General features: G+C 40.1%; 9 protein-coding genes across 9 annotated transcripts; 3 read left to right on the forward strand and 6 right to left on the reverse strand.

Moving 5' to 3' along the window:
• The first annotated feature begins 467 nt into the window (after nucleotides 1–467).
• LOC137290630 (lysosomal alpha-glucosidase-like) lies at nucleotides 468–19,434 on the forward strand. Its single transcript, XM_067821699.1, has 20 exons — nucleotides 468–847; nucleotides 2,006–2,258; nucleotides 2,963–3,108; nucleotides 3,579–3,747; nucleotides 5,164–5,260; nucleotides 5,485–5,729; nucleotides 6,125–6,256; nucleotides 7,512–7,625; nucleotides 7,880–7,993; nucleotides 8,427–8,511; nucleotides 8,921–9,038; nucleotides 9,145–9,278; nucleotides 10,124–10,275; nucleotides 11,740–11,882; nucleotides 12,676–12,760; nucleotides 13,951–14,132; nucleotides 14,445–14,533; nucleotides 16,125–16,162; nucleotides 16,825–16,971; nucleotides 19,310–19,434. The coding sequence occupies exons 1-20, from the start codon at nucleotides 549–551 to the stop codon at nucleotides 19,367–19,369; spliced, it is 2,802 nt and encodes a 933-aa protein (XP_067677800.1). The 5' UTR covers nucleotides 468–548; the 3' UTR covers nucleotides 19,370–19,434.
• Nucleotides 19,435–20,221: 787 nt separating this feature from the next.
• LOC137290645 (tripartite motif-containing protein 2-like) lies at nucleotides 20,222–25,935 on the reverse strand. Its single transcript, XM_067821724.1, has 2 exons — nucleotides 25,809–25,935; nucleotides 20,222–22,808 (listed from the first exon to the last, which is right to left on the reverse strand). Exon 2 carries the CDS (start codon nucleotides 22,797–22,799, stop codon nucleotides 20,907–20,909), a length of 1,893 nt encoding a protein of 630 aa, XP_067677825.1. The 5' UTR covers nucleotides 22,800–22,808; nucleotides 25,809–25,935; the 3' UTR covers nucleotides 20,222–20,906.
• A 16,532-nt stretch (nucleotides 25,936–42,467) lies between these two features.
• LOC137290637 (lysosomal alpha-glucosidase-like) lies at nucleotides 42,468–66,467 on the forward strand. The gene is made up of 20 exons (XM_067821712.1): nucleotides 42,468–42,843; nucleotides 43,029–43,281; nucleotides 44,215–44,360; nucleotides 45,493–45,661; nucleotides 46,343–46,439; nucleotides 46,676–46,920; nucleotides 47,710–47,841; nucleotides 48,538–48,651; nucleotides 48,911–49,024; nucleotides 49,402–49,486; nucleotides 50,923–51,040; nucleotides 51,155–51,288; nucleotides 56,696–56,847; nucleotides 57,653–57,795; nucleotides 58,156–58,240; nucleotides 59,777–59,958; nucleotides 60,455–60,543; nucleotides 61,730–61,767; nucleotides 62,425–62,571; nucleotides 66,343–66,467. Exons 1-20 carry the CDS (start codon nucleotides 42,554–42,556, stop codon nucleotides 66,400–66,402), a joined length of 2,793 nt encoding a protein of 930 aa, XP_067677813.1. The 5' UTR covers nucleotides 42,468–42,553; the 3' UTR covers nucleotides 66,403–66,467.
• A 3,509-nt stretch (nucleotides 66,468–69,976) lies between these two features.
• On the forward strand, nucleotides 69,977–70,495 carry LOC137272010 (uncharacterized). The gene has a single exon (XM_067804389.1). It carries the CDS (start codon nucleotides 69,977–69,979, stop codon nucleotides 70,493–70,495), a length of 519 nt encoding a protein of 172 aa, XP_067660490.1.
• A 2,145-nt stretch (nucleotides 70,496–72,640) lies between these two features.
• On the reverse strand, nucleotides 72,641–76,144 carry LOC137290685 (uncharacterized). Its single transcript, XM_067821767.1, has 3 exons — nucleotides 76,084–76,144; nucleotides 74,690–74,885; nucleotides 72,641–72,827 (listed from the first exon to the last, which is right to left on the reverse strand). The coding sequence occupies exons 1-3, from the start codon at nucleotides 76,142–76,144 to the stop codon at nucleotides 72,641–72,643; spliced, it is 444 nt and encodes a 147-aa protein (XP_067677868.1).
• A 3,616-nt stretch (nucleotides 76,145–79,760) lies between these two features.
• LOC137290694 (uncharacterized) lies at nucleotides 79,761–82,204 on the reverse strand. The gene is made up of 3 exons (XM_067821779.1): nucleotides 82,147–82,204; nucleotides 81,015–81,198; nucleotides 79,761–79,941 (listed from the first exon to the last, which is right to left on the reverse strand). Exons 1-3 carry the CDS (start codon nucleotides 82,202–82,204, stop codon nucleotides 79,761–79,763), a joined length of 423 nt encoding a protein of 140 aa, XP_067677880.1.
• A 4,144-nt stretch (nucleotides 82,205–86,348) lies between these two features.
• LOC137290664 (proprotein convertase subtilisin/kexin type 5-like) lies at nucleotides 86,349–94,727 on the reverse strand. Its single transcript, XM_067821747.1, has 8 exons — nucleotides 94,617–94,727; nucleotides 91,646–91,713; nucleotides 90,770–90,955; nucleotides 90,226–90,441; nucleotides 89,398–89,586; nucleotides 88,089–88,298; nucleotides 87,030–87,249; nucleotides 86,349–86,490 (listed from the first exon to the last, which is right to left on the reverse strand). The coding sequence occupies exons 1-7, from the start codon at nucleotides 94,658–94,660 to the stop codon at nucleotides 87,041–87,043; spliced, it is 1,122 nt and encodes a 373-aa protein (XP_067677848.1). The 5' UTR covers nucleotides 94,661–94,727; the 3' UTR covers nucleotides 86,349–86,490; nucleotides 87,030–87,040.
• Nucleotides 94,728–96,995: 2,268 nt separating this feature from the next.
• Nucleotides 96,996–100,215, reverse strand: LOC137290674 (uncharacterized). Its single transcript, XM_067821757.1, has 4 exons — nucleotides 100,014–100,215; nucleotides 99,774–99,849; nucleotides 99,004–99,190; nucleotides 96,996–98,170 (listed from the first exon to the last, which is right to left on the reverse strand). Exons 2-4 carry the CDS (start codon nucleotides 99,829–99,831, stop codon nucleotides 97,990–97,992), a joined length of 426 nt encoding a protein of 141 aa, XP_067677858.1. The 5' UTR covers nucleotides 99,832–99,849; nucleotides 100,014–100,215; the 3' UTR covers nucleotides 96,996–97,989.
• Nucleotides 100,216–107,942: 7,727 nt separating this feature from the next.
• LOC137272021 (uncharacterized) lies at nucleotides 107,943–109,917 on the reverse strand. The gene is made up of 3 exons (XM_067804397.1): nucleotides 109,860–109,917; nucleotides 109,088–109,274; nucleotides 107,943–108,123 (listed from the first exon to the last, which is right to left on the reverse strand). The coding sequence occupies exons 1-3, from the start codon at nucleotides 109,915–109,917 to the stop codon at nucleotides 107,943–107,945; spliced, it is 426 nt and encodes a 141-aa protein (XP_067660498.1).
• Nucleotides 109,918–144,179: the final 34,262 nt, after the last annotated feature.

Raw genomic sequence — 144,179 nt, forward strand, 5'->3', positions numbered from 1 at the left:
AGGAGTGATAATACACATTACTGAAGTAGACATCCATGAATGTTCAAAATGAGTTTGATGTCGCGCCGGAAAGATTAATTCATTGCGATTGTAATAATAGCATTCACATGGGGGACGATCGGGGCAGCCTTGTGCTTAGAGCCTTCACTCGACACACCGAAGACCCGGGTTCGATTCCCATCATGGGCACGATATGTAGTGCTGTTTTACTGAGCTGACATTTCGATATTAATACTAAAAGTGGCGTTAACCTTCACTCCTTCACTCACTTACTTCCTCCCTCACTCATTCAGTGTCAATGAGATATAGTCTACATTGGAAAGTGGGCTTCTGTTCTATCTTGTTTAAAGTCATTGCTGCCATCTTCCATTCTAAATACGGACAGTCAGGAACATTTCGTTCAAGGAATCTTTACCTGAAGTGTACTTTTTAACATGAGAACTAGCAGGTGAGAGTTCACTTATCTTGTGTTATCTTTGAAGCTAAATGGCTATATAACCCGATTCATTCTGTGATTTCTCGAACGTATATTTTCGGTTGTCGCTGAAATGACTCGGCAATATTTTAGCTTTTTACTGATCACGTATTTAGCAGCGTTTCCGACATGGGTGCACGGTTTCTATGGTAACAATACCGGACATGCGGTTGTAGAAAGAGATCAGGATCTCTGCAACACGGAGCCTCCGAGTAGGACGGACTGTCACCCAGAGGCAGGCGCGTCCCAGTCTAACTGTGAATCTCGAGGGTGCTGCTGGAGACCCCCTCCTAATAACGACCCAGGGGTGTCATGGTGTTTTTACTCCTCTGGGGCTACACCGTCTGGGTGTCACGTCACAGGGGAACACAGGTACGTAGCCACAATATCTACACGTAGACACGATATGGATGAAAAAATGCATTTAAAACTGACTCACTTACTCTACACGTACGTGACAATAGGATAGCCTTGTGGTTAAAGCGTTCGCTAGTCATTCCAAAGAGTTCGAATCCACTCAAGTCACCAGGAATGCTTGAATAGTCCTACATAAAGGCCTACTCTCTCATTGACTCCACATATACAGGGAAAACGAAACGTCAACCAAATTGTGCTTGAATCTGTGGACTTGGCACTTGCACAGGATTTACACTGTGAAGAGGTTAACCTGAGTGTTTGCTTTACTGGTGTGGGCTGACATTACATAATACATTACTTGAAATGAATCAGTTTCTATTCTGTAAAGTACTGTGTATAATTAATTGTGTATGCGTTTTTGTGTTTGTGTGCCCACCTTGTAGGGGGTCGAAGCCGGTGCTTCGGCGTCTCGATGAATTGGTGTGCTTATACATGATTTTTTTTTGCGCTATTACAGCTGAGGCAACGTTGAATCTGAACTCACTGTACATGAACAGAGTATGATTGTGATTAGGGCGTAATTAATCGAGGGGTTTTGGCTAGGTAAAGCACAAACATTTAATGATTACTGGTATAATTTACAAGTACTATAAGCGAGTATGTTTAAATGTTTCGCGGTGTCAGAAATCGTTTTTCATTAGTTTTATATGTGGACGTTTTAATCTTCAGATACGGGTTATATAGTTTGTGTTCGTTAACCAATTCTTGTCGTAAGAGACGACAAACGAGGTCGGGTGAGTAGGTGCTCGCTGACTAGGTTGAGGCATGTAATCACATACGTAAGTGAGCAGATCGATGCTCATGTTTGTCACCGGATTGTCTGGTCCAGACAACTTTCAAACTTCAGGAGAAAACTGTGACCTAAATTGATTGTTATCGGAAGAGCGGCATTATAGGGTATTTTTTTATTGCAATCCTGCTTTTGACCAAGCCATTTCCACAACCGTGACCGTGGATACGATTCGTTCTGGTATTGCTAATTAGTTATTATGCATCAAAAGTACTTGGAAATGTGATAATATGACACTCTCAAATACACGTAATCTTTCGCACCTCCAACAAATACAATGCCAAATCATTCAAAGATTATGTACTTGTTCTGTTTTCCTAAAGGGCAGACTGTTACCCAGAAACCGGTGCAAAGGAAGCTTCCTGTCTGTCACGTGGTTGCTGCTGGAAAAGCACAAACGTGAAGGGCGCCCCCTATTGTTTTCATCCGGCAGGGGAGGACTACTCTGTACAAAAAGTGATGAACAGTGGCAAGTCCGTGCTATTAACGAGAAAACGACATACACACTGGCCTAATGACGTAATGGATCTACAGGCTGACGTGGTCGAGCAAACCGGCAGTAGACTCCAAATTAAGGTAATGTGAAAATATGACAGAACATGCCCAAACTACTTCACGTAAAAGCTTTGTTGATGTGATGGTCTACTTACATGCTGTATCAACAGAATTTATGAAAATATTGATAAAGGTCCTTCGTTGTCCCAAACCATACATGAGATATTTATCTTTCAGAATGCATTATTTCTATATATTACATTCTCCTACGTTGTAGAAAAAAAAATGAAATTCATTATTTGAAATGAATGCGAAAACGCGTGTGCCGCTTGCTCACATTAACTAGTGACGTACCCTGACTAGACTTATATGTACTTGATTGCATAGTGATGGTATAGGGATTCTTGTCCCGCTTATGGCACCCAAAACACGCGGCTATCAATCGGTTGGAAACCGTTAGAAATAAATGAAGGGTAATGTGTTCATTTGGTCAAACCGGGAAACCTATAGCAAAGGCAAAGACGACATGGGGCATCATGTTTGTCCTTCACACATCTACAATTAACTAATTAGTTGATAATCTGTTACCTAGCATAGACACATCTTTGTTCTAGGTAACATCTGCAAATAAAATGAAAATAATATTATGCAAAACTGCGCCCAACAGCAGATCCAATGTTAGCTATGAGCATTCTTCAAATATAACCAAAAGTCTTTAGGTTTAAACATTAATGACGGCAACGTTGACTGCTTAACCACATTCGTTGAGCATATTGTTTCTGCAGATATACGACGCCAACAACAAGCGTTATGAGGTTCCTCTACCCCTCAACAAGGCATCCGTGTCTACCCAACCCACTGATTACACCTACGACATCAATCACAATCCGTTCGGCCTCACAGTCAAGAGGAAGTCAACAAAGAGTGTTCTGTAAGTTGGAAGCTCCATATCTCGAAATCATCAGTGTACTTCAGCATAACAACGAACCGTTAAGAGGGCGGAAGGTTGATAGCATGAAGCTGTAAGCGTATCTCTAATCTTTTCATTTGTCTCTATGAAAGATTTGACGCCAGACGCTTACCTCGTATCATTTTGCCAAGTTGTTTTCAAAATGTCAGATCCTTCCTACACCTCTGATCTTATCCTACTGATATGTTGATGGTTTGACGCCAGTGACTTACGTCTTATCTTTTCGCAATATTCTGTTGAAAACGTGAGGTCATTCCTTCTCTGATCTTATCCGAATGTTATGTCGAAGGTTTGACCTCCTATCTTCCAGCAATATTCTATTCAAAACGTGTGAAGTCCTTTTCTTCTCCTTTAAGTACCACGCATTTCTTATGATTCCGAAATGCTCTACTCAAATGTCAGTCAAACAGATCTTGAACGTCCTTTTGCAGGTTTGACGCCAATCTCGCTCCGTTGGTATTCTCCGATCAGATGATACAGATCTCAGTCGGGGTGCCCACCACCAACCTGTATGGTATCGGAGAGAACAGGAAACCGTTCCGTATACAAGTGGAGCAGAGTCCTGGCTTCTCCCTCTGGGCTCATGATATGATCCCTAAGGTGAGTGAGTGATGGGGATATTTGTGTATGTTTCTGAATGACCTGTAGGATGAATGGATCAGAGAATGCGTAAGTTGGTTGAATATAACGCTGTTGTTAAGGGTATCCAACGTCGCAACATTTCAAGTTGATCATGATGTCCTGTTCACTTAAGACATAGGTGATAAGATCAACGGTTTGGACAAAAATCTTGTTTTGATACACGGACAGTGACAACAGGGCTGTTAAAATGCTGAACCCAGTGTGATACATCTCATGCTGATAATACGTGAACGCAGACCAGCCAATAAATTGTCGACAAATATTCTGCCAGTGAAAACAAAGCGTTTACCGCGATGACTGTAAAGTGCAAACACGCGTTCAAGATCTTTAAATTCAACGGATTCCTGCTTTTAGGCCTCGGCTCATGATATTCCAGATTGGAAATTTGCAACCACGGGTATAATACTTATAACCCTAAAACATGATTTCTGCGATCCGGAGTTTGTACACACACGATTTTCAGATATCTGGCACAATGCACACAACGCAGCACTTCACATGTCTGCACAAAATGTTCGTGTTTAACGCCACATGTATCAATATTCAAGCTATATGACGATGGTCTGCAAATTACCATGTCTTGACCTGACAACCCAGTGCTCTACATACACAAATTGGATGCCATGACAATCATGTGAAGTGAAGTCCCCGATCCCAATAATCGACTCTTACAGCTTGTTGAGCTTGACCTGAACTATTCTACATATGCATGACCCGGGAGGTCAAATGCTACGAACGTAAGGTCGAGTTAACTCAGTTATTTAGGGGAGCAGAGAAAGTTATTAATGTTTCGTCCGTGTGAAGCATAGGTACATGGATTCATTTAAGAACTTGTCCCGGAAAACAACACCTAAAAAACCAACAAAACAATTATTTTCTGTTTAATTGAACTGATTATACAGTCATATGCTATCTAGTTTTGTTTACTAACAAACGTCACCAGTCAGTTAATTTCACAACCCCATTCACGCTCGCAATCACTCTCTACACCCAGCTCAATTATCACTAGACACACTACTTGCTGCCGCTCGTTGCCGAAAAGCTCGATTCGGAAACATTAAACCATCTGTAGTTTCTTAATCTAAGAAAGGTAGGTCATGTCTCTGCTGTTTGGACATGTTGACAATCAACTGACCACTTCACAATAATAGTCCCTGCCAGTTGTGCATTAATGCATTCGTATTCACCTGATTAGGGCAAACTGAACAAGTTGTATGGCAAACATGTCTTCCTTAAGAGCAATTCCAGTCCGAATCTTCAGGGAATGAGAGAATGAGTCCGTTACCATGTTTGTTTGTGAGAAAGTCACTTCGTATGAGTGATGTCCAGCTGTATTATCCTTTTTCATTGTCCTATATCTTTTATACTTTGTAGATCAACGCCAACCAGTATGGTAGTCATCCGTTTGTGCTGGGAATAGAACCAAACGGGGACGCATTTGGTATATTTCTTCTGAACAGTAACGCTTTACGTAAGTACTAACAAGTGTGCTGTTGAAGGGTACGATTTATATGTAAAGGACTCTACATTCAAGCCTAATAATGTTTATAAATACTAATATTATCTCTTTCTAAATTTCAAGCGTTTTTCTCTTGCAAACTATGATTTTATATCGTTATTTCTGGGTTTACTTTTGGTTCCTTTGTCGAAATATAGAGTTTTTGTTCTTCATATGATCGTTATTTCAACGTGCAGGTATAGATGTTCTTCCAACTAGTCCTGTAACAATTCGCTATCGAACCCTTGGTGGAATATTGGACTTCTACGTTTTCACTGGTCCCACGCCTGATGACGTTGTTGATCAATACTGGGCTTTGATTGGACAACCACCACTTCCGCCTTATTGGTCGCTAGGTTACCACCTCAGTAGGTGGGGCTATGGCGGATCAAACGGGATGAACAGAACCATTCAGAGGATGAGGAACAAGCAGATGCCATTTGTACGCGACATTTGCTAGCTTTGAAAGTGAATAAGAATTATATTCTTATTATTAAGGGGTGTTTTAGTTATCGACAACCGTATTGTGTTTGTTCTAACATTTCACTGTTCAATGTCACGGATTTCTCCAACGAACACATCATCTGTCGTAGTGGATTAAGTATATACTGACCTCTAACAAAAGGCCACTGATGCACATGGACGTCACCGTTTCGGAACTGAATCTATATAGGTCGTCATCGGGACGACACCTTACCTACAAAGCCGCCCCCCAGTTAAAATACGGCACATCAAATCGTGATCATTCTCTCAGATAACACATTCTGTTATTAACCACTATAGCATTTACATTTGTAAAGAGCGATTTTCAAAGAACTGATTTTATTTCTTCATAAGGACACCATCTGGAACGACATCGACTACATGGTGAAGGAGATGGACTGGACCTACGATCACAATGTGTATGGTCAGCTGCCCGACATTGTTATGGACGCGCATAGCCACGGGGAGAAATACGTCATGATTTTGGTAAGCACTTCATCATATCAAACAACGAGGGAGGTTTTCTGGATATACAAAATCTTTGTTATCAGTGTGAGCGACGTTTGGGCAAAGATGCTGACACAATCATCAAGCAACTTCTCAATGACCCTCGAAAAAGTGAGTGAGTTGGTTTGGAGATGCTTTCAGCAACATACCAGCAGTATACCAGCAACATCACGGCGGTGTACACAAGAAATGGACTGCAGACATGGTATTCATGTGATAAATCGAACCTGGCCTTCGGAGTGATGAGCGAACGCTTTAACCACAAGACTACCCTAGGGCCTTCTAGAAGTGCTCATCAAAGACCATTATCAGAATCATATTTAGTGTTGTATGTCATGACGCAAAGGACAATAAAGAAGCGTCATAAACGTACAAAACAGACACCACAAAGACACAATGTGTCGTGTTATTACTATCCATGTTATTCTTTCACATACAAAACAACCCACCCCCACCCCCCTAGAAACAGTCTCTGGGCAAGTAGTAAGTATTAAGTTAGGCGCCTTCGAGATAATCAGGATTATCCCAGGTAATAATTTGACTGTTAGTGCTATGAGCCTTCACCTCGTGAGTGGAGTTTAGCGCAATATAAATGCACATATTATTATTAAAATAACGTGCAAACGCAAAACTCGCCAACCGAGGCCATTCGATTCAGACGAAAAGACGACACTTGATACAAGGGTAGCTTGACTTATCTGGGTTTCTGGTTCATTCAGAATTGTAGTTCAGGTCCTGATTCTGTTGTATACATACTACGATGTTCGGGGCGATGGGGTAGCCTTTTGGTTAAAACGTCCTCCTGACGACCCGGGACCGAAAAGCACGAATAATTATGTTAATCCCATTCCGGTGTTCTTCGCCGTGATATTGCTGGAGTAAATTCAACCTAAATCTAGATCCACTCCCTTGCTGAAGTCAATATTGAGCTGTTCCACGTAAGGATTTGAAACTTACTGTCGAAAATGGATTCCAAGGAGGCGAGACAGAGACATGTTGGGTGATTTGTGATTTTGAAAGTTTCTGTCGAAAATGGATTCCACCGGGGCAAAAGACAGGTAGGGTGATCTATTGCCTGTCTCTAACAAAGGTGTCAACCCCTCCCGTGCCAAACTCCACCTTTACCTATACGCCAACCCCTACCCCCTTCTCAAGCGACCCTCAATCAAACCTCATTATTAGCCCTGCCCCAACCTTACCTTATGCTGGAGGATCATAATCAGTATCATTTCAGGATCCCGGTATCAGTAACACACAGCCCAGAGGTCAATACGCCCCGTATGACGATGGCATAACAGAGGACATCTTCGTGAAGACAGCCGACGGATCTGCTCCCATAGTGGGGGAGGTGGGTTTTCACTTGATACCTTCAACTTGTGACACTTTAGAAAATGGAAATTTAGATGGCTTAACAATAGAGGAGTTCTACTTCTTCAGGCTTCAAACAGGCTTCAAAAACCATTAGTGGCAATGAACAGAACATTCGCTCCATTTATTTACAAAGAAAAATATATTAAAATGTGGTCGTTTGTCAAGACATGATGTAAGTGTTATCTGTGTCTGTAAGTGAGAAAAGGATGTCATGTTCTATGGATGTGGCAGGTGTGGCCGGGAAAGACGGTATTTCCAGACTTCACTCACCCTAAGGCTGAAGCATGGTGGCAGAAACACGCCCAGATAATGCATAACAAGCTTCCGTTTGATGGCCTCTGGATTGTAAGTGAACACGAAACACAATTGACAAATAATGGAATACGTTGTCACTGCGGTCTTCTTGGAGATGCATGGGGTTCTCTATCTATTGTTATTCTGTGCCCTTAATTTTTAGCTTTCTTTATAGGCACCAGAGGAAGTTTCATGTAGAATACGGAAGAAAATAATTGTTGTCAGAAAATAAACATCTTTCAGCTGGAAACCTTGATGTCGAACGGGAAAGATTGTACCAATCAGTGCGATGTAAACATAAATAATACGTTCTGTCTCACATACTAAGAACCCATGGCGCCTTTATGCGTAGCCGTTCGTGTTTAACTCTTCAATACGGTCAATGACCATGTGATAAATCCTTCTTAATGGCGCTTTAGGCTTTTGGGCTTGTTCTACTCTTCAATTGTGACACTGATCATGGGATAAATTGTTGCTACTGCAGGACATGAACGAACCGGCTAACTTCAAAACAGGATCTGAGAACGGATGTTCCAGCAATACCCTGGAGAACCCGCCCTACACACCGCGTACGTCAACCTTATGTTATCTTCAACCAGCATATGTTCCGATTTCCTGGCAGAAATAGTTTAGTGAGTGGTACACACTGTTTAAAGCATCCGGTCTTTAACCAAGGATAAAGTAACAAACCTACGAAATTGCAGGATCAGAAAGACACACAGATCCTCATACTGGACACATACGTCACGTCTTCCGTGTTTTATGGAGATTCTGCACGAAAAGTCTGTCTGTCTGTCTGTTTTGGTTAGTGAGTGCATGTAAGTGTGGATTTGAATACCTCATCCTCTACAGTGCATCAGACATAGTGTCCATCGTCTCCTACTTACCAACGTGCATTTGTTCAACAGATGAGCTTATCGAGGCATGTAAATGTCCCTGGATTAATACTTTGACAATCAAAATTCATGTCTTTTACAGCCTTGGAGGGAGGAAGCCTCATTCACAAGACCCTGTGCATGTCAGCTAAATTCCATGATGGGTTGCACTACAATCTGCATAACTTGTATGGATACTTTGAGAGCAGAGCCACTTACAAGTAGGTTCTAACAACAGTGCCAACTATAAGTAGCTACTATCAACGGAGTTACATACCAGAAAGTTCACATAGTTAAATTCGATTACTAATATTGCATTCGTTTTAGCGTCCTGAAAAGCATTTTGCGGAAGAGACCATTTGTTCTGTCTCGGTCTACATTTGTGGGAAGCGGTAACTACGTGGCGCACTGGGAAGGAGACAACTTTGCTGACTGGTCAGACCTGTACTACTCTATACCAGGTGAGTCTTGTACTACTCTTTACCAGGTGAGACTTATACTACTCTTCACCAGGTGAGACTTATACTACACTTTACCAGGTGAGACTTATGCTACTCTATATCAGGTGATCCTTGTACTACTCTATACCAGGTGAAACGTATGCTACTCTGTATTAGGTGAAACTTGTACTACTTTATACCAGGTGAAACTTTCACCAGACTTTCACTACTCTTTACCAGGGCAGACATGTACTACTCTATGCCAGGTGAGGCTTGTACTACTCTTTACCAGGTGAGATTTCTATTACTGTATACCATGTCATAAATGTACTACTCTACACCAGGTCAGACTTTCACTACACTATACCAGGTGAGACATTCACTACTCTGTATCAGTTGAAACTCTCACTAATCTAGGTGAGACTTGTATCAGCGTACTACTCTATACCAGGTGAAACTTTCACTACCCTCTACCCTCTATACCAGGTCCGACTTCCACTACGTGTACAAAGTATCCGTTAACTACTGTGAAAAGAACATTATGGTTCAAAAACGATGCCTGATAGCATCGGAATAAGTTTGATCTGTCTCTGAAACGCTAACAGGCAGTGACCAACAACAGAACGTCGAGTACCACATTTTGGAGAAACTTCGTTATTTCAAACCATTGTGATAGATATCTCTGGTTCGATAGTTCGTAACATTCCGTGTCAAAGATCAGTGGATACAATTACTTAATGCGTTCTTTTATAAGAAAACTTTCTTATTCACACCCGGGACTTGTCACCTGAATGGCGTTTTGGGGTAGAATAGGACAGGCATTTCCTTCTCCGGGAAATCATCGTGTCCTCATTCTGATTTTTTAGAGGTTCTGAGCTTCAACATGTTCGGCATACCCTTCACCGGCGTGGACATCTGTGGATTCAGGGGGGACTCAGACGAGGAGCTGTGTACAAGATGGCTCCAACTTGGCGCATTCTACCCTTTCATGAGGTCCCACAACCAGAATGTGACGCCGGTGAGTAATGCTACGTCTGTAATCTTTTGACCAGAGTTTTTAATAGAGCTGTGCTGTATAGTACCACTTACCATCGTGTATGTCGACGTTCAAGGACTTAGGTGACTACTTCGAGTTTCCAGAGGTTCGATGCAACATTATGATACAATTACCGTTACAGCCGTAGGTTCGACACAAGGGGTTTTGTCTCTATCCCGATTGTGAACCTTCGATCTGTCAGCACCATGTCCAACAAATGTTTACTTCATTGTTATTCTTGCTCTTGAACAAATTGTTGTCAAAACAGGTAAAGGACCATCTTCACCAGTAGCATGGTCACCAGTGCGTGTAGTGGTGGTAGTAACGGGTGAGGTGATACAGGGTTAAACGTCGTACTTGAGAATATTTCGCTCATGTTCCGACGTGCGTGCGTGTGTATATGTGGCTGCTTGTATAAGAAGACTGAAGATTTATAGGTTTCATAGTGCTAGCTCACTGAGATGTCACGCTGCAATTAAGCATGATTACAGTCAGACGCATTATACTGTCTTCGAGCCGACAATACGTGCTGTACCCATTAATGCAGAGCGCAAGAACACCACTTTTTGTCGTCTTTTGGTATGACGCGGGCGGGGATCAAACGCGCAACCTTCCACTTCCCGAACGGAAACTCTAACCACTACACTAAGGGAGAGATCGGTGGTCGTAAAACCAGTGTCCTAGGCCCTTATAATTATTCTCGAAACGTTCGTAGCCCTTAGAATCGTACTCAGTGTGTTAAGAATGGATTTAAGACGTTAGTAGGGCTACGAACGTTTCGAGAATAGCTAGTCTGGTCGTCACCATCATCCGTCTGTACGAGTGTCGTGAGACCAAGGAAGGAGATGACATCTGAACGGTGGAAATCTGGACAGTATGGACAGGACTACCAGTGACTGACATTCAGAGCATTGATTCTATTGTATCAATGTTCACGCTATCTGGTCCAGGACTACAGTGGCTTTGGGGTAGTCTAATGGTTAAAGCGTCCGCTCGTCCCGCAGAAAGATGCGAGTTCAATTCCCCACCTGGGTACAAGGTGTGAAGGTGATTTCTGGTGTCTGCCGTTGTGATATTGCTGGAATACTGGTAAAACTGCACTCACTCACCTCAGTGTTGCGCTGTTTCACGTAACCACTAAAGTTCGAAAATGGGTTCTACCACAACAACATTTGACACACACTGGATATGTGTAAGGTGACCATACCCACCAACTCACTCACTCACTCCGGGACTACCATGATATCGCTGATGTATTTCTGAGTGCAGCGTCAACCATAACTACAAACATGGTTTCGCTGACTACTGATAATTTGATGTAAGGTCGTGTCTGTAACACATAATTTGTTTTCAACTCCAACATTTGTTTCGTTATGTTAAACAAAATCACCAAAGCCAATATGCTGATGGTGTTCAGTACCATGAACTCTGACTCTTTCGTTTCAGGACAAAGATCCTGCAGCAATGAGATTTAGTTCCGCTGCGCATGACCGGAACCGCGAAGCTCTGCGACTCCGTTACCGCCTTCTACCCTTTCTGTACTCCTTGATGTCCCGGAAGAAAGCAGTGGCAAGGCCTCTTGTCTTCCAGTACGTTTTGACAAACATCAAATGTGGTTGTGATATTTGTATGTACAGTCAGTTGTATTCGATCTATATTGGAGCACGCTCTTTTAATTAATTTTCGACAGAGTTAGATTACACCAATGTTCGGCGCCATCTTTGTGGTATGATAGACACTCGGCCAGTGATATGTGGTAACCATTCAATACCCGAAAATCAGTTTTAGTTTCATCCAGCAATGACTAGGGAGCATCTGCCCTGCAGGCGCCAACGCAGGACTACACAGAACGGGCAGGACATGTGAGTTTAGTTTTAAGCCGCAGTCAACAGTTTTCCGGCTATATGGCGGCGGTCTGTAAATAATCGAGTCTGAACCAGACAATCCAGGGATCAGCAGCGTGAACCTAATCTACGCAACTGGGGTTTGATACCTTGTCTCAACCCAGTCAGCCTGCCTGACTACCGGTCCCGCTGTGCGCCTCTTACGACAAGCATGGGTTATGCAAGATCAATACTATCGAGGATCTTCACGGGTGCAGGCCATGTGACTGGGACCGTTCATATTTATGGCATGGGTGGTGTGATGATGAGTGTTATGGAGAAGTATGTACAACATTACTGACATCCACCATACCCACCCCCCACCCCCTATCCCTTCCCCCACTACAATTTATGTATGTAAGTTTAATTGGTGGTCTCTCTGTCGTTTTATATTAACTGCTGGATAACAGTAGTGTAACTGTTTTGTGATGATGATGATGATGATGATGATGACGACGACGACGACGACAATAATGTTGATGATTTACGTCTGTTCTAGGTATCCTAAAGATTCCGCGGCCTACAGCATAGATAAACAGTTTCTGTGGGGAGATTCACTGCTGATAACTCCCGTTTTAAACAGGGTAGAGTCTGTTCTTGTCTATCAAACACTCAAATCAATTCTTTATTCTCATAAACCACGTGGGTGGTACACGAGTATAAAACACATATAAAAATACAAATTCAAATTCAAATTCAATATTTCTTACATAATATGTAAGAAGATTACAAGATGTAAAACGGCAACCCAAAACCACATTTTTGGGAAACGTGGTGACATACACGAATCATGTGTTTTATGTGGCCAAAGGTTATGTGGTTGCAACCCGGTTTTAAACGAAAATCATAGTATAGATATTAACGTACTTCTGTGTGTGCAAAATGACATCGCTCTAAGTCTCGACAATCAAGAACTGTTTGTGCTGTATTTTTTCTATTACTTTTGGTGCCGTGGACCACAATGTCCTTCGGAGGATGGAGGACATACTGAACATTACGGTTAACCGATCTTGAATGGTTCCGATCATACCTAGTAAATCGCAATATACGTGTACAAGTCGGTAGCCATCGATCACCTGTGTCCAAGATGCAATTCGGTGTCCAGCAAAGCTCGGTTTCGGGACCCATGTTTGTTGTCTACACACTTTCCCTCGGTAACGTCATCAGCAGCCCCTCCATTCCCTTCAAAACTTTCGGTGTCAAGTGTACATCAGTGCATCCTATCTGACTGATCAGATAACCCACATAGAGCCCTCCTTTATCGCAGAGGTGCGCTTCTGTGTTGAATCCACTTTTCTGAAAATGAATGACGTAAGAACCGAAATCATGGCTACTGGCTCACAGGGAAACTCTGTTACTTTGGGAAATGTTGCCATCACAGAACTCTCAACCATTCAGATAAGAGAGGCATTAGACGGTAATGTCAACACTTTCTGTTTAAAAATCTAATAACAACATATCAGCTGCATCATTGTCACGGTGATCGATAAATCGTAGTATGGCTGAGTACAGCTGTGATATTAGAATAAGAATAAACACATCAACAGCATTTGGCAAATCACATTACACCAGGTGCACACTCCAAATGCTAATATTAGCTTTCCGGTAAGTGTGCATGGGGTTTTGTTCCCTACTTCCTGTTGTGTTCGTAGAGTGTTGTATTTTACGGTAGTGTTTTTCGTAAATCATTCGTACTTATAGCAACTGTTAGAAGCAGCCGTTTCCTTCACAGTAAGGTATATTTTCAGCTTACTCTACCAATTATCGTGCACAGGGACATACCACAGTTAATGCCTACTTCCCCCAAGACACGTGGTACGACTTCTTCAGTGGAGCGGAAGTGTCCACAACAGGTCAATGGACAGTTATCAGCGCACCGCTGGACAAGATCAATGTCCACATCAGAGGGGGAAGCATAGTGCCCACACAGGTGCCCGATGTGAACACACAGAAGAGGTAGGCTTATAGTGATAAGCACGTACACGATGTGAATGCAACGCCCGATGTGAATGCACAGACTAACGGGATCGGGCAGTCGCTGGCTGGGATGACACATGTCATCATATCCTATTTGCTTAGATCAATGCTGATGCTGTTGAACACTCGATTAATTGCAGACCGCCACCCCGCAGCTGGCATGCTTTAAAAACACCCGAGTTTAACAAGAATGATAGTGGCATGATGTTTTTCAATTTTGTAACAGTTACTTGTCGGATCCCTGCCACCAATGTACTTTGAGTTTGTTTCTTCATTAATTCTACTTGCAAGCCGACGAAATGACTTTGGTCTGGTTGTTGCTTCGTCCTCCCGGAAGACTGCTCAAGGCTTCCTGTACTGGGACGACGGAGAGACCATTGGTGAGGTGTTCATTTTGTCTTAACGTTCGTGAATAACGTCACTGTAACTTACTTAACGTTCAGGGCCTAGATTTTCGAAGCGCTCTTAGCCCTAAGATAGTCGTAGGTTAATGTTAATGTATGGCACTTATGACTATCTCAGCGTTAAGAGAGCTTCGAAAATCTGGGCCCAGGGCCCCCTTTCACTAAACTCTCGAACCGGGACCCTGTCTCTTTACACTGTCTGTCAAACAAAACTATAACCCACATGTATTTCAAGCGAAAGAGTCAGGAGTGAGTGAGTGAGTAAGTTGGGTTTACGCCGCTTGTAGCAATATTCCAGTATCACGCCACAAATGGTTTCACGCACTGTACTAATGTGGGGAATCGAATACGGACGTTTAACCTGACGAATGAACGCGTTAACCACTGGGCTAAGCCACCGCCCCGAAACAAACAAGAAACTGCTGTACAGTATTATGCGAAACTGTGATTTTTCTATTTTTGACCTCATCAGAGCAGTATTGCTGCATTTTTGTATTAGTTAGTGTCTTGTGGTTTTGTCGAATCCGATTTTTATACTTTTCTATTAGTGGTATTTCCCGCTAGAGATTAGAAGACGTCACAAATTCTTTAGGTAGACAGACTCCTAGAATCAGAAATTGTAAAATATTGTTTCCAACTAAGTTTCAGAGGTACATACTACATTTCAAGGCAGTGGTTCCTCAGTCGCCCAATGGGCCCCAGTTTTCTATGCATAATTGTGCCCCTTCGGAATGAATGCCAGAAACCAGTCGTTGTTCGAATCCCTGTCCGTTCTGATTAGGCTTCCAAGTGTGCCTGCACCATAACCATGCAACAGAACGGCATCAGCCTCAGCAAACATGAAGCTAACATGAAAAGGCCGCCTCACTTACTCATTCACTAACTCCTTTCTCAACCACACATTCACTCCTTTCTCACTCACTCACTCACTCACTCATTTAATGTTGCAGTTACATTATGCCTTCATCAGTCTATTTTAATTCTAATTTCACCTGAAAGTTGAGAAAAGGTTCGCTAGAAAATATGGAAAAAAAATAGTTTTTTTGAAAATATCTAAACCAATCTCTGTCGCGATATCCAATCCGTTTTGTCTTTCCCTATCTGTTATTTGAGCACGGTCACCGCTTGTACGTAGCCGGCAGCAATGTCGGAGGGCCGTGGGGTGTGTAGCGAATCCTAGGCTACTGAGAACCTAATCGAATTACTGAGTGGGCGGTGGGTTAGCCTGGTGGTCAGAACGCTCGCTTGTCGTGATGAAGACCCGTGTTCGAATCCCCACATCGTTACAATATGTGAAGTCAATTGTTGTGGTCCCCGGCGTAGTATTGCTGGAGTATTTCTAAAAGGGCGTAAAACCAAGTCTCTGTGGTTCTTTGTGTCATCGCCATACCCATCGTCTGAGAGGGTGTCTGTTCTTCCCCCTACTTAAACAGTGAATGGAGTACGCTGTGCGATAACAGAGATATACTAAATACCAAATATTAAATCAACCAGTTAACAGCATAGAATGATTAATTACGTACAACTAAATGTCAAAACTAGTCTTTTCATGTTTTTTTTTTTCCAGATGCGCCGTTTAACCATATTCAGTTCAATCTGGATGGGGTACGTGTTAAACTGTTTGATAGATCATCTCACCCAAATTGCATTTGACATGAAATGTGAAGAGATGACAAGACTTTATGGATGATCAACTTATTTATCTGAATAATTGCGACGTTTTGTTATAGCGTTTTCAAGAATATATCAGTAAACAACGATACCGAAACGTCGCTCGCCTAAAGAAAGAAGTTGCTCATCCCTAAAATTTTGTTAACTCTATACCAGCAGCTGTTACCACGTAAACAAATAAAATGTCAACACGAAATGGATATTTAACACACCAAAACTTGCAAGGGAAGCTTTGAAGTAATATTTACGGGTACTGATGCACTTTATATGAAAAGACACAAAATCCTCGTCATATCTCAGTTAAACACCGGGTACTTTTTCATAAATGTATTCTCTCTTGATTAAAAAATAGATGTATAAAGGAATGTTCCCTAATTTAGTCATTACTCACCAACAATTAATCACATCTGACAAACGCAATAAACGAAGAGGATTCAATAATCGCCGCTTGTTAGAGGAAAAACTGTACTAATGTCTTGTTATTAGACAAAGCATTGGTCTAAACGGAACCTGTGTTCATAGAATCTAATTCCGTGTCGCCCCCAGTTGTTAAGTGTATTCTCCTTGAAATAACGACGTTCTTCACCTTGATCCAGGAGAGATTGACGTCAACCGTCAAGTCTAGCAACTACGCCACAAGCATGACGTTAGGCAGCGTCGACGTGTACGGTGTTGCGACAGCACCGACAACTGTTAGAGTTAATGGTATCGGCGTTGCTCACACCTATGACAGTGTAAACAAGGTGAGTGAACACATTCTCATCAACAGACCCATTAATATCCGGGTTAGAATTATAAGTTAGCAGTCCATTCTTGTCTTAAGAGGCGACTAATGGGATCGGGTGGTCAGACTCGCTGACTTAGTTGACACATGTTATCGTATCCCATTTGTGAAGATCGATACGCATGCTGTTGATCACTGGATTGCCTGATCCTCGATTATTTACAGACAGCCTTCAGATTGCTGAATGCAGCGTATATAAAAACTCACTCACTCCTCGAAAACAGGTTGACGGAATGAACACCATGTGCTCGGCATTGTTAGAGCGGATGTCGAGTGACAGTGAGTTGAGTTTTACATCCATCTATATGGCAGTGCGTCAATGGTAACTCGCAGTGGTAGTATAGGTTTAACTGAAAAATATCACACGATTTTTAAAGCTTCAGTATCTTTAGGGAAATGCTATATTAAGCATTGACTCAAGTTAACCCAGATGTTACTCTTAACTGACATACCCCGTTATTCTGCCGGAACTGCTTATTTTCCCATACGGCGTCCTAGGGCTTCGTGGGAAGAAAAAATCATAGAAAGTATCTTCTCTGCGTCTGAAAGAATAGTCACCAGAGATTGACTGTCTCTCATGTCAGACATGTAAGCTTAAGTAGAAAACATCACTCGATTTATCTTTTGTGACGTGCAGTAAAAATCATTGACTCGAGTTAACGTAAAGGTTGTTCTTAACTGACATACCTAGTGATTTTTTGCCGAACAACTCTTTCTGTGAAGGAAACTCTCTGAAGAATATATCTTTGAAGTTTGATGTAGACTCAGTGCGGATTAGAATTTTCCTCTGGACGGGTGGGTAGTCTAGTGGTTAATTGTGTTCACTTGTCACAGCATGGGTATAGATGCACGAAGCCCATTTCTGGTGTACCTCGCCTAGACAGTGCTCTTATGTTAAAGAAAGCAGGGAAGAAAATATCTTAAATAAACCGGTCGCATTATCGCCTTAATGCAAAAATTGAAAGAAGCGGAAATAAAATCTCAGGCCATGTGGGACAGAGTGAGTGAGTGAGTACGGTTTTACGCCGCTTTGAACGATGTTCCTCCATTGTTTACAGATGTGCAGCAATAAGACTGCGACGTCAAACAAACACATGTATTGCCATATTGTCGGAATTGTACAATCGACGCAAATATCGACGAATATTTATAGACGGATTGTCACTGATCAGCTATGAGTGAAGTTTACCTGTACCGAGCTGTGGGAGTTGGCAGTGTTGGTAGTTTGTGAATGCGCGTTTTGCTAATGCTCATGTTTATAGTTCCGTTGATGGCCGTTTTTTTTTATACTTGTAAAGAGAAATATCATTTTACGTTTACTTGATACCAGGAAGTTACTTGATAGCTTTAAATCTCCAGCTTTTTTATGTTTGCATTGTCCCCTATGGTTATTATTTTTTCTTATTTGTGTAAATGTTGCCATTTAATTCATTCAACTATTCTAAAGTAGAGTTTGCAAACTATTTCGTTCAGTTTAAGGGTATTGTTTGCACGTGAACTGGTGGATTGTCTAACAAATACTTAACGTTAAAACTAATATTCTCCTGAGTTTAATGCATCATGAAACTCAGTGAAAATTGGTGAATTCTTAACAAAACTGTACACAAAACGCGATACGATATCTGGACATGCTCTTCAGCATTTTGATATGTGATCTTCATGCATTTCCTCTGCGTAAGGTTTGCAGTTGGTTCCTCCAAGATAGCGGAGAAATCGATGTCCGATGTAACCAAATGAATATGTATAATACAGTGAGCGCTTTAAGTGATTCTATGGTTTTGATGGGTAGTTTAAACTTCTGCTGTGTTTCGTACGTTAGCAATATATCGCTTGTTTTACTCACGAGATGGCTAAAAAATACTATCGGTGAAGAATAATACTCACTCACTTACTAACTTTGAATCTAAATGTATGAAATTCCAGCTATATTACCGTCGCTTGTTGACATTTATTCATAAAGTCTAAGGTTATTCTTACAAATCCATTGCCTTCACAGTCACAGTATTACAGAAAGACTGCTGAAGTGAGTTTGAATTATCACTCACTAGCCTAACTGCTTCTGATGGTGTCAGCGGCGATGGAGTGGCTGTGTGACTGAAGCGCTCGCTCGCTCGCTCGTCTCTACGAAGACGAGAGTTTGTTTTCCCCCATGGCTACTATGTTTGCAGCCCGTTTCTGGCGTCATCCACCGTGATATTGCTGGAATATTGCTGAAACCGGCCTCAAACAACACTCACTCTACTGGTATTGATTGCACTACCAGGGTTTCACTGAATATTCAGTCATCTTTGTTGCAGGTTTTACATGTCACAAGACTGAAGGTCGACCTTCTGAAGCCCTTGATGATGACTTGGTAGAAAATGCATAAGATACAGTACAGTACAGATATAGAGTGAATATGAATATATCAGTTTGTGATGTTCGTTTTTTTGTTTTCTTTCACACGACAGTTACAATGTTGTACACTCCAATTGTCCATGAGACCTTCAATTTAAGATCGAAACGACAAACTAAGAAATTAACGTAATAAAAAGACCTGGTCTTTGAGCTTGTGACCCAATCAAAAACAATACTAACATATGAATGAATGAGAACGTAATCGGACGAACGAGAAAATACATGAAATTTCAGTGTTTTGAAAGAAAGTTGAATAACAAGAAACTACTGGAAGCAACGAGGAACTAATCGAAATTTCAGTTATTTAGATAAACCTGAAAATACGGGATATTAATCGGGAAAACAAAAACTTTCGAGGGAAAAATATTGCATGTCTTAAAGTGGTGGCACTATGTTTTCAGAGAATGACAATCAGTTTGTAATGTTCATCATTTGGGCAGTAATTGCCTTCTTTTTGGTAATTAGTGTGTCCTAATTGGTAAATACATCGAAATTGACGACGATTTTCTCTCTTGCTTCAGAGGAGACGAACTGTATAGGATGGTTCGCGCTCATGCACACATGTCACCGTATCCCAGTTGCCTACACCGATGCTCATACAGTCAATGACTGGATTGTCTGGTCCATATTTGATTGTTTACAAACCGCTGCCGTAGAGCTGAAATATTGCTGAGAACGGCGTTAAACATTTCCTCCAGGTTTATACAGCACATATACACGTCAGTATCACAGACAAGTTCAATACTTATGTCAATGGATATTTCGTTTGTGTGTCTTGTAGGTCGTGTATACGAAATTCAAAGAGAGAGAGAGTTGTGCATATTTCCTTTAATGACACCATTTTTTTCGGAACATACGACCAAACAAAGAACCGCCTGCTATGGTATATCAGCATTTTATAGTTAAATCGACACGTCTAGCAAAACTACCCTTTACATGGCAACCCAAAATACATATTAACTCACACACGGCACCATTTTGGTCCTCATGAAGCAGTTTTTGAGCTATTAAACATATTGTTACAGGCACGTCCGTGTACAGTGAGATCGGCTCCACAGCATGTCAGTACCCTTTGTTCGTTACAAATGTCTATTCAATGATCTTCTAAAGCATTGTATATATTCCCATTTTGACTGGTTCATATTGCTTCTCAACATACCTTAACGACCTTGAAGTTTACCCATTTACCATGACAGGCAAATGAATGAGATTAATAGATGTATTTCATATAAGACAGTGATCGCTCATTCCCAACGGTTAAAGCATTGACGACCTATGGTCAAAAACCTGGGCTCAATATGTACAGGCCTTTTGTATGGCATCTGGGTTTGAATATTGCATATCGTGTTTGTAGCACCTAACACTCAAATGGATCTTCGACTCTGACCAAGACACCCCTTCTGTGTCTTTCTACGTTACATTGCTCATTATAGGAACACAAGTGATAAAATCACCCCTCTTAACTGCACACGATCTATATGATCACATTCCAATGACTTAGCTTTCTTCAGCTTTGTAAACCTTCACATAGCCGTCAACCTGGGTCACAGCGAGTAGGTTCCTACCCAATATATACACCCCACAAGGTTTAGTCAGTGAGTTCTCCTCCGTTAGAATCTTCTTCACTAGGGCCCCTTTTGGAGATACGAGGTGAATAGAGTTACCGTCCCTGTCCACCAACACAGCATGATTCGCTACATCACATGCGACCCCCAGCGGACATTCCAATGCGTCTTCACCTTTGGGTTTGTAGGTGAACTTGGTCGTTCCATCTTCGTGAACAACAAGCATCAAACGTCTTCCGCTGTCCGATACCACAAAATAACCTTTAGGTGACTGGGTGAGGTACAAGGGTCTTGAAATGACAGCTTTCTCTGATTTCTGGGTGTAGATGGTCTTGAGGAAAGCGCCAGTTTGAGATATGAGATCAATTGTGTCGCAGTTATTGGTGCCAACAAGCAGGGAGCCATCTTGCGTTCCTGTGATATAGGCATACTGCTTCTTTGTCTTCACCTGAGCCAGGATTCTTAGAGTTCCAAAAATCGAGAAGAACAGCAACAGCTTTTTGGTCATGACAGTGACGACTATTTTGCTGTTAGAGATCACGGCGATTCGGGATGGAACATCGGGAATTGGCACACGAGTTAGGACCTTCCCGTTTGCATTGAACTTTTTTAGACATTTGTTATCTCTGTCAGTCAGGATAACATCACCACCACTCAAGATGACTACGTCAGTCAAGAGAGGCTCGGCGCAGTCTTCTCGGGTACCGCCATGAAAGCATGCAACAAGCGACATCTTCCCCTCCCACGGAGAATCCAGAGGAGAAGCTAGTCCATTAGGAGTAGCTTCGCCATCTGTCGATATAACAACCTCTCCAAGATTTAAAGTCCTCTCGAGTTTCGTCACTGCTTTCTCGTTTCCTATGAATGATATGTTGTTTTCTTGGCTCTGATGACATAACTGGGAACATTCAAGCAAGTACTGATCCACCCGCTCTGACATTGCTTTTTCAATCTCAAGCAGTTCGCCATGACCATTCATTGACATTGCACATTCAAACACATCAACTGATTTTTGAACACAAGACCTGAGTGTTTGTCCTTTGAAGATGTCCAACTGGACTTTACTGCTTTCCTCTTGATAACGTTCCTCTATTTCTTTCAACGTTTCCTTTTCCTTCTCAAGAATTGCACTGACGAGATGTTCCCTCAGTGTCTGGACTGACTCAATCGCTCGCTGTTTCTGCTCATCTAGACGTGCCAGTCTTGCACGTCTAGGTTCCAGTTTTGCTCCCGTGTCCAAATAGGCTTTTGTAAGAAATTCATGTATGGTATTGAATGTTAGCATGTTCATGTCTACAGCTTCTTGTAGTGAAATCACATCCTTGCATTTCCTATGGAGTGTTGACACACATTTCTGACATATAAGCTTTCGACACGAAGGGCAAAAGTCTGCAGCAGTTTGTTCAGGATGGGTGTGACACGTGACCTGCGACTCGTCCAACCTGGACATGACACTCTGGGATCTCTCTGGAAGGTCCAGTTCCTGATCAGAGTTGGGATTTTGTTCTCGAGGATCCTCTCTCTTGTCATCGTCCGAGTCAGAAATCTCCACGCTGTCATCATCGTTGGTGGTGGTTTCCGCACCTTGATTACAGATTTCCAAATAGCCCTTCAGGAATTTGCATTCTCGCTCTGTCACAGGAGCAGGTAGTAGTTTGCTGCCATCATAGTTACACATTGGACATGCTGTGGATCGTGCTAACCGTCTGTGTTGATTCAAGCAACAGCCGCAGAAGACGTGTAGGCATGGTAACAATTTCGGATCCTTCAACTTCTCATTGCAGATAATACATATAGATAAATCTTCGTCACTAATATCCGCCATATTTGATACCTAAAACAGAAAAGGACAGGTTTAGACAACTGTATGTAGAGTAAGAGATTCGGTTCGAAAGGACTATCGTCATAACGAATATTCTATGCCAGGGAGGAATCTTTCCGTTGGAAGACATATATTTTTGTGTATAACAAGCATTTTGGAAAGTCTCATATGAAAAACAAAAAATGTGTTTTGTTGTGTTGGTTGTTTTACACCGCCCTCAGCAATGTTCCAGCTAGTTTACATCATTCTGACCTGGACCAGGCAATTCAGTGGTTGATATCATGAGCATCGGTCTACGCAGTTGGGATACAAGGACACGTGTCAAAGAAAGCTAGCGAACGTGACCACCCGATCCCGTTAGTCTCCTGTTCCGACAAACATGGGTTGCTAAAGACCACTTGTAATCCACATCTTCAATGACACCATTTGAGCACCATCTGACACCAAATGAGATGTATTTATCAGATCCGTCTCCATGATTAGTGATTATACGGACTGATGGCGACCGTATAAACGAGGTTTCAATGTGCCGAGATAGCATATGTATAGATAGGTATGTTTTCAGTTTAGAACAAAAAAAACCAAAAACTTCAGACTTCATAAAAAGTACGGATTGCTATCGCACGATCCTTGTGACATATTGCTGGTATTGAGATAGCATATTCTTATTCTCATGAATACGATTTAACTGATATCGTCACTCGTGTGCTGTGTCACCTCATCGTCACTGCGATCGGCTTTCAGAGATTCCGTGCCTGTGTTAACAATTCACAAACTGCCTGACTTGTGTTTTTTTTTCAATTCCATAGCATGTGCAAATTGTATGATATGTCGCTTCTCCGATTATAACACGATCTGGGTGATCTGATTATTGCTGTTAGCAGTATGATGTGATCCCCTTGCAGTGTCGTGCGGGGAGTCTTTAAACGTAGTACTTGTTATTTCCCTGACTAGAGTTTTCTCGAAGGGTTACCATAAGCAGTTGCGCATTCGTTTTAAAACTGTAGCTCAGAACCACACTGACCTGGTGCGATCCAAAGTCATTGAAAAGTCAATGACAGGTAATTGTGTAGATTCGAAAAGTTTGATCCTCGGAATTTTCTTGTGGGAAATCTTTAAACAGTAAAATGAGAAAAAAACCATTGTACAACATAATCATAACGTTAAGTTAGATTTGAAACAAATGGAGCGTACAAAAGACACTGATTAAAGATTATCTATCCTTTGCTGCAGCACCTTATGAGACTCCATCTTATACAGTTATACAGTTTATCCAAAGTGCTTCAATTATGCTGAAGATGACCTCATGTTTCAGAAGACTGTCCAACATGTTCATCCCACGTTTTAACTTAGATTAGTTTCCAGTATAATTCAATGACGAATCTTTATGGTGTTTATGTTAAGCTTAAGTTCAAACCTTCTACTTTTTAATGTTTTGTAGATTCATAACGATTAATCCTGCCAAAACTCTTCACAATATGTTACCTCACTGGCGGGCATTATTACATGTGTATATCTCCAATACCAGTATGTAGAATGTTGTAATAACAACGAGTATGCAATTATTTGGTAGTTTAGAAGGAAATAGCTATTGTTCTTTGTCTGTGACAGAGTAAAGGAAACAATGCCGAGGGCAGTCACTGACCTATATCCAGGTCGCGATCACGGGACAATACCTCAGGTGTGGTATGTGGCCGTTATGGTATCAACAAAGGCGTCGGTCAATATACGCACCTGTTTGCATGACTAATCAACTACGGCTTAGCAGCTAGAAAATGAATCTGTTCTTAAGTGCGGTCAACACAAACAACAAACAACAGAACCAGCACATACACACGGGTACACACGAGCACGCATATATTGATACACATGAACGTACAAAGCACATACACCCACATGTACCCATATTGCATCAAACACATACACATTCAAGCACACACACCAATCCGCCACACATACATAAATACGACCCACTCATTTATACATGTGTATATACTCCAACGCACACACACACGCACACATACACACACACACACAGTTTACAAAACATGCACCCACTTTTATACGCATATGCATATCTCCACACACACGCATACAAAATGCCCCCTATTCAAATGCACATGTATGTATCATCCAAAACACGCACACACGCACACACGCACGCACACACACGCACACACAGATGTCCACCTATTCACATGCGCATGTACTTATCCTCCAACACACACTGTCAGTGGCAATATGTCTACTCTAATTTGTAACTGTCACACGAGCGTAGCATAACAAACATAAGCTTATCCGTATACTACCAACATATCGCGAACATATTTTTACAAACAATCTGTGTATATTCACAACACCATGGAGAGTACACACCGAATGAGCGAGTATATTTTTACGCCGCTTTTAGCAATATTCAAGCAATGTCACGACGGTGGACACCAGGGTCTTCATACATTCTACCCATGCGCTAGCACAGAAGAAAAGACTTCGAAATACACAGTAACCTGTAAGGATATTCTATACATCCCAACGTTCATAAACACAGGAGACAGCAGTAAGTAAAGCCACGCATATAACGAATCCACATAAACCACATATTATAGCTTGCTATAGCCGTAGTTCGTCGCATTTCGACTAAAATATGCAGAAAGAGATTAGGACCCCAAAACATCTCGTTATGAACCTGTTTGCATAAACGTGTTCATTATAAACGTAGTTCGCAGTATGGCCTGCTCGTAAACATATCTCCCACAAAGCTGAGACGCAATATCTTGGGTGACAATGGTAATGAGCATGGGTAGGCATAACGCTGTACAGTAAGTAGGCATAACGCTGTACAGTAAGTAAAGCAGTGTACCTACTGACAAGCAGCCATATAACGATGAGACCTCCTCGCCTTGAGCAGCATGTGTAGATCACACTGACGTTAAATGACAGCGTAGTTGCAGTGAACACCACCCGATATTGTGTGTTAATAGACAATATACGTGAAAGGAGAACACTTCCTACCTCTGTCGGCTGATCATACACCGCTTCTCACGGGCCATGCACTGGTTGTCAGGTTTTAGAAACTCAATAAACAGATCGACCCGGTTGGTGTTGCATGTCTACACATGACTGTTTCACGCATGCAGTCACTTGTAATAGATTCCTTAACCCTTACTGCGCTCAAAATAGGCTGATTGAGCTGGACTGTATTGCTCGGTCACACTAATCTCATTGAACAGATTAGGCCTTATGTTCCGTAACAGACGGCTTATGGATTTTCTTTCCTGAAACTATTACGCTAGGCCGGTAGGGAAATGAAAAAAATATATATATTTGTGCATAGAATTGTGTTCTTATTCATTTCTTACTTCGTTTGTTTGTATATTTATTCTTCATTCATTCCTTTTATGATGATATGCATATTGTTATGCATGCTAACAGAATTGTGAATATATAAGTTCAAAACTAGAGACTAGTAAATCTGCCGAAATATATTCCAGTCGGTGTGAATAACGAAAACTGTTTACTCGTGATGAAAACTTTACTAAAACTGTGATGAGAATATGAGAATAGGTGTTCACAAATGGGGGGGGGGGGACATGAGTAAGTTCTGAATATGCTTACAAAGTGTGAAACCTATATCTCCTATATCTACGTCGTCATAATTGTTGTTTGCGTCACAAAACTGTATTCATTTACTAGGGTGGAGGTGATTTGATATTCGCGCAGTTAAATATACCGGTGATGTATAGACAGTACATCATGCATGTGTATATCTCCTTTAACAAATTCAAAGCACGTTCTTTTCAGTATATCAGTAAATCAGCAAACAACGCGACGAGCCGAACATGCATGAATATCATAGACTTAACTTTGATTCTCTGATTACTGGTGTGGGCTTAATCAGACACTGTGCGTGTAACCAATGACGTTGTGGTTGAATAATTACAACATGCTAACAACAAACAAATGTCACAAGTTGGAGCCTGATGGATAAACATGCGATAAATACACCTGTGTTAGTTGATCCTTTGATGTGTCACCAAGTTTAAGGTACCTTTAACGCGCGGGCGACCAACGTCGACCTCAGCACAAATTATATTGATTGTTGCTAACGCCCCTGTTGAGGATAAGAAGTGTTTAGATATGTGCCCCCGGGCTGCTTCACGGAAAATGGTAGCGATTGTGAACAACTCATTTAGATAGCTGGTTGATCGGGCAGCTTATCATCGGATATGACATTTAGTCTGACTTAACCATGTGCTAAGGCTTGTGGAACAACCCCGAGTACATGATATTTTGATAGAGTTGTAACCGACACTGTAGTAAAGACATGATAATAATTCCTATTTATAACGAATCTGTTTCTGCTTTGCATGCGCACGGCGATAACGCATTATTAACCCGGATAGCTCAGACTGGCTACGAGGGGTTTGAAGGTAAACAGCTACATGACTTTTCTCACCGGGTACCCATTAAGGGCGGTGCTGCATCTCATTGGTTAAAGTGTTGGCTCGTCACGCCGAAAATGGGTACAATGCGTTAGGTCCATTTCTTGTGTCCCCGGCGTGATACTGATGGAATATTGCTAAAAGCGGCCTTCGTGTAATTTTAAATCAACTCACTCACTCAATACCCATCAACAGCTTGGTGGACAGAAGCAATTTCTCAACAAACCATCCTCCCTGGGGTGAGACCACATGTGTCACATGTGCTTTATTGTGGGGCAGGACTAAGTCCTAGAAACTCTCACGAGTCAAGCGGCCAGGTACGGTCGCCCACATATGAGTCAACTTCATATCATAGTACTGGTTACTGAGAACCGGCTTACTATAACCTTAAATCCAGCCGGGTTAGAATTGGTCTTCAGGAACCTTACTTGTAAGAGGCATGTAGAGGATGGGTGGTCACCATATCAAAGCTGCGTAAGACCGATGCTCATGCTGTTGATCACTGGATTGTCTGGTCACAATTCAATTATTTTCAAACCGTAACCATACAGCCTGAATTTCGGCCTTAATCAACAAACAAAATATACAAGAAGATTTGATTAGAAACAAACTGCAAAAAATCGATGTTTATGTGCCTAATTCAAACTATACAGTCTTGCCCTTCAGTGATAAGGTAAACGATGCATTCAGTACATATCCCTTGGAGAAACAAAACAATGGACATGTCGGTGAGGTCCGGTGACAGTGTTTGACGTTGTTGTCGAAGACAAGCCGAGGTGGACACAGCCTGTTGTCAAAGATCTGCCCGGCGTGACATGAGACGTACACGTTGCAGCCGTTACTGGATTGGTGGTCAAAGTAATGCAATTGAGAATTGTATCAGAGTGTAGGACTGCAGAGTCAGGAATGATGACGGAAGCTAAGTGGGAGAGGATGTCGGAGTAGGTGCTGAGATCGATAAATGAGGTGACGGAAAAGGAAGGTGATAGGGAGAAGAATACAGAAGCGGAGAAGGATTGTGGAGGACAGTGAATAGGATAAGGATGGGAGCAGGATACTTAGTGAAAAAAAACTATAGTGAAGTCAAGGATAGCGAAGCATAGTGAGGAGAATAATGGTGGTGGGTTTAGTGTGGTGGTGAATGAGGATGTGAAGTAGAAACACGATGAATTTACAGTGACAAAAGTGACAATAGTTAAGGGAGAGAAGAAAGGTGTTGAAGTGGATCGAGGACCTGGATAATAATAAGATGTAGTTGCCATGCTTTGAACATATTGTTGTGATCACTTGTATTGCTTGCTCATATTTTCCTTCCATGCAGTTAGTTGTTATGGGGTGATGAATGAATGCTGATGACAGTGAGATGGTTGCAAACGTAAACAAGGAAGGCCGGGAGATATTCATCTGGGAGATGGCCCGGTTCTCAGAATCATCGTACATATCATGGATCACTTGTCAGATGTTCAATGCTTTGTGGAAGGTGATCAATCTGAGACACTGGGAGCACACCTCACTAGTCACTCGCAGTGTACGGTAACTATCATCTTTACCGATACCTCCACAGGGTCCCCGTATAGATATTGAGCAATCAACCCTAGCTAGGGTGTATACCCACGGCAGTGCAACAGATAGTACTGCCTTAATCGATTCAATATAAAACAGCAACGTGATACGTGTGGAGGACTTGTCGCAACAGTTATCACCTGGCCAGTCTGAGAAACAGACACGAACCGTGAAGATCCCGATATGAACTGGTCAATAGTAACTGTATTTTCTTGATGTTCTGCTGCCTGTCATTGTTCTTATTGTCAACTTTCCACTGTCTCCTGGTTATGTGCCAAGTTTGAAAGCAGTACTAGTGCTTATAAAAAAAAGCTGGGCTTGAACCGGATAATCTAAACAATTACAGGCCGGTATCCAATATATTGTATATTTCCAAACTCTTTCTTGCCGAATTCTGAATCACCTGTCATGACATAACATTCTAAATAAGTTGCAATCTGTGTACAGGCCCAATCATAGTACGCAGACTGCCCTGCCTAGAATCTTGAATGATCTACGCCTCGGTATCGACGATGGTAACGCTGCATTGCTCTTGTTGCAGTGTTTTACACTACTGACTACAGTAAACTGTTCAGCAGACTGGACGTCGAGATGGGTATCAAGGGTTCTGCCCTATGTTGGCTGAGATAGACCTCAAACTGTTGCAATTAACAGAATTAAATCTACTCTTACAGCACTTGATTGTGGCTTTCCTCATCGGTCAGTGTTAAGACGAATACTGTTTACTTTGTACACCACCCCGATCAGTTCTGTCATTGGGAAAAATCAAGTGGATTACGATCTTTATGCTGATGATACTCAGTTTCAGAATTTGTTTATACCAAGTCCAGAATCTGCAACAGCAGCTGTCCAATGTATTTCAGACTGTTGTCGTGACAAAAACTTGGATGACGTCAAATGCTCTGAGGATCAGCAGTGAGAAGACCGAATGTATCCTGCTTGGAAAATCTGGTAAACTCATTAAGTGTGAACTGAACAACATCTCTGTCTCTAATGCAACGATTCCATTTGCCGTTAAGGACCTAGGTGTCATTATTGGCCAATCATATGAATCACATAACCAAGATCTACTACCTTCACTTACGTCATATGGCAGAGTCCGACCACTTCCTATCAAGGAAGTTGCTGTCATTCTTTGTCGAAGTCTTGTGTCTTCAAGGATAACCTATTGCAATAGTCTTCTGGCAGGTTCGCCTTCATGCCTAACACATCGATTATAGCAAGTACAGAATACTGCTGGTCACATCACATCTCTCAGTCACAGATATGGCCACATATCTCCAGTGTTACAAGAACTTCATTTCTTCCTATCAAGCACATGCTCAACTTCAAAATCCTATTGTCCGTCTAGATCACTTCGATCAGAAAACTAGGACCCCTTGACAGTACCCAAAGTCAAGGTTACACCATTTGGACAATGTTCTTTCTCTTATGTTGCTTCTAAAGAGTGGAATGATCTTCCTCATCACATCCGTTCTTGCTCTGATTCAGAAGTCTCCTGAAAGCTCATTTCAACAAGCTTTCTATATGTCTGTAAAGGTGCTTTACAGAGTAAGATAGAAATGCAGCAGAGAGGGTTTAGGTGATTCTAGGACAGTCAGGCTGGTAAAAGCTCATCATGAGCTCAGGGCTCAGACCAGACGGCGAATGGGACTGCCAAGTCGAACCCAAACAAGAGCTTTCCAGAGAATATGGGAGCTCCCCAACACTGCAGCCTCCTGCATTCTCAGATTGTCAGGAGGGCTGTGTTCCCTACTCTGTGGAGTACCCGGGCACTCTCCTGATCTGTGCCAAGTGTTCAGGAGGTACCAAACCAAGGGCACCGACAACAAAGGGCAGCCTGACGACAGTGTACTTGGGATGCAAGCGAGACGTTTCAAGGGTATGCGAGGTATGCATATTATCATGCTTTTCCTGAATCTTGCCAGCCACGTTGCTGACAAAAGGGACAGAAAATTCAATGATATAAATAATTTCATTGGCTTTATCAAAAAGGACAAGACCATGTTTGGAGGCTGAAATTCGTATCAGGCTGTATATGGGCCTATTCCATATAAGTTTGAAAGCATCATTTTCGAGGACGCCCTGGACATGTTCAGGGTTGTACCATGGATGGACCTCGGGGTCAAAGCCACAGACATGGTGAAAGCGATAGTAAAAACAGCGACCCATGCCATCATGTCTTTTAAGATCTGCTGTTTGTGCCAAGGGAGGGCGTCCACTGACAAGGTGTTGGACAATCACTGAAAATTCATTGCACACTCGACATTTCATGTTACCATTTTGATTAAGAATCACATTCAGACGATTGCGAGTGAGAAGTGATTTGTCCTGAGTACCGAAAAGGAAACCCTTGGTGAGACCGGCTGACCTCACCCAGGAGAAGGATTGCTCTTCTATTCCACACACTGCATGTAGACACGGTGTAATGGTTTCACTTGGTGAAGGACTTCACCTGGTTTACTCCCATCGCTGTACTGGCCAGGAGTACATTACCATCAACAAAATCAACCTCTGATTTCAGTTTGTGTCCAACAACCTTGACACGCTTAAAATAACTGAGGTTTCCTTGCTTTCATCATGTGTCTTGACATGCATCACCAGAGGATCATCATCATGTCATGTCATGTCCACATTAATCACACCCCGACCTCTATTATCGATTGGGATACATAAACGCGTAAAGAACGAATAAACTCAATTTGGGGGTACTCTTTTTACCACTGTATATGAAAGACTTCTTTTTAGTCATAAACGAAACACCATTTTAAAAAAAAATGTGGTTAAAGATTACCAAAATACCAAGCGCTTAAAAGTTGCTAAAACGCCGTCAGCTTCTCCCTCGCCAGCAAACGAAACCACAGACAGGTTAGGTAACTCTATCGGCACAGCCCTGCAGTGACGCCATAGAAGGAACGATTTCCTGTTAAGGACAGGAGTATTTAATGGATGACAACATCTTTATTGTGAAGAGTCACGACGTCTCGAAGTATATTCTTACTTCTTCATCAGGTGCATGGAACAATGTAGTACAAGGACCTATTTATGTACATGTAGGAACAACAACAGTATGACACAGGAAGCCAGTTTTTAATTGGGGGATGGACAGCAGTGGAAGCGAGGAGAGTTGTTTACCCAGGCATTATTGGTGAGACAAACAATAGGAAGCCAGATGGGGTGGGGTATAATGGACAAGGGAAGCCAGGGAGTGTTAATTCAAGCGTGGGTGATGTTCCTATTGTTTGTTTTACCAATAATGCCTGCGTAAACATCTCTCCTGGCTTCCACTCCTGTCCACCTACAAATAAAAACTCGTGTTTTTATGTGTATCACTTCTAAATGCCATTCAAAGATTTTATGTTAGTTGTATAGAAAATGTGTAGGAAGCTCGTCATTTGGTGATTTCTCGACGTCACCAAAGACATGTCGAATTGTTGTGTTGCCGTCAACTGCTCCTTGAGGTCGGGTGATGGTGTCACTATGCACAGATTTCAACCGGTTGTTACATTGGTTGTTTGTGTATTCGAAAGAAGCGTTGTGGAAGTCTGTGGTATATAGTAAATCGGATGGTTCGCCCCCGCTACCACGCTTCCAGGATAGAAAATGGAGTTCATGTTTCGTCGAGTTTATAAAATCAAGACTGCTTACTACACATTGCTGACCAAAAGGATCTTGCATGAATATAATGCTTTAATCCTCGGAAGCGAGGTTGTGGTCGAAGTGGCAATATTATCCTAAGTAATATTATATCGAACCTCGCCTCGCTTCCAAGAGTGAAATTGTATGTTATAATTTTACAGTGTCATGTAAAATCATAATGTCCATCAATAAAATACATATTTCACTACCAGTGAAAAGTAATTTTGATTTTGTAAGTCGGTGAAAACAAACTTAAATAGCATTTATCCTCAGACAGGGCGCCGCCATATTTGAAAACCGTGAAGTCACAGACTAAAGTCCGTTAGAATTATTGCGATTATGGTTTGTTTTCAGCTTTGTACAAACCTGTAAACGAAAGAGTTTTTACCCCTGAAATGTAGATGAATTCTGCATAGACCCCCATATCTATACCTACAATTACGTCATGGAGACGCGCCGCTCTGATTGGTTGAAATTTCGTTTGCGGCTGAGAATTGTGCACTGTTGTCAAGAAAGTCGATGTAAGGTAATTAAAGACCGAAATGAGCAGTTTTAATGACGGGATTTTATTTATAACGATGTCAATGAGTGATTTATGCATTTGCACCCCCTGCAGTATTTGTAATCTTTAAGTGAGGAGTGAGGGTGGTGGGCTATGTTATCAGACATGATCCTTCTGGTCAGGCAGTCAAGATTCTGGATGTCTTGTTTTGTCCAATCAGCTACTCCAGAGGAAGAGAAAAGGACTGACAGCAAACGTAGCGGTGGCTTTGACCTTGTTTCGAGCATTTAGCTCTGAGCTCCACATTTGTTTTTTAAAACGAGATTTATGCTCGGTCCGAAGTGTGTTTTGAATCTGGGCATCCTGAAGCTCATAACGTCCTCATAAGCACGTCCATCACTATGGGAAATGTTAAACCTGGATTCATTTGTCAAAAAGAACATTTCTCCACCAAATGATTTTGGCACCACATTCCGCGAGCCTGTCGATGATGTTGTGTCAGGAAAGGTCGTATGGCGGTACATCGTGGTTTGATCCCGTGATGACATAAACGTTGTCGAACTGTGTTGGGTTGAATACGATTCAGTCCTGGGATGGTCCAGGCAGTCATCACTGCACTGTTCCTACCGAAAATGCCAAACCAAATATAAGTTTTTATCAATTAAGTTCGTGAATGCGTTTCCTCCTGAAAGTTTTTGTTTCGTCACATTCCCAATACATAAGGCATAAAGTCTCACTGGAAAATTATTGTAACAACATATGGTATTGTCGAGAAGATTTATTATTAGTAAAGAAAAATATTTGCATTGAAAACAGTTTCACATATCTTAAATTCTTTTTGCAAATGTTAAAATCATACGCGAGGTTTGATCTCGCAACAGGACAATGCATGTGTGCATACTGCTAAGCTCGTACAAGACCACCTCAACAACGGGAACGCCAACCTATTGATTGCCCTGGCCACCACGATCTTCAGATATGAATCCGATAGAGCATCTCTGGGATCATCTTGATAGACATTTGAGACAACGGCAACCTCCACCAGCAAATATCAAACACATTCTTTTGGATCTGTGGCACAGAATTCCCGTTGACGTCATCCGGCGACTAATGTCAAGCATTCAAGGGGTCGTCACATACGCTACTGACGGCTTGGGCAATTCCATAATGTGACCTGAAACACATCTTGTGAGTGATATGTGATTGGATAACATTTCATTTTGACCCTGCGTCCCTTGTCATTGACTCCGCGATTTATATCGATTGGACATTGATGATTCTGTTTCATGCTTGGTAAACGGTTAAATTTTGTACAATCTTTCTATCCTATGTGTCGTGGTGTATTCTCTATGAGCCACAACATCTGGCGGTAAGTATCTTTTTCCCATGAGATTACATAACATATACAAGATCTAATTGTGTACCTCCTATATCCAATTTAAACTTCAGATCTCCAAATCATATAAAACCATGTTCATTATACAGATCCTTGATTGTCAAAATTCTACATTTCTGCAGTGGTTTGGGGTTCGAAATTATTATTCGGTCATGAAGGCTCGGACAAAATTGCAATAATGCTCGCTGCTTCAATAATTTTTTTTTTGATCCAGTATAATTTCTATGTCTTTAAAACTTAAATCTTTTATGATGAAATGAAAAATTATTCCCTCAAGCGCGGTAATAAAACCTTTGGAGGGTTAGGTAAAGTGTTAAAATATGAACTAATTTTGGAAGAGCCAATGTCTTGATAACAATAATTTTAGCTGACAAGGTCAAATGTCTTTTTGACCAAGTTGCCAGTGTTTTCTTCCAGGTAGTTCTTTGTTAATAAATTTTCAAATTAGGAGTGAATTTAATTCCTAATATTTGAAATGAATTTCTTTGCCATTATGTGTTGAAATCATGACAAGGTAAATCTCTGCTAGCTGCTTTTGAGCCGGTTACGATTGCCTTTGTCTTATCTACGATTATCGTTTGTCCTGACACATTGCAAAAAGAAAATCGAGCATAGTTTTAACTGGTATTGTATTAAAGTGCTAACTGTCATGTAATAATCCTGTAATAATATTGTATTTTCATTGCACATAAAAGTTTTCATCTGTGCCATCCAAAACTAATACAGTATAATATGCATCTTGAGTTATTTTCTATTCATAAATTAGTAAACCTGACATGTCTTTTTCCTTAATTTCAAACGTATTGTCATATACTAATCTTGTATTTTCACTTAATGTTCTGCCAGGTATAAATCCAGTCTGGTTATCGTGTATCAGAGAACCAAGGGTAGTTTTCAGCCGATATCCTATTAAAACATTGAGTATCATATAATAAACATATGATAACATTGTATTTTTACTTAACGTTCCGCCAGGTATGAATCGAGTCTGGTTATCCTGTATCTGAGATTTAAAAGTAGTTATTAACTTATATTGTGAAAAGTAAAGCAGCATGCAAGTTTTCATCTGAGCCATCAAAAACTAAATCAGTATCATGTGCATGTTGACCTAATTTCAATTCCTGATCATCAGTTACAATGCACTCTATGTTAGACTGTTAGCTTGTCACACATCTTAGGAGTTCAGTAACAAAAACAAATAGATATGGTGGAGGTTACCGTTGGGAAGAAATCAGGGAGATGTCCATTCTGAATAACACATGGAGATGTGTCATAAGTTATCATATTAAATCAACCTTTAATCTGTGGGACAAAACCCAATTTTTCAAGGACATAACTGATGAATTCTTTGGAAACTGTGCTTTTTCCAAATTACTCAGAAATAATACACCTGACATGTCTCTTTTCTTAATTTCCAACATAATGTCATATGATAACCTTTAATACTTTTAGGTATGCATTTGTTTTAGTTTTTAACCGATTGAGATACGTGTACTTCTTATATTATACAGACCACTTTATAAGGTAACTGGTCAATAAAGTCCTATATTTATTAGCTTAAGGTGTACTGGTAATAACCCCTCCTTCGTGGATATTGTAGCAGATAATGCATAGGTTAAGAATTTGTTAGTGGTATGCGAGTGGTATTGACGGAAGGTTGCCTCCCTTTCAGACCCCCTTGCGAAACTAAAAACATGGTTGAGAGCACGTCTGAACTTGCGATGTTTTCTTCAATGAACATTTACTTTACGATGCGAGAGCCATGGTGTTCACAAAGTTGTGAAGGGAATTGTGCACGGACTAAGGTTTACGACAACTTTGTATTTTAAATGAAAAACGAATGTTGCAGTCTTTTAAGATTGTGTTGTGCTCGCGAGTTGCTTGGAAAACCTAGCGGATCACCGCTATACTTGTTTGTTTACACTGTGAAAGTAGTCCCTAAAATTTGCATATGACCTGTATAATTTGCATCGGTATCCGTATATGACCCCAACGGATACGGAAAATATCCGTTGACTTTATCCTGCCGAGAACACTATCCGTTGTATGATAAAATGTGATATTAGTCAGGGTATTATTACAACGCTCATGAGGAGAAGAAGGATCGTCGTCGGGGTCTGAAACTTTAGACTGGTTAGTGCAATATCCTTCACATCATCGTATACAACATCATTATCGTCCAGCGGACGGTTAGTTCTCTTTGCGATTGTTTGTCTATTATGTTTTCTAATAAGTGAGCGTATTTCATTGTTCATCCGTAAGGAGCCTCTTGGCCCAATCATAACGGTTTTGTTTGGTATGTTCGCGTCACAAACGCTGAGTTACTTGTCGGTTAGTAGGGATGCTACCTGATCATTTGTTTCGGTTTCGGTTAGCTTTTTTTCTAACAGCAGTTATTCCATGTTTCATGCGTTTCATGTTCCCCCGAGAAAAACCATAGATTTTCCACGTATAGCAAGTTTTTGTCTGTATACCCGGTCTGTACACCGGACAACTATCGCTCCATATCGGATCTAGCAGAATCTCGGTTTCTTTACTTGAGAAGGACACCAACGCAGATGGTGTGTTTGAGAGTCGATCAATGTACGAGAATTAGAGGTGATCCGATTAGGTTCAGATATTAGTTGCTTGAGTCCATATGCAGCTTCTAAGTACTGAGGATTTTGTTTATTTTCGCTCAATAGATCTAAATTCATTATTCATTCACTCCTACAATGATAGTATACATATTTAAATCCACGGCATTTGCAATGGTGTTGTCAATAAGATCCCAATATGCTTCACATTTGTCTGCTGTATAGAATGCACCTGTTGGATATGTGTGTTTTGTCCATATTGCCTCGAGCCCAGTTGTATCCAATTCGCCCATTTGCATTGCACACATATACTAGGCGCATAAAGAAAGTTTAAAACCTAAATTTATCAGACCTAGGATGTTAAACTCAAAGATTAGTGACATGTATTCAACATGCATGCACGTGCCACGTTCAATGACATCGGTGGTTTCGTCCTTGAGACGTGCAATACGTTGTTGCACATGCAATCCGGGAAAGAGAAGCAGATGAAATGAATGCCACACAATGCTGTCACTTTGGAAAGCTCAACCTCTGCTCTTGCGATAGTTGAAAACAATAAAAGATTATTGAAAAGCGTTGCATACCAAGGCTAACGTCTGCACAACGTCATGGGACCAATGGGATGGTTCGTGAGGAAATGTCTCAACGACAAGTAGCTGCACATCTCCACTCCCACCGGAACACCATTTCTGCACTCGTGAGACGCTACCAGAACACAAATGACGTCATCGATCGGCCACGTTCTGGACGTCCACGTGTAACAACGCCAAGACAGGACAGATGGATAAGGGTGACCCATCCTCGCTATATGTGCTCCATGTTTGAGATTGCAGTGATGAATGTCCGGACCATCCCAGGACTTCACCGTATTCATCGCATCACGGTTGGACAACGTTTACGTCATCGTGGGAACAAACCACGAAGCCCCGCCATACGACCTATCCTGACACAATATCATCGACAAGCTCGCGAAAATTGGTGCCAAAATCATGTCCGCAGACCCATGTATTGGTGGAGAAGTGTTCTTTTGACAAATGAATCCAGGTTTAACATTTCCCATAGTGATGGACGTGCCTACAGACGCTTGGAAGATCGGTGTGCACAACACTATGTCTTCGAAGGGACTCGCCTTGGTGGTGATGATTTGGGGTGGCAAAACAGCACGCCAAAGAACTCCTTTAGGGACTGTTCAGGGCAACTTAACTAGTGTGGGCTCCAAGGATGTGGGCATGACATCCCACAAGGCTTCCTTGCTCCTTTGTTAGGCTCTATGCGTCGTCGATGCACAGCTGTACTCAATGCCGATGGTGGACATATCCGTCAATGAGCTTGTGACATGGTCGTTTGAACCCTGTCACGCTTGTGGACTCGTGACGTCATTGTGATTTAGTTCAAATGAAATTCGCCCGACTTATGATGCTCTTATGATCTCTCCTTTAAAGTTTATATATACTTTTGACATTGTTATCGTACTTATCAACTGGGATAATATTTTGGCAATGCTCAGTTTCTTTGTGTCGCTAGTATATTATCTTTAACATACACAGCAACCCCGCGGCCTCGGTTGTCTCTGTCTTTACGAAATGGCGCTCGAAAACCCGGAATAGTGATTTCCTTGTTATCTATCTCCGAATGTAACCATATTGCGGTCATACAGGTTACATCATCGGTGCCAAGCTCAATTTCTAATATATCTACTTTTTCTTTCAAACTTCTAACATTCGGGTGAAATAGTTTTAGGTCAGTATGAATAAGAGGTCCCGGATGGGGTATGTACATCCCCTCAGCACAATGAAAAGGTTGAGATAAAAGTACTTTCTATACTGCTTGACAAATATTAGGCCCAATTTGCATATATGGGAACGACCTCCAGGACATTCCATTTGAAACAAAAGTGAAGCAGGTTGTCGTCTAGATATTGAACAGTTCAATTTCCTCATGCGAATCGTGTCGTAATGGAGTTTTGCTGAACTAAATCGCTCTATGAGCCACGTGTTAAACAACAGCGTGGCATTGATTTCACAATGCGGTGGTAACATCTACTGCCTTTACATTTTGAAATTTGATTCACATTTGACCCGTTACACAAAGTGACATGTACAAGGACAGAAATAAAGGTAAAACAAGCACAACATGAGTTTGAAAGGTGCAAAACTCATTAAAGTGGATAGAACTGGAGAAGGTTTGTAATGTGATTACTCTCCTTGTGGATTCCACAACACAAGGTGTGATCACCCGCTGCTGTGCACGTGGTGTGAGCGTTGCATGTGCTGAAATAGACAACCAAATGCTAACGATGCATAAATATTCATTTGGATAACGATTGTTTAGAAAGTATGTTATAAGCATTATGTTTACTTTGGTAATTGCCAGAAATATTTGTCATGAAGTAGCGGTTTAGGTTGGACTAGACGTGGTGATATTTATTGTTGAATCATATCACCAAACCAAACTAAATTTTGTATGTATGTTAGTTGAATCTGGTGAAAGCGTGTTGTGAGATTTGTTAATTAGCATTTACAAGATAATGAATTGAGATCAATTAACCACTTACTTTCACAGTGAAATAATTGGAAAGGAAGCAGGGCAAAACATGAGCACATTGTAGTCTATCCAGTCGGGAATGTTAAGATGAATATGTGCGATCTTCATATGTAGCATAAGCTTAACCCCAGGACAGGAATTCCATTATAGTAAAATATTTCTAGTATGTGCTTACTTTTGCAGGGAATAATTGAGAAATAACATGACACATAACAGTAAAGCAATAAATTAAAGATATCTTATAAGTAATTATAAGAGTGTAATTATGAATTAGTACAAATATATCCTTTCCAAAATAGCAGGGGATCTTCATTTTTTTATTTACGATTAAAAGTATTTAGGAGATTTATCGGAGTCAATCAATGTTTATATGATATTATTGAATGTTTTGAGAGTGCATCGCCATTTGCGCTTCCTTACAACCATAGTTATTTGGAATGTAGTCGCTTTTGACAGATGATTGATGTATGGCATGTAATTTGCATGTATACGATTTTCATTTTAAAAAAAGCGACTAAAAACGAACACTAACAAATGTGTGATGTAAGCTAACTGTATAAATTAATGTTCTCAGTGATTTCTCGACCTTTTTTGAAAAAACTGTCAAAATCAAGAATGGGATCCCATGCACATGTACAGTGCTGCTGCGTTGTGCACCTGTATTTGTGTTTAACGGTGGCAATAGAGGGAAATGGTGGTGCGTTCATAAGACGTCTGTCCTTGAAACGTTTGTTAACGTTCACGCTTTCTATCCAAATTGAAAGTTATCCCCTACTTTTTTGAAGAGTATATAATTAACGCCTGGTGAGAGTGTCAGTAAGGACTTCTTGTGTGGGGAACCATGGAGAAGGATACATAGGATAAAATTTTAATGATATATTAGCAAAACAGTCTTGTTGTAGATTATTGTATAAAATCAGCCCAGGGTTTTCCACATGTTTTGCCCTATATCTTATTTCTTCTGGAAACATTTCTTCTGATAAACATTTGGAATGTTGATGAACTAATAGTCAAGACCTTAAGTTCTTTAAAGTAAATTTAAAGAAATCAGTTGGGAATGCATCTTTAGTTTAAATGATTTTTTCCTTTTGCCAGTGATATTTCATTCATGTCTATTTCCCTTACCAGTTTGACTCAGGTTTGGAAATATCACATTCTTAGCACATAAATAAAGTATTTTTATATGAAACTCTTCCTATCCATTTAAGCACTGTCAGTAAAATCTTTATTCTTTTCTGTAAATACTATTATTTATTGATTTGCAGACGTACTTCCTATTTCCTAAATCACAGAGATAATTTATTGGTTTTCCCCGTCTTCTTACCATGAAATCCTGTTTCTGGGTTGAATTCCCCTTATCTCCTCTTCCTTCATTTGTTGTACTTCCGATGTGTATTTGGAATGTTTAAATAGTAAGGATCTACATTTTGACAATCTTTTCGAAATCTACATGTAATAGTAACTTCGAAGTCTCATTTTTAGTTTCTAGTCCTCAAAAAAAAATTCTTTATCTTTTGAAGACGAAGATGAAAAGGATATTGATTTACCTCGAATATTTCTATATGTTCCAAAGAACAGGTTGTCATCTACCTCAAGTTCGATATATCTGAGTCATTACCATTTTCAACGTTAGAGTCAGATTCTCGGCATTCTTTACTTGAGAAGGAATTCAACACAGATGTTGTGTTTCAGAGAGGCACATCACTTCAACATATTCTACAAGCCAACGGTCAACCAGCTACAAGTAAGAAAGAACCTTCAGGCGTTGTCTACCAAACTCAGTGTGAATGTGGTGAAACATAGGAAGATAATAGATGATAATATTTTGTTAAAAAACAATTTTCCAAAGAATATGTTGATGTTAATGTATCGTTGATGAATTTCACTGAAGCATTCCCTATTAAATGTTCACAACAGTCCCTTAGGTTATTTGAATTGATAAATTATTGCATCTTTATGAAAAAGTTTAACAGTATAACTAAAACATTCCCATTTCAAGCAATCATAGCCTTCTCCGAACGTTATTTATCTAAATATTAATGCTCCTTCAAATGGTGCTTTGTTTCGTAGTTGGTTATGATATGAATTCCAGTGCAGACAAATTTCATTATCAGTATACCTAGTCGGAGTCTAATACTGATAAGGAAACAATATTTATTTATAGCATGTTGCGTATGAATTAGTTTGTTTAGAATTGTGTTATTTCCTAAATGGTGACATTTAGTTGTCGTTGTCGTACATCCGTTCCCTTATATTACCTCTCTCGTCTCATGCAACAGTCCTTTCAAAAATAGGATAGGGTCGTAAAAGCGTTCACTCTTCACGCCGAAGGTCCGGGTTCGGTTCCGAACATAAGTACAATGTGTGAAACTCACTTCTAATGTCCTCTGTCGTGATGCTGATAACTATTAATAAAAGCAGCGTAAACCTAAACTCACTAACCCGGTTGTACAACGACCACGTCAATATTGTCAGTGCGTTTAGCTTTACGCAGCACACAGCAAGATTCCAGGTATATGGCGGCGGTAAATAATCCAGTCTGGACCAGGCAATCTGGTGATCAACAGCATGAGCATTGATCTGAATTGTTATCTGGGAACCGATGACATGTCTCAACCAAGTCAGGGAGTCTGACCACCCGATCCCATTAGTCGCATCTTACGGCAAAAGCATAGTCGCAATATTAAGAAAAAGGTGGAACTGTACGGATGCCAACTTCACTTGCTATAGGGGTCAGAAGCGGTTAGAGCCTTCACTCGAGGAAGTGCCGGGTTTGATTCCCAGTTCCTCGAGGTGATATTGCTGGAATATTACTGGTGTCAACCTTCACTCACTCACTCACTCTCTTTAATATATAGTCTACATTGGAAAGCGGACTTTTGTGTAAAAGATATTGCTGCCATCTTCCTTTCTAAATACAGCCAGTCATGATCATTTCATTTAGGAATTGTTTACCTGAAGTATACTTGTTAACATGGGAGCTAGCAGGTGAGAGTCCACTTATCTAATGTTATCTTTGAAGTTAAATGGGTATATAACCCAATTCAATCTGAATTCGAGAAATTTCTGTAACATAAGCTTTGGCAATTGCTGAAATGGCAGGACAATATCTTAGTTTATTACACATCACCTACTTGGCTTTGTTTCCGACATGTGTGCACGGTTTCTGTGGTAACAATACCGGACATATAGTTGTAGAAAGAGATCAGGACCTCTGCAACATGGAGAATCCGAGTAGGAAGGACTGTCACCCAGAGCTGGGGGCGACCCCGTCTAAATGTCAGTCCCGGGGGTGCTGCTGGAGAATCCCTGATGACAATGACATAAGGGTGCCATGGTGTTTTTACCCCACAGTGGCTCCGTGTCATATCACGGTGGAACACAGGTACGTAACCTCAGTCTCTCCACGTAGACACGATATGGCTGAAATAATACAGGTTTGACTTCTGTTATTTTAAATCATTTATATCCGTAAATGCAAAAGTATGAATTATTCAGATACATGTTTCTCGTCTCCAACAAATACAATTTCAAATAATTCAAAGGTTTATTTGTTCTGTTTTCCTAAAGAGCAGAGTGTTACCCAGAAACCGGTGCAAATGAAGCTTCCTGTCTGTCACGTGGTTGCTGTTGGAAAAGCACAAACGTAAAGGGCGCCCCCTATTGTTTTCATCCGGCAGGGGAGGGCTACTCTGTACAAAAAGTGATAGACTATGGGAAGTCTGTGCTGTTGACGAGAAAACGACATACACACTGGCCTAGTGACGTAATGGACCTTCAGGCTGAAGTGGTCGAGCACACTGACAGTAGACTCCAAATGAAGGTAAGATGTAAATACGACAGAACATGCCAAAAGCGTTTTATCTTTAGACCTTTGTTGGTTTGTTGGTCAACTTACCCGTTGTTGCTGCGGAATGTATGCCGGCTGTTGATTATGGTTCTTCGTTGTCCCAAACAGTACTATACACGAGATGTAACAGCAAATGGTGGCGCTGGCATAACGATATTTCAGGATTATTTCTATGTATTACAGTTTCCTTCTTCGTTTTAGATAATGAAATTCTTTAATTGAAATGAATGAGCAAATGCTGGTGTGACTTACCCACATTAAATAGCGACATATCTAGACTAGATTTGTATATGTACTTGATTGCATAGCGATAGCATCGGGGATTCTTGTCCCACTGATGGCACCCAAAACATGTGTCCATCAATCACTAGGTGTTTACAGATCTGTTTGTCTGTCTGTTGTATATCACCTCTCTCAGCAACAGCCGACGGTCTGTAAATTACCGATTCTGGACCAGACAGACTCGATATAAGTAGTTTGGGTAAGATGACATGAGGCAACCAAGAGATTGAGCCGGATCACCCGATCGCTCTTAAGACAAGCTGAAAATCAGTTCAAATCATTACGTTAACGAGTCTGGTCACAGTTGGAAACCATAACAAATAAATGCTCATTTGGTCAAACCGGGAAAAGTATAGCGAAAGCCAAGACAGGATAGGTCATCATTTTTCCTCTCTATGATTAAATAATCTCTTGATAATCTGTTACCTAGCATACAGCCATCTTTGTTCTCGGTAACATATGCAAATAAAATGAAGGTAATAAGCAAACACCGCGCCCAACAGCTGATCGTATGATAACTGTGAGTATTCTTTAACTATAATCATGAATCGTTTCTAACTGTAAACATAAATGGCGGAAACATTGATTGTTTATCCACCTTCGTTGAGCATATTGTTTCGGCAGATATACGACCCCAACAATAAGCGCTATGAGGTTCCTCTACCGCTCAAGAAAGCATCAAGTTCTACCGAACACACTGATTACTCGTACAACATCAATATCGATCCATTCGGCCTCACAGTCACGAGGAAGTCAACGAAGAGTGTTCTGTAAGTTGCAAGCTGCGTATCTCGCAAACATCAATGTTACCTAGATATTCTCTTAACGTTGTTTGACGCAAGGATTGTAGTTTGAGATTTTGAAGGTTCTAAGAAAGTTGCTTCATGTTTGACAACATCGTAAGTATGATATGATGCCAGATGTCTGTACAAACACTCATGTTTGACAACATCGTAAGTATGATATGATGCCAGATGTCTGTACAAACACTCATGTTTGACAACATCGTAAGTATGATATGATGCCAGATGTCTGTACAAACACTCATGTTTGACAACATCGTAAGTATAATATGATGCCAGATGTCTGTACAAACACTCATGTTTGACAACATCGTAAGTATGATATGATGCCAGATGTCTGTACAAACACTCATGTTTGACAACATCGTAAGTATAATATGATGCCAGATGTCTGTACAAACACTCATGTTTGACAACATCGTAAGTATGATATGATGCCAGATGTCTGTACAAACACTCATGTTTGACAACATCGTAAGTATAATATGATGCCAGATGTCTGTACAAACACTCATGTTTGACAACATCGTAAGTATGATATGATGCCAGATGTCTGTACAAACACTCATGTTTGACAACATCGTAAGTATGATATGATGCCAGATGTCTGTACAAACACTCATGTTTGACAACATCGTAAGTATGATATGATGCCAGATGTCTGTACAAACACTCATGTTTGACAACATCGTAAGTATAATATGATGCAAGATGTCTGTACAAACACTCATGTTTGACAACATCGTAAGTATGATATGATGCCAGATGTCTGTACAAACACTCATGTTTGACAACATCGTAAGTATGATATGATGCCAGATGTCTGTACAAACACTCATGTTTGACAACATCGTAAGTATGATATGATGCCAGATGTCTGTACAAACACTCATGTTTGACAACATCGTAAGTATAATATGATGCCAGATGTCTGTACAAACACTCATGTTTGACAAAGGCATAGGGATCTATACCGAAACGTCGCATCATAATATGATAAAAACAGATGTGATCAGTAAAATACAACACCTTTCTTAAACTTGTAAAACTTTCTTCTAAAATGCCAGTCAACAGATTCGTAACGTTTAATTTGTTGCAGGTTTGACACGAGTCTCGCTCCTTTGGTATTCTCCGATCAGATGATACAGATCTCAGTCGGGGTGCCCACCACCAACCTGTACGGCATCGGAGAAAACAGAAAACCGTTCCGTATACAAGTGGAGCAGAGTCCTATCTTCTCCCTCTGGAATCATGATGGGATCCCTAAGGTGAGTGATGGGAATTACCTGTTGGATGACCGAGTGAGATAATGCGTAAGTGAAGTAGATAGGACGCCACTACTAAACGTGCTCAACATCGTAACGTTTCAGATTGATGATGGAGGAAAGGATGCCAAAGATGTTAATCACTTTCGTGAAACTTGCACGCACGAGCATTGTGGTAACAACCTTAAAACATACTTGGGACGACCTTGAATTGGAACTCAGTGCTGCAAATATTTGCACGAATGTTTTGTGGTTTAAAGCCCCACTCGGCAATATTTAAGCTGTATGGAGATTGTAAATAACGTCTAGACCAGACAATTTTGTGATCAAAATCATGCGCAACGATTTACACAAAGTGGATACGATGACAGCCATGTGTCAGCAAAGTCATCGAGTCTGACCATCCGATCCTAATGATGGACTCGTACGACAAGCATTTGATGCTGAAGACCGTCCAAGAATGAGTGAATGAGTCCGTTACCAAGCTTGTTTGTGTGAAATTCAGTTCATGTCAGTGATGGATGTGTTGATGATTCTGTGGATTGATGGATTACCGGAGCCCATGTCCTTCGCCCCAAATAAAACTTACTCGGGACAGCTCATTTGTAATTTCTCGTCTCTCACTGCTTATCATAAGAATCTCCGTGTTTAATATTTTTTTCCATATCTTTTTCTGCTTCGTAGATCCAGGCCAATCAGTACGGTAGCCACCCCTTTGTGCTGGGAATTGAACCAAACGGCGACGCATTCGGAATATTTCTCCTGAACAGTAACGCTTTAGGTAATGCTGATACAGTTGAGGGGGTTCAGATTAATAGGTAAAGGACTATATACTCAAGTCTACTTATACTTTTCGGTGGCATAAATCTTTATAAGTCCACATTTCCCTCAATCCCTACTATGAACTCAGTATCTTCTTCTCTCAATTTCAAGCGTTTTTCTCGTTTTTCAGTTTTTGTTTTTTCCTTCGTCAAAATAACAGTTTTTTATTTATATCATCGTTGTTTCAACGCACAGATATAACTGTTCTTCCAACCAGTCCTGTGACAATTCGCTATCGAGCCCTTGGTGGAATATTGGACTTCTACGTTTTCACTGGTCCCACGCCTGATGACGTTGTTGATCAATACTGGGCTTTGATTGGACAACCACCACTTCCGCCTTATTGGTCGCTAGGCTACCATCTGAGTAGGTGGGGCTACGGCGGATCAAGTGGGATGAACGCAACCATTCAGAGGATGAGAAACAAGCAGATGCCATTTGTACGTGACATTTGCTAGATTAGAAAGAAAATACGAATTATATTTCTATTATTGCGAGGAGTGTAATTGTCAACGTCTGTATTGTGTACTTTTACATACGCATCCTAAACATTAGAGATTTTGGCAACGAGTACATTATCTGTGACAGTGAATAACGAGTTTGCAACATTCACAGTACCCCAAGACAGTACCCATTGATGCTCATCTACTGTCACCTTTCGGAACTCAATCTATACACAAAAACCTTATTTAAGCATCCCTGTTTTCTTGCAATGGCAGGTTTTTAACACATGATAACCACGGTGGAAAAGCATTTTTTCTGATCTGTGTGATCCTTTCCTTCATTTTAAAATGACAAAATGATTGGTATTAAGATGCTAATTGTCATCTTAAAAAGAGACAAAACCATGATGTACAACTAAGGCCACGGAATGTTTTGTGAGCCAGCCCTCTTCTCACCATACCACAGGTCAGCCTGTGACATTTCTCGTGTAAAGGAGCTTCCAACTGGGCCAAGTGTAATTTTGTACCGGAGGATCCATTACGTTGCACAGGACGACCAGACATACAAGATATGCTCCAAAGGATTAAAATCGAGGTTCTTTCAGTCGTGAGATATGTCAGGGGATGCTTAATTAAGTTCTTTGTGTATAGACAGATATATATTGCACAATTCAACAATGGAGACATCCAAGAGTGATTACACTCATAGATAAAATATTCTGCTTTCACTCTAACATTTACATTGTAAAGAACGAATTTCTTGAGTTAATGCTGCTTCTTCATAAGGACACCATCTGGAGCGACATCGACTACATGGTCAAAAAGATGGACTGGACCTATGATCACAACCTGTATGGTCAGCTGCCGGACATTGTTAAGGACGCGCATAGCCACGGGCAGAAATACGTCATGATACTGGTAAGTTCGTTAACATATGGATATACAACGGGTTACATATTTATTATTAATGTGAGCGACGTTTGGACAAAGTATCAAGCAACTTCCGAATGACACTCGAAGACGTGAATGAGTGAGTTTGGTTTTATATCGCTTTTAGCAGGATATCAAGACTATCACGGCGGAAGACACCAGAAATGGGCTTCACACATTGTAGCATGATGGAAGTCGAACCTGGCCTTAACCATTACCTCCCCCACCCCCCACGTCCATCTCCTCGAAGACGCGATCATCAAATGTCATTAAAATCAATCATACTTATTCTCGTACAACTGGATGAAAATAAGGAACCTAAAAAAGTACAAAAACTAACACCACAAAGACATGATAATCGTTTCACATGCATCACTGAGGCCCTAAAATAAATGTGCCAGAGCAAGAAATTAGTAATAAGCTGTGACCATTCGATTCATTTATTGGACGACACTTCGCACAAGAGTAGTTTGACTAATCAGGGTCTCTGGTTCACATGCGAAAGATTTTGTTGTATTATACATACTTAAATGTTTGAGGCGTTATGGTAGCTTTGTAGTATCTCGACGACGACCCAGGTCCGATTCTTCACTTCCCCTCCCCACCCCACCTCTCGGACTCCAGTGACGCCAACGCCTACTCCCTTTTGAATCCTCAATCAAATCATAATCAGTATCATTTCAGGATCCCGGTATCAGTAACACTCAGCCCAGAGGTCAATACGCCCCGTATGACGATGGCATAACAGAGGACATCTTCGTGAAGACAGCCGACGGATCTGCTCCTATAGTGGGAGAGGTGGGCTTTTACTTGATTCTTTGAACTTGGCGATACATAAACTAACTAATGTTAGAATGTATCTTATCAAGTTGGTAATAAAGGATAAAGGAGTTCTAAATAAGGCTTTAAAAAAGATATAGTAATTAACATAACGGCCATCCTTCATGTACAGAATAAGATTCCAATGTGGATTTTCGTCAAGACAGATGATATAAGTCGTATCTGTAAGACTGAGAAATAAATGAGAACATGAGATCATGCTCTGTGGATGTGGCAGGTGTGGCCAGGAAGGACGGTGTTCCCAGATTTCACTCACCCTAAGGCTGAAGCATGGTGGCAAAAACACACTCTGCAAATGCATAGCAAGCTTCCGTTCGATGGCCTCTGGATTGTAAGTGCACACCAAATACCACAGAGAAAATATCAAGACTACCAGAGAAAATATCATGACTACGTTTTCACTGCAATCTTCGTGGAGGATGTCCGAGGTTCCGTTACTAATATTTCATTCTGTTTCGGTTTTTCGTTGCAATCCCCGCAGGCAGGGTAAATGTTGAAAACCGAGCAAAAATAACCATTGTCTGAAAATGAATTATAAACCTCTTTCAGCTGAAAACCTTGACGCGGAACACTTTTATGCATATGGTCATGTGATAGTACTTTATCACATACTCAATACCTGGACCATATGGCGTTTTTAGGCATATGTTCATGTTGTACTATTCAGTTGTGACTCTAATCATGAGATAAATCGTTATTTGACCTCAGGACATGAACGAGCCGGCTAGCTTCAAACCTGGATCTGAGAACGGATGTGCCAGCAGCACCCTGGAGAACCCTCCCTACACACCAAGTACGTCAACTCTATGTTACTTCAGTCGTCTGTATCTAGCACTTTGTTTTGATTTACGGGTGGAAATATTTTAGTGGGTGGTACGCACTGTTTAAAATATATGCTTCTTAGTCAGGTGACAACGTACGACTAGCCTGGTTACGAAACTGCAGGAGTGAGTGAGTGAGTGAGTGAGTGTTTAACGTCACATCGGCAATATCTCAGCTATATCGTGACGAGAACATTTAACATATAAATGGAATATGTGCATATTTTAAAAGTCTGTCTACGAAGGACAGTAAAACAACTAGAACATCACAATTTGAATTAAAACTAACATAGAAAGTTAAAGTGAGTGAGTGAGTTACAATTTAACGTCACATCGGCAATATTTCACCCATATCGTGACGAGAACCATTGATATTATACATAATAGAGTATGATAACAAATATGTCAACGAAGGACAGTAAAGCAACAAGACTATCACAGGCAGATATTTAAAACTAGTATTTAAATCTAACACAATTTAACTATAGAGGACGATACAATATAAAAACAGGCTATAGACCGCCAACAACTCAAGGTAGATCACCATACCAGGGTCCACGGGAACTTACAATACCTTTGCTGCCTGCATGGACCCTAGTTGGATTTACACCATTCCTTCAGCCGCTGGCGATTGTACGAATGTTTAGCCAAATTTTAAAAGAACAAATATACTACGTTTCAAACTGACTAAGCAAAAATTAAACTGTGAATGTTTGGGGACTTACCAAATCTCTCAGGAGGACAATAATTTTACGATACTTCATACTCCTTTGAGGATAGAGTCACTAACAATACCAGTTGCCAGTTTATGCTACCAATCATTAAAATACATCTGTCTACAACGCATATTAATGAAAATTCAATCATAAAATCAATTTTTTAAAAAAAATAATAATAATGAAATGAGAACTAACACTGGTAAAAAGATCCTTAACAGTTTTGACACTGAAATATTTATCTCTAATGATGGAGAATTAACACAGTCATGCAGGATATGCTTGACCGTGACTCTCTCATCACAAGGGATACAAAACGGAGGATCCTCACCTTTTAACAGGTATACATCTGGTATGGCCAATACGACATCGTCCGAAATGACCTCTTCAAAGCAGGAGTAAAAAGAAATACAGAACCCATATACTGGACATATACGTCGACTCTTCCATTTTAGGTGGATCAGATGTCTGCATAGAGATTCTCTTTTTTCTGTCTGTCCTTGGTGGGCGTGTTCGTCTTCGTCTGAGTGCATGTAGGTGTTGATTTGGATGAGGATTTGAACACATGACATGTCACACTATTAAGCTAAGTGTCCATTGTCTCCTACTAACCAATTTATATGTGGTTCAACAGACGTGTCTGTATGTGAAATTCCTTGAAGAATAATATAAAAAAATCATCTTGTTTTCAGCCTTGGAAGGAGGAAGCCTCATTGACAAGACCCTGTGCATGTCAGCTAAATTCCATGACGGGTTGCACTACAATCTGCATAACCTGTATGGATACTTTGAGAGCAGAGCCACTTACAAGTAGGTCTTAACAACAGTGCCAAATGTAAGTGGCTACCATCAACGAGGCAGCATATACAAGCAAGTTGTTTACATAGTTAAATTTGATTCCTTAATATTGCATTTTTTTTACAGTGTCCTGAAAAGTATTTTGCGTAAGAGGCCATTTGTTCTGTCGCGGTCAACCTTTGTGGGAAGTGGTAACTATGTGGCGCACTGGGAAGGAGACAACTTTGCTGACTGGTCAGACTTGTACTACTCTATACCAGGTCAGATTTGTACTGCTCTAAACCCTGTGAGTCTTTCACTATTTTGTGCCAGGTGAGACTTTCAGTACTCTATGCCAGGTGAAACTGTCACTACTTTGTATCAGGTTCAGACTCTGATACTACTCTATACCAGGTGAGACTAATGCTACTCTATGTTAGGTGAGACTTGTACTACTCTTTGTTAGGTGAGACTTATACTACTCTATATTAGGTGAGACATGTACTACTCTATACCAGGTGAGACTTATACTACTCTGTATTAGGTGAAACTTGTACTACTTTATACCAGGTGAAACTTTCACCAGACTTTCACAACTCTTTACCGGGTAAGATTTTCACTATTCTATAATGGGGTGAGACTTTCACTGCTCTATACCAAGTGAGACTTTCACTACACAAAAGCAGATCAGAATTTGACTTCTATATACTTCTATAGACTTTCACTACTCTATACCATGTCAGACCTGCGCCACTGTATACCAGGTCAGGCTTGCACTAATATACACTTGGCCAAGTCTACACAACTATATACCAGTGTAAACGTTTTCTTCTTTAAATGCATTTGTACTACCCTATTCCTGATCAGCATGATCAACTTTCCATTAAGTCACCCTATGCTCTATACCAGGTGAAGCCTGCATACAAGGTATATATTCCAAATCCACTTCATTGTTACAAGTGTCAAAAGTTTGGTCACGGTGCCCATTCCTGCAGGAATCGTGCAACATACTACAGGTGTGGTGAAGAAGATCATGAAGGTTCTGTCTTCTCCAATATGTGCCAATTGTGTGACAGATATCAACTGGGTTAAAGCTGACAAACATGCTTTAATTACATCAGCAGATTTTATCCTTGATAAGCACCATGCAACATCAGCTTGTCAGACTAAATCACAAACAATATCACCTGTTGTGAAAAATCCTTGCCAAAAATTATATTACAGTCAAACATCTGATCGAATACAAAAGGGATCACGTGACCCTGTACAAATGTATAGAAGAAGCCATGGACGTCTCCCCTCATCCCCATGCGCGAAATAGAAGTAGTTCGCCTCGGAAGGGGAAAAGTCTCTGTCCCCAGTGCCACTATCTGCTATTAAATGAACAATAACTCCTTAATCCAATGCAGTTGCGAAGGACTTAGGACTAATTTTAATGAAGTGCAATTACTAGCACATGACTTTAAACCATCAGCATGTAGTTTTCAAGAAACGAACTTGAAACAAAATGATAAGTTCGAATTGCGTAAATACCATTCTTTCTCACAACTGGTGACAAAGCCACTATTGGATCTTTCATATTGGTGAGACACGGCATTATCCATAGCCTTGTTCCTCTTAAAACCAATTTCCAGGCTGTTGCTGTTCGTCTTACCTTACATATATCCCTTACTCTTTCTTCCTTGTGTATCTATCCATCTTCCATCTTCACGATTTATTTGATCATTTACAAAAAAAACTGCATCATAATGGGTGATCTCACTGGACATAGCCCACTATGGGGAAGTCCTGATACCAACACTAAAGGGAAAGTTCTTGAAGAGTTTATATCTAATGATAATTTATGTATAGTCAATGATGGCTCTGACAACTATTTACATCCAGCAAAGGGAACATATTCTTCTCTAGACCTGTCACTCACTGATTCAAACGTTCATAGTGAATTTGAACCCTTATTTCAGGCCACCTGCCTTGAAGAACTTACATCAAACCTTTCCATGGATGTACCTGATCCAATTTAAATGTTCTTGGACAAACTAAACATATAGCTGATGAAACTATTCCTAAGTCCTTTGGAAACGTGTACATCCGTAGACCGTGGTTTAGTGATGAAAGCAAACGGGCAAGGAAAAAGAGGAAGAAAGCAGAGAAATATTTTCGCTCTCATCCCACTGTACATAACTTAAATAACGTAAATCTGGCTCGACGAACGTTTAAGCACATTAAACGTCATACGTTTCCAAAATAAATTCCCGTGCTTCTATGTCAAGGGTGTGGAATATGATCCAAAAACGTAAAGGCAAGGGTTCCAAATCCAATAGTATTCAGCATCTCAAAATATGCTGATGACATACTAACTAAAAAATCTGCAAACAAGTTGGGTGAAACTTTGGCTAAACATTCGTCCTCCTCAAATTGTCATCCAAACTTTCAGACGTATCAAGCACACCAAGAAAAGTGAACAGTGAATTTTAAAACTGATAATGGGGAAGATAATAAGGAGGTATTTTCATTGCATGAACTTCATACTGCGCTATCGCAGGATGATGATACTGCAACAGGACCTGATGCTATCTATTACCAAGTCTTAAAACACTTGCGTGAATCTTGTCTCGAAACGTTACTTAGCAGTTGTGATCACATTTGGATAATATAACATTTTCCCCCTTCACGGCGAAACGCCATAGTTGTTCCTATTCCCAAAGCCTGGCAGGGATCATACATATCCATCAAATTATCGACCTATTTCCTTAACTAGCTGCGTTTGCAAAACCATGGGCTGATGGTAAATAATCGCTTACTTCGTTGGTTTTTAGAAACCAACAATCTAAAACCCAAAGCATGATTGACCATTGGGTTCGTTTGGAATCATTTGTTAAAAATCACTTCATCACAAAAGAACATGCAGTATGTCTTTTTTGATCTTGAAAAATCAAATGACACTACCTGGAAACATGATATTTTAAAAGATTTACATTCTTTTGGGTTGAGAGGTCGCTTGCCTCAATTTACATATAATTTCCTAACTGACAGACAGTTTCAAGTGCGTGTGGGATCATCCCTCTCAGACTACTTTCATCAAGATCAGGGTGTTCCATACGGCAGTATTTTGTCTGTGACTTTATTTAGCATTAAATCAATAGTCTCTCTAAGGTATTAAGTGATTCAGTAGATGGAGCACTATTTGTGGATGATTTTAATCTTTCTTGTAGAGGTAGAAATATGCATGCAATAAGGAGGCAATTACAAATTTGTCTCAATAAAATTGAAAAATGGTCACTTTAAAAAACCGGTTTACATTTTCTATAACAAAAGCAAATTAACTGCAGATAGAATTTCTGCAGATAGTATAAACCGCATAAAGATCCAGATTTATATTTAAATGGCACCCCCATCAAAGTAGTAAAGGAGGCCAAGTTCTTGGTCTTATCTTCGACTCACATTTAACTTTTCTAGCCCACATTAAATCCCTTAAAACTAAGTGCCGGACGGCACTTGATCTCTTAAAAGTTGTTTCAAATTCTAAATGGGGAGGAGGCCAAACTACCCTCCTCCACCTATACAGATCTCTCGTCCGTTCGAAACTTGATTACGGCTCCATCCTTTATGGTGGAGCCTGTAAAAACAGCCTCAAACTACTTGATTGTATCCACCATCAAGGTCTCAGACTTTGTCTTGGGTCATTTAGAACTTCTCTTATCGACATCGGTCTCCACATCGAGGCTGATGAACCATCTATTAGCCAACGACGTATAAAACTCCCCTTACAGTATATAACAAAACTATGTTCTTTATGAGGATCTATACAATGAAAAGTCTTCTCTTTTTCACCTCTGGTACTAAGAGTGAAACATTTCCTTTCTGCTGCTGGCATTGAGCTATATCTCCTTCCCGACTGCTTACTTCTTCTCCTTGGCAGTTAGACCAATAGTTGACGTAACACCTAAAAGGGAAAAATAATATCGGAAACAAATGAATTACAACAAAAGTAAGACTATAATCAATTAAAACATAACTACAGTACATACCAATCGTTATTTACAGATGGGTCCAAGGATGGCGGTGCAGATGCTTGTGGATCCAGAACAATATCTTCTAGATTACCACATAACAGCTCCATTTTCCCAGCTGAAGCTAACGCCATGCTAACGGCTCTTAAATACATTCAAAGACACCTTAAACATAAACAGTATATAATCTTTTCAGACTCTCTTTCCTGCCTTCAGGGTATTACTAAAAAAAGTAACCATATTTCTTGTAAACATCCACTTTTAATTGAAATTATTGAATTGTATAATAATCTTGCTACTGGCCAATACGACGTCGTCCTCTGTTGGTTACGCAGCCACGTAGGCATTTCTGGGAACACAATGACCGATCTTGCTGCCAAGGCAGCACTCAACAAATCTGTGACACCACTTCTTATTCCATAGTCTGATTATAAAACTACAATGAGATCTTAAGTCCGTGATCTGATGCAAAAGAAGTGGAAGAGTGAGATGGGTATAAATAAATAACATGCAATAAAATCTTATATCGGTTATGCCTATAAGGGTTGTCAGTCCAGATTTGAAGAGGTTATCATGCCACGACGTCGTATTGGCCATAGGCGATATACTCATGAATAGGTGATATTGAAACTATCCTATTGAAAGGTGAAGACCCTCGATTTTGTATTCCTTATTATGAAAGAATCACGTTCAAGCATGTCCTGCTTGACTGTGTTGAATTCTCCATCATTTTTAAAGGAAATTGATTTCATTGTTTTGAGTAATATGTTCTGTAGATAGATGCACTTTAATCACTGGTCGTTTAGATAAGTACCGAGAATTGCTGTACCCTCAAAGGGGGTTGAAATATCGTAAAATTATTGCCCTTCTGAGAGGGTACCCAAGTCCCAAATCTTCGATGTCAACTCTTCCACTTTTTAACTGTAGTAGTATTGTCGTGTTTGCTAAACACGGATACAATTGCCAGCATCTGAAGGGATGGTGTAAATCCAGCTAAGGTCCATGCAGGTAGCAGAGGCACTGTAAGTCCCCCATGGTCCCTAGTGTGGTGATCAACCTTCGGTTGTTGGTGATCAATAGCCCTTGTTTTATATTGTTTTGTCCAAATAGTGCTGCTAATTTTAACTTTCCACACTAGGTTTAATTGTAACTGTGATATTCTAGTTGTTTCACTGACCTTTGATGACAGGTTTCCGTAATATATACATATTTCAATTCAATTACAAACATTTTCTCTTCACGATATGGCTGCGATATTGCCGATGTGACATTACATATGAACTCACTCACTCACTTACTGAACATAAATGGCTAATAGCATCGGAATTCGCTTTGCTGCATTCTGTCCCTGAAACATTAACAACTAGTCACCAACAACAGTTGATAGAATGTCGACCGCCACATTTTGGAGAAACTGATTGAATTATCGTTATTTCAAACCATTGTGATACATTTCTCTGGATCGACAGCACGTCATTCTCTGTGAAATATTCTGTCTTGAAAATCCGTGGGGCGAATTACTTAATACAAAATGCATTCTTAATACAAATAGAGTGGTTTATAAAGAAACTTGCATTTACTTGCCTCCGGGACTTGTCACCTGAACGACCTTTCGGAATATAGTGAGACAGGTAATTCCTTATCCAGGAAATCACCGTGTCCTCATCTGATTTTTCAGAGGTTCTGAGCTTCAACATGTTCGGCATACCCTTCACAGGAGTGGACATCTGTGGGTTCAGGGGGGACTCAGATGAGGAGCTGTGTACAAGATGGCTCCAACTTGGCGCATTCTACCCTTTCATGAGGTCCCACAACCAGGATGTGGCACCAGTAAGTAATACTACGTCTGTAATCTGTTGATCAATGTTATGAATAGAATTGTTCTGTGTAGTACAACTTCCCCGCTCATGATCCTGTAACAAACATCGTTTCTGTCGACGTTGAAGGACTTCGAGTTATCTGAGGTTCGATACAACATTATGACACAGTTACTATCACTGAGGGACGAAGCCACTACTTCGTTATAAACAACCGTAAATTCGACGCATCGGTATTTCAATGTATTCCGATTCTGACCTTCGATCTGTCAGCACTATATATATTGACGACACCGAAGAAGTAAATGTCTACTTCATTGTCTTCCTCGTGGATAAATTGTTGGCAAGATTACCTTTCACTGACATGGTTACCAAGGCCTATAGTGGCGGTAGTAGGAAGTGAGGTGAATTAGGGTTTGACATCGTAATTGATATATCCATGTATGTGTAGGTGCTTCTACTAGTGCACATATCAAGTTGGTTTCATAGTACTGGCTCTCTGCGATACCATGCCGCTGCAAAGCATGAGTCGTTGAGCACCACTCTGACACTCTGGCTCCATGCCAACCAGTCCTGGTTGTGAGCATTAATGTCAAGGGCCAGATAGGTATCAACTAACACCATATTTTAACGTCTGTTGGTATGACGCGTCCGAGAATCAAACCTACGACTTTCCGGGCGGACCCTCTAACCACTATACCAAGGGGGGTGGCCGGTGGTAGTTAGACAAATATCTTGGTCATTATAATCGTGAGACAAGTTACTTGGAAATCACCAAGGCCAATTTGCAGATGACGGAATGCCATTAACTGTTTCAGGACAAAGATCCTGCAGCAGTGAGATTTAGTTCCGAAGCGCATGATCGGAACCGTGAAGCTCTGAGACTTCGTTACCGCCTTCTACCTTTTCTGTACTCCTTGATGTCCCGGAAGAAAGCAGTGGCGAGGCCTCTTGTCTTTCAGTGCGTTTTGACAAACTGAATGAACTAATGCGCGAGTGATATTTGTACTGACTACAGTCAGCTGTATTCGATATATAAGCCCATCCCTGTTTAGTTAATTTCGATTCGGGGTGATAGAGTTAGATTACATCAATGTTCTCCGCCATCTTTGTAATTTTCCGCTTCCCCTAGCTATAAGTTATTAGCGGTCCCAAATGGGTGGATGCTTGTCTTTTCATAACAGCCGTTTGATATCTTTAGTGTAATCCATTGGGATGATGATGATAATAATGAAGGCGACGATGATAGTGATGATGATGACGACGACGACGACGATGACGACGACGAGACAATAATGATGACGGTTTATATCTGTTCCAGGTATCCTAAAGATTCCTCAGCCTACGGCATAGATAAACAATTTCTTTGGGGGGATTCACTGCTGATAACTCCCGTTTTAGAAAGGGTAAAGTCTGTTCTTGTGCTGTCAATCAATCAATTATATCAATTTTTCATTCTCACAAACCTCCTAGATGGTACAAGAGCACATATTGTAAGCACATATACAAATTCAAAATCAAATTCAAATTGAAGATAGCAGAAAGTAACATCTTAACAAGAGATGATAGAATATAGGACATATTTTGATAGTGTCAGAGATTGCAAGGAATCACAATAAGCAATATTCCCCACAAACATGAAAATCACCATCGATGTTTATTGTCAAACATCAATATTACTTTGTGTCTCTCTGGTTTGCTTTGGAATATAAATATAAAATATAATAAGAGGTAAAACTATAACCCCCACCCATAGTTTTGAGAAAACGTGTTGAGAAACAAGAACGTGGCCTAAGGTTATGTGCCTACAACCCTGTTTCTAAACGAAAATCATAGCATAGATCTGATAATACCGTCCTTCTTTACGTACATTGCCAAAAGTCTCGACAATCAAGAACTGTTACTGCTGGGTTTTTTTATATGTCCACTGCTTTTGATACTGTGGACCTTGTCCTTCTTTGGCGGATGTAGCACACGAGGCATTACGTTTGTCGCTCTGGAATGGTTCCGGTCCTAACTAGGACATCGCCATCTACAAGTAGACGTAGACGGTCATCTATCACCTGTGTCTAAGATACGAAATTTGAAAGACAACTCTTCGATCCAGCAGTGCATTGAATGATTTTACCATCTCCAGAACCACCACTAAAATGGGGTAAAGATATTTTACCATTGCAGCCCAAGAGTTGTGGAATGAACTTCCAGCTGAACTGAAAATCGCAAAATCAAGTGAATCATTCCAGAAAAAAATTAAAACACATATTCAGACAACATGTTGGTTTTGAATCCTCGACACCCCGCACATTCATCATCTTAACGTTAACTGTCTTTTTAAAGCATATCTGTGTAATCTTTATGTAAAGCGCCTCCAAACAGGCAATGATCTGGATATTATAAAAATCAGCTGTCATTCACTGTCAGTCATAGTGTGTGGACTCACTGAAACGTTATTCTTAAAGTCTGTTGCTTTGAAAAATGTTGCCATCACAGAACTCTCAAACATTCAGTTGAAAGAGGCAGGAGACGGTGAAATTGACGCTTTTTGTTTTAAAATCTAGAAAAAAAACTATCAACTGCATCATTGTCACGGTGATCGTTAAATCGTAGTATGGCTGTACAGCAGTGAAATTAGAATAAGAATAAACACATCAACAGCATTTGGCTAATCACATTACACCAGGTGCACACTCCAAATGCTAATATTAGTTTCTCGAAAAGTGTGCGTTACGGTATTCGTTCTCAGCTGCTTGTGTTAGTGGAGTGCTGTATTTTTACGATAATGTTATTTTGAAATCATTCGTACTTGTAGCAACCTTCAGAAGCAGCTATTTTCCTCCATACGACTTCATCCCATCGACGAACGGATATACAACGGTAAGGTATGTTTGCAGCTTACAAAAGGGTAACATACATTGAATAACTCCACCAATTTTCGTGCACAGGGACATACCACAGTTAATGCCTACTTCCCCCAAGACACGTGGTACGACTTCTTCAGTGGAGCGGAAGTGTCCACAACAGGTCAATGGACAGTTATCAGCGCACCGCTGGACAAGATCAATGTCCACATCAGAGGGGGAAGCATAATACCCACACAGGTGCCCGATGTGAACACACAGAAGAGGTAGGCATGTAGGGATAAACACGTGCTCGATGTGAATTGCTACTGGTACAGTACAGCCCACAAACCCGATGAAAACACTAAATACTCGCACGCCTCTCCCTGACGGCAACATACACAGAATCACCACAGGTAGATACGCACACGCGCACACACAGCTCCCAGTGTGAATGACGGGTGCGGGTGGTCAGACTTGCTGGTGTGTTTGACACTTGCCATCGTATCCTAATTGCGTAGATTGATATTGATGCTTGTTGATTACAAGATTATTTACACACCGCCACCATATTGCTGGAATACTGCTGCGTGCGGCTTTAAACAACAAACCAACCAACCACTCACTGTACATGGGCGTGTTCGTTTGTGTTTGTGTAGGGAAGGAAGTTAGTGTCCCCACAGAATTTAACAAGAATGTTAACACGATCTTTATCAATAACAGCTACTTGTCGGAGCCGTCCCACAAATGAACAATGGGTTTGTTTCTTCTTCTCATTGCAAGCCGACGAAATGACTTTGGTCTGGTTGTTGCTTCGTCCTCCCGGAAAACTGCTCAAGGCTTCCTGTACTGGGACGACGGCGAGAGCATTGGTGATGTGTTTATTTTATCTTAACGTTTGTGAACAACGTCAATGAAACTTACATAACGACCTATATCTTTATACTGCCTGCCCAACAAAACCATAACCCGTATGCATTTATTGTAGTGATGATTGTAAAACTGATTTTTCTCTTTTGGAACTCATTAGTGCAGTATGGCGACATTTTTGCATTAGTTACATTGCACAAAGTGTGCGGTGTTTTTGTCAAATCTTTTTTTATGGGTGTGTTTTTCTTTCATCAGTATTTTTCCTTAGTGATTAGAGGACGCCACAAATACTTTAGGTAGTCAGAATCCTAGAATGAGAAATTCTGAAATAAAGGTTTTTCAATTGTGTTTCTGGGGTTCATAATATCAAGGTTCCTCAGTCGCCGTATGGTACCCAGTTTGCTATGCAGAGTTATGTCCTTTCGGAATGAATACCAGAAACCAGTCGTTCGAATCCCTGTTCGTTCCGTTTTGGCTTCTACGTGTGCAAACATGAAGCTGACACGAAAAGGGCTTCTCACTCATTCAATCACTGACGCCTTTTATGCTGCAGTTACATTACGCCTTCTTGAGTCCATTTTCATTCTAGTTTCTCCTGTCTGCTGAAAGTTGAGGACAGGACCATTAGAAAATATGGCAATACTTGCTGTACAACCCATAACCAAAAACTATTCGAAAATATATAAACCAATCGGACTTGTCTTTTCCGATGTGTTATTTGCATAGGGCGACCGCAGATGCAGAGAGAGGGTAGCAATCGCGGTGTGGTGTAGCAGAGAATCATAGGCGTGTCATTATCAACTGAATATTTATTCGAATTACTGAGGGCCCGGTGGGTTAGTCTAGTAGTTAGAACGCCCGCTTGTGACGAGGAAGACCCGAGTTCGAATCCCCACATGGTAACAATGTGTGAAGTCAGTAGTTGTGGCCCCCGGTGTGGTATTGCTGAATATTTCTAAAAAAAAGGCGTAAAACTAAATTCACTTACCCGAATCTGTGTGCACCTATGTGTGTCAACTCCATACACATTGTCGGAGGAGGGTGCTTCACCCTGATAAGAAGTGAATCCAGCACGCTATAACATAACAGAGATACACTGCTAAACATTAAATTCAACCAGCTGATACATAGGATTTTATATCAAGTTTAATTAAATGTCAAAACTGATCTCTTCATGGTTCTTTCCAGATGCGCCGTTTGACCATATTCAGTTCAATCTGAATGGAGTACGTATTTAACTGTTTGAAAGGTCATCTCACCCAAATTACGTTTGAAATCAGATTTGAAGAGATGACAAAAGTATATGGATGATTAACTTCTGCCAATGTTTTTGTATACCGTTTTCAAGCCTATAACATTATAAGAATCTATACCAAAACGTCGCCATTGTCTATAAAGAACTTAATTTCCCATGAAGTTTGTGTCTCTATACCAGCAGCTTCTAGAATTTCACTCAAGCAAATCAAATGTCAACACGAAGTGGATTTTAACACAGTACAGTTTGTAAGGAAAGCTTTTACGAGATCTAAAGCACTGTATATCAAGCGACATACAATAAATGCCCCATCTCTAATACACGCCCTTCTTCCTTTTCTTATAAATGTATTCTCACTTAATCCCAAAATAGATTCATTAAGGAAATTATTCATTAACTATTAATTACATCTAGTAAGCACAATAAGGGCAGGGTATCCAATAATCGCCGGTCAGGAAGTCTGTTGAAAAATATTAATAAGCTCCCGGCCCTTTACCGGAGAAAAATGGCATTTGTTATTATCAGAATTATATATACTCAGAGACAAAGCGTTGAATCTAATTCCGTTTCATCCCCAGTTGTTTCGTGTATACACCTTGAAATAACGTCATTCCTCACCTTGATGCAGGAGAGACTGACGTCGACCGTGAAGTCTAGCAACTACGCCACGACCATGACTTTAGGCAGCGTCGACGTGTACGGTGTTGCAACAGCACCGACAATTGTCAGAGTCAATGGTATCGGTGTCGCTCACACCTACGACCATGTTAACAAGGTGAGTGAACACATCCTCATCAACAGACCCGTTAAGATTAGAACGGATCCTCAGAACACCATACTTGTCACAAGAGGTGAGTAACGGTTGGTGAGGTGAGTTGTTTGACACATGTTATCATATCCCAGTTGTGTGTGTCGATGGTCATGTTGTTGATCTGTGGATTGTCGGGTCAAGGCCCGACTATATACAGACCTTCGTCATAAAGCTGGAGCGTTACTGAGAGCGGCGTAGAAGTAAACTCACCTACAAAATCTGTGTGCTGCGTTAAACAACAAAAAAAAACCCAAAATATTGCTCAGCAGAAGGGTTGTGGCCAGACATATTCGTTATTATTAAAAAGGATGAGGAGTTTTTAACAGTTCGAGAGTAATATATATTCAATCCGGAAGAAGTGAAAGGGACCAATATTACTTCGAGTATTATTATCATTTCTGGTATCAGCCGCCGTGGCATTGCTGAAGGTGAAAATTACTCATCCACTCACTCACTCACTCAGATATAGCCCTAGAAAACAGGCTAAAAGAATGAATGCAGGGACTGCCTGACACGATTGGGCAACATAAAACATATTAAAACATATTATCATCTTGTCTTAAAAAAACATCGTATATGCGATTTAATTTATATGTTATTATTTTATTTCCAAAACACCGGTGGTAATTTATACCTTTTCCCTGATAGAAAATTAAAAAAGTGTGAAAAATGCATGCACAAGTTGAGAGACAAAGTTTCAAATTTTCTCTTGTGTAAAAAATATAAAAGAAAACAAAAGGTCGGGTCGAATTTTGGGGTCGATCGGTAAAGGGAAGCCCGAATATTTTTTGTATATGCTGGAAAACCATCGCTGCACCTGGACACAAAGCGAACACCGAGTGATGATCAGTGTGTGATAAGACATGTAGATTTAATTGGAAAAGACCACACAATTTTAAGTGATATTAGTCAGGGAAATGCAGTGTAAAGCATCGTCTCGTGTTAACCCAAAAGTTGACTCCTTAAGTGGCATACCCAGATGTTCTCCCGGAACAACGCTTTTCCCAAACGGCATCGCCGTGCTTTTTATGGAAACTGGTATCACCCATTTATGTGAGATCGATTTCTAATACCGTGATTGGCAACTCCATGGTGATGACCTAGGGTCAGGTGATGAAGGACTACTTTCCTGAAAATTCATTGATGCTTTTCTCGTGTTTCCATCGAACAGGAACCAGTTAATCGTGCAAAGACAACCTCTGTACCTACCTGCTATTTTCGCGACTGAAACGTAAACATATATTTATACGACGAAAAACAATTAGAATGGATATAACGCGAATCTATTAATCTAGTTCCTCTTATCAAAAGTTTTGTTCGTGAATTAGAAATGTTTCGAACAATCATTGATACCTGTGTAAAATATTATTTGAAAAACTTTGTTAGAGATAAAGGCCGGGATTCCCTTCAGATCTTCAAAATGTACAACACTGGTACTTATACTCGACAGATGTGACCAGTGTTATGTATCGTACAAAACATACCTGACACGATAACATCAATGCCGATAACATCGATTTGTCTCGTGGTTTGTTTGATAACCGTATGAAGATGACATTTTTACTGATAAGCAAGGTGATTCTTTTGATAAAGATCCTCTTCCAGCTCCGAGCTACAATGTGATTCCAATGTTATCAAATTCACCTATGACAATCAGAAGTTTGCAAGGATTCGTGAGTGCAAATGGCGACACACGTCCTATCTATTGAACATGTACAGGAATGGTTGATCTAGACATCCACTGATTAAGATATTCCTCCGACGCGTGATAACGCAAAGTCCATGTCTTCATACATGCAGGCTGTAATCAACTCACAATTGACACGGACAACTCCTTAAATTAAGTAGCATTATAAGTGGTAATTTCTGGCTGTGGCGAAGAAGGGTAGTCCCCCGTTGATAGTGATCGTCTCCTCAGCAAGTGTTTAATTAATTTAGTGATCGTATCTGTTTCACTATTGCCTTGATGACGCGAAGACGTGGCAGAAACCTTTTAGTGGAGGTCGCCTTGTGGATGAATACTGATAAGGAAGCCAAGTGATGTCACTCATTCATAAACGTTGTGTTGTGTACCATTGCGCCCCCTACGATGGGAAAATGTGAAATTTGAATCTGTACGGCCGTTAAATGGTGCGATTTCAAAGTGTGTAAGAAACTGATTACTGTACTCGTGCCTGTTGGAAACCACTTATCTGACAACTCGCTTACGCTCATTAAATACGTTTTGATACAACTCGTTATAAGATAAATGCTGTCTGAGAGACACTCGTTTACTAATCTCTATAACTTCGTTGCACCTCGAAGAAAAGTCGACAGAGATGACTATCTCTCAGTGGTATTTCGCATGTAAGACATTTCTTAAATAGAAAGTATCACTCAGCGCTAGTATCTTTAATGAAGTATAGTAAAACAAACACTGACTAGAGTTAACCGAAGTGTTACTCCTTCACTTATGCACCAAACAAAATAACTCTCTTTTTTTTGCTTCGTGAAAAGGAAAATAATGATTGAAAGTGTGTTTGAAATATGATGTAGTCCCAGTGTGGATTTAAATTTTCCTTGGGCCGAAGAGCGCTCGATTCAAGACATGCAACGCCTGAACTTCATTTCCAGTGTACCCTGTTTCGATATTGCACTAACGTAACTGAAAGGAGAGAAATTATTGTATATTAACCGGGCGTCTTATCGCTGTATACAGATAGTGAAAGAAGAAGAAATAAAATCTCTAGTTAGTCCTAGTAATACGCCAAAGTATATTTGTCATTTATTCTCAGGCTATTTAGGACAGACTGAAAGAGTATGCTTTACGTCTATTTAAGTAATATATTTATTTGGCAGGAAATTGGTTTCACACGTGGTACCCATGTAGGGAATCGAACCCGGTTCTTCGGCGTCACGAACGAACGCTTTAACTACGTATACTAGGCTACCCCACCGCCCCTCATTTAACGCATGAAAATAGCTTTAATTTACATATGCATGTTATATTTATGACGAACGTGTAAATCTTATAGTTGTTTCGCGACCACATACCTTCCCTATTTAATAGTGATTCACAGGCACATGCTCGCCATTGCTCATGATTTCAGTCAGAGGTTTGTCTGTCCAGACTTGGTTGTTTACAGACCACACTGTGCAGCCGTAACACTGAACAACGCGTTGTTCAACAAACACATGCCCATATATTGTCGGAACTGTACAATCGACTCTGCTTTTACAGACACTTCTTATGGATGGATTTCTATTTATCAACTATGCCGCGAGTGCAAGGATAATTGTAGCTGTACCGAGCTTTGGCAGTTGGTATTTTGTTGATACGCACTTACTATTGTGATACTTTCGTCGTTTTATTGCCAAAGGCACTGATTCCTTGCGCTATTCACCCCTACACGGTTAGCCTGGTACAGCTGTCTTTATAATTTAACAGTCACGTAAGTGAATTACATGTACACACTAAAGATGTCACAATTTAATTCTGGAAACCCAAACGTCCAGACATTCCCTCCACTGTGGTATTAGGGGCGGTTTGGTAGCCTTGTGGTTAAAGCGCTCACTCGTCACTCCGAAGACGGGTTCAATTCCCCACATGGGTACAGTGTATGAAACTCGTTTCTGGTGTCATCCACCGTTACATTGCTGGAAAATGGCTAAATCCGGCGTAAAATTACATTCATTCACTGTGATGGTATTGCTTGGACTAGCAGGATTTCACTGTTTTTCTGATCTTTGCTGCAGGTTTTACACGCCACCAGATTAAAGGTCGACCTTCTGAAGCCCTTGACGATGACATGGTAGAAGGTGTATGAGATTTAGTACAGTCCAGATGTGGAGTGAATATGAATATATCAGTTTGTGATGTTGATTTCTGTTTTCCTTCACACGACAATTACATTTTCACTCCAGTTGTCCATTAAACCTTCAACGAAACTATTGTAATGAAAGAAACTTGATGTTAGCTAATGAGCCAATTAATAGGAATTTTGAAACACGAGTGAATGAGAACATAATGGAAAAAATGAGAAAATACTTGAAATTTTCTGGTTTGGAAAGAAATTTGAAGTAACAAGTAAATACTCGAAGCAACGAAAAAAATAATCGAAATTTCAGATTTTGTACAAAAACGTTTAAGTTACGTGAAAATATCGGTGCAGCAAGAAAGTATCGCGGGAAAAAGTATGTTATGCCTCAAAGGTGACGGCATTATGTTTTCGTGAAATGTCCATCAGTTTTCAATGTCTAACATATGTGTAGTCATTTCCTTCCTCGAGCCAAGAATTACCCTGGCATGATCTTACGCCAACTGTTCAGTTCCCTCACCAGTTGAACCGTTGAATATTCGGGTTGGAATTTATCTAAGTAACCCATGCTTGTCGTAAGAGGCGACTAAATATATCGAGCGGTCAGGCTCGGCGACTTAGTTGACACATGTCATCGTATCCAAGTTGCGTCGGCCGATGCTCATGCACTGAATTGACGCTGACGTAGAGCTGCAATATTCCTGAGAACGGCGTTGAACAGCAACAGACAAACATGTCCTGGGCTACACTTTACATAATAGCGTCCGTACCATAGATATTTTCAATGCTCACTGGAAAGTTTGTGAGCGTGTCTTGTATGTTTGTATACGGAATTCAAAGAGACGGTTGTGCATTTTTCTTTTAATGACACCATCTTTCGTTTTGTGAACATAAGGCCAAACAAAGAACCGCCTTCTGTGGTATATCAGAACATTTTATAGTTAAATCGACACCTCTAACAAAACTACCTTTTACATGGCAACCCAAAATATATACATGCACAAAAGTTAAGCGCCACCCACTATTTTCGTGATCTGCTATTTTGGACACTCAATGGTAACTATCATAACGATATCGATGGCTGTCATTGACATCATTGGTTTGATTCTGTTTGGCAACTAAACGGGTGACGACGACCCATTTGCCTTGCATGAGATGCCAGTATTGTTCATGCCTATTGATTATCACCTGCCATCTCTCAGCAGTAGCTAACTTTCCCCTCACCATGACTGATTTTCTAACTCTAAAGTAACAGGAGATTCTCACAACAGACCGGTGAAGCAAAGTGAATGAAACTGTATGTTCAACAGTCAGATAGTTGTGAAATGGAGTTGTACTTGCAGAACGCTTTCCTTGTCTATCGTGACTATCTTAGGTTCAAGAATCTATGGAAGGCTAATTCAGTCATAAACATTTATAGTTTGTATTTCTGATCTTCAGTGATGAAATCAAGACACTATGAAAATAGTGGTGCTTATTTTTGTGCATTTGTATACATAATAAAACACACACCATTTTTGTCATCATGAAGCAGTTTTTAAGCTGTATAACATATTGTTCCTGGCACAGCCGTGTACAGTCCGACAGCATACCCTCCACACAAATCGACAAGATGGGAGAAGGTGTTCAGGCGGATCCAGGCACTTGAGAAGAAGTCGCACAAAAATCATGAGTCCAAAGTGGGAAATGCTCCTTAGGGAAGAATACTCTAAGCGGTTCCGTTTAATGCCATGCTTGCTCCCCGCGAACATTCCAATTCAAAATGAATCTTCAGTATGCTTTGTTTGTCACATACGTGTTTCCCCTCAAGGATCCTTCTTCTCGCTTCTCGACGTACATTAAAGACCTTGAATTTTGCCCACTGATTATGACAGACAAATGAATGAGAGTAATAGATGCCAAACAGTGGGAGCATCGCTTCTGCATGGTCTAAACATGGGCTCAGTATGTAAAGGCCTTTTGTATGTATGGTGTCTGGGTTTGAATATTGCCTATCGGGTTTGTGTCACCTAACATTCAAATGGATGCCCAACTCTCACCAAGACACGACTTCTGTGACACAAGTGACAAAATCACCCCCATCCCCATTAACCGCGCTCGGGGTATGTGGTTACGTTCTTATGACTTAACTCAACCTGGGTCACAGCGAGTAGGTTCCTACCCAATATATACAACACACGGGGTTTAGTCAGTGAGTCCTCCTCCGTCAGAATTTTCTTCACCAGGGCACTTTTCGGGGATACGTGGTGAATAGAGTTACCGTCCCTGTCCACCAACACAGCATGATTGGCTACATCACACGCGACCCCTAGCGGACACTCCAGACGTTTACCACTGTCTGATATCACAAAATATCCGTGATTGGGTGAGGTTGAAATGACAGCTTTCTCTGATTTCTGGGTGTAGACGGTCTTGAGGAAAGCGCCTGTGTGAGATATGAGATCGGTTGTGTCGCAGTTATTGGTGCCAACAAGCAGGGAGCCATCTTGCGTTCCTGTGATGTAGGCATACTGCCTCTTTGTCTTCACCTGAGGCAGAACTCTGAGAGTTCCAAAAATCGAGAAGAACAGCAACGGCTTTTTGGTCATGACAGTGACGACTATTTTGCTGTTAGAGATCAAGGCGATTCGGAATGGAACATCGGGGATGGACACGCGAGATAGTACCTTCCCGTTTGCATTGAAGTTTTTTGACATTTCTTATCTCTGGATGTCAGGATGACATCACCGCTCAAGGTTACTACGTCGGTCAAGAGAGGCTCTGTGCAGTTTTACCACCATGAAAGCCTGCAACAAGTGACGTATTCCCCTCCCACGGAGAATCCAGTGGAGAAGCTAGTCCATTAGGAGTAGCTTCACAGTCTGTCGATATAACAACCTCTCCAAAAGTTAACGTCGTCACTGCTGTGTCGATTCCTACAAATGGTATGTTGTTTTCCTGGCTCTGATGACGTAACTGGGAACATTCCAGCAAGTACTGATGAGGCTGTCTATGGTGAGTGAGGTGTCTAGGTGGTCAATTCTGGCCTCACTGCTAGCTGCTTAGACACCTCTTACTTCACCTTAAACGACAAAATCTACAAGCAAATACATGGACTACCCATGGGATCACCACTGTCGCTCCTCATGGCATCATTCGAAGGATCAGCCCTCTCAACTGCACCATTCAAACCACATTGTTGGTACAGGAAAGTGGACGACACATTCACCATCATAGACCCCCCAGGACGATCCCACAGAACTACTCAATCACCTCAATGCGCAGCACCAAAGACTCCAGTTCACCATGGAAACAGAAGCAAATCAACACTTACCCTTTCTGGATGTGTTCCTCCATAATACAGGAAACGAACTCAAGACCTCAGACTACCGAAACCCCCCGCACACTGACCAGTACATCCATTACAACTCATGCCACCATCCCAAGGTTAAACAAGCCATCATTGCAACGATACGTGCCAAAGCCATCCACCACCTTAATGCTCTCAACAAAGAAGTGGACCATCTGAAGGACACCTTCACTCCATCAATGGTTACCATGCACACCTAGTCTCCAGAATTATCAAGAAGTCTATGAAACCCTCAAAACCTAAACCCAAAGCTGCTTCAGCACCCATCAGAATCACCATTCCCTGCCTATCCCCTCCTGTCAGCCATCAGATCTCCCGACTCGTGAAAAACAAAGCCAACATAGATGTCACCTTCTCCAACAACAAAACCATCAAAACACTCCTACACGCCAACGGCAGAGGCACCAGTTGCTCCACACCCAAGCCCAGAGGATGCGTATATCAAATCCTCTGTGGTTGTGGTGACACGTACATCGGTGAAACCCTTAGGCCCCTTAGACTGAAAGAACATCGGGCATCCGTCAACAAACTTGACCTCATATCGGCTGTTTCCGAACACATCAGCAAGAACCAGGACCACGCTATCATATGGGAAGCCACTAAGGCCCTATCTGTCAACAACAGCAACTGGCGGCAAAGGAAATTGCAAGAGGCCATAGATATCAGAAGAAGCCGTCCAGCTATCAACTGTGACCAAGGAACACATCTCCCTAGTGCTTGGGACTTAATAATATTGGAATAACTCCTTATCATTGCTGCCCACTTCATCCTTGTACATACTACCAACAAGGGGCCCCTTTCACAAAACTCTCGTAAGCCTAAGATCTCGTAACTTTTCTCGTAGCATTCCTACTTCCTATGTTATGGTATAGGAGGTACGAATGCTACGAGAAAAGTTACGAGATCTTAGGCTTACGAGAGTTTTGTGAAACGGGGCCAAGGCCCACTACCACTTGTTACACGCCGCCACTGTTACCACATCAGCCACGCCTGGAACAATATTCCCTGGCTTCCCTTGTCCATTATGCCCGACCCCATCTGGCTTCCTATTGTTTATCTTACCAATCATGCCTGGGTTAACAACCCCCTGGCTTCCACTTCTGTCCATCCACCAATTAACTACTGGCTTCCTTTGTCATACTGTTGATGTTTCTACGTGTACATAAATAGCTTGTACTCCATTGCTTCATTCACCTGATGAAGAAGTTAGAATATACTTCGAAACGTCGTGACTCTTCACAATAAAGAAGTTGCCATCCATAAAAATACTCGTCCCTTTATGTGTATCACTTCTAAAAGCCATTCAAAGACTCGAGATAGCATACGTATAGATAGGTATGTTTTCAGATTAGAACAAGAAAACAAACCCGACAACTTCAGACTATATAAAAAGTAAGGATTGCTGTCACACGATCCTTGTGATATATTGCAGGAATTGAGATATATAATGATATGCCCTTTCTCCGACTATAACACGATCTAGGTGATAAGATCATTGCTGTTTTACGGATATCAGTATGATTCGATCCCCTTGCAGTGTCGTGTGGGAGCCTTTAAGCATGGTACTTGTTATTTCCCTGCCTGGAGTTTTCTGTTGAAGAGTTACAATAAGCAGTTGCGTGTTCGTTTTGAAACTGTAACACAGTACCACGCTTACTTGGTAATATGAAAATCACTGAAAGGTCAATGATAGGTACTGGTACAGATTCGAAACGTTTGATTCTCGGAATTTTCTGTTGGGATATCTTGAAACATTAAAATGCGAAAAACATATCATAACATTGTATAAGATTTGAAACAAATGGTGCTTGTAAGAGACACAGATCTATGCTTTGCTGGAACACCTTATGAGTTTCCATTTTATAAAATAATTTATCCGAAGTGTCACATGTGCTTGGTTGTGGGTCAGGACGAATCCTAGAAACTCCAACGCGTCGAGCGGCCAGGCACGATCATCCATCAAAGGGCTCTTCGCGACCCACATTGCATAACCTGAAGCGATTTGGTCTATATGTATAAGGCCATCTTAACGAGATCACCTTAACTAGGCTAAAGCTTAGTGTGTTTTCACAGAAACAAGCTGTTACATTTATAATGACACTGGAAAGAGAACGAATATGTGCAGTATTTAAATGGAGCCGTAAAATTACGCACACAGTAAGACTTACGAATGTGAGAATAAAATGTGTGCTTGATGACGGTGTGATGTAATAGGAATGCCAAAGGGGCATAAAATATTCCTCACTGGTTTACACCAAGCTGTTACAATAATGTGCCCATTTATACAGCACCGAACTCCGTAGTAGGTATGCTTGTGGCGCTAACAATCGATAGCTCAGCACATTTTACCTCGGATAACCCAAGCTCATGTGACTTTTTCCAATGACTACACACTTTTCCTTCTGGGTGAATCGAGGCCATTTTGAACAAACCCACTGGCCCAGGGTGAGACCACGCGTATCACATGTACATCGTTGTGGAGCAGGACTCATGTCCTAGAAACTCTCAGGAGTCAAGTTCACATACAAGTAGTGGTTACCAAGAGCTGGCTTATTATAACCCTACATCCGGTAGGCTTAGAGCCGGTCTTCAGGAACCTTCTTGTAAGAGGCATGAAGGGGATGGATGGTCCTCATATCCAAGCTGCGTAGGCCGACGCTCATGCTGTTAATCACTGGATTGTCTGGTCACGATTAATTTTTCAAACCGCAATCACATAGCTTGAATTTTGCTATGGCCTTAATCAAGAAACAAAATACCAATAAGATCTGATTAAAAACAAACTGCAAACAAATCGATTTTTATGTGTTTAATTGACACAATATAGTCTTGTCCGTCAGTGATTAGGTAAATGATGCATTCAAAATATATCCCGTTGAGGACAAAACTATGGACACGTAGGCGAGGTCCGGTCACAATGTTTGACGTTGTTGTCGAAGACGAGCCCAGGTGGGCACGGTCTATTGTCAAAGATACGCCCGGCGTGACATGTGACGTACACGTTGCAGCCGTTACAGGATTGGTGGTCGCCGTTGGACACACCCTTACAGGAACTCACGCATATCTTTGGCATTCTGGAAGAAAAATAGAAATTCGACATGAATCGAAAACTCCATGATGGTATCATTGTCAAGAATTATATTTCAGGGGTAGGACTGCAGACTCAGGAATGGTGACGGTAGCTAATTCGATTAATGATTGATGAAAAAGGAAGGTCAAAGGGAGAAGAATACAGAAGCGGAGGAGAAGGATGGTGAATAAGGACAATGCATATGATAAGGATGGGAGAAGGATACTTAGTGAAAAATAAGGATTGTGGATAGTGAAGAGTGGGTAAAGGGGAGAAGTGCGGTGAATGGATGGTGATGTAGGAAGATCGTGAACTTGCAGCATTACAGTGAAAAAAGTGACAGGGATAAAAATGAAAATGTGTATTTATCATGCTTTGAACGCATTGTCATAATCACTTGTATTGCCTGCCCACTATTATATACACACATTTTCCGTATGTAACTTGTTATGGGCTGTTAGCCAAACGCCATAACGCATGATGATAATGACATTGAGACGCTTGCGAAACTACACAAAGAAGCCTTCAACGTTATCTGGGAGCTGACCCGGTTCTAGGCGAACGCATCGTCCGCAACAATATCCCACTGCTGATCTCAGAATCATCGCACATACCATACCCCTTACAGATATCGCAACCCAGTAACGTTAAATAACCCCGTTCCAAAAGCAAAAAGCATGGATAATAGTACCGCCTATCTGAGTAGACCTTATATTCTAAACAGAGATGCTTTCCTTGGAGCTTCCCAGGATCAGTTGACCACTGCGACGAGTCCCAGATTATAAGTAATAGTTTGTCGGCATGATCCTGCCGGCCTTATCAGAGCGGTAACGTCGAATATGAACATGCCGTCACTTCATTGAAATATTTGGGGTTAACTCACGAATGACTGTCTCACCGTTATGCCATCAAATTAGTAATCATGGATCACCATACTCCTATCACTAGTCTGCTTTGTGGAACGTAACCCGGACACCTATCTGAGACACTGGGAGAACACCTCACTAGTCAATCGCTGTGTATGATAACTGTCATTCTTGCCAGTACCTCCCCACGGTCCCCGTATAGATATCGAGCAATCAGCCCTGGGGTGTATACCCGCGGCAGTGCAACAGATAGTGCTGTCGGAATCGATTGTATACAAAACTGCAACGTGATACGTGTGGGGGACTTGTTGCAACATTTATCAGCTGCCACGTCTGAAAAACAGACACGCACCGTGAAGATCCCGATAAGAGTTAGTCAATGGTAACTGTGTTTTCCGTTTCTACCAAAGTGTGTTATCAGAAATCAGCTGTTAGTCAGCCTACGGCCTGCAATTCGTATCTGTTCTGGACTTCTTCAGTTTGGCTACGCTTACTGGTAATTATTCGAACATGTAGACTTACTCGTACCACAATAGACGTATAAAATAGCAACAGATATGTATAGAATGTTAAACGCACTAAATATGGGCCTTTTCAAATATATCATATTAAGAAATATTTATAAACATAACAACAGTAAACACACATATTACAACTGACCAATAATGACAAAATGTGACCTGAAAGAAAGTGTTTTTTTACCAAATAGGATCAGCACCGTAAATAGTTACATACATTGTTGTGTATGTGTTGCCAAAAGGCCACGTGTAAATCAAACTGCGCTTCAAAATATTTGTTATTCTTTACCGGAAAATCATAATACAATAATGGGTGTGTAGTTTCTTTTGTGCATCGGTTGACTTTACCCTGGCCACTAATCTTGCTGTAATAAGGTTTTCAGACTGATTGCGCATAACGAACTACGGCTGTCTAAAACTATAACAGCTCCCCATGGTTCATCACAGCCGTAGTTACTGTACACCATCTCATAAGACCTTACGTGGAGGGACAGGTTGATGATGTATCTTGACAACGTTTGACGGAGTCGTCCCAGACGGTGTCCGCAACACACTTCCTCTCGTACAACATCCCTCCCAAACATGTGGCGTACCCTCCGCATCCCGCGCAAGTCTGATAGTCCCCATCCGGCATCCCTGTACAGTTGGACATGCATGGAGTCGCTACTACCTCTATGCCTGTTAATGCAAAATACAGATGTCAGAGAAATTAGCTGTTAATGTATTCTAAATGGCCGACCATTAGATAATCTTTGGATAATGACTATTTTGTTAGACAAAACAAATTACACAATAACTGCCTGCTTCACATGACAATGTGTGTGTTAAGTAAACCTGACAACATTTGGACAAGTATGAGATCGTTACTACCTCCATGTCTGTTATTACTAAATACAGATATCTAGTAACAGAAAGTCGTCGTTAATGTATTCTAAAGAATAGATCTGTGGATAACGATTACTTTTTCAAACAAGACAAATTACAAAATGATTGCCTATGTTACACACAAAAATGTGTCCTCGGGGCCTGCTGTATGTCGTTTTTTTATGCTTAAAATTAAATATTCTCTTTTCAAAATATATAAAAAATATATTTTTGTGACCAAGGTACTGTCCTGCTTCTAAATTCCTTGACTATTTAGCGGAAAGAGATCATCATATTACGAAACGAAACCTCACATAGCAATTCCTTTTACAGATGCTGTTTATGACAAAAGCGCTTCCTTGAATCCTCTAAAGTTCTAACAATATCTCACCGTATAACTTCAGGGTTAGAATTAATCTCAAGGGATTGGATGTACAAGCTCTTTCACCTGGCCAAACACTTATAGACCTAGATTATGGCTGAAGCTGTCGTTCATGAAAGAGCGTCCATTGTGATTTTCTTATTTTACGAATGCTTCAGTGTACAAGCCTTCACGATCAGTACTTTTGCCAAAGATATCTTGAAGCACAAGACATTTTCTTTTTATTTCCAAATGGATAATTACCTTATTATGTCATTTCAGTCAGTGTAAGCAGGTGCACGAATCTTTTCACATGTTACAGATTCTGAGTACGATATTTATGCGTCGTTCAGTAACTCCGATACAAGGCTTGTACCAGCATGTGGTTTCAGGTGGTCGACGCTTGTAACAAACGATATCTATTACTCTGAATATGCTGAATGCCAGTCCAAAGAAGCAAATCTTTAGATACTTTGAAACAATCACCTCCCTCACGGGGTCGATGCTGCGGGACTTCTCTTCTCAAAGAAACATCAAGAAAACTGTCTTTCATTCACTTCCAAAATACCGGCTATCATGTTCCCCTAATCCCTTCCTTCTCCCTACTTCACTTCTAACTCAACTCGAAACTGTCAACGTTATGACACTTACCGGATGTGACGTGAATCAGTACCATCATGATCAGACAGAGACAGGAGAGAACTGCGTGCATATTTATCTGAAACAAAACACCGCATTACAGACAAACATCGCTTTATTGACACTATCAAGTAAATGAGACAGAATGGCTCAATCAGGTTTTGATTCTAATACTAATTACATTTCTGGGTGACTGGGTATTTTTCACCGGACAATCCAAAGGAAATAACTGAGGCTCATGAATAGCGTAACGGCCATGGGACGCAGTGATCAGACCACTTTTGTAAGTAATCTTGTCTGGACAAGACAAACAAGTGTTTCTATCTTGTTTCATTCGGCACGATGTGTGAGCCAAATCAGTCAGTTCGATGTAACAATAGAGCATAAGAATTACAAACGCCTAGAACAACAAACCTGGATTCTGAACTCAACAGATGACCGCATGAATTCTTACATACTTGCCCAGTACAGACTCCTTTATAGTATATCCTTATGTCCCCGAGCAGGATTCAGTCTGATATCTAGATAAAATCTCACTAACGTGTAATAAAGATCATACTTTTGTCGTGATTAGGGGTAATTGTGACGCAATTAATTGCTGTCCTCATTTGTGGTGAATAACGTTTGTGGTGGCTTGCCAGAGGCGCGGTAGTTTCGGCTTTCCATTTTTTCGTCTTTTTAGCAAAATTCCAGCAGTACCATGGTGGGGAACACCAGAAATTTGCTTCACACATCGTATTGAATCGAACCGGGGTCTTCAGGGTGACGAGCGCGCGCTTTAAAGTTTAGGCTAACCCATATCCTAAAAATGATGAGATGTTTTAACATTGTTTCGAAATCTCACTGAACGTTTTAAGCCATAAAGTTAATATTTGTCCAAGAAATTAATGTAACGGGTTTATGAATCCGATGAATCCGAGCACAATATATGACAGTAGGTGATGTTCCAGGTGTAAACAGTGAAGAACGACATGGTACGGTCACTAAATTGCCAACATATTTCTCCGAAAATGTTTTCCATTGCCAATGTCATTTACCCAAAGTGTTCATTAAAACGCATCCTCATCACCAGCATTTCATGGTCAGTGATTCATCAATGTTGGAATGTGCCGTCTTTTATTGTTATAGCATATTTATGTAGCTTACGTATCCACGCAACTAGTACACGCTGAACGGCACATCATTTATCAATCTCAACTCCGTGGGATCATACAGCTCTTACAGCCGCAAGACGCACTAAGTTATTACGGCTTTCCTATCCATACGGGACGAACGCATAGTCACAATACTTTGTTTACGGAATGTTGCTGTACCCGCAATCAGGTGTTGCACGGATTCATGTGGCCACCATCTGGCCCTCTACCAACGGATTCATGGGTTCTTTTCAGTCCACAGTGTTGTGTGCTGTACACAAGGGATTGTGACAACACTGAAAGACAGTGTACTCAAAGTTGAATCCATGGTTTTTATCCCAGATCACTGGTGGACTCTCCCTGGCATCACTAGCCTGGTCCCAATGACAACTCGCCCATCACGTTAACAATATATATTTATTTCCTTCTGATTGCTTCCTACTCTGCGTGATTACATGCGTAGAATGTCCGAAATACCATGCACTTTCTAAATAATAATCAAAGGAAGTTTTAAAAAAATGCTTCAGGAGAGATCATAGATGGTCACGGTTTTCGGATGCTTCTCCTGAGAGGTTCAAGGACTTGACTCACAACGAAGCACACGTGATACATGTGGTACACCTTAGGCAGGTGAGTTTGCTCAAAACTGTCTCTGTTCAGCCTGCAGTGAATGGGTACCCTTTGGGATACGATGGTCATATTATGACGCTTACAACAAAGTCAACAAGCACGAACAACTCTCAAAGGTCCTGGCGCAGCTTGCTGGAAGTATGACATGGAGTGAATCAAATTGACACTGGACGCGTACGTTGATGAGACGTATGCCTCGTCAACTCTGGGATTGTCGTGAGAATAAAGGTCCTAAAGAGTTTGCCTTTTCATTGTAAATTGCATTAAGGATAATGGGTCTCACTGGCACTAATCTAATACGATCTGTTGTGATCTGATGGACGACTAATATAAATCGTAATCATCTGGGTTTTTTCACTGATAAATTGCCTTTTTCAAAATAATTTAAAAAATAGATATCAATAGTTCCGTCGCCTTTATTGAATTTACCCTACTTTTTAATAGTAGTGAGTGAGTGAGTGAGTGGATTTAGTTTTACACCACTCTCAGCAATATCCCAGCAATACCACGGCGGGGGATAAGAGAAATGGGCCTCACACATTATACCCATGTGGGGAATCGAACCCGGGCCTTCGGAGCGACGACCAAACACTTTAACCACTAGACAACCATACCGCACGTTTCAATAGTATACGGATGTATATATAAGTACGTATGTAAGTAGCTGTCCAAGTGTTACTCCACTCACACACCACGTTGCAGTTACTCAAGGACTCCGAGTTGACCGAGTACTGCAGTAGGAGTTTGTCCACGTATATCACAATCGACGTGGCGCTTAAATCACTTAGCACCACTTAGCTAGCGTAGCTGAACGGGTGCGTGCATGCATTTATGCATCAAGGTTTTGCGGATGTGTGTACTAGTGCATGCATTCATGCATGTATGTAGATGTGAGTTCGAATGTTTTTGTGACTTTTATATCCACAAATGTTTTTGGTGAAATCCGTTTACTTCGTGCAACGTGATTCAAGATGTGCACGTGTACATGGTCAATGTAACATTTGAAATTGACGGTGAAACGTTCCAGTGCATAGTATAATCTAAGATGGAAATTAAACGTTTCATTTCATACTCAGTTAAACGTTTTTTAACGAATGTACGTACAACCCCGTGATAACAAGGTAGCTCCGAATTCACTTCCGGCATGAAACACCAATAGTTCATCGCTAAGGGTAACACTCGAAATGTTAAAAGCCAGGGCGTAGATTTTCGATATGTCTTAGCGCTATGATCGCCGTGTGTTAATGTTAACGTATGGCACTTACGACTCATTAGCGCTTAACATCTAGGCTCTGGCTAGGTATTCTCGAACTTATTAAACCCATCCTTTATACATTCACCTCGTTATGAAGTCTTAGGACTTACGTTTCGAGCATAAGGACAAACCATTCATAACGTTAAGACATATCGTAAGTGTATAGTGTATCATAAGCTTACGAATTTTCTGTGGATTGTGACCCACCGTTTATATAAGTGAAGTTAATTTGTGCGGCTTATGAGAAGTGTGAGTGCAGGAAACAAATAGACTGTGATAGACGAGTACGCGTTGCTTTATCTTTCATTGGCCTGGTCGGCGTTGTTTTAGTGACTGGAATGAACCCGCAATGCAACGCCAAAGTAGCAGTGAACGTAGGTTAAGACACAAGGGATATGACACTACAGTATAACCTACTGGTCATAAAGGTACCAGCTTACTTCAAAGGTTTGCCATCCCTAGACCCTGTGACTTTCATTACAAACTCATAAACTTATATACATAATGGTTTTATTCGCGGCATACATATATGTGGTATATACAACCAGGTAAGAACGTCCAGGTTTCTTGTCCCCGGGCATCCATTATTCCTTTGTGTGGGGATATATCAAACGGGTTTAGTCTTATGCAGCTTCTAGCAATAACCCAGCAACGTCACGGCGGGGATTTATCTAATGACATAAGGGGGATGTATGGGCACATCCTTTGGTTTCGCTGTTGAAGACGAGTCCATCAGGACAGGGCCTGTTGTCGAAGATGCTGCCAGCATGGCATGTGACGTACACGTTGCAGCCGTTGCAGGATTCGTAGTTACCGTCGGCCAAACCATTGCAGTTGCTCACGCAGGTTAAACTAAAACAGAAGTGACAAGGTACATTCCGTGGTATAATATGTAGATTGTTATTTGATACATAATGAAAACTATTATCATATTCAATATCAACCATGGCCTCGTTTAAGGTCAACCGACTCCTTGATGTTGTAAACGTATCAAGATACATGATTATGTTGTTTTCATGATTTCATATTTTCATATTGTGCCCAAAGTATTCCAGTTTTCCATTTTAAATACTTCAAAGAAAGAAAAATAATGATAAGATGTATTATGTTTCGTAATTTTACGTTTACGTGTTTTGTGAATTCATTATTAAAAGACACATGTTTTAACACGAATATAATTAAATATATGTAGGTGCATATCCTACAAAATGCCAAAACAGGACAAATCATCACTATGTAAATTTCACAGCCAGTCATCTATATGTAAGGTAAAGAAAAATACCATAACATCTGTATTATTTCTCTTCAGAATGTTTTTACTTCCTCAAAAGTAACGACTTTGAAAATGTACATTTGGTAAACCCGATATACAAGAGTCAAATTGAATGATCCCAGTATGCCAGTATTTCGCTCTCCTATTAATTTGATATGTATTTTAGAATTTTCGGGGGTTTTTTTTCATTGTAAAATCCTTTACTAGTCTCAAATGACAGATGAGTCGACATATCTTCCATGACCCCAAGGTTTTCGTGGTAAAGACATTAATACAAATCCTTGTACAGCAAACTACTTCGAATTCTATATTGAACTGACGGAACTAGTTTAGGATCTCGAAGACTTAATGTGTGCTGTAGGAGAATGCTTATAAAGAAATACGTTAAAACGAACTAATTTGTTGACCCATCGTTACATCTGAAGTTACAAATATTGGAAAGATCGTATCTGGTGTTCATTCTGGTCAAATCACATTATCTTAATATATATTCCTCATATGATAAGAAATACGTTTAACATGTTTCTGTAATTGTATCTGAACAAACTGAAAGACATATCCAACTACTAAAATTGCCTCTCAAACATATATTTCCTTATCGTCAAAATCGAGGCTGTATACGGGCGGAAGTCTTGCCCAAATATTTACGTACGGAGTGCATGTTGCGGAACTCAGTTCGCAGCGCTTGAAGGAGTCGTCCCACAAGGTGTTTCCGACACACGGCCTGTCGTCGAAGAGTTTCTCATGCCAACAGGTGGCGAACACCTTGCAACCTTTGCAAGACTGGTAGTCACCGTCGGGCAAGCCAGCACAGCTCGTGATGCACGGGTTTTGAGCTGGATATAAAAAAGAACCTGGTTCACGTATCTGTATTCAGCCGTGATGAACAAGGCAACTTCATCAATCATGCTTGTTAAGGAGAATAACAAGTTCATGGATGTTGACATGCCTGCGTTATTATAGCGGATCAATGAATTCTTAGTTCTTACCAGAGACATGACTACAGAGCACCTCTAATTCGTGGAGATTCAGGGCAGACCTCAGCAACCCATTGTCGTCTTTATAACGACTAACTGACGACGAACGAGATCGGGTGGTCAGACTCGCTGACTTGGTTCACACTTGTAATCGTATTCCAATTACGTAGATAGCTATTCATGATATTAACCACCGGATTGCCTTGACATGACTTATTCACATACTGCCGCCATACAGCGGGACAGCATAGCGGGATGATCAACCGCCAGCTATGACCATGAGTTGCCACATCAGGCAGAATTTAAGCCTGGTAAACCTTTCAATAATCACAATTTACTAAATTGTAAATGCACATCCGAATACGCTTATTATAGATAGATAAAAACTTTTGCTCAGATAACAGTATAGACATGTCAAAAATTAAAGCTGTGATGCAAAGATGTCCAGTGCGTTATTGAGGCTGTTACAGAGGGGACACGGTCGCACTTTATTTTGACACTTTTTGTATGTTTTTGTAAAGGCGACAGTGCGACAGTGCGGTAATGTCTAATCAAGGATTCCATAGTTACCAACGGCTGATGATTACACAATGTCAATTAAAAAGTGTCAAATGTAACATATGTCTTGTTTAGGATTACACCTTCTTAGTTCAATTCATGGCAATATTGTGTGATGCTGATAGTCCTATGTCTAGTATACTGCTAAAAGTAGTGTACAAGTAATAGAATCTGCACTTTACTGAGAAAGTGTAATCTTAAATATAACATAGGTCACAACGACTGATGATTATCATCAGAATCACACACCTGCAGCAAGACCGGTCAGGTAAGTCAACACGATGACGATGTTGGCGGGAGTTTGCATGTTTGTAGATGAATCTGTAAAGAAGAAGTGCTAGAACATAATTAGTGCGCACGTGACATTAAATTTCAGATGTCAAATCATAAAGGGCAATAACACTGTCATTTGATTACAGCCATCGCTAAAGATCCAGTTTCGACCACCAAAATGTGTTAGATGTGCAAAGTGTATCTCTGATGTCCAGGGACGGTAGGATAGTCAAATACTTGAAGTGTCCGTTCATAACGCTGAAGACCCGAGCTCGATTCAAACATGGATACAATGTGCGGAACCCATGTCTGGTGTCACTTGCCAAAATATTTCTGGAGTATTGCATAAACAAACGGAGCACTTTGATGGCGAGGGTCCATTGCATTTTTATGCTCTAATGCTCTAAAATGAACATTACTAAAACATTGTTAAAAGCAATTTACAAAATACGCTCTGAAATATTATCAATAGCCTCTTGACAACCCCAGAATTTCATTAAAACTATTGATTGATTATCATAAATGCATCATGATATTGTAATATTATAATATTGCTTAGAATTTCGCATTTTTGGCGAGGGTGTGGAGGAGAAGCCTAATTGTTAAAATGTCTTGGGCTGTACTTGTGATACACAAATTTATCTAAGTTACACAATTTGTGTCACCGGACACAGTATATTTCATCTCTTACCTTTGGATATGGAAATGTAACGGCTGTCTCAGTGTGTTTTCCATATGCTGGTCTTATATACAGGCCTCAACACGCCCCTCTAGCTATGTCTGGATCAGTGTTAGCGAGTCGATCACGAGTTATTAATGATATATGGCCTTTTTATTTGCCCATCTGGGCGTATCTATCGGGCGCTAAAACGAGTCCTAACGTTAAATTACAGGATATTACAGGAACTGTTCAGAGATTATCTCTATGTTACGACATTACATCCCACTGATAACGCTGGGAGTGGCCGCAGGCAATGAATGAATTTACTGTTTATATCTATGTATGTGGAACCGAATCCGTGATTCCACTGAGAGGTGGCGATGGGGTTAGTTAAATTAAGCGCAGGTTCTTCACATCGGAGACCCGTGACATAGCTGCAATATTGCAAAAAGCGGCATAAAACCATACTCACTCACTACCTCACACTCCCACCATAAGGGAACAATGCATGAAGTCCATTTCTGGTTCCCCCGCCATGTTGTTGAAAGATTATTGCTTCAGGCTTTGCAAATCTAACATCACTCACTCACTCGGTGTCGGAATGACGAGCCCTTACAGTTTGTATTTCCATTTGTCATAAATCGTCTCTATGGTTAGAGAGTCCGCCCTGAGAGCGGAAAGTCGCAGGTTGGATCCACGATCATACAAAAAGAGAAAATGGTGCTTGTTGGTCCCTGCCCGGTGCTCGGCATTAATGGGTAAAACAAGGACTGGTCAACTCGGAGCTAGTATAATGTACCTGACCTCTCAGTGAGCTAGCGTTATAAAGTAAGTTAAAGTCTGTGCTAGTAAATGCAGCCACACATACAGACACATGCACGTCACATGAGCGAAATATCGTTAAACGTCATTTGTTATGTCATAAAACGATTTTTGTTGACTTTTGAATTGTGAACGGTGATTGTGTAGAATACACGTAATATAATGCATCTTGATATTAGCTTCCGTTGTCAGTTGAACAAGAATCGTGACATGTTTTCGTCTGATATTCTGCCATGGCAATGACAAATTCATCACAATGTGAGTGTGTGTTTTGTTTGAGGCTGCACTCCCTCGTGTATGAAATGCTAGTCTAATGGTTCCCAACTGACGTAAAGACAGACTTATTTATACAAATATATATCTTTCTCTCTCACAGAAACACATACATAGAAACACATGCAAACTCTCTCCTCTTCTTTCTCTCAAATGCACAGAACACGTCACAATTTAATTCTGGACTCACAAAAGTCTAGAAACTCTCCGCACTGTGGCCACTCTCTCACAAGGGATTTGACAAAATTAATCTTGCAGCTGTTATGTATATGTGCTATGGATGAAAAAATGAATTTTTTTTTCGAAAACTCAATATTTAAACTCGCTCGCCCATGGGCATGCCCACGGGCGAACAGTGGCCAATGGGCAGGCCCATGGGCGAGAATGTTTAGAGTCTAGAAACTCTCCGCACTGTGGCCACTCTCTCACAAGGGATTTGGCAAAAATAATCATGCAGCTGTTATGTATGTGTGCTAAGGATAAAAAATTAAATACAAAATTGTTCTAAAACTCAAAATTTAAACTCGCTCACCCATGGGCAGGCCCATGGGCGAACAGTGGCCAATGGGCAGGTCCAAGGGGGAGAATGTTTGATTTCGTCCAGAATAAATGTTTTGAAGGTTGTAAATGAATGAAAAACTGTTAATAAGTATCATGACACAAATTTCAGCTTGTTGTGACTTGACTCCGCTAACTAACAGCGATTGTAAAAACATCTCTCCCATGGGTGAACAACATATTGGCCCATGGACGAGAATATTTACTTTCACTGAAAATACATGTTTTTTTCCATGCTTTGCGGTTTTTAAATAAATGAACGTATATTTATTAGTGTCGTGACACGAAGTTAAGCTTATTTTGACTTAATTCGGCTAAATTAGAGTGATCTATTAAAAAGTCAAAATGAGTTGGATTTTGTGCCATGATACTCATAAATATATCCTCATTCATTTACAACCTCCAAAACACAGGAAAAGAGTGAAGGCAAATATTCTCGCCCATGGGCCAAAATGTCTTTCACCCATTGGCGAGAGTTTTTAAAATCGGCCTCATTTAGAGGAATTAAGTCAAAATGAGTTGAAATTTCTGTCATGGTACTTATGAACATACTTTCATCCATTCGCAACCTCCCAAACATGGGAAAAGATGTATTTTGAGTAAAAGTAAATATTCTCACCTATGGGCCAAATGATTTTCGCCCATGGGCGAGACGTTTTAAAAGATCAGGCCCATGGGCGAGCGAGTTTAAATTTTGAGTTTTAGAACAATTTTTTATTTAATTTTTCATCCTTAGCACACATACATAACAGCTGCATGATTATTTTTGCCAAATCCCTTGTGAGAGAGAGGCCACAGTGCGGAGAGTGTCTAGATTTTTGTGAGTCCAGAATTAAATTGTGACGTGTTACAGACTCACTCTCGCATGGCCATCCGTCCACCCATACACACACACCCATCCACCCATATATGCACACCCATCCACCCATGTACACAAACACGAATGAATGCATGAATGAATAGGTCGGTCAGAAGCCGCGATGTGGCGGAATATTGCTAAAAGCACCGTAAAACCATGCCCACTGACTGACTGAAGTCAGACACATGGTATCCGACCAATTCGATGCAATGAGTGGAGACACTAGAATCGGAGCTATGGTTGTCGATTGTAACACATACGTTCATTACCCTTACTTTTGTCGAATTCGGATCGGTTAATAGCCAAAGTATGCGAAACCATGCAGACGGATTTGCCAGGGTGCACGGACCGTACACCCCGTCAAATCTTTCACATGGCCTTCCACATGTGTTGTACAAATGACCTTGACTTTACATGGAATGTGGCGGTCAAACGGATGATCTCTGCGAAATTTTAGAGTTGACGTTTACAACTGTGAGTATGCACAGAGTAATAAAACTGTTGTCATGATTTCGTATTTGTTTGTGCCAATACATGTGACCTCAACATACAATGTTTCTGTATTTCACTTGTATAATAAACCCTTCACTTGTCGTTTAATAAAACCTCAAATTTGATCATTTTCCTGCGCCCCAGGACGTGCGTACTTTGCAAGGGTCTTACACTCCCATACAGCCTTTCAAACCACCGTGCGTGTAACTAATACTGTATACTAGAATAGGAACCCCTGAAGGTCCGGGGTAGAATAACCTTCAGCAACCCATGCTTGCGATAAAAGACGACCATGGATCGGGCAGTCAGGCTCGCTCATGTCATCGCTTCCCAATTGCGCAGATCGATGCTCATGTTGTTGATCACTGGGTTGTCTGGTCCAGACTCGATTATTTACAGACCGCCGCCATATAGCTGGAATACTGCTTTTGGTTTAAAACTAAACTCACTCACTAGAATAGGTTGGTCAGGATTAACACTTACAAATGTATGCAATTGTGTAAAATAAATAGGTATGTCTTATGCAAACTTGTTTATTTACAAAACGTTGTGACAATATTTCACAGTTGTTGGGCAGTGTCTAGGTAATGGAGGCAGCCGGTTGAGGCTGGGGTTATGTCCCTTGGATGTTCACGGATGTCAGTCACAGGCACATCTGAAAACATGTTTGTCAGTTAATCTTTATCATAGAATCGGTTGAACCTCTAAACAGGAAAATATTTCTTGTTACAGTCACTATCACTACTACATCACTATAACTACCACGACAAACACCACCTCCTTATCCCTATCACACCCACCACATCAACGCCGCCAATACCACTAGTAACATGACTATCACGATCACCACCACCACTACTTGTACACCAAACAAGCTTATATTTATCGGGATGATGTGACAGTCTACAGATAACAACCACTTGTATATCGCAGTCGAGATGCGAAATGAAGTACCTTAACGTCCGTAATTACCGTTGTTTATTCTGTATGTTTTCCTCATAAGTGGAACCCTTAGAGTCAGGCATCATATTGTTAGCAGTTAAATGTCTATCTCAATCAACCACCGCGGTATCCACGGGTATAATCCCAAATATAACACGTGATACGTTGGACCACATCCTAACTGACATTCTAACGTACTATGTTCTGTTTAAATCTATTTTCCCAGGTAATATTAGATTACTCCTGGCTTACTCTTTTGTGTATTATGGCTCAAAAGTGAGGTAGACAGATCCCGGACACGTGGTGGATTGTCCCTGGCAACGTTTGACGGCGTCGTCCCAGACGGTTTTGGCAGGGCAGGGCATGACGAAGGTATTGCCATTGGAGCAGATGGTGTACACGTTGCAGCCCTTACAGGACTGGTAGTCTCCGTCGGTCATTCCGGTGCAGTTTGTGATGCAGGGGTACTTGCCTGAATATAAGAGTAAGTGGGTGGATTTAGTTTCACAGAAACCGGAAATGAGCTTTATATATCTTCGCATGTTTGTGGGGTTTACCCACTGGGCTACCCCACCAACCCTCCTGAATACAAGAAGCACGAAATTGCGTGAAATGCCCGCACATGTGTGCGGATGCATTTAATATATTGCTTGTACGCTGATATACTAAGCCGATGTTCAATAGACATGGAAACGTCAATTTTATCCTCACATTACAAATGTTACTGGAATGGACGTGGAAAGATTGCAAACTTACAAAAGATTGCGGACCATACCTCCACTTATAAATGAACCAATATATTTCCAGCAACCATAAACATGGTCTATATTTTCTGTCGTCCGACAATTCACAATGGGTATCCATATTGGTTGGACACAAAGCGTTTTGATGCAATGTTGTACTGAAACTAGTGACCCTACCGAAGTGATTACCATAAGTTTGGATGACCCTCACTACCGTCTTTATCACAATATGCAATGAGCTTCCCAGAAGGACAAATTCCAAAGGCGCTCCATATTTGGTCCATTTTCAGTTTTAGAAGCGCTCGCAGAGAAGCCCTATTTTTGGTGACCCCAACACTGCTTTGCCCTGACCTGACATGCAATGCGAACCAAATTGCCCTCTATTCTCCTATCCTACCGCCCCGCAGAAACTACCGTACCTTATCCTGCCCTTTCCTGCTAAACAACAACGTGCCGGCCTCCTCCCCTCCACCTCGCTGCCCAGTCACGCAAACCGGACTACCTTCAACTCTCCTCCTCTATCCTGTCACTCAACCTGCCCTGCACACCTTGCATGCACGATACTTACGCATTACGGACAGACCACCTTGGAGTTGTTTTGGTGTACATGTTTTCGATGTTTTTTCACAAAGCTTCAGTGAATCGTCCCATAGAAAACCGCTCGCACACTTGATGTCGTCAGTAAGTTTGCCGCCGACGCATTTAGCGTGGACCTTACAGCTGGAACAGGACTGGTAGGTCAGATCGGGTCTCCCGGTACAGTTCTTCATGCATGGTTCTGAAACAAAAACATGGGACACTGTAGACTGTTTATTTATTCTTTAGGTATATGACGGCGGCCAAATATTTATTCTGCACGTGATTACAAAGCAGGAAGCCTATTTGTGGTACCCCAACGGTGCTGTTGCAAGAATACTGCCGGGGGCAATATAAAATCATATTCACTGTCTCGTGCTTGTGTAGACCTCAACAGAAACCCTTGCTCATCAGACATCAGACGCATGGCCAGTGCTTGTTTTCACTCATCAGTAGTCATTTTCTAAATATCCACCCTCCGCCATAACTCCGTCACATCCAATACCTAGAGATTATTACAAGAGCAAGTGTGCATATGACTTACACGAAACGAGTGTGAACGTTTCTATTCAAAACATAATTGTCACGAGTCTCATATGACACACCTGCTCGTCTATTATTCATTTTACTCGTGTATACTTGCATTGTAAAACACGATAATCACGCATGAGCCTATCTCGTCACAGGCCGACGAAATACAGAAATAATGGCTGCTTGGCAAAAGTGATATGTGCACATGCGCACATGTTATATATATATGACACTGTACCTGTTTCACCACAGGGGTAATAATAACGGACACGTTCTGACATAACTCACTCATGGACTACCCATGAACATATTTTTGTTTGTTTTTAAACGATTCACTCAGGTATAGTCAACGACAGTCTGGACCAGACAATCCAGTGACCGACAGCATGAACATCTATCTACTTATATGTATCACGCAGGCAAGCATTATTTACTCCAGAAAGGCTGAAAATTCGACTCCTGTGTCGCCTCTAACGACAATAAGCGTATCGGTCTCCAGAATTGGGATGCGATGACATGTAACAAGCAGCAAACGAGACTGACCAAGCATGGATGAGAGTCCGAATTCTGAACGGGACTCAACCCAACAAAAGTACGAGACTCTGTACTTGAATAAGAGCATGTAATCACACATTAATTAATACATGGGGTGCAGAAGACCAATTTTGACACGGATCTCCACGGGTTATGAACATATATTTCCGCCATATAGCTGGAATACTGCTGAGCAGGGCGTTGCACAACAACCGACCAACCAGTAATACATGTACCTCCTGAGGGGCATGTTGTTGACGACCATTCACATCGTTTGTAGAAATCGTCCCATACAGTCTTGGACGGACAGGTCCTGTTGTCGAACAGTCGACCGTTAGCGCATGTGGCGAACACATTGCATCCTATACAAGACTGATAATCGCCGTTGGGAAGTCCGTCACAGCTCGAGACACACCGTTTGGAGGCTACAACAGTGAGTGAGTGAGTGAGTGAGTGAGTGAGTGAGTGAGTGGGTGAGTGAGTGAGTGAGTGAGTGAGTGAGTGAGTGAGTGAGTGAGTGAGTTTTTATGCCAATGTGGGTTTCGCACACTGTACGGCGTAACGGGCCAAGGCTTTGTAACAACGCTATTCCCTTACGCTGCAACATATTTTCAAGACTACTTTCTTGTGACTCGGGCACATTTATTACAAATGAAAGCCACAAACAAAGAACACAATCAGAAACAAGGATTCGGATGTTTGATCCACCGCTGGACCAACATCTGGTCCGAAAATGAAAATATCTAAACCAAGAACAAAAACCGATCTGTCATTATACAACATTATGCACATTTTATGGACTTGTAAGAGTTGTATTGAAATCTTTATCTCAGGGTCTGTGGCAAAGGCGAATATGACGCCAGTAATTTGTCAAACACGGACAAGGACCCTGTTCACATATTTACATTAATATAACGTCTTAACGCAAAGAACATTATTGCAAACACGTGACATTCATTTATGCAGAGTTATGTCCCTTTCAAGTGTGTTCATATGCTGATTACAATGTTTTCCTAATGCAATAGAATCGATTAATTTATTATTTCAGTTTTATTTTTCTGTACCTGGAGCAGGACCAGGAGAAGGACCAGGGGAAGGCCCAGGGCAGGTGGAGGAGTGCTTCTCGCATCTCTTCAGAGAATCGTCCCAAAATGTGCCTGGAGAGCATTTGCTGATGCAGATTCGCCGTTGACGACAGGATGCATACAGGGAGCATCCCTCGCATGACTGGTAGTTACCATCAGGTAGAGCTGTGCAGTTCGTTATACAGGGGCTGCGACCTGAAAATAGTCAGACCTTGACAGTGCACCACTTCAGTTTAATTTCACACCACACTTTACTAAATGTAAAAATTAAAAAAATGCATTCCTAAACAACGATGAGAGTTCTGTGGATATACAGCGTCTTTAATATTAATATGAGCAACGTCTCTAAATTCGTAGAAGTTTTTTTTAAATATCACGGCCTTCTGGACACGTCGACGACATCCGCAGGCAACGTGTCACTTCATCGTCCCACATCGTCCCTTACCGTTCAACACCGTCCTACTAGGGACCCGCCTATATACATGCAAATAAATTTGAACAAAAATATGTTTAAAATACCCACGCCCTCCTGGACACGTCGACGAAGTCCGCTGGCACCGTTTCACCTGATCATCCCAAACCGTCCCGCAGGGGCACCCGAGTTGAAAGTTGAACCCGTAGTAGCAGACGGTGAACTGACGACAGCTAATACACGACTGATATTTACCGTTGGGTATACCTTTGCAACTTTTCACGCAGCGTGTGTCGCCTGTGCAAACAAAAAAGCAACAAACAAAAAACATTAAAAATACGATACGTATGTTTACAGGTGACATCAATGCTAGAGAAAAGTATCTCATCAACAGTACGTCTTGTTATCTTATCTCATGTTTTAATAATATAACAATAGCGGCTGTCCAATGACAGTGTTCTTTTCGTTACATGAGTGAAATATCTGATGCCAATTTCTGGTGTCCCCTGCACTGATATTGCTGGAATAGTGTTAAACAGCAGCGTCAAGTCCGATTAACTAACCCACACACTTTAACGGAGGAGAACATGAACTTAAGCAGAGTGAGTTAATGAGTGAGTGAGTGAGTGAGTGAGTGAGTTAACATTTAACGTCACATCGGCAATATTTCAGCCATATCGTGACGAGAACATTTAACACTAAAATGAAATATATGTATACTATACAAAAACCTGTCGACAATGGACAGTAAAAACACTAGAATATCACAGACATGAATATAAAACCAGCATGAAAAACTAAAACATTGTAATTAAAGAAGACAATACATTATAAAACACGGGCTATAGATCGCCAACAACCGAAGGTAAATCACCATACTAGGGAAGCACAATATTGAAGCCAACGTTTATCATTGCTGTTAGTCGCCGTTCCAAGTTTGAATCTGCAGTCAACATTCGGATACGAATATCACTGTTGCCGACATACCTGACACCGCGCATTTCACCAGCAGCATCACACCAACGACATATACAACCCCGGCCATGTTGTGAGGTCTGCAACAAGGAAGTGTGTTCTCATAAGCATTAGTGTCAGTAAACATTTGAAGTCACACCAGCAGCAATTCAGCCATGTTGTAAATAAAATCTAACGATTGATAAAGACAACTTCCTCAGCTGTTGAGGAATTATATGTGTGTATTCTGTTTACTCAAAAGATATGAGATATGTTCTGGATTGTATACTTTGATGTAAACACGAAACGTCAACCAGATAACAACCACGATCATGCTAAAGAATTGTGACAATTATATGACTGATCACTGAAAATCAGCAAAATAAGTTCATTATAATAGGAATAGGGCAGCACCTTTTTAGGTATGTGTTAACCATCACTAAACCGATGCGCTGATATTTTGTTCCTTATTTCCGCCATCAGAAACTTCCTACCAATTGCTTCCTGCCTGTATCAGTGCGGAAGGTTATTACAGTCACACGCGTTGCAAGCCATGTTTCGTGTAAGTCCGATACGTTGCAAAGGTTTATATTTTAATATTATTTAGGGCTTGCCCAATCTTTTTAGTAACAATCAGGCGTAAGCATTTTTTTTCTTTTTGGTAGATTCGACCCTGATAGCTCGAGGACAGACCGACAAGAAAACAAGGGTTTTTGACACGGCCATAGGTAGGAAAACGAACATGTATCACATAAATGTGTAACGACGACCAGCTGGTGCCAGTGGTAATACAATGTACATTCCAGCTACGTCCCCTTGATCAGAACGTTTTGTCGTGAAAGAAATGCGATTTAATTTTTTCTCTCGTCTCTAACTGAATGTTGATAAGTGGCCTTCTGTATTTGTACAAATACGAGAAAATGGAGCACCTCTAGAATCCCCCACCATTACTTATACAGGTGTACGTAAAATCAACTATAAAAATGTAGAATTAGCTCATTTTAAAAAAAATAATGCCAGTGTTTGCGTCTATCCAACGCATTGCTGTTCTCTGGCGTCAAGCAACGCTATTGTGTATGAATCGACTGCAGTGAAAACCGGATATATGACAGATCCATATGCTGACAGTGGTGACCTTTCTCACACTGTGGGGGCTTGTTCTGTTAAAATTACTATTTTTATTAATTAATTCTAAGGATTCGCTGTATATAATTTTGGTTCACTGAGGCTGGAATCGGCAAACCGACGAGTATGAGTGAAAAGAGTGAGTGAGTAATTTTGAACAAACCTAAAGATATCATGGATATGATGTAACTTTCTCTTGGACTGTCTACTGTCAATACTTGCACTGAACATAACAGTTGTTTTGCATATATACAGATATGTCCAAACATATTTATAAAGTTTGGTTCTGAAGAGTATGCACAGATTTTTCAATTTTGGACAAAGCAACATTTACAATAAACAAAAACAACTGAAATAGTTTGGTCAAACAGCAGGAGAAATAACATTTTGTGAAAATAATGAAGTCCTTTTATCATCAGAAAGCAGGAAATTGCATCTGAGAGTATCTAATTATGAAACATTCCCACGGGAACAAGCCCATGCGCCTTCTCGATCATCGCGATTTCGAACGTGGATAGTGCGTGGATAGTTTGAATCGAATTCGATACAAACGAAGCACAAACATGAAACAGCAAAAGTCCCGTTATAAGATATTAGTAAGCATCCTGGCAGAACAGAAATATATTTACACAAAAAACCGATCGAAACAAAAGGCTTCTTGATAGTCGAATTTCACAATTCATTGCTACAGATCGAGATCTATGAATAATGTATTGCCTGTTTATTGTCTCCTACTCCACTCTGCTGAACCTCAACGATGTGATATGTAGATACTAAGCCATCTCAATCAGCTAAACGCTCTTGGAAAAGACAGTATGCATAAAGAAACTGGACTTGAACGACAAATACCAACAAGGCCAAAACCTTTACTTACGCGGTACCCTAAAGACAACGTCATCGAATGACAGTATACTTTCATTTGCACGTCAGTTGATCTGACGTTGACCTCTTAACAATCGCATTTCGATCCAACCATCCTATTCTACCACGGGACCTTCACGGGTCGCGTGTGTATTGAATTTATGGTAATATTTCAAATTGTATACCGCCAATAATTAGCTCATTTGCCTAAAGGTGCTTTGCTCTCCCCTCCGTCACTGGATGTCAATGTCACACGATACATCGTATTATCAATATCATCTCCTTGGGGACCATACAAAAATGAATGAAAATACAGTGTTGTGTTAAATGGAAGTAGAATTGTGTGTGTGAGTTTAGGTTTAGCAATATTCCAGCAATATCACTTGGAAGGGCTCCACACACTCTACCCATTTGGGAAATTGAACAATGATCTTCGACCGGACGAGCGAACACTTTATCCACTAGCTTTCCCTACCATCCAGACGTGGAAATGAAAAAGCATCAAATGTATATAAGACCAATATATTTTTTAAAGATATCGTTAATATTTAATAACAACGTTATGAGAAATATGTAAGCTATGAGGTATTCCAGCGATATCACGACGAGAAACCTCCAAACTAATCCTTTGTCTCTGACTTTACATCGTTTTGATAATAATAATAGAAAAAAACCCATTCAAATCAAACAAAAGTCAAGTGTGATGGAAAGTTTTAAAATTTAGGAAATCTAGACCTGCTTCATTTGGGACTACAACATTGCCGGGAGTGACAGGGCGTATCGAAAATGTTGTGGTTTAGAGCCTGGGAGTCAGTCTAATCCATGTCTCAGAAGTTTTCCACTCACCTTAAAACCTATAAACGGTCGCCTAAAAATACAAAAGTGTGGGAACGGGGAACCGACCTCACACTCACAGGGTGCTGGTGTGACCGGGGGAGGCAACTCCACACAGCACGGTGCCTGAGATAAATAGGCCATGCGTTGCTCCTGACACAAAGATATGAAACATGCACGTTACCTGTTGCGTTTCTGTGTGGAGACGAGGTTTGTAAATACGTACATGGTCGTTACCTTTATATATTGTTTTTTAATATCACGTCATGCTGTTATTAGCATAAAAATATCCCATGACTCTAATCCCGTGATACACATGTGTAGAGATGGTATGGTATTTCCGATGACAAGCAACGTCACTCATTATTTCCGGTGTTTCGCTGAAGTAATATTAACTTGCACGACGTACTGTACAAACATTACTTGGATGTATTTAGATTTCGTAAAACATCTGGAGTTGGATGATTATCGTATGACTGATTTAGTATGTCCGCTTATATGAGGGACTTAAAATCGAATTTCCTATGATGACTGCGAACCAATTATAGAAGAAGAACGTGGACTTGAGTGAGGAAGACATGCGGTGTGGGTGGTGTGGATGGGCAGGAGGAGGCAGATGTTTGCTCCCATTATTTGTCCAATTTGCTAGATACGTGAACATCCGGATTACAGTAGGTCTTCAGCAACCTATGCATGCCACAAAAGGCGACCATGCTTGTCGTGAGAGACGACTAACGGGTAGTCAAGCTACACATATTATCGGTTCCCAAATGCTCAAATCGATGCTCGTGCAGTTGATCACTGGATTGTCCATAGCACGGCGAAGGACACCATAAATGGGCTTTAGCCATCGTGTCCCAAGCCGTGATGTTGCTGGAACATTGTAAAGCAGCGTAAAACAAAACACAGACACTTTTACTACTACATGTTCAGCTCACTAAAATTCATATTAACTCAGTCAGTTGTCAGTCAGTTGTACCCATGTGGGTAATCGAGCACGGGTCTTCGGCGCTTTAACCATTATGCTATCCACAAGTAAAATAGAACTGACGTGGTCAAACCAATGGTTGATACCGTGAGCATCGATACATGTGAGCTCACTGATACACTATTGGTACCCCCAGTACCCTAAGTAAACTAAATAATGCTGAGATGAATGCAGCTCTAAATCCAGTCACTAAGGGGGCGCACACAGCCCTGCAAAATTTGTAGTAAAGTTAAAAGAAATGCGTGTCATGCTGTGGTTTGAACGCAAAAAAAGATGGAGACAGTATCGGGCAAGGGGCAGTGTTTATCCACAGGGATGGGGCACAAACACTGAGAGAAACGCTTTCTTTATGAAGGAGTTTCCAATAAGAATTAGTTTCAGAACGCAGTTGTCTGGTTGGTTTGCAGGGCGTTAACAGTTCACTTAACTATTCTGATGCCATGCCATTTCGACTCAGGTACGTGCAAAAGGGCACTTTACACACATTCCACGCCTCAACTACAAGTCAGTATGATGACTTCAGTTTGCCCGCAAACATCAACCCCATTTTATCACACCTACTCAAGGATAGTGGGATTATTTGGAGTCTCTCTTTTTTAACAGAATATCTGATCCGTTTTGAGTGAACAGAAATGCTATTTTCCAAGATTATTGAATTTCACAAACACGTTCGCTTACTTAATACACTTAATTTTACATAGTACTCCCCCTCAACGTCCCCTAGTGCCGTCCTTGTACAACCCTCATGGACCCTGGAACGACCCTGAAAATCATCCGCCAAATTAACACCACCCCCCCCCCCCCCCCCCCCCCCCACACACACACACACACTCCCACACACACACCTTTACAAACCCATTTTCCTATACTATGACGTCTTTGCGGCTCATAAAGTCACACGCTGGTCAAGTGCTCGGCCCATATAGACTCATCACAACACGCCATGCGGAAATGAATTAGTCTGAGTTGAATGAGTCAGTCTTATGTACGCTGGCTTTGTTGACATTTACATGATCTATTTAAGAAACATGTAACTAGAGAGTATAATAAATAAATACTATCGCTAGGGGTGACTAAAACATTGATTGTATGAAAACATTAATAGTTATAAATAATTGAAATGAAAATATCGATAATATCGAAATGATTTTACGTTATTCAGACAAGTAAGGTTTTCTTGTACTATCATACAATGCAAACAAACGATATGAAACATTCATTTAAAAATATTGAAGGGTGAACTGTTCAATGTTCATTGAATGAAAGAATTTAGTTTTTAACAATGTTCCACCGAGGGACATCCGGAATGGGCTCGAAATATGAATCACTCTCGGGCGTGACGAGCCACCGCTTTCATCACTAGGCTGCCCAATGACCCTTTCAGTGCAGACTACTCTAGGTTTTCATTGTGACTGTCGGTGCACAGTATCAAAGTAACCTTTCATCTATCTTGGAGTTGAAGTTTCTTACACGTAACGATAGTACGTGAAACACCTCGATGCTATCTCCATGCATTAACGTTTTGAATAATCGAGCATCATTTGCCGGAAAACAATGACATGTAAAACATTGGGGTTTTTTTTAAAACAATGAGTTTATTTTGAACATTACACGCAATAAGGCTGACCACCGATATATTCATTAATGTGAATGTACAATGCATACATTGTGGGGATACAACTGAACAAAGCCATACTTCCTTAAATAGGGTGACGTAAATCACGGGTCTTGCAAGAATGGTTCAGTTCTATTTATAAAAGTATTATGAAGTTTCATTCGACAATTCAACACTGTTTTTTGTCCAAATATACAGGATGTATCAAAATAAATATTGCCAGTTTAACGTCCCGGTTTGACGCAGTGCACATAAAATAAGAAATTGAAAGTTAACCATGTAATTGTCACAATTATAATACTGATGCATGTTTGACTGATGCATGACAAAGCATGACGATGCATGAGCGTATCTATTGTTTCCTCTCATATATATTGACATAAGTATAGATCAGAGTTTTATTCTCTGGGAAATACATGCATTGTGTACATTTAGTAACAATAACAAACGCATTTATATATATATCATGATTTTAAATAAATACTGTACAATACATTCCAGTCAAAATGTTTGCGATTTAATATAAATCATATTTCCTGAATCCAATCCTACAATGACTATGTACCACAAAAATAGCAGGTCAAAGATGAGTAAAACCTTTAACAGGCACAGGTAACCGAGTAGTGGTTTAAGAAGAGCTTTTAGTGATGATGTATAGAAGGTTTAACAAGGTGGTGGTTTAAGAACTGAGTATATATTTGATGTATAAAACCTTTACCAAACACAGGTCACCCAGGTTGTGGTTTAAGAACAGATTGCAATGGTGATATAAAGAAAAAAACCTTTTTGCAATGGTGATATAAAGAAAAAACCTTTAACAAACACAGGTCACCCAGGTTGTAGTATAAGAACAGACTGAAATGGTGATATAAAGAAAACAACTTTAACCAACACAGGTCTCCTAGGTGGTGGTTTAAGAACTGAGTACAAAGTGATGTATAAAACCTTCATGTTTTAAGGACAGGTTGTGGAGGTCCTGTCACAGGTCTTGAGATTGTCGTTCCACACAAGTGTAGGTGGGCAAGGGCGGTTGTCGATGAGATGACCACCGTTACATGTGGCATAGACGTTGCAGCCGTTGCAGGATTGGTAGTCACCGTTGGAGAGGCCGCTACAGGAGCTCACACAAGGGTTTCTATAGCAGAAATAGGCACAAGTGCATGGTAGTTTCACAATATGAACGTAACTGTCACTTGTGTTTATTTTCAAAATGAGTGTAAGTGAGTGAGTTAAATTTCGGGCCGTTCTAATCAAAAGTATCACGGTCGGGGACATAAGAAATGGGCTTCATACATTGTCCCCATGTGAGGAATATAACCCGGGACTTGACGTGCCAACGGTTTAACCACAATGCTACCCCACCGCCAAGGCAGTGAAGTAAGTGAGGGTGGATTTTCGTTTCTGTTAGCAACAATCAAGCAATAGCCAACTGAGAAACACAAGACGCCCACTAAAGCAGTGTGATCGTTCGCATGAAATCCCTATCGACGTAGACACATACTCTCCTGATAAGGTTATCTTATACGAAAGTAGATGTGTAAACAAAATGAAATAAAATCATAAAGACACTCCGTGGCGACAACGCCGATTGAGGTAATGAAAATTTGCCCAAATATTTAAGTGTTAAGTTGAACACAATCTGAACATATTTCCTGGGGTCTGGAAGATAGGCTTTTGTTGGTATGGTAAACCCATGGGCTTATTTGTTTGTGGACACGGGGTCAGTTTTCTTAGGTGACAGAATTAGCTTTACAGAGTTACGTCCGTTGGGACTACAAGAAGCCTATGATTGTACTACAAGCTGATTCTGTGTCACTATTACTAATGCTGATGTGAGTCACACAAGAGGTAAAGGTTCAGTGATTTACGGTAGTTTTGTTTCATATCAAGGTTGTCCATTGTGTTGTAACTGAAACATTGTTTAAAGAGGTTCTACCATCAACATGCTCTCACAGTCACTGTACTTACGGAGGGCAGGTGGTTGAAGTCATCTCGCAGCGTTTGAGGGTATCATCCCACACTGTGCCAGCAACGCAGGGTCGGTTATCGTACATGTAACCGTTTGCACACGTTGCGTACACACTGCAACCGTTGCAGGATTGATAGTCTCCGCTAGGGCGACCTGAACAGGATGCAACGCACGGGTTGCTGGCAACTGGAAGAGAAAAAAGATTTATAATTATTTTTTTCGATGAGTTTTGTCTGATTTTAGTTTTAGGAATATTTCAGCAATATCACGGGACACAAAAACGGTTTCCATTTACTGTACCATATAGGATTCGAACCCGGGTTTTAGGCGTGACGAGCAAACGCTTTAACCACTGGGCTACCCAACCTCTCCCTTTTCGGCTAATCGATGTCAAGTAAGTTGGTTGCCTCTGTGCTTTAATTGAAGTAGTTAGTAAGCCTCAGCATTCTTTCAGTTCGCTTTTAACAGCATTTATAATCCCAGTAGCATGATCAACTCGTGTTTGTTGATTGACGAGGTGGTCAGTCTTGCTGGCTTGGTTGACACATGTCATTGTATCCCAATTGAGTAGATCGATGCTCGTGCTCTTGATCACTGGATAGTCTGATAATTTCCACACCTCCGACATTTAGGTGTAGAATTGACAAACAGAAACAATTGCAAACTGCAAGACATGGAGGGAACCACGTGAAGCCAGTACCCTTTGTGTGATAGGAGAAGACTATAACGATGAACTTACTCACCTTCCGATTAAACAAAATAAACATACCTGCAACTGCGTACAGACTGCACATAACAACGACGGCGAGGATTTGGTTGGATGCCATTCTGAATGAAGAGTGCCTCTGCGATTGGAAAATGTGTTAGTCGTTTAAGGAGTGTATAGCTAGCCTCACTAACCAGACATTCAGTCTCTTTCTCTCATCATCAAGTTAGGATATAGTCCGGAGTTACTGAACTCACTGAAGAAAATGCACGGAAACAGGAAAGAAAACATGGCAGTACTTACGACTGGGCTTGAAGGTGGTGTTCAGGAGGAGTATGATGACTTGTCAAAGTCTGCGTCAGTACTTATATACCCTGCATTGCTTATCTTGGTAGCAATGCAGATTGTTATTTCATACATAAGGCCTCAGGGAGACTCGTAACCTCAACACTCAGATAGATATAATCCGTTATCTCCCCCCGAGACATAGATCGGTGTGTTGCGTCAGGGTTATCGGAACTACGGCAACAGCTCACGGATGTGTATATCCTTTCAAGGGACTGGGCATGAGATGAAGAAGCACGGCAGGTAGTTGTGTTTACTTGTAAATACAGAAAACAATATCTAGTTTTTTCTGAAGGCAATGGAAGCATGTTGTTTGAATAAACGGCACATATTCAGTCACTGCAGTCGTTTGATAGACATGAATGTCGGTTTACAAAGCAAAATGAAGAAGACAATTAAAGAGTTTGAAAGGTATTTCATTAAAACCAAACGTCAGTGGATATTGCTTGCGTTAAAACAGTGGAAACGAGTTCACTCTCATTCATTCATTCATTCTTTCGATAACGAAATGCTATTAAGCAAATTGTTTGATTGTGTAAGGTGCTCACTTAATATACTTCGGTCATTTAATGAAAGTTCACTTAATAACTTAATCGGTGGAGGTACGTTATCAAGCATTCACCTACGCCGAAACGTCGCACTCATTGCAACAAACAGTTGACTTTACATACAGTTTGATATTCCTTAGTCTTCACAACTTTTTAAATGCCTTTCAAAGAAGTTATCCATGTCAAAAAAAAGCTATAGTGTCATCCACCGTGATGTTGCTGGAACATTGCAAAAAGCAGCATAAAACAAAACTCAGTCTGTCAGTTGTACCCATGAAGGTAATCAAACACGGGTCTTAGACGTGACGAACGTACGCTTTAACCATTATGCTCTCAACAAGTAGAATATAATTGACGCGACTAAACCAATGGTTGATACCGTGAGCATCGATACATCGAGCTCACTAATACGCTATTGGTACCCCTAATACCCCTAAGTAAAATAAATAATGCTGAAATTTATACAGCTCTAAATCCAGTCACTAAGGGGGCGCACAAAGCCCTGCAAAATTAGTAGTGCAGTTATAAGAAATGCGTTTCCTGCTGTGGTTTGAACGCAGCAAAAGGTGGAGACAGTATCAGGCGGGGGACAATGTTTATCCAAAGGGATAGAGCACAAACACTGAGAAAAACGCTTTCTTTATGAAGGAGTTTTCAATACGAATTTGCTTCAGATCGCAGTTGTCTGGCTGGTTTGCAGGGCGTTAGCAGTTCACTTAATTATTCTGGTGCCGAGCCATTTCAGGTACGTGCAAAAGGGTACTTTACACACTATCCACGCCTTAACTACAAGTCAGTGTGATGACTTCAGTATTGTCCCCATGCACCCAAACATCCATCCTATTTTATCACACCTACTTAAGAGTAACTAGATTATTTGGAGGCTCTCTGTATTGACAGAACATAGGATCTGTTGTGAGTGAACAAAAATGCTATATTCCCAGATTATTCACAAATATGTATACTTAATACACTTAATTTTACATAGTACTCTCCTCAAAGTCCCCTATTGTCCACGGAACTTACATCAGCTCCTTGTACAGTGGTCCGTATACCTGGGTTTCATCACTTTCTTGGGCGCAATGTGTCCGCCACTGTCATATTGCTGAAAAGAGGCGTAAAAGTAAAGTCACTTCCCCACCAATCCAAGACTAAATACTAGTGACTAGAGGGTGTGAGAGAGAGAGAGAGAGAGAAAGAGAAAGAGAAAGACACAGACATAGACTCTCACATTCGAGTTTGGTGTCTCTGGGCGTGTAGACGTATGTGGTGGCTGAGTGGGTTAGGTTGACTTTGTGTAGTGGCGGTTAGAAGCCTTTCTCAGAGGGTGTGGTTTCGATTCCCGGATGGAGCTTATCCCATCAAAGTACCAAAGTGTAACAGATATACAAATATGACAATTGAACTTGAGTAAAGTAAACACAGACATGTGAGTTCATGTGTTCACCATTGAGTATATTTTCTTATAGAGTGAGTGTGTGAGTTAATGTTTAAACGTCACATCGGCAATATTTCAGCCATATCGTGAAGAGAACATTTAACACTGAAATTTAATGTATGTGTATCATAAAAACCTGTCGACGAAGGACAGTAAAACAACTAGAATATCACAATTAGAATTAAAACTAGCGTGGAAAGGTAAAACTAATATTACTATTCGATCAATACAATATAAAAACAGGCTATAGATTGCCAACAACTGAAGGTAGATCACCATACTAGGGACCTTGGGGACTTATAGTATCTTTGCTTCCTGCATGAACTCTAGCTGGATTTACACCATCCCTTCAGACGTTAGCAATTTAGTCACATCTAGTCACAAATTAGAAATACACATATACTACGATTGGAAAGTCTAAATGTACTTGGAATGGTTGGGGACATACGTGCCCTCTCAGGACAATAATTTTACGGTACTTTAACCCCCCTCGAGGATACAGCCACTAACAATCTTACTTACTAATTCAAACTTCCAATCATAAAATATTCATCTATTTACAATTCATTTGACAAATCTAATTCTTTAGAAAATGCAATAATGAAATGAGAAATATTATTGTCAAAAAGATCCTTCATAATTCCTGATTTAAAATACTTATCCTTTGTGATGCAACATTCAACACAGTCAAGCAAGATATGATGGACTCTGATTCTTTCTTCACAAGGGATGCAAAAATGGAGGATCCTCACCTTTCAATAGGTATTCATTTGTATATATGGTGTGACCAATACGACATCTCTTCAAATCTGGACTGACTACTCAAGTAGGTATAACCGATATAGGATTTTATTGCATGTACATTCTTGATGCCTAACTGTGTGTCCCACTTTTTTTGGATCAGATCACGTCTATAGGATCTAATCGTAGCTTTATAATGAGAGTATAGAATAAGAAGTGGTGTCACAGATTTGTTGAGTGCTGCCTTAGCAGCAAGATCAGGCATTGTGTTACCAGCAATGCCTACATGGCTTGGTAACCAACAAAAGACGATGTCGTATTGGCCAGTAGCACGACCATTCTATAATTCAATAATTTCTATTAAAAGTGGACGTTTAGAAGAAAGATTCTTAATAGCATGAAGGCAAGAAAGAGAGTCTGAATAGATTATATATTGTTTATGTTTAGAGTGCCTTTGAATATTGTTAAGAACCGTTAATATGGTGTTTACTTCTGCAGTAAAAATAGAGCTGTTATCTGATATTTTAGTTGATATTCACCTAGTTCTAGCGACAGTGGTACAAGACACTGCGTCCCCGTCCTTAGACCCATCTGTAAATATGGACCTGTAATTGCTATATTTACTTTTTAATTGATTATATTCTTGTTTATACGGCAATTTGTTAGTTTCTGATTTTGTTTAAATGTAGTTAATGTTAGGTCAACTTGTGGCCACAAATAACGATCATCCACAAATCATGATTCATCTATTACATCGTTTAAAACTTTAGATAAACTGTTAATCTTTATGCAAAAAAGTGTGACAGACTACACACTGCCTTGTGGAACACCCTGATCCTGATTGTAATAATCAGACAGGGTACAACCCACACGGACGTGGAATTGTCTGTCATTAAAAAGTTATATATTCAGGCAAACGACCTCGCAAACCGAAGTCATGAAAATCTCTTAAAATGCCATATTTCTAGGTTGTGGCGTATGCTTTTTCTCGATCAAAAAGGATAGACGCAGCATGTATTTAACAAATAATTCCAGTCGCACTAGGTGATCGACAGTACTTCTGGTTTTTACGGAAACCACACTATATATATGCTATGAGGTTATTTGTTTCCAAGTACCAAACAAGTCGATAGCTAGTTAATGAAATCGGACGATAATTGGAAGGATCCATATGATCACGTCCAGTTTGGGTATTGGTATTACTGTAGGATCACGTCGTGAAGAAGTAAATTTCCCTGAAGTCCAAATATTATCAAAAATATATAAGAGCGTCTCTAAACAGGATTCTGGTAAGTACTTCAGGAGTATGTAATGTATGTTATCAGCTCCTGTAGCAGTGTCATGAGCTTGATCAAGAGCAGTATAGAGTTCATGAATAGAAAATGTTTTATTATAATCTTCTCCATTATCTGAACTGAAATTAAAAGTTCTCTTTTCTTGTTGCCTTTGATATTGCTGGAATTTAGGAACATAATTCGAAGAGGAAGAGTGTTCAGTGAGTGTTTCGCCCAGTTTATTTGCAACGTCTGATTTATCCGTAAGTAATTGATCTCCATGTTCAAGATGATGGACAGTAGATTTAGTACCTTTACCTTTAATTTTCTGGACCACGTTCCATGCCTTGGACATGGGTGTCCTAGAATTTATTTTCGATACATAATTTTGCCAAGATTGGCGTTTGTTCTGTTTAAAAGTACGTCGCTTTAGCATTTAAAATTAATTTTGAAGTTATTTAAATTATACACCATAGGATGGCGACGGAAATTATGTTCTGCCTTTGTCCTTGCCTTCCTAGCTTGTTTGCATTCATAGTTGAACCATGCGTGGTTTCCGGATATGTGTAACTACGGAGGACTTTGGAATACACTTATCAGTTATGTCATTCAGTTCATCAGAAAACCATTCGATAGCATCAGGAACATCAATAAAAAGTGCAGGTTTAAGTGTCAAGAACCAGTCTTTTTATATAAATGCCAAGTAGCCTTTTTACAAATTCCATCTTCCGATGGGGTTATAGGTTTCTATGTAGTAAGAAAATGGTCACCCCCACAAAGACTGACCATTCAAATTCATTTAGTACGTTGGAGTCCGTTATTGACAAATCAAGAGCTGAATATGTTCCTGTATCACGATGTAAATATGTGTCTGTACCATCATTGAATAAATCATTATTTAAAATAAAATCCTCTAGAATTTTACCTTTTGTTGTTTGCGGACGCACTCGCTAAGAGTAGGTTGTGGCCATTCGAATCAGTGCACATGGTTTTGTTAGTTCAATATAGAGGGATTGAAGATCAGCCAGAAGGAGAGTCGATGATGGCGGAATGTACAATGAACATAGAGTAAGTGTAATGTTCAAAGTAAGTCGCACTACGACTGCTTGGAGATTTGTTTTGAGCGTCACAGGGCTGTGGATAAAGCGATGTCTTACAAGAATGGACGTGATTATATCCTCCAGTGGCTGTATCACCTGGGGCAGAATAACAACGATATGTATTGAACTGACGTAAGTTTATAGAATCTGTTTACTTCAGATACGTTTCATGTAAACAGATCGCAGATATCGATGGTTGAAGATCCCGGTCTAATAGATGAAGTTCATGAATGTTATTTTTAAGGCCTCTGCAGTTCAACTGTAGAATGTTGGAAGAAACTATTTTTTCCAGAGGATTTCTTGGGGATCTACCCATCGCCTTTCTAGAGGGCAACATGCTATGTGCCCTGTGGGGGATGTTTTCGGACACATCCATGTTCTCCAACGATCCAAATTTGTTAAACAGCTGGACTTTGTTTGTTGAACCTATCGAGGCTCTGACACTTTGACATTTTGTTGATTTCCATTTGCTGTTTCCAAATGGGACACTCCTTTGAGAAAGATGAGTGATCTCCATCACAATTAGTACATTTTTTGAAAGTGATGTTACAGTCATCCGAGTTTTCTCACTACAGTGGGCACATGTAACAGATGATTTACGTGTATTGACACCATGACCGTATCTTTGGCATTTAAAGGAATGTAAGTATCCACATTGATGTTACAGTAGCCAGCTTTATTGATTTTGGAGCAATGGGACACGAAAAGGAAAACAGGTATGTGTTTGTTTGAAGGGTTTCATTATGTCTACATGAATAGCTAAACATTAGTGACTCTTCGGTCCTTCATCTCTGACACAATACCGAATTCTGTCATGTCAGCAAACAAGTGATCATGGTCTCGCACTATTCCTTTACCAGTGTTCAAGGTTCTGTGTGGTGAGACCAACAAAGGAATGTTCACAAACGATTCTGTCGCCATCAGGTTCTGTGTTGCTGCCATTTACTACATTCAACAAGTACAGCACCTGAACGCAGGCGTCTGATTTTGACTTCACCTGCAATTCCTTGTATTCCCTTAGAAACCGTAAGAGGGTTCAATTTAAATGGTGTTTTATCCAGAGCCAGAGTGTTACGATAAAGCGTGGCCAGTAGTCAATTGATTTTGTGGATCTTTGTTCAGTATTATCAGGATCAATATCAAGTGGACGTTTTGTCTTTTTGGTAGGGGTTTGGTATTTCATTGTTAATATTTATTGGTTCATCACTCCCTACCCACCACAGAATATCACAAGGACAATGCTAAAAACAAGCGGATCTTCAGCTTGCAGAACCAAGGATACCCGGATGATATACTCCAGCAGAAAAATTAAGAGTTTAGTCATTCCACCAGACAGGCCCATGGCCCATCGCCTTCAGGGCATAAGAATCTAGGCAAAAACATGAAAGTCTATATTGTATTGTGTATAGTCTATATTTTGCGAAGGTCCAAAATTCCGCCAAGACTTAAAAGGATATAATTTTCATTTTTTTACATTACATAATGTAACACTCAGGGCTTGGCGTGACCAGCCGATTGGTTGAACCGGGCCCATTCGACCACCCGTCTAGGTGAAGTCAGGGTGTGTCGAGCAAAGGGAACGCGGTTACAGGCTCCCAGTGCACTCAACCCCTAGACTCCCGTCCTCCACCGACACGGGGCCGCAACCCATGGCAAACGGATTGGTGGACCAAATATGCCCCCGGGTCCACAACGGGGGTGTTGGCGAGCTCTTGACGTTACCCAGGACCCACCACGAGGTGGCTCGCTACGGGTGCCTTCTCTTATAGATGCTTACAAGGCAATCAGTTATGAATTTGACTATTTTCGAATGGGCTCGAAATATGAATCAGTCTCGGGCGTGACGAGCCACCACTTTAATCACTAAATTGCCCAATAACCCTTTCAGTGCAGACTATTTTAGGCTTTCATTGTGACTGTCGTTGAACAGTATCAAAGTAACCTTTGATCTATCTTTGAGGTTAAGTTTCTTACACGTAACGATAGTACGTGAAATGCCTCCATGCTATCTCCATGCATTAACGTTTTGAGTAATCGAGCATCATTTGCCGGAAATTGACATATAAAACATTTTTTAAAAAAAGTTTATTTTGAACTTTGCACGCAATCAGGATCACAACCGACATATTCATAAATGTGAATGTACAATGCATACATTGTGGCAAACAACTGAACAAAGCCATACTACTTTAAAGAGTGTATGAATGATGCAAGAATGATTCAGTTCTATTTATGAAATATTACGAAGTTTCATTCGACATTTCAATACTGTTTTTCTTCCAAATATACAGGTTTTATCAAATTAAATATTGCCAGTTGTCCTGGTTTGACGCAGTGCATATAACATAAGAGGTTACTGGGGATGTTACAGACCACATTCAATTGAAAGTTAACCATGTAATTGCCATAATTATAATACTGATGCATGCTTGACTGATGCATGACAAAGCATGACGATGCATGAGGGTATCTATTGTTTCCTCTCATTTTATTCTCTGGGAAATACATGCTTGGTCTACATTTAGTAACAATAACAAACGCATTTATATATATCATGCTTAAATAAAATACTGTACAATACATTCCAGTCAAAATGTTTTAATAATAATAATTTAATTTGATAATAATAGGTGATATACAACACCTTTAACAAACACAGGTCACCCAGGTTGTAGTATAAGAACAGATTGAAATGATAATATAAAGAAAAAAACTTTAACCAACACAGGTCTCCTAGGTGGTGGTTTAAGAACTGAGTACAAAGTGATGTATAAAACCTTGATGTTTTAAGGGCAGGTTGTGGAGGTCCTGTCACAGGTCTTGAGATTGTCGTTCCACACAAGTGTAGGTGGGCAAGGGCGGTTGTCGATGAGATGACCACCGTTACATGTGGCATAGACGTTGCAGCCGTTGCAGGATTGGTAGTCACCGTTGGAGAGGCCGCTACAGGAGCTCACACAAGGGTTTCTATAGCAGAAATAGGTACAAGTGCATGGTAGTTTCACGATATGAACGTAACTGTCACTTAGGGTTTATTTTTGAAGTGAGTGTAACTGAGTCAGTTTACTTTTGCGCCGCTCTAATCAACATTATCACGGTTTCACCACAATGCTACTTACTTGAAGTGAGTGAGGGTGGTTTTTCGATACTGTATGCAATACTCAAGCAATAGCCAAGTGGGAAACGCAAAAAAATTATCTTCCCACAGCTACGTACGTGTAACTGATCCTGGACCCGTTCGACCTAACGGACCTTTGACCTTTGTCCTTTCAGCTGGACCCTTACATAGCAAATATGTCACGGCAGGGGACACCAGAAATGTGCTTCACACATTGCACCCACATGGAAAATAGAATCCGGGACGTCCGCGTGACAAGCGGACGCTTTAACCACTGGGCTACCTCGCCGCCAACTAAAGCAGTGTGATCGTTCGCATGAAACCGCTATCGACGTACACACGTACTCTCCAGATAAGGTTATCTTATACGAAAGTAGATGTGTAAAAAAATGAACAAAAATCATAAAGACACCCCGTAGCGACAACGCCGATTGTGGTATTGAAAATTTGCCCAAATACTTAAGTCTTGAGTTGAACACAATCTGAACATATTTCCTGGGGTCTGGAAGATAGGCTTTTGTTGGTATGGTAAACCCATGGGCTTATTTGTTTGTAGACACGGGGTCAATTTGCCTTAGGTGACGGAATTAGCTTTGCAAAGTTACGTCCATTGGGACTAATAAGAAACCTATGATTGTACTACAAGCTGATTCTGTGTCACTATTACTAATGCTGATGTGAGTCACACAAGAGGTAAAGGTTCAGTGATTTCCGGTAGTTTTGTTTCATATCAAGGTTGTCCATTGTGTTGTAACTGAAACATTGTTTAAAGCGGTACTACCATCAACAGGCTCTCACAGTCACTGTACTTACGGAGGGCAAGTGGTTGAAGTCATCTCGCAGCGTTTGAGGGTATCATCCCACACTGTGCCAGCAACGCAGGGTCGGTTATCGTACATGTAACCGTTTGCACACGTTGCGTACACATTGCAACCGTTGCAGGATTGATAGTCTCCGCTAGGGCGACCTGAACAGGATGCAACGCACGGGTTGCTGGCAACTGGAAGAGAAAAAAAGATTCATAATTATTTTTTTCGATGAGTTTTGTCTGATTTTAGTTTTAGGAATATTTCAGCAATATCACGGGACACAAAAACGGGTTCCATTTACTGTACCATATAGGAATTCGAACCCGGATCTTAGGCGTGACGAGCAAACGCTTTAACCACTGGGCTACTAAACCTCTCCCTTTTCGGCTAATCGATGTAAAGTAAGTTGGTTGTCTCTGTGCTTTAATTGAAGTAGTAAGCCTCAGCATTCTTTCAGTCCGTTTTTAGCAGCATCTATGATGCCAGTAACATGATCAACTCGTGTTTGTTGATTGACGAGGCGACTGACGGGGCAAGATGGTCAGTCTTGCTGGCTTGGTTGACAGTTGAGTAGATCGATGCTCGTGCTCTTGATCACTGGATAGTCTGATACGGACTCGATAATTTGCACACCTCCGATTTAGCTGTAGAATTGCTGACAAACAATGAGACAAGCTGCAAGACATCGGACTATGTGAAACCAATGCCTTTTGTGCGACAGGAGAAGACTAAAACGATGAACCTTCTCACCTTCCGATTAAGCAAAGTATACATACCTGCAACTGCGTACAGACTGCACATAACAACGACGGCGAGGATTTGGTTGGATGCCATTCTGAATGAAGAGTGCCTCTGCGATTGGAAAATGTGTTAGTCATTAAGTCATCAAAAAACACGTTTAACCAGCCACACTAAGAATACATTCACCATCTCTCTCACCATCAAGCTCGGATATAGTCCGAACTTACTGAGGAACATGCACGGAAACAGAAAAGAAAACATGACACTACTTACGACTTGGCTTGAAGGCGGTGTTCGGGAGGTGTATGATGACTTGTCAAAGTCTGCGTCAACACTTATATACCCTGCATTGCTTATCTTGGTAGCAATGCAGATTGTTATTTCATACATAAGGCCTCAGGGAGACTCGTAGCCTCAACACTCAGATAGATATAATCCGTTATCTCCCCCCGAGACATAGATCGGTGTGTTGCGTCAGGGTTATCGGAACTACAGCAACAGCTCACAGATGTGTATATCCTTCCAAGGCACTGGGCATGAGATGAAGAAGCACGGCAGGTAGTTGTGTTTACTTGTAAAAACAGAAAACAATATGTAGTTTTTCTGAAGGCAATGGAAGTATGTTATTTGAATAAACGGCACATAATCAAGCACTGCAGTCGTTTGATGAACATGAATGTGTTTACACAACAAAATTAAGGAGACAACTGAAGAAGTTCGAAAGGTCAAAAACCAAACGTCAATGGATATTGTTTGCGTTAACGACTAGAAACGAGTTCAGCCTCTTTCATCTTTCGATTAAGAAATGTTATTTAACATATTGTTTGATTGTTTACGTTGCTGAGTTTATGTACTTCAGTGATTTCATGAACGTTCACCTAATAACTTACTACAAAGTTGGATCACAACTATTGTGGCAGCAACTGTTGCACTTCAGTGTGGCTTTCAAGCATTTACACCAGTTTGTTTGACACTTGCTGTGTCCACACCTAACAAACCCCTGTCTACCACATACAGATGAAATGCAGTTTCATGAAATGACTGAAGCATATTGATTGTTCTTACACAAAATGACGCTAAGTGTCTGACCTTCTTAGTCATTTCACGAAATGACTGATCTCACAGTCAGATTGTAACGCATATATTTTTATCATCCAAACCAGTGTTGGACATGAGATATTGCCTGTGTGAGATCAGACATACTAGTAGATTTTGTACAATACCCCGACTGTGACCTCATGAAGTTGATGACGTCACAACCTTATGACATCGCTGCACTTCTAGTCTGATGGCAGTACTGTGTTTAGAGATGTCCATTTTTCACTGAAAACTAAGGTGTGATTTTTGATGATAAATAGAATCTCATCCTCGTGTCTTCTAATATTGCTAACATCGCTCATTGCTAAAAATAAAATAAAATAAATTATTTGCTACTCGTTGTGATATATTTCATATCAAAAGACACTCGGGTGAAAGTCTCTATATTTGAAAAAGGGCTGGCTAAAATCATTTACAATCTGATATATCTTTGATACGAAATATGACTAATGATTGTCTATTTGAACACTATGTTTTCGATGATATCGTACATTAACTTTTATGACAGAAGAAATTTTTCATTTACTCATACAATACACATACACAATACACAATACAATCTTTTTGTCATCGGCTACTTCCTAATTATTTCCTGACGTTGTTTTGATAATAATCCATACATGAACATGTCTTTCAGACGTTTTGAGCACCTTCGCTCAAAGTTACCTCTGATATTTGATCGCTGATTTTCTACCGATTATCGACCTCGTTCAGATCGATAGACTTCTCTTGTGCCATGTATGACAATATGTTGGTACTGGCGCTGGTATCGTTGTGACGATAGGGTGTTACTTTACAATACTGCTGGATTGTTGTGAACGTACCGTGTCTACTGACACTCTACTTAATACTAATAACAGCGACTCTGATTGCGATTGTTATAGTGATGGTGAACACTATACCTGTTCCACATTGATGATATAGAATGTGGAAATCAGAAGCAGCTTTAAGAGGCTTGGAGTACGGAAAGCAGGGGGTCCTAGAGTGAGTGAGTTTAGTTTTACGCCGCAATCAGCAATATTTAAGCTATATGGCAGCGGTCTGTAAAAGTTTCCAGCAGTCTGAGAAGCTGCTGTATTGTATCCGTCTGTTATTGCCATATTTTAGTATTGTTGATAGGATCCAGAAGTGAGTGACTGAGCGTCAATATTTAACTTCATATCGGCAGTATCACCGCCATGTGACGAAAACAATTTGTACAATGCAAAAATGAAAACTTTGTGAAGGGCTAAAACTGTCGTTGATGGACAGTACAAATATTAGACTATCACAGTTATGTACTTATAGCTAGCATGTGAAACGAAAACATTACAGAAGACAATACAGTATAAAGTACTGGCTATATATCGCCAACAGCCGATAATCCAGCCGGTATAGGCCGTTTTTGTAGTGTTAAAAATGCTTCAGTTGTATGATACAACGCATTCTTTGCTAATGGTTAATTAAACAAAATATGTACTGCAAATTCATTTTAGCTTTAAAGAAATAAATATCACAAGAATTTGGCACCAGTGCGGCTTTCCAATTCCTCTGTTGGAGACAATTGTGACAAGGAAATACCGGTATATGCGCTGTGTTTTAAGTATATTTCTATTTGCCATGCATATAACAAAATTACAAGTTTTGTTGCAGGACTGAGATGTTTCCGTAGGTTCAAATGTTGAGAATTTGAGAATTTACTGTTTCTGCTTTTTGCTAAGACTTTTCATTTATCCGATGCTGTCATTTATTTACAAAGTAATATGGTAAAACATGGAGGGGTCAACAATTTGAACAGCTCACAGTTTTTCTGAACCATTTTTCTTTGCACGTATGAGAAGTGGTTCTACAATGACAGATTAGTGACTTAGTGACATCTACAACGTAGTACAATTGTTTGGTTAGTTTTGTTCAACTGGATTGTCATGGAGAAAGTGTACTACTATGCTGCTAATAAGGTAGCAAAGCCCTTTGTGCTTGACGAAACTGGGTAACCAAGCATGCATACTGTTTTTATGTTGAAAGGGAGTTTAGGTATCTGCTATAATATGGGTCGGAAGTTTGGGGGTTCGGAGAAAGAAATGCGTTAAAACGCTTCGGACGCAATTTTCTAAAAACCCACAGGGTGCTGGAAATACAAGCAATGCGAAACATGCTTCAAGGGATGGTATTTTAGCAGACAAGGGTGGATCCAGTAGATATGTGGATTATTACCTAGAGTGTGTAAGTAACTTGTCTAAGTAGTAAATAATGCCCTAAAAAGTATTATTTACGTAGGAGTGATCCCGTGAAGATCAGATTGGGAATTGGTCTTGGGCAACCGAGGCTAAGGTAGCAAAGGATAGGATGATCAAGCTCGTTTACCTGGTCCACTTACGTAGGATGATGGGTTTCTTATATATATATATATAATATTTTATTGTTTTGTAGGGAAGGTGTTTATGATGCTGAACAATTATTTACATGTCGCCACCGTGTAGCTGAAATATTGATGAAAGCAAGGGAAATTAGTCCCCTGAGGCTGCAGAAAAATATAAATGTTTCTCGGGCACACATTTCTCAAAAGTGAAGAGGGCGGTAGGGCATGTTTTTTTTCTTAATATTTGATAGAAAAATCGTGAAGAGGGAAATACAGAAATACAGCTTAGGAGTTTCAGCACATGTTAATGAGTTGTAGATTCAGTGATACTCGTTCTTACAGACAGTAAATTCTTATAGTTGACACATAGATCATAAGAACGCGGCCAAGGCAAAATTACACTTTTTTCATAGCAATAAAAATTGTTACGCGCACAAATAAAGGTGACGCTTCGATACCCGAGAAACATTTCACATTTTTTATTTCAGCATGAGAAAGTAACTGGGGTTACACCCGTGAAATATTTAAATATTCCGTGTACTGTTGTGTTGGATTACTTTGCTACAGCCTGGGTGCAGATAATAAGACACCTGAATAAAAAAAGAATTATACTGAACTGTCATATGCGGAAAAGTCTTGGCGACAATGGAAATTTTGATCTTAGCTTTATATTTAATATTTTATGAATATTTCAAGTAAACAAGAAAAAATGTGAACGTTGGAAATGCGCTCACTTACAGATAAGTTGTATTAAGACCAGTTTTTGTTTTAGACATAATAACAGAATAGTTTGCTGCTTTTGTAAACTATGTCGGTTATTCATACTGTACAAAACTATTTTCATAAGATTTGTTCCCGCGGTTACAATCGCATACAGAAATAACAACAACTGAGAAGGTGAAGATACATTTCTGTAAATATGTGTATATGTAAATATGTCATGATTACATGCAGGATATTGGGATGAGTGAACTCTATTTCTGCTTAAAGGTTTCAATTTACAACACTACAATTGCTTGGGCGGACTTGACTGGTGGGTTGGTGAAATGGGCTGACTGTCCGGGTAATATCATGATGTTGCCTTTGGGTTGTCTATACTGCCGTCTGTACGGAGATATCGTTTTAAACCGTTTTTAACCGAGCTGGGATTCATTGTCATTCGGTTCCCTCTGGCTTTCAAGCGTAACAAATGCTTGTTACGAAGCAGTTGCGACATTTCTTTATGTGGGTATTTCGATGTAACGATTGTGACGTACGGGAGCTTGAAACCGCAACCTCTATGGTAACAATTCGTTGATAAACCAAATGATAATAGCACCTATCTTTATGATTATTAAGCTATCGGATAACCCTAGGGCAATTATCACAAGGACGTTCCCCCCTAAGGGTGCTTGAACTTGTGCTTCTTTCTTTGCGCCGAGCGCCATGTTTTACCACAGGGTAAGTTGATATTTAGCGCCTCTCAGGACTATTTTAGCCTAATCGTGAACAATTCATATATAAAAGATCAATAAATTTGCAAATTAAAACCCTGTCGTCTATAGAACTACTGTAGAGTGAGCGATATTAAATTACCATGTTATCATAACAAGCATATCATAAAAGAGAAAAATACACTTTACAAACGGGCTATTCTTCGCCACATATTAAAGGTTGGTCACAAAAGCTACTTACAAAGAGTTACTAGCAAGCATGGGTTATACGGGCTATGATAATCTTTGAACATCCTCATGGTTGGAAATAGTGCCATAGAAATTATTATTATTATACCACAAGGAAAACACGATGAGTTGCGGCACTGAAGGATGAGTTAAGCCGAAGACCCGGGTTCGATTCCCCACACGGGGACGATGTCTGAAGCCCATTTCTGGTATCCCCCGCCGCGACATTTCTGGATTATTGCTAAGAGCGGCGTTAAACCACACACACTGACTCCCTGAGTGGAAGCCCTAATTCAGACTTTGGCTGTATGTAAATAGACTCACAGTCTGTGAGTAGTTATGAAGTGGAGGGTCCCCTCAGGGGTTTTTTGGTTTAATTCCGCTCCCGGCCTATAGTGCAAAAAATGATTCCCCGAGCGTGTGAGACACCGGTCGTTCCCCAGCCAAGATCCCCAGCCTCGACCTCCCTGGAATATAGTTCACGCTGACCGCTTGTGGTGTCTTGACTAGCCAACTCTCTCGTTCCCATTGCGTACACCATCAACGTTTTGGTCTTTTTCTACTTTGACTGTTCTCTGTTCCTATAATATAAATTTCTCTTCGCTGCCATTACCATGCTCTTTACATAACTTCAAAGGCATTCTCACACCTTTTCCGCATATATCGCAAACATAGTTCACGCTGCCTCCTTTTGCGCGTTTCATGTGCTGACGGCCTCGATGGCCTCGACAGCTCTTCCTACACAAATCGGTCGTACCTGGAAGCACGTGAGTGAGTGGGTTTAGTTTTACGCCGCACTCAGAAATATTTCAGCTATATGGCGGCGGTCTGTAAATAATCGATCCTGGACCAGACAACCCAGTGATCAACAGCAAGAGCATCGATCTGCGCAAATGAGAACCGATGACATGTGTCAACCAAGTCAGCAAGCCTGACCACCTGATCACGTTTGGTCGCCTCTCACGACTAGCAGAGAAGCACGTAAGAACAGGTATTCAAAACCATGTTGATATACTCCGAGTGAACCATGCCTCTAATTATGCAATACAAGTAACATTTTGAGCTTTTTCTATAGGACTATGATGATAATGGCCGTCCAACAGCTGCTATCTTGAGGATAAAACAGACGTCTCGTTGGCCGACTAAACCAAAACTGATAGAACTTTGAAATGAACTCGAGATTGTATTCAAGCCAGGATATCTTAAGGTGGAAGGCTTCCTCAGAAGTTGGAGAAAGTGAGTCCATGAAAACATCACACTGGATAGAGTCAAACTATGCTTCATATTTGAGAAAGAACGCCTTTGACAACGTGATAAGTTTCCTTCATTTTTTTTAAAGAGTTCCAATATTCATATTGTTCTTGCAGTGCCGTAGCGAAATGGGCAAATGAGAATCGCGCAAGCTAAAACGCAATGTTAGGTAGGGACAGGACCGAGTTCCCAAGCTGGTTTGCGACATTGATATCTCTCTCACGTAGTTATCTTCAAATGAGGGCACAGGTTCCCATCGTTGTTGGACAACTTTGTCGGCAAAGGTAGTTTCCATCTCTGCCTCAACTGAATGTGCTGTTCTCGTTTTGAAGGTAAGCCTACTTTACATTTTGTATTCGAACTTCAATTGTAACTTTAAAACTTTACGTTATACGTTTGAACTTTGTCTCTTTTTCCAGTATCTCAACCAGGTTAGCAATATATCTTATTACTCAATGGGTTGTTAAACTTCTATTTCGAAAACGTAGTATTGGCGTGGTGGTAGTTTCTTCGGACTCTCTTGCTTTTTCAATGTATTGTAACATGTGTGAATCTGTTATGCATGGACACGCATGATAAGGAAATGGATAATGTTAGATATGTGTATATAAAATACTGCTCAAAGTAACCATATGACAAGCAGCATGTATCCATCTTTCTACATCTAGGGTTCAAAACCTATATTTCATGTGTGTATCTGTGGTGTATGTATTCGTTTAGCGAGCAAACAGTGCATTAATTTACTGACTTAGGTTATTCTATGACTATCGATGCTGATTCAGCATATAACGCACTACTACCTGTTTGTAGGTATCTTTCATAATGTTTACAGGGTTGCCGTATACTGGCTGGAATTCAGTAGCTACAGTTTAAGTGAGATTCGTGGAGGAGTAATTACCCCGAGAATGTTAACTATCCTTAACATTGGGATGTAGATTGGGATGTAGATTGGGATGTAGATTGGGATGTGGAGTAGTTAACCCTTGCGCTTCCATTCAGCAGTTTAATAGTAAAATGTACTTGGTATTCTAGCGAGATGTACACCTGTGCCGGACAAGTGAAGCATAACGTTGTGATTGGACTCTTCAAACCATAAATATCAATAATCTTTATAATCGATGTTTTCAATTAGGAATGTATTGTTTCCTGTTGAATATCTTCAGGTTTGCTGCAATTTCTAGTATCTTCCACTAGATAATATTGTGTTACTACCGTATACTAATTATATATCTAATTATGAATCAAATAAACTAAATGGAAGCGCCAGTTAAAAGACAGAAGCAATCAATTTAACACCGTACTTAATCCGATTTGAAAATAGCTACAATTATCCCAAACCGCAGTTAATCGTAGGTAAGAATTCATACACGTGTGATACCGTAGGCACAAAAGTAAATGCAATAGCATCCATTCGCTCCATACCGTATTTAACCTAATGCAAGCAGTGTTTTATTATTACCTTAAATACGCCTGCTTAGTTTACCAATTTAGCTTTATACCCAATTCAACTTAACGTAAGTAACGCTCATTATTACCTCAAATACGCCCGCTATTTTAAAGGCTTTTTTCTTATAATTTACCACAGGTGATTAAATTAGGTTTTGAATTATTCTAGTAATTCATCTGTATTGTTCAGCCGTGCGCCTCAGTAATTGATGGTTCCTAAGGAAATACAATATTTGTTGTTTAATTGTAAGAGTGAGTGAGTTAATATTTAGCGTCGCATCGGCAACATTGCAGCCATATCGTGACGACAACAGCTTAATTTATATCAATATTAAAATTAATAAATCGAGAACGCAAAAACCTGCCATCGAAGTTAATTGTAAGATAAAAGAGGTAGTACTTGACATGCTTAACTATCAACTGGGGTTTATGTCTTGTATTTCAGTTTTCATGTATGTGTGTGAAACCACACATGTTATTGTATTTCTATATAGAATGTTATCAGCGACAAACACTCATAAATGATCCAGGTAGTATGATAAATTGAATAAATCAAATATCTACAAAGATCATGTATCAACAATCAACACTATTCAATGATTATCATGATGTATCATGAATTAGTAGTGATTCGTCATGAATAAAGTTTCCATCTCTGCTTCAACTGAATGTGCTGTTCTCGTTTTGAAGATGAACACCCTCGACATCCAATACTGCCCAGGACCAACTGTACTGAGTGAGTGAGTGAGTTAACATTTAACGTCACATCGACAGTATTGCAGCCATATCGTGACGAGAGCATTCTTTAAAAAGGAATCTATGTTTTTGATAAAAACCTCTCGACGACGGACAGTAAACCAACTGTACTGTGTCAATCTTATTCGAGGTGGTATAACAGTAAGTTAACCCATGGAATGTTGACTTTAGTCCTTGTAGAGGTAAAAAACTGCAAAACAATACAAGTTCCTACATACATATTCCTCGTGAACTGAATAATATATATACTACCTTTGACCACTTTAATCCAGATGAAATAATAGACAATGCGTACATCACTCTTTTATGGACGCTTCAAACCCGGATGTTGAAGATGTAGTGTGCATACAAATTACGAAATTACCCAGTTGTACTCAATATTATGTTCCTAGTTACCAATGCATTACTAATGTTTACACCAATCGGATACATTTGTTTACGTAATTGCTGTGAACTGCAAGGCATACGCAAATCAGTGAAAGTGACGGTGATGGTCAAACAATAATAAACAGATATTGAGCATATTAGAACGGGTAAATTGTACTTTATAATTCATATATTATCAAGATACATATGTGTGGTCATTGGAATGCATTCCTTACTCTGTGCAAGCTATAGGTTTTGCCTTTTTGGACATGTGTTTGGGAGAACTGACTCCCAAACAGAAAGTCGACGAGACCATGCGGTCTCGCCAAACTTTTTATCTCTCCCCTGGAGAGTTTCAAAAACATTAGAAAAGAAAGGAAACGTAAGTAAAATGAAAAAAAAATGAGAAACTACCGAGTCATCAGTTAGGACGCCGTTACCATCATCAACGTCATATCAGAGCTCACAGCTGCTTAAGAAAGACGTTATATTTGCCATACACCCAGTCTCATTAACAATGGGATTAGTGGCTGACCTTCCCTGAACAGTAAAGATGAAGATTTAAAATTCGGGGGAATAAAAACACCAACACAGCTTTCGCAAATTACCCAAGCAGAAGAGCAAACCCACGTGGCTATCCACGTCTTCGGATACAATTATCGTTGTCTATCGAGTGAACTCCGCACCTACAAGTATTCCTATAAAACCAATATGTATATTTATTTCAGTAAGTAAGAGAGGAAAATCATCATTGTCGACTTTTCTCTGTTATGTCTGAACAGTGCTTCACAGTATACAAAAAAATCCTTGTCATCCGCTTGATCTTTCTCTCGAATATTACATATGTACGACTGAACGGGATGGACACAGTGCAAAGGAACTGCAGACCTTTGTACCAAACAGACACCCTTGTATCATCAACACAATTGTAGAGGCACATCGAAAAATGGCATTGCATGGACACAATTGTCACCATTCTAACCCGCATCGTTGTCATATATTAATCACTTGTTTTATCGGATCCAGATTATCACCGAGCCTATTCCAGATATGGACGTCTCGGGATGACATGGAAAAGGAATTAGGATGACATTTTACCGCTTAATACTAAGCAACTAAAGATCTATCATTGAAAAAAACAACACAAATACATTTCACTCAAATACTCACAAAACGTCTCGGCCAAATTATATTTAACTATACAAAAACTGCACACGTTCATCCATTGTCGGTGTCTCATTCTAAATCTTATTTTATACACTTGACATGCTTCCATGTCTCGATAAATTCATCCGAAGCAATTTCCTCCAGCTCCACTAATTCATATGGATCCATTCATCCATTGGAAAGCGACGCCAGCGTCCGATCACCTGCCATTTTAATGAAACGTTGCCGTAACTACACCCTTCAGACAAAGAAACGCAAAAGGAAATTAAGAAAAGAGACTTAAAATTTTGCACACATATCTAAACTCAAACATTTTTTTAGAAATGCACATTGTTTCTGGAATGTTTCTGAAGATCATGTTGGTTAAAACGCAAACCAAAAATCAATCAATTTTATCAGTCAGGATTGTCATGATGTGCGTGGATGTCATACAGCACGTAGATCAGGCACAGTGATTGTTTCTCAAGTGCAAAGCATGAATACAGTATGTGACTCTACGAGACCCAAATGAATCTCACAATTTTCATCCAAGATCTTTGCAAGTGCTGTACTCGAAAATGGGACGTCTCAACGCTGCCGATCGAAATCAGGCTACTGAACGGTGGCAAGCTGGCGAATCAAAGAATGAGGTGGCAAGGATCTTCAACGTTCATCTCAGCACAATAACTCGATTGTGGGGTCGATTTGGTCAAACAAATTCGACAAATGACCGTCCAATCGATATATCGACCAGATTCTGCGTCCGCACGTTCTTCACCTTGTAGACAGGGCAACGCGAAGCCCCACACAGCGTGGACTACCTGGCCAAAAACAACATCAGTACCCTCCACTGGCGCTCCAGATCCCCGGATCTAAACCCAATCGAATACCTTTGGGAACAGATTCAATAGACGAGTACGTCGACGTCGTAATCCACCACAGAATCTTCAACAGCTGTTCCACATTCTGCAGGAGGGGTGGAGAAGGATTCCACAACAAAACATCGAACGGTTGATTCGATATTTACCCAGGAGGTGTCGGGCAGTGGTAGCAGCTGGAGGTGGTTGTAAAAGGTACTGATTTCAACACCACCTGATAGACAGCAGTAATGACTGTGATGAATGTTATTCTCATCAAATATAGAAAACATAGCACTGCATTGCTCCACAAAATTTTATTCATGTACCTTTGATTTCCGCTGATATAAACGCCCTTGAAGAACACCAAATTGTCACTGATGTTCGGGTTTTGGGTTCTTTTTTTTTGGCAGTAATGACTGTGATGATTGTTATTCTCATCAAAAATAGAGAACATAGCAATGCACTGCTCCACAAAATTTTATTCATGTACCTTTGATTTCCGCTGATGTAAACGTCCTTGAACAACACCAAATTGTCATTGATATTTGGGCTTTGCGTTTCTTTTTTTTTTTTTTTCTTTTTTTTTTTTTTTGAAGAGTCTACATCTGACGCAATGAAGCGCATGCCGTTATTTTATTGTGTTACATCCCATGACGTCGCACACAGACCTGAGGGCTGAGACACTGGTTATCTTCTGGACTGGAGCAGGGACAGTAGGGATTATCTCGTCGGGTCCAAATATGGACCCAACAATCTTGCAAATACTGGGGTCGCAAACAAACGCACATACGGTGAAATTATTACTGTACAATCATTAGGTGTACGATAACGTTTACCAAGATCTAGCGGCACGAAAAAGACATACTCAGCAAGACATACTCAACATAATATTGGTACTGCAGGTTTATTATGGTATCTTTCCGGATAAGAGACATAAATGCAATGTCCAGCAATGTAAACTGTACAAATCTCAAGTGACATATTTCCGATTTCGAAATATTACGTCAGTATTATCGGTTTTGTAGATTTGAAATTACATATTCCTTTTTGAGAAAATAATCACTTCCAGAGGGATGCTGACTAGCACTGACTAGCACTACCACTGGAAAAGTGTTTTATGACTGTTGTTCGTGTATCCACTTGCAGGTCCCAGGAAGCATGGCCATATCAATAATTCAAATGAAGTCTTCAGCATGCTCAGTGCCTTGCCTTAACATCGAGTCTGGTTATTGCAACTTTACTCAAGCCAACCAAATATGAAGCGTCTGCGCAAGGGAAAATATTCCAGATAATTGAGATATATGTCATTGGTCAATGTCGAGCTCTCATGTTTTTACAGCAAGATAATCTGGTCCCTTACTCTCGAAACTTTCGTAGCCCTAAGAATTCTTAACTTTGATCGTAGCCAATCTGTTGAGACTGGGGTTAACAAGTTCGTGGGGCTACAAACAATTCAAGAATAGCTAGCTAGCACAGTTTCTGGTTCCAAATATCCACCCCTTGGCATCGGTCTCGCGATACTTTTCTTTGACGTCGAGGTAACCACGGGAAGATAGTTTGCATCCTTCGTTATGTTTAAAATCAAAGCTGCGACACACAAATGATGCTTCTGAAGCACACTTGGTCATACATTCCCAAGCAGAACGTGATTCAAGCTCCTTATCATTGTGGCCTGTAATTCCGATATCTTTGTAGATAGAGGCTGTCGAACCATACCTTGGACAAGCTGGAACACAAACATATACTCCAGAAACGGGGTAATACAAACTAATATCACTAATAATGTTTACATTTAAAATGCATGTAAATTGGACAAGGCAACTTAAAAATACCGAATGTCCTTACTTCTCCTTCGTATGTTTATAATTCCTAAAAGAGCATTTTTTGTTTTTGTTTTGAATAGTAATTGTACTTAATTCATGCAAGGTAGACGCCTACATGCGCAGAGACGCCCTTCCTAGTCCATGCTATTCATACTATACTATTCTATATATTTTCGATGTTTGTAGAAGTCTGTTCAACAATTTACATCCATTTGGTTAATGTTGCGTTATTTTTTTCAATTTTAGTGGAGCTGCTGAATTAGTCATCACATAAAACAGCATGTCTGAAACAATTTCAGATTTGGAGGCACCTCCATATACTATTTTCCTCTGAAATCGTCAGTGTTGCCATTGTGTTGAGTATGTTCAGAAATGGTGCATTAGATTGTCCTGCTCCCAAACTGACATTTTGGTCCGATAATATAGATTCGTAAAGTATTGCTAATGACATTATCGGAATATACTGGCTCGAGTTTTGATAGATTTGGAAAGAAGTTTGCCGCGTTTATTTACAGTATTCGCTAGATTAATGCATTTTCGTGCAACCGGCCTTGTCGTACCTGTCTATCGGAGATTTACAATACTGTTAAGATTATATTTTCCTTCACTAGTGCCGACTGCAACGTCAACATAATGATGTTGCATGTATTAACATATACTTGTAGACTCTGTTGATCATGCTTGGGTAATAATAACGAACAACAGTATTGATCAACTTAACGGTAACTGCTATTTGATTTTGCCATAAATTTTGTCTTCATAATGTAACACTTCAATCCCCCACCCTCCAAATTTTGAATTCCTTCACAAGGTCCTGTTTCTTGGTTTTTGTTTAATTCTCTTGGTACATAATAAACAAGGACATTGATAATACAGCAGCAGCTTCTTTTTGAATAAGTAATGAGAACAGCTTCAGTATTAAACATTATGAAGCATTTTATCGTAGTTTCGACAAAATCACTGAACTATTTTGGAAAGTTGTACACATCACTACAAAAGCTGGGTTTTCCCTTTCAGTACACTATAGTGACCCACTAAGCAATTTGTGGTTACAGCTTTCCAGATGCATTTACGGAGACCCTGAATGTTAATCAACTATGTTTAAAGTCAACTTACTTCTGACGCATGACCGTGCATGGATGTTGTAGCTGAAGCCCGGAGTACACTTACACGTGTTCTTGAAACAAACAGAGTTGACCTCTCGACACTGAGTTTTCGACTGACACCTCTGCTCAATGCTACCAATTCCTGTAACAATACCTAACTCATTGGCGTAACCTTCATTATTAATTACAGGATTGCTTGCAACAAAGAGGAACTTTAACATACGCATTCACAATGAAATGCAAAGTCACTGAAAAAGTTAGTAGATGAAAGAGTGTGTGACAAGTATATAATGATATATTACCTGTATAGCCTCCTGACTGATACAAGAATCCCATCTTCTCCGTCCCTCGTGCACCTGCAACACCACCTTAAGTAATCAGTATAGACAGCCATTGAAGCCAACGATTTCTTGAGACACACCCAACCAGTGTGAGAAACACTGACACTTTGAAACAGGTTCTAGACCCCAGTTCCGAATCTAGTCTTTCGGACAGTAGGAATAGACAGAGATCCTATCATCAGTTTGGGAATGAAGTTATAACCAGATAAGTATTGTAATCTCTTGAATATGTTCGAAATGATGTGTTACATTGTTCTTTTCCCAAGCTGCCTTTCATCTAATAATATGGATTTTACAGTAGTGCTAATGACATAGTCGGAATTGTGCTATTTGCTGGGGTCCACGTGATTTGGAAAGACATCTGTCACGTATAGTTCAGTACTAGTAGTCGCTGGATTAATCATTTTGTCGTACTGTCTAAAGGGAATTTACCGTACAGTGTGATTATTTACCTCTTCTAATGTCGATCGCAACATCCAACATCCATTGTTTATAAATTAATATTAATGTCCTGAGAATGGACGTGTTATTTATTTTACAATGATTTTGTATTCATGCTACGACCTCCTAGATTAAGTTTCCCAATCGATGAATTCGTTTGTAGGCTCTGTCCATCTCTCTTGGATGATAAAAAAAGAATAAAACTGATAACTTAACAGTAAGGTCTTCTTCATTTAGTCATAAACAGAAACATTTCAGAATAGAAAAGTGACCCATGAGACAATGTGTTAGTGGGTAGGTATGGTTTTTACGCCACCATTAGCAATATGTCAGCAAAATCACAGCTGGGGACACCAGAAACGGCCTTCTCACATTGCACTCATGTGGAGAACCAAAGCTTGGCCTTTGACATGACGAGCAAACGCTTTATGCAATCGTCAAGAAACAATTTGTGGTTACACCTTACAAGTTGAATATAAGGTGAACCTTAAATTCATGGAATATGATGAAAAAAAACCAACTTACTTTGGTCGCATGTGCGCGCATATCTGATGTAGTTGAATCCCTGAGCACACTCACACTTGCCGTTGAAACAAACAGAGTTGTACACTCGACAATGGCTGTCCCATACACAAATCTGGCCAATGCCACCTGTTCATTCAAGAGTAATAACCTCGTTAACATAATCCATCATGAACAGCATGATATATGACGTAACGAAAAACAGCTCAATCAGATGAAAATTAGGTTTGATATCATACGCATACCATATGTTATTGCTACGTGCAAAGTCACTGAAACATGTATGAATAAAAAAGAACATTGGAAATGATATTCACCAGTCTAGGCGTCACATCTCTTTCACATATAATACAATCCTGCAAAGAGCCTACTTTAATATTTAAACAAAAACCTTTCGTATATTTTTTTAGTTTTCAAATCGCACACGGTTGCAACAAAGAAAACGGAAAGTCTGTAATAAAAGTGATAGTCTATAACACCCGGTTGATGCAGGTTACCGTATCACTGGATTGTCAGGTCCAGACTCTCATATTGTAAGCCTACTGTCATTTAGTTTCCACGCGGGTGGAGTGAGTATGTGAGTTAATATTTAACGTCACATCGGCAATATCTCGGCCATATCGTGACGAGAACATTTAACATTTAATTGAAATATATGCATGTGGTAAACATCTGTCAACGGAGGACAGTAAAACAACTAGAATATCACAATTTGAATTAAAACTAGTGTGGAAAGTTAAAACTAATATCACTATTTAGACAATACAACGTAAAAACATGCGATAGATCGCCAACCACAGAAGGTTGATCACCATATTAGGGGCCATGGGCCACGCAGGTGGAACGACACGATCAATCAAATAACACTTGAAAGGCGTCAATACTTGCAGAAATTGAATGACAAAAGCAGATATTTTTATTACGATCATGACTTGGTGAGTAATGATTTTTATATTGATAAACATTCAGAAGACATACAGAAGTCAATCCAGACAATGAACACTTTCATGTACATGTGGATGGGTAGCTGTCCCCTGAAGCTGAAAAGTTTTGTTTTAGGGGGGGCTTTTTTTCAGAAGGCTGTTATGCACACCTAAACTATTAATTCGATCCTGAACTAATTAATTAGAAAACGTATACATTGTTGTTCTGCGAACTCCAAGTTTCCGTTGTCACAGCAAGATGGCCTCATGTTGTGATACGTCATTTGTTCGTGGCGACAGTGTTTAAATTAGTTCTAACACATTTTATATTGTTTAACCATCTATTTGACATTAATATTTAATTAGTTTTCCCTGCAGAAATTCACATCAATGTAAATTGCATGTTGGTTTGGTCGTGTGTTTTCACAAAGAGTTAGATATATTGAACGTGTCATATTTACTCTGTGTTCATCAGTGTGAGTGAGTGAGTTAAGATTTTAAGTCACATGGGCAATATTGTAGCCATATCGTGACTAATTCAAGTGATAAATATATTAACAATCATAGACAAATTATAATAAAACATGTCAAAGGAGGACAGTAAAACTATCAGATTATCACAGATATAAATATAAAACTAGTAACTGAAACTAAAAAGTCTGAACCATACATGACAAACATGACAATACAATATAAAAATATGCTATAGATTACCAACGACTGAAGGTCTCCACTAGGGACCATGGGGACTTACAGTACTTTAGCTTCCTGCATGGGCCCTAGCTGGATTTAAGCCATCCCTTCAGTCGTTAGCAATTTAGGCATATCTAGCCATACATGTAAAATGACACATATACTGCGATTAAAATAGCGGAGTGTTCGAATTTACTTTGAATGTTTGTGAACTTACGTACCCTCTCAGGAGGACCTGTTCATCGGATGCATTAAATGCACGCCATCATTTAGAATGCGTGATAAACGATAAAATGTCGAAAGTGTGCGTCACGTGTTCATTTTTATACTTTACCAGTATAGCCTCCTAACGGATATGAGGATTCCCTTGTCATCGTCCCTCGTGCACCTATAGCACCACCTTAAACAATCAGTACAGTCAGTGATTGACACCGATGTATATTTGTATGTAAGGCCCACCTGATTAAGTGATCATAAGCACATCTTCATAATGTAACACCTTTTTAACATCCTTTCCTTATGTATCTAAGTTTACAATAATATTGTCTCCAACACATTCTTTTACCAAAATATGACATACAGGTATCGTTCGTTGTCAGAGAAAATGTAATATGCTGTTATCTACTGTTTGTCCACTGTCTTGTATTTGTATTTATATATATGTTAATGGTGAAAGTTCCTGTGCCACCAAAGTAGTTTATGAGAATGAAGAATTGGATATAGTTGAATGAAACACTTTATCGCAGTTTGGACAAATTTACTGAGGTGTTATATATATATAACATATATATATATATATATATATATATATATATATATATATATATATATATATATATATATATATATATATAAGGGTGAGGTTTTCATTTCAGTATAGAAAAAGCGATAGCATGTGCCAGTTACGCCAGTTGATCTTAGTAGCATCTTACAACAACATCAGCATAAGAGTCACGTTTTAAAATGAAACATTTAGCGTATTAACGATGAAGGACTTCAAACGTGAAAGCAGAGTAGCTTTATCTTCATTGTAGCACGATTGATGGTAAGTGTTTCATAGCTGGACTCTTTGACACAAGTACACAAGTCATGGACTGCTGTTCTATAATGATCTGCACGGGATGAATGCAGTAGTAAACAGAGCTAGATCACAATGAACAAAGCTGCTATTCCAATTCACAACCAACTGCGCTTCCTTAGTATTGCGTGATGGTCATAAGTTCAAAGATGCACCAGTCAAAGTTCAACCTTGGTTTATGACCTGGGACTTAAAGACAAACAAACCCAGCCTTTAAATACATTCAAACCACTAAACTTGTATGGCAATGATATTTCTACACATCTGCCACAATCTCTCTTAGTTGGTTTATACCTTCGATCCAAAATCAAAGCAATAAACTAAAGTTTATTCTGTCAGTGGAGTAATTTTTAAAATGTTGATGAAGATATTTCCCTGTGAAACTTTTCCTTCACACCTCTAATTGACGTACTGTATCAAGTGCCAGGAGTACAAGACGAAAGGTTTTGTACACCAAAGAGGACATATACATGCTGTGTTTCTCTTAGCATCAGTGTGTTCATGGTATATTTACACAAATGTTGAAACATATTTCAGTGTATTAAACGTGTCTTAATTTTTCTACGTTCATGTAAGAAAATACATGTACTCCTTTATTAAGGATGCGAGATAAATTTCGAAAGTGTGTGTCACAAGTTTATAATCTTCAATTACCTGGATAGCCTCTTGACTGATGAGAGGATCCCCTTTTCTTCGTCCCCCGTGTAATTGCAACATCACCTTAAATGTTCAGCACAGTCTGTGATTGACACCAACACTTTCTTAAGTCTCATTCAACCAGTGTGTGAAATGTTTAAATGGATAGCCTGACCAGCCAAACTCACGACAAGCACGGACTGCTGAAGACCAGTTCTAATCCGGATGTTCCTCATGTAACTCATTTTCAAGATGCGTGAGGATCGATAAAATACTAAACGTGAGTTTATTATCATAAATAAAATAATTATGATAGCTTCGTTTCTGAAACGATTATCGATTCTTAGTATAACCTCGCGCACCTGCAACACCATCTTAAATAACCAACACAGCCACTGATTGATACCAACACTTTCTGGAGTCAGTGTAAGAAAATTAACTGTTTACAACAGGTTCTAGACCTCCATTCCGAATCTTGGATTTTCTCACGATCTCGTCGTCCAGAAATGTGAGGACCAAGCATTGTTTTATAAATGTGATGAAGACATGAACAAATAGCACGAGAAAAACACTTTTGTCAACATTTTAGCATCACTCGGTACTCAGGCCCCCCTAAGTAATTGAAGGAATTACAGCAAATTGGAAGGAATTGCATCTCAAATCTAAACAAACGCAGCTCACTCGCGAAACAATTGCAGCGATATCGGTAGTTTGGCGGTAATAGCAGAAACACATCGCCCCTATCGGAAGCAATGTCGGTAATACTGGAAACACGCTCGGCCATCTTCGGAGATTTTTCGGTCGCGAGCAGAAACTCACGCAGCAAAACATGGCGTCGTTGGAAGAAGCACCCGTCTCGGTGAGTTTTGTTTTTAGTTCCTACCATTACATTTTTATACTTATCCATCTTTGACCACCCGTGTTGAATGCGTTTAGGTATGAGGTGTTGTAGCTTATGTTTTTAGGAAAAGATTGACACTGCAGAAGAGTGTCACAAGTCATGTCTCTGGATGTTATTTACATCTGAACATCGAAGTCGTGCCGATGATTACGAACGTGCGCTAGATATAACATCATTTGTTTGTAAAATGTGTTTAAATTTGTCAATTGCACTTCATGTGAAGATAAATTTTGGCTCATAAACTTCTTCATGGCGCACGTTCATGATGTTCGTAATCATCGGCACGACTTCGCGACCGAAAAATCTCCGAAGATGGCCGAGCGTGTTTCTAGTATTACCGACATTGCTTCCGATAGGGGCGATGTGTTTCTGTTATTACCGCTAAACTGCCGATATCGCTGCAATTGTTTCGCGAGTGAGCTGCGTTTGTTTAGATTTGAGATGCAATTCCTTCCAATTTGCTGTAATTCCTTCAATTACTTAGGGGGCCTGGGTAATGTTAACATTTACATAGTGTCTTATTCAAACGGTAAGATGTGTATCCACATATTTGAGACAGTGTTTCTTGGTGACATTGCACTAACGATTTACGTCTTTACAACTCAATCTCAAGATTTCCACTGCGTGAACTATATAATGTAAATACATCAACTCACTTCTCACGCATTTGTTCTTTGTTTTCTGGTGGTAGTAGCCCCGAACACACTTGCAGACGTCACGGGAACACTTGGAGTGCGGCACGTGACATTTAACGTTACTGTTACAGTTCTGATTGATGCCAGCAGTTCCTTCAAAAGCGAGTGACACGTTAACCGACTTAAAAAACAAAACTTGGCAAATAAATAATCCACGATACACTAAATTCCTGTCGGGTCACAAAATAATTACTGTTTTTTCGCCACAAACATAACATCAGTGTGACATTCCAAAATGGTAAATGTGACATGGCTGCAAATTGCCTTCGTACCATGTCACTATGTAACCAACTTGTCCGTGATGGTTTTAGAATAATCTTTGGTAAGTTGGTAGTAACAACAGCTATCGTCATCATTCTAATTTGGAACTCTGTGTATGGTGTACATACTGTAGCAAGAGGTACGTCAAGAAACGCCAGTTAATGTCAGTGCGGGTAATAGATGAATTATTGGTGATTATGGAGCCTTTAAAACTCAGTCTCAAGATTTCCACAGAGTGAAGTAGATACTTACTGTAAATACATCAACTTACTTCTCACACAAGTGTTCTTTGTTTTCTTATGGTAGTAGCCCCGAACACACTTGCAGATGCCACGGGAACACTTGGAGTGCGGCGCGTGACATTTAGTGTTCCCGTTACAGTTCTGATTGACGCCAGCAGTTCCTTCAAAAGCACGTGAAACGTTGCTCGACTTAAAACTTGGCAAATACAAAATCGCATATACTGAATCTCAGATTGGTCACTGAATGCTTACTTGTTTTCGTAATTATGAAACTCTAAACATGGCAGCGCTGCAGCTGATATGATTGCTAATTCATTTTTACGATTGTTTTCATGATACCAATATATTCTCGACAGTTTAAGAATGGATCATTGGAAAGTCGAGACCAGGCCAAGAGGGAATAGTTTTATAAAGATATATACCGTGAGCATAGCTGAAGTGTCCTGAAACGAGTTTTGTGTGTTGCATGGTGTCGTTACAGACATTTCCTTTTACGTGGTGACAATATATATCTTGATTCCATCTTTAGGAGCATGACACTTTGTTTCGATCGATAACACATTTAGACAGATGTTAATCTATCAGATCAATAAAAACTCCATGTATTGATCTCTTGAACAAAACACAATGCTCCTTATCTTTAGTTTGATAACGTACCCTCTTGGGGCCAAACCTTTTAATAAATATTTTAGTAGAGCGGCAGTCACACCACCAGAGACCTTCCACAGAACTTGTACACAGTGGGGTGAAATGATTCTACAAGGCGTGTCCAGCAAGACATTGACCGGCACCAACTATGGATTTCAAATATCCAGTTAAATAATTCAAGATTCTAGTTCTAGTGATTTTTTGAGCTTAAATATACCTGAGCAGATGTTGTTTTACATACTGCTTATGTGATTCAGGTCTTTAAAATGAAACAAAAATGAAAATAAAAATAATCATTTAGTGATTAACACATAATCCCCAAAAGGATAATAACTTCAAAAGGGGTACCCTTAATCCGAAAAGGGCATGTTATGACGGTTGCGTAAGTATTATGTAGGGATATTCATAAATATTATTCTTAATGACTCAGAACACAATAGAAGTTTATATTCCAAGCTAGTCTTAATAGACATCATATAATAACCAACAAAATACATAAGCACTTATACATTAACAGACACTATCATGAACTAGTATCATAGTTTACATACACAGAGCTAAAATGTGTTCATCTTTTTTTTTGTTAAATGCAAAGATATTAGCGTGGTATTACCATAATACCATCCATATAAATAGTTGTTTAGCAAGTATGTGTCTCCAGCATTCGTTGCTCATCTCAATATATGCGAGAGTAATAAATAAAATGTATAACTGATAGACATGATTGAAGACATATTTTCTCCATTTTGAGCAAGTATTGTTTCAAGTTTGAAAGGATGTACTCTCTCAGTTTCAGTACTGTTTCTGTGTTGAAAGACTATACCTTTTAAGTGTCTAAAAAGCAGAGCAAACGGACTGTCACTTCTGCATTAATTGGATCATCAAGTGTCTTCTCTGAGTTTTTAATATAAAAAAAAATAGGTTTTGAACTTAGCAGTATTGAAATGTTTGAAATGTTTTTTAGCTATACAAAGTATTCTTGGTTACAACGTTTTGATAAGAAGAAATAAGCTGCAAGGAATGTGTAGGTCTAACGAAACATTATACATTATTTTAAACTTGACCAAAAATGTCTTATCAAGTTAATACAATAAACGGTGATGCAAATTTCACATCTCCATTGATTAAACATTTTGTATTTCTAAACATTTGCCGCCATCAAATGATGTTCTTCCCTTGTAAAATATATTCATTTGTATTACCTGTATTTCTGTGCGCTCGATTCACAGGTGGGACGCTCGGTGTTACCTGTGGAGGATCTGCAAGGTAGGCAATATCACTCACACCCACTACAATTAAAATATGGCACGATTCATAACTGAAAAACATTGTCGAAGATATATTGTCTTTCTGTTGACAGCGTTCCAGATTAGCGATGTATTGGTTCTAAAGTCAATTTAGTTCTATAGAATACTAAACTGAAAATGCTACTTCTTTATATATTGGATAATCAAGAAGATGTTATTGAACAATTAACCTTTTAAACTATAACATGTACGAATATGTTAAACACGATGTAGGCATTTGATTTTGGCAAAACTCATAATGGCCAAAGACATCCCTGTGAATGGGTATCAAAGAAATGCTTCGGGCAGGGAAGCATGTTCAACATTTATTGCAAAACAAAACAGAAATGTGAAATGCTTGATTGTTATATAAGTTATACAAAGCGAAAACAAGGCATAAATACTTGCATTGTAGATTATATTGTATTACCTGCTGCACTGCGTGTTTGAGATGGGGCACTCGTCACCTCACTAACACCTGCAAGACAAGCAACATCGTGATACCTCATTGTTAGGTTTAGACAATTTGACGTGACGACGTGATTGTGAATTTAATGATTTAGAACATTAATCTCCAGATGAGGTAAGCTATTTGTGAAAACGAGCAGGGCGATGGATTGAAGCGTGCTTAAAGCTTTCGGCTACCACACCTAGCTTTGGTTAGCTACATGCGTACAGTGTGCCCATTAATAGTGCCCAGCTCTGGGACTTTGTTGAAAAAGAAGCAATTGCTTAAACAATGCATGAAATCTTTCGAGTGAATGAGTGAGTAAATAGAAAGTGTCAAGCCAGCTGAATCATGACTCTTTCATTGATGTGTCAAGCAGGTTCTTCAGGGATCCTGACTCAGGTCCATGCTACACATATATAATGATAACCTACGGACACTGCTGTCAGTTTGGATGTTCGGACCTGCTTTTTTCGGCAAGAACAAACACAAAACGCACTTAAAAATCATGCTTTCTTTCAGAATACTAGAGAGATATGCACACCAGGAGCTGTGAGCTTATTAATCTGAAATAGTTATTATATCACTAACAACCAACGAGATGTAATTACGAAAGTTATGTTCAAAGATATTAATCGGGATGAAAATCAAAGCCTTTTCAAAAGGAAAGTTATATCAGATGTGAATACTGCAATGATGCCTTTGTATCAATCTGTTCTCGATAGCAGAAGAATACGATAATGGCGTATTGTTTCACTGACCAGTAGATGTTCAGGTGAACCTAATCTACGTACATGTATGTATCAGAATTATGTCTTCTTTATACAACTTGCTGGGTTTTAAGTTATACTTACGTGTTTGTAAATAGTAAACAGCATATCCGCCTTCGGCCACTGTACCCTGTGCAATCTCACGTTGAATGGCAGACCTGTATCCCTGACAGGCGGTGGTCGTGGCATCGTAGACATGTGCAGCACATGATGTGTCAGAAACACATTCTGCTGCACATCGCAGGTTGGATGAAACATTTCTTCCCCTCCACAACATATACAATTTCCTCTTAACTATAACCCTCTTGAAGTATTCAGAGTCAACAGCCGTTACTGCAGCTAGATATATCCAAATTAAGCCCAGAACCCCAAACGTGTCCTTCATGGTGGTTTTGAAAATGGTTCATTTTCCGTGAGAACAATCAATGATGGAACACAGATGGTAACTGATATACGATATTCATTTTGCATGTTGTTTGTGGGAAGCGATTGATTTGGACTTTTACATTAGCATTTGAAACATCCGTCAAAAGTAAAGAAGTTTCTAACCAACATCCAGTGATTGACCTTCGTCAACAAAAGGACGTTAATTAACACTATCAAATACATCTGCAGACATGAGCTTGTAGCATAGTAATGGACCAATGATCTATACAGGTGAAGGAGGGTAGCTTGATCACCTCCCCATTTTGAATTGGAAACAACTTTTAGAAAATCCAGAGCCTTCAAGCATTTATTTTTTAGATATTTAATGTGTGGAAGAAAAGTTCAATGGGAATCGAAAATTATACCCAAGAACTTGGCCTCCTTGACCACTTTGATGGGAGTGCCATCTAAAAGGAATTCTGGGTCCTAATGTGGCTTATATTTCCTATAGAAGTGTAGACAATTAGTTTTTGACTGAGAAAATATAAATCCGTTTTCGAGACACCATTTATTTATGTTGTTTAAACACAACTGTAGTTGCCGTTCAATAGTATGCATATTTTTACCACGACAAGAAATATTAAAATCATCCACGAAAAGCGATCCATCGATTGAATCATTTAAAACCTTGGATAAACTGTTAATCGTAATGCTAAACAGCCTGACAGACAAAATACTGCCTTGTGGAACACTCTGATCCTGATTGTAATGATCAGACAGGGTTGAACCCACTCGGACCTGAAATTGTCTGCCATGTAAGACAATTGGATATAAATTGTGGTAAACGACCTCGTAATCCAAAGTCATGTAAATCTTTTAAAATTCCATGTTTCCATGTTGTGTCATACGCTTTATCTAAATCGAAAAAAATGACACTGCATGTTTATTAATTATGGCATTTTTAACAAAGGATTCTGAACGCACTAAATAATCGATAGTACTTCTCTTTTTACGAAAACCGCGCTGTATATCTGTTATTAGGTTATTTGTTTCCAAGTACCAAACATCATGCGTTCTTTTCCTGCTGTTTCTTTTTTTTTTTTTTTTTTTTTTTTTTTTGATACTTTTGGAATTCAGGTAAATAATTAGATGAGGAATGGTGTATGGCCAACGTTTCACCAAGTTTACTAGTAATTGGTTCCCATCTTTCAGATGCTGGATGCTGGATTTAGATCCCTCACCCTTGATGTTCTAGATCATATTCCACACCTTTGATATCGGCGTGCGCGAATTAATTTTTGAGACATAGTTTTGCCAAGAGTGGTGTTTGCTTTGCTTGAAAGTACGCCGAGCTTTGGCGTTCAAAATTTTAAATTTATCTAAATGTTCAGGTTTCTTTCGTGCCTTCCTAGCCTGTTTGCATTTATCTGTAAATCATGGTTTTCGTATGTGAGGAACTGAAGAGGACTTTGGGATACATTCGTCAGCTATGGTATTTAGCTTATCTGAGAAACATTTAATGGCATCAGGAATACCATTGCAAAGTTCAGGTTTAAGTTGTTCACCGCAAAGAATTTCATACAGAGGCCAATTAGCCTTTTTAAAATTCCATCTTGATGATGGAGGAACGTCAGATGGATTCACGGGTTTTAGTATTGTTGGGAAATGGTCACTTCCACAGAGGTCGTCATGGACTGACCATTCAAATTCATTCAATACGTTGGAGTCAGCTAGTGACAAATCAAGAGCTGAATATGTTCCTGAGCCAGGATGTAAATACGTGTTTGAACCGTCATTACAAATGCATAAATCATTGTCTGAAATGCAATCCTCCAGCACTTTACCTTTGGTGTTTGTATTAGTGCTACCCCATAGTGGGTTGTGGCCATTCAAATCGCCCATGATTAAACATGGTCTAGGTAGTTGATCATAGAGAGCCTGTAGATCGGTTTGTTGAACCGTTAATGGACGGGGGAATGTATAAAGAACGTAAAGCAAAAGCAACCTGGGTTGCGTTTCACAAAAACCTTCTAAATGTAGGAGGTCGTAGCCCATACGACCTTGTTTACGACCCTCTTCCGACCTCCTTTACGACCGTTTCACAAAGACGTCGTATCCATGTCGTACTACGGGCTCCTAAATCCATGACGTACATCGTTTAAGAGGTACTTTGTTGCATAGCAACGCATACAGCGAGACAAAACAGGCACCTGCGTATCTTGTTATAACCAAAGTTTTTTTCCAAATAGAAACAGTTTCAGTAACAATGCAAATGCCATTTTTAATTGAAAGTACAGGTTATCTTATCGTAATAATTGGATTCTCTCACTACATTGCAAGATAAAATGTATAAATCATTTCCATTAATATTATCAGTTTGTCCAAATTAATCGTTGTCCATTAACCTGGTCATATAAAACTGCAATATTAGTCCCAATGTATTGAATATTGTACATCGGAGGAACTAAAGTACATGTTGCCGTTATGGCTACGTTTGATCTACTAACACTTGTGTAAAGGTTTAAATATGGTCCGCTACTCTAACTGTGTCAGCTTCTTGCGTAACTTTTTTTCAATCAATCAAAACCTTTCAAAGAATGAAAACGTTTACCCTATATCCACGTATGTTGTGATATTGAACAAGGCCAAAGGTAGATACTGAAACTGACTTCATGAAAAAATATCTGAACCATACGCAAAATATACGTCATAGTATTGAAAGTGTAATCGGAAACTTTTTTGTTTACTCTTGTTCATCCGACCTTCACCTCACAGAAATCGCCTAATATGTACAACAGTGTTGACGTATGACATCACAACCGGTGACCGATTTCTTACGAAATGGCGTCTTCGCTGACATGGGTGCAAAGGATTTGCGAGGATTCTTCCCTGGATTCAGGGATCGTTTGAACATAAATGTGATATGTAAGTAATCAGATCGAGTGACTCTGATTATCGGTGTGTTGTTATGTGTTTTCATCGTTTTCATTGTAAGTAAGAGAAGAAGCAAGAAATGCTGATAATTACCGTAGTTTTTGGTTCTGTTATGGCGTCACGCTGCACGGGAATTTTGACTTATCACGCGTCAAATCTTTGCATTATATTTAATTTCAGTTTTTTTCTTTTCTGCTATGATACTCTTTCCATACATACATTTTGAGCCACTCAAAGCAATGAATAGCCAGCTGGATGTCGGATTTTCTTTTATAAACTACTACACACTGTAAAATCGGAGTTTTTGTTTGTTTACATTTCGAACTAACGTAGTCTTTGTTTTCACACCCAGTATGTTTCGTTTCATTTTATCTAGACTGTTGGTATTGGTGGCAGAGACCAAATGTAATATCTGCTTAACATGTATGGGGTATTCACTGATGCATTTGTCGCAGCTGACTATGGAATATTCGTGATGTAATAGGCGTGTCAATACCAGCCTTGGCGAAACGAGATTTTGTAAACACTATCCAATATGGCAGAAAGCGCACTTTCCGTGTGACTATATTTTCGAAAGCATCCCAACCGATTCTGGGTTCATTGGCAGCGTTTCAGATTTTTCAATGGTAATATCATGAAAAGCTTGTGACCGATAGCATATTATATTTCAAATTAAACAATCATAGTAGGTGATCGATTTTCAGATTTGAAATCATAGATCTACTGTACATCAAATAATGCCGTGAATCATGATTCCGTATTGTGTTAAAAAGGGCGGGTCTCTAACGTTCTGCACAGTTAGAAAGCAATATGCCTGGGAAATCTGTATCTCGACATCATGTCAAAATCATCTAGAGTGTCGTGCACGTTCGACCTGTCTCAAAATTTCTCAGGCCTTACTAGTTAACATGTTTTAATCACTTACAGTACCATGATCGTCGACGCCATCTTTGTACTGAGTAGTTTTTACGACCTCCAAAAGCATTTACGACAGGTCAATTGGGGTCCTAAATTTTGGGCTGTTTACGACACAGTGTAAATGTACAAGGTCTTTGTGAAACGGGGTAAAAAAGTAAGAGGTGGTCTACGACCTGCTTTACGAGGTCGGGTCGGTAAGAGGGCTTTGTGAAACGGGCCCCTGTATTGTAAGTCGCAGTGCAACGACTTGGAGATTTGTTTTAAGTGGAATTGGGTTGTGGAGAACAATATTTCTCACCAAGATAGATAATCCACCTGAAGCTCTATCACCAGGAGGAGAAAAGCTATGATAAGCATTAAACTGAAGTAGGTCAAAATTATCTGTCTGCTTCCGATAAGTTTCTTGAAAGCAGAACGCCAATGGCTTAAAATCTTGGACTAATAACTGTGAATCATTTAAATTAGTCCTCTACAATTCCACTGAATAATTGGTGAAGACATTATTTCTGTGGAGGATGAACAGGTGATCTACCCCTTATCTTCCTTGAGGGCGACAAGCTATGTGTTCTACAATGAGTATGGTCGGACACATCCATGTCCTCAAGAGATCCAAACTTATTGAAACGTTGGACTTGGTTATTCGACCACTTTGGGGTTCTGTTGCTCTGATTCTTTTTGTTGGCACAGTTTGGTTTGGATCTATTTTTATCAGGTAGTTTCACATCAATGTCTGATGATTTAGATGATTGCTTTTGAGATGTAGATGTAGGAGCCGATGTTCTAGCCCACGTATTATCAGTTTGACAACCTACGGAAGTACATGAAACATGTTTGCATTGAGTGACCTGAGCCGAAGCAGAAACAGTGGTAGTATAAGACGGACCCGATTGTTCTTGTGAAAAAACAATTATCTGTTTTGCCTCAAAGAATGACACGTTTCGCTCTTGTTTCACTCGCGAAATTTTCGACTGCAACTTCCAGGAAGGCCATTCCTTGTAAGAAGATGGATGACAACTCGAGCAGTTCACACAAACAGGTGTTTTACTGCACAGGCTACTGTCTTCGCATGGTCCAGCACATCTTTGGCATGCAGCTGGATTGTTGCAAGACTTAGATCCGTCTTAGATCCGTGACCAGATTTCTGGCAAGAATAGCATCTTAATGGATTGGGGATAAAAGTATCAACCCTTTGTCTACAATACCCTGCTTTTTTGTGGGTGTTCTGGCAGACCAAATGTGAAGAGGTAAATGTTTGTTTGGAAAATTTCATTATTTCTTGTAGCAGTGAAGCTTTGAGAATGTAATGCTGTGACAAGGTCACCTTCACTCATGTTTGAAGACAACGTCCATTATCACGAACAATGCCTTTGCTGTGATTTAATGTCCTGTGAGAGGTCACTCCTACAGGAACATTAGCTAAAGACTTGGTCCGGTTGCTCTTAGAATCTTTGACTGGATTTCTTTCCTACATTCGATAAGAAGGGAACCAGATCGCAACTTTTTTACTTCTTTCACTTCTCCAGCCAAACCTTCTATGCCCTTTCATACAGCAAAGGGATTCAACTTGAGAGGACCACCATCAGGTGCTCTCATTACAAGAAATCGAGGCCAGTTATTGGGGTTGGTGAAAGTTGTTTAATCTTCATCCTCAGAAGACAACGAATCATCAGATTCGTGTGTACGTTTTTTAAGTGGGGGTGCCCTGATTGAAATATATATGATTCACCCTCCTAGCTTCCCATCCACCACGGTGTGTCAACAGGGATGATGCTTCATGTCTGCGGGTCTCCAGCACACGGCATCAAGGATACTTGGAGGGTATACTCGAGCAGGAAAATATCTTAAAAAGATAGATCCCACCAGATTTCCCATGAGCCATCGCCTTCTGGTCATTTAGACTCTAGGCAAATTAATTACGGCAAATTTCAAATCAAGTACTGTTTGAGCGACCAAAAGAGTCGAGGCCTAAACTTAACAACATAGATCAGATTATAAATTGTGCAAATACAAGTAATGCACAGGGCTCGACATGACCAGCCGATTGGTTGCACCGGGCCCATTCAACCACCCGTCTAGGTGAATTCAGGGCCAAAGTGATGTGTTAGGCCCCTCATTGCCCTCAACCACCAGGATCCCCTCCGCAACCGACACAGGACCGCAACCCATGGCAAACAGGTTGGTGGACCAAATATGCCCCCGGGTGCACAACAGGGGGTCGGCAAGCACTTACTTAGCGTAACCCAGCACCCACCATGAGGAGGTGGCTCGCCACGGGTGCCTCGTACACTTAGAGATAGTGTCTATTCAAAAGTGATCGATGAATAACATAATCATAGAGATAATTGCTAAAGACACATTTGTATGTTTGCGTAAAATATTGCTCTTAGCTATGATGTATATACGTTACGTACTTAATGTCTTACTTCAAGAGTAAGATGAAAAAAAAAGTAATTCGTATATTAATGGTTTAGAGATAATGGCATCCTGACATGACAAATTTCCTTTTAAGACATTTTTTTTCAAATGATGATTTTCTTTGCTCAATAAATATATCAATTCTGATGGGTTCTAATGTCACAAATCAACTCATACCTGTCTGGGCATTGACTTGACGACGTAGACGGGTTCAGCAAACAAATATTGAACACGGATCTTAGATGTCATGAATCAATCATAAAACGTTTGGGTATCAGTTTAGAAAGGACGAAAGGTTCACGTCATCAATCTTGGCCTAAAAGACGCGAAACCTTTCAGAAAGTTATTAAATGTAACAAATACAATTTTGTGGATAATCAATCTTGGCCAAAAGACGTGAGGCATTTCAGAAAGTTATGAAATGTAAGAAATACAATTGTGTGTATAACACAATCTAAGTGGCAGTTTCTCTCTTCCAAAGTTAATAATTCTATCTTAATATTCTAACATATATATGCAGTCTGAGGATACAACCCCTGAACGTTCTCAAGATATTGTGGTAGTTAAGTAGTTAAAGTGTTCGTTGCACAGAATGTGTTCGGTTCCCCACCTACAAGGTGCAATACAATGTGCACGTATCATTTCTGGTTTCCCCGACGTGATGTAGCGGGTATATTGCTTAACAGGGGAATATGACCCATGTGCGTAATACTGTAAAGGAATATATGATAGTGCGTAAAAAAGACTTACTGTTCAGAGAACTTAGTCATGACAAATGCCGTTTCGCCTTATTTAAAAACAATTCAGAAGGAAGAGATCATGTGTGTTAACAAGGGCCGAACTGTCTACCAGTTCCTTTCAAGAGATTAATGGTACCATGGCCTTTACTATCAGACCCTCATTCAGCGAGTCTGACCACCCAATCCATAATTAAGCCGCCTATATGAGCCTAGACCGTGGCAAGCCTAGCATGGGCAGTGTAGTTTCACTGCGTTCCTAACAGTACTCAACAGGTTGCAGTCAAATCCTGTTGTCAATAGAGAAAACCACACAGAAAAAGGAAGGCAAATCTGCCTTCCACAAGACGTTCCTTACGTCCTGTCTGAAGGTGTTTCATACAATACAATGTGTTTAGAATGTTTCTAATGAGACTTTGTGCTGTTACAAATGTGATGAAACCACTGTGTATGAAGTCTCTCAAACACTTTCCTTACGTAACAGAGCTAACGTTCCTTTATTCCCTTATTGTTTTCGTACTTGCATTGAACTGTTCTTACGTTTAGTCCATACTGTTTGATAGACAAAGCCCCAGTTATGTTGCAGATCATTACACCAGTAGGGGTTTCATCTGGATTTCTTTCTTCTTCTGTATATCTTGTACGGGTGTGGGTGCTTTTGAGTTAAACTATTCTCCATTTCATTATTGTCTAGCCCAACAAACTTGTCATACTGTCCATAAAAGGCGGTCTGGTGTAACATTTCAAGTTCAATACTTCGTTTCCAATCTTTCAACACTGTTACATTATTGATACGAGCTGCAACTTGGCAAAAGATGTTTGAAACATCACACCTTTTGTTGTACATGTACATTGGATGCTGCAAGTTAATATCAATGACACATGCTAGAAGTGAGTGGTCAGGCATACGGCTTGGTACTTTGAGATTGTTCACATTAATCAGCTACTGTCACCTAGTGTACATGGAAATCACTCACAAAATAGTAGCTGTTCATATGATCTATGAACAATTCACCACTATTATTGATGACACAGTCTACCACTTGTCTCAGATGTATTTCGTCAACACCCTAACATATATCCCCAATATATATCTCCATAGGGATATATGAGGCCATTATTTTGAATTGAAGTATATAATTGCTTTTGAAGTTCGGTAGAGAAAAGACACTATGAGTCATTCTGCTGGTTCCACTCTATGGGAAAGGACACACACACGTCATTGTTCTCCTTGCAGTTTATTCGTATCCACAGTAAGCCTTTATAATTAAAATCATCCAGCGCATCTACTAAGTAGTCTCGAAGTAAGAACTAATTCCTCCAGATTCCATTTGGACTTATATGTAGATCTGGTCTGTTTTGTCCAGACCAATTGTAGTTTTCAATGTTTATTGTTTTTATTTTTCCTTTATACACATAACTATCACATAATACCATAACATAACAGTGTATGATATCAATAATATCACAAAATTGTCTATATTTTAGTTATTTTTCTTGAAGTCTCTACAGTTCCACATACCAAGCTCACGGCCATATCTCTGCTTAAACTTTTGATTCACGTGTACGCAGCTGTTAGTCTCATCTGACGTCCCTTGTCTATTTCCACTTCAGTCTCATATTATCTATCCTCAACCTCTAGAGTCATATTTCATCATGCAGTTAATAACATTCACATCTCGTGACTCGGGCGTCTTGTGAATGAGAGCTTCAATATTCTTGATCGGTTCTTGCTCTGTTTCATATTCCATTCGAGACTTTAATCCTTTAGTGACTGTGACATTATTTCTTTCACAATCTGTTTACTATTTCGCATATGACGTTTCTATGTTATCTGTTCTCTCTTGTACCCTGTCAAAGTCTCTTTTAAATTCTTTTAACTTCTGATTCAACCGCATGACTTTTCAAAGATACCAACCTTAGTTTTTAGATTAATTTCAAGACCTGGAGAGTTTGGTGAGAGAATGAACCGCCCCTCGTAGGCTGTAGGATAGCTCAGCAACAGCATTTAGTATCAATAGTTCATTGTTCTGTTTTGTGTTGTCATTTGTGAAGTGTTAAAGAGAGATATTCCGCCGACGCTTCATTTCTGTCACTGCTATTGCTTGGCATCCATAAGACTAATGTGTATCCCACCTAAATGGGTTTCAAAGACATTAAAATATCCTTAATTAGCAATATCAAAGACACATATTTACATGAGTGAATCTACTAAAATCATTTTCAAAAACTCCAATTTGGAATTCATTATTTAATGGAAGATATCAAGCTGAAAATAAAAACGTTTCACATTTTTCAAATCAAACCTTTAAATACTAAATATCCTATGCCATTCAAGTCGTAATTTCCCATTTCGAACATATCTTAAGCTTACTTCCGTCTGATACAAGTCTATCATAGGAAAGTCTTGAGTTAATATTAACGTCACATTGGACATATTGCAGCCACATCGTGACGAGAACGAATAATCATAGAAAAATGCAATTGAATTAATAGCACATACACTGTAAAAACCCGTCAACGATGGACAGTAAAACCAACTAGAATATCACAGTGTAGAATGTAAAACTAGTGATTAGACCTAAAACAATGTATCTATAGAGGACTGTGCAATGTGAAAAAGAGCTATAGGTTGCCAACAATTGAAGGTAGATCACCATACTAAGGACCATGGGGACCAGACACAACAAGACAGTAAGACTCTAAAAATAACGAAATGGTGACTCGACCAACGTTTTATTTCACATAACAAGAGGGAAACATTTACACAGATTAACTGGATCATTATTTCAGCAGTATTGGGACACTTACAGTTGTATATTTTTAAAACAAAACAAAATAAGACAATGTAAATACTTCTGTTTGGACTGCATTTCAGAAGTTGTTGAATAGTAAGAAAAGTATTTTACCTTATAATGACATAACGAGGACCTTTGTAGTAGTATAAGATGTTGTTAGTATCTTATCTCTGTGCGGTTGGGGACAAAAAAAACATTGTGCCGTTACACGCTGAGGAAATGATGTACACAGTCTTGCACCACGTGCAAGACTATGAAAAACAAAAGGGTAATTCGTGTTGTTTCGATTTGCGTGCTACGTTGAGGAAAGTAGAATGAAATGAATTGCAGTTATACCGCGGAAATTAATATTGTGACACCATAAACTTTGTGGATGACAGCTTCTATTGTGATGCGACGTGCAGATTCTTACACCGCTATAAAGCAAGAGTGTCAAAGATACCAGAACTTT

The sequence above is a fragment of the Haliotis asinina genome, chromosome 1 (genome assembly GCF_037392515.1).
Source record: "Haliotis asinina isolate JCU_RB_2024 chromosome 1, JCU_Hal_asi_v2, whole genome shotgun sequence".
Lineage (NCBI taxonomy): Eukaryota > Metazoa > Mollusca > Gastropoda > Lepetellida > Haliotidae > Haliotis > Haliotis asinina.

Bases quoted from the DNA above. Each gene is read 5' to 3' on its own strand.
- LOC137290630 (XM_067821699.1), top strand. From the start codon at position 549: ATGACTCGGCAATATTTTAGCTTTTTACTGATCACGTATTTAGCAGCG. The intron at 3,109-3,578 runs GTAAGTTGGAAG...GTCCTTTTGCAG, and splicing joins AAGTCAACAAAGAGTGTTCT to GTTTGACGCCAATCTCGCTC. The intron at 16,972-19,309 runs GTGAGTGAACAC...TCTTTGTTGCAG, and splicing joins CCTATGACAGTGTAAACAAG to GTTTTACATGTCACAAGACT.
- LOC137290645 (XM_067821724.1), bottom strand. From the start codon at position 22,799: ATGGCGGATATTAGTGACGAAGATTTATCTATATGTATTATCTGCAAT.
- LOC137290637 (XM_067821712.1), top strand. From the start codon at position 42,554: ATGGCAGGACAATATCTTAGTTTATTACACATCACCTACTTGGCTTTG. The intron at 56,848-57,652 runs GTAAGTAATACT...TAACTGTTTCAG, and splicing joins ACAACCAGGATGTGGCACCA to GACAAAGATCCTGCAGCAGT. The intron at 61,768-62,424 runs GTACGTATTTAA...ACCTTGATGCAG, and splicing joins TTCAGTTCAATCTGAATGGA to GAGAGACTGACGTCGACCGT.
- LOC137272010 (XM_067804389.1), top strand. From the start codon at position 69,977: ATGAAACCCTCAAAACCTAAACCCAAAGCTGCTTCAGCACCCATCAGA.
- LOC137290685 (XM_067821767.1), bottom strand. From the start codon at position 76,144: ATGCACGCAGTTCTCTCCTGTCTCTGTCTGATCATGATGGTACTGATT. The intron at 74,886-76,083 runs GTAAGTGTCATA...TTGCATTAACAG, and splicing joins ACTGATTCACGTCACATCCG to GCATAGAGGTAGTAGCGACT. The intron at 72,828-74,689 runs GTAAGGTCTTAT...TTTTTCTTCCAG, and splicing joins TCATCAACCTGTCCCTCCAC to AATGCCAAAGATATGCGTGA.
- LOC137290694 (XM_067821779.1), bottom strand. From the start codon at position 82,204: ATGCAAACTCCCGCCAACATCGTCATCGTGTTGACTTACCTGACCGGT. The intron at 81,199-82,146 runs GTGTGTGATTCT...TTTTATATCCAG, and splicing joins CCTGACCGGTCTTGCTGCAG to CTCAAAACCCGTGCATCACG. The intron at 79,942-81,014 runs GTACGTAAATAT...CTTCTGTTTTAG, and splicing joins AGTTCCGCAACATGCACTCC to TTTAACCTGCGTGAGCAACT.
- LOC137290664 (XM_067821747.1), bottom strand. From the start codon at position 94,660: ATGTACGTATTTACAAACCTCGTCTCCACACAGAAACGCAACAG. The intron at 91,714-94,616 runs GTAACGTGCATG...TCCTTGTTGCAG, and splicing joins TCCACACAGAAACGCAACAG to ACCTCACAACATGGCCGGGG. The intron at 88,299-89,397 runs GTACATGTATTA...TTTTTGTTTCAG, and splicing joins AACAACATGCCCCTCAGGAG to AACCATGCATGAAGAACTGT.
- LOC137290674 (XM_067821757.1), bottom strand. From the start codon at position 99,831: ATGGCATCCAACCAAATCCTCGCCGTCGTTGTTATGTGCAGTCTGTAC. The intron at 99,191-99,773 runs GTATGTTTATTT...TTTCTCTTCCAG, and splicing joins CAGTCTGTACGCAGTTGCAG to TTGCCAGCAACCCGTGCGTT. The intron at 98,171-99,003 runs GTAAGTACAGTG...TTTCTGCTATAG, and splicing joins ACTTCAACCACCTGCCCTCC to AAACCCTTGTGTGAGCTCCT.
- LOC137272021 (XM_067804397.1), bottom strand. From the start codon at position 109,917: ATGGCATCCAACCAAATCCTCGCCGTCGTTGTTATGTGCAGTCTGTAC. The intron at 109,275-109,859 runs GTATGTATACTT...TTTCTCTTCCAG, and splicing joins CAGTCTGTACGCAGTTGCAG to TTGCCAGCAACCCGTGCGTT. The intron at 108,124-109,087 runs GTAAGTACAGTG...TTTCTGCTATAG, and splicing joins ACTTCAACCACTTGCCCTCC to AAACCCTTGTGTGAGCTCCT.